The 111,682-nt window shown below is 46.3% G+C and overlaps 6 protein-coding genes across 21 annotated transcripts in view; 2 read left to right on the forward strand and 4 right to left on the reverse strand.

The window, feature by feature from the left end:
* LOC117592262 (RING finger protein nhl-1) overlaps positions 1-10,029 on the reverse strand; it is an 18,490-nt gene extending 8,461 nt beyond the window's left edge. For 3 of the 12 annotated variants that reach the window (XM_034285917.1, XM_034285911.1, XM_034285912.1), the window contains exons 1-6: positions 9,732-10,024; positions 8,085-8,199; positions 4,683-4,829; positions 3,742-3,877; positions 2,105-2,247; positions 727-2,043 (exon numbers count right to left, since the gene is read on the reverse strand). In XM_034285917.1, coding sequence (XP_034141808.1) covers positions 727-2,043; positions 2,105-2,247; positions 3,742-3,877; positions 4,683-4,817 — 1,731 coding nt within the window. In that variant the 5' untranslated portion in view covers positions 4,818-4,829; positions 8,085-8,199; positions 9,732-10,024. Of the gene's footprint in view, positions 1-726; positions 2,044-2,104; positions 2,248-3,741; positions 3,878-4,682; positions 4,830-8,081; positions 8,200-9,731 lie in introns of all 12 variants that reach the window. The other 9 variants (XM_034285915.1, XM_034285913.1, XM_034285910.1 and 6 more) reach the window with 8 other exon arrangements.
* A 6,207-nt stretch (positions 10,030-16,236) lies between these two features.
* On the reverse strand, positions 16,237-18,142 carry LOC117579248. Its single transcript, XM_034265038.1, has 2 exons — positions 17,814-18,142; positions 16,237-17,743 (listed from the first exon to the last, which is right to left on the reverse strand). The coding sequence occupies exons 1-2, from the start codon at positions 17,924-17,926 to the stop codon at positions 16,888-16,890; spliced, it is 969 nt and encodes a 322-aa protein (XP_034120929.1). The 5' UTR covers positions 17,927-18,142; the 3' UTR covers positions 16,237-16,887.
* Positions 18,143-18,835: 693 nt separating this feature from the next.
* LOC117579221 (E3 ubiquitin-protein ligase Topors) lies at positions 18,836-23,265 on the reverse strand. Its single transcript, XM_034264996.1, has 4 exons — positions 22,416-23,265; positions 21,874-22,343; positions 20,329-21,806; positions 18,836-20,264 (listed from the first exon to the last, which is right to left on the reverse strand). Exons 1-4 carry the CDS (start codon positions 22,812-22,814, stop codon positions 19,321-19,323), a joined length of 3,291 nt encoding a protein of 1,096 aa, XP_034120887.1. The 5' UTR covers positions 22,815-23,265; the 3' UTR covers positions 18,836-19,320.
* Positions 23,266-23,516: 251 nt separating this feature from the next.
* On the forward strand, positions 23,517-26,345 carry LOC117579227. Of its 3 annotated transcripts, none has more exons than XM_034265026.1 (3): positions 23,517-23,775; positions 23,838-24,204; positions 24,266-24,464. In XM_034265026.1, exons 1-3 carry the CDS (start codon positions 23,587-23,589, stop codon positions 24,421-24,423), a joined length of 714 nt encoding a protein of 237 aa, XP_034120917.1. In that variant the 5' UTR covers positions 23,517-23,586; the 3' UTR covers positions 24,424-24,464. The 3 variants fall into 3 exon arrangements, with proteins under 3 accessions (XP_034120917.1, XP_034120909.1, XP_034120901.1); XM_034265018.1 differs by lacking the exons at positions 23,838-24,204; positions 24,266-24,464 and adding exons at positions 25,048-25,660; positions 25,725-26,345 and having other exon boundaries at positions 23,523-23,775; XM_034265010.1 differs by lacking the exons at positions 23,517-23,775; positions 23,838-24,204; positions 24,266-24,464 and adding exons at positions 24,662-24,983; positions 25,048-25,660; positions 25,725-26,345.
* A 9,855-nt stretch (positions 26,346-36,200) lies between these two features.
* On the reverse strand, positions 36,201-94,003 carry LOC117592551. Of its 3 annotated transcripts, XM_034286444.1 has the most exons (7): positions 93,960-93,981; positions 83,840-83,890; positions 39,492-40,700; positions 38,096-39,415; positions 37,570-38,036; positions 37,303-37,538; positions 36,201-37,113 (listed from the first exon to the last, which is right to left on the reverse strand). In XM_034286444.1, exons 3-5 carry the CDS (start codon positions 40,106-40,108, stop codon positions 37,574-37,576), a joined length of 2,400 nt encoding a protein of 799 aa, XP_034142335.1. In that variant the 5' UTR covers positions 40,109-40,700; positions 83,840-83,890; positions 93,960-93,981; the 3' UTR covers positions 36,201-37,113; positions 37,303-37,538; positions 37,570-37,573. The 3 variants fall into 3 exon arrangements, with proteins under 3 accessions (XP_034142335.1, XP_034142326.1, XP_034142320.1); XM_034286435.1 differs by having other exon boundaries at positions 37,303-38,036; positions 93,960-94,003; XM_034286429.1 differs by lacking the exons at positions 83,840-83,890; positions 93,960-93,981 and adding an exon at positions 48,370-48,863 and having other exon boundaries at positions 37,303-38,036.
* On the forward strand, positions 85,618-94,070 carry LOC117592542 (V-type proton ATPase 116 kDa subunit a). The gene is made up of 3 exons (XM_034286417.1): positions 85,618-88,407; positions 89,508-89,526; positions 94,060-94,070. Exon 1 carries the CDS (start codon positions 85,657-85,659, stop codon positions 88,405-88,407), a length of 2,751 nt encoding a protein of 916 aa, XP_034142308.1. The 5' UTR covers positions 85,618-85,656; the 3' UTR covers positions 89,508-89,526; positions 94,060-94,070.
* Positions 94,071-111,682: the final 17,612 nt, after the last annotated feature.

The raw sequence follows: 111,682 nt of genomic DNA on the forward strand, positions 1-111,682 counted from the left end.
AATGTGTGTTTGGTTAAAAGGGAAATATTGGTAAGATTAACAGTAAGAGTAACGGTAACAGTTGACGGTTAAGTTTTGCTCTCTCTCTTTCTGTCTCGCTTCGAGCGATGCGACAAACACACTTACGGGAGCGCAGGGGGAAGTGTGAACGATTGGGGCACAAATAAAGAACGAAGCACACATGGCGTATACGCAATTAAGACTTTAATATTTTCTTTTGGGGTTTTGGGTGGTTGTTGTGCAAACAGGGAAAATACTGGGCCGGAGAACAGTGACAGCGAGCGAGACGATCTATCAAATGTTTTCTCATGTATCTCCCTCATCCTCCTCCTCCTCCTCCTCCTCGTCATCGGTCACTTCTATCTCCTCTTCGGTGTACTCATCCGAGTCCTCTTCCTCACTCTTCTGCTCTGCTGCTATCTCTGTCTGCTCTTGTTCGGGCTGACTGCTAATCACTGCTGCACTTTCGTGGTCTTTGTTGGAAAGCTCGCCCTGTGGCGGCAGGACATTGATCTCGGGCACCTGCCCCAGCTGGGGCACAGACTCCGCTTCGTCGCTGCTCTCGGTGACTGTTACTTCCTCGTACTCCGAAGAATCCTCCTCGGACTCGTCCTCCGCCCCTCCTACTACTACTGCCTCTGCCTCATTGCCTGGCTCTTCCTCTGCCTCGCTGTCACTGCCACTGGCCACGCCTTCTTCTTCTGTATTTGCCTCATTCACACTTACCTCGGCTCGCGTCGCTGCTGTCGCTGTACGCACTGGAGATGATGCCGCCGCCTGATTGGAGCCGCTGCCATCGCTATCCTCGCCGCCGCGTGTCGTCTTGAGGCTCGCCAGCCGCTCGCTGGTGGGTCGCTGCTCCGGAACAGCCTCACTGCTCGAGGTGGCCGCTCCCGCGGCTCCAGCAGTCACACTCTTACGCTTCTGACGTGCCAGCTCATCCTCGTCTGCGGCAGCTGCCGATTGCTTCTGCTGTTGGCGCTGCATGGCCGCCTTTTGGTTCTGGATGGCGGCCTGAACGGCTGCCTGAGCCGCACAGGCGGCATCCGACTTCTTGTCGGACTTCTTCTCCTTGCCAATGTCGGCGAGGCGCTGCACGACGCGGGAGCAGTCGCTCAGGCGAATGATGCCGCTCAGCTGACCGCGCGACACATCCTCGCTGTCGAGGACGCGCTCCTTGCGCTCCTTAAGCTCCTGCTGGCGCTGCTGCTGCTGCTGTTCCGTGTCCGAGTCGTCGTTCTGGTGTGAGCGCACAAAGCGTGATCGGAAGCGGGAGGACTTGCCCGTCCGTCCCCCAGTGGACTCATTCTCGTAATCGTTCTCGTAGTCATAGTCCGAGCGGCCGTAGCGGCTACCCTCGCCATAGCGATCGCTGTTGGCGGTGGTGGCACTGCGCTGTGGCCGCTCCCCGAACTTCCTGCCGCCGAGCACGGGCTCGTCGTTGTAGCCACCGCGCTCCTCCTGCTGCCGGAACTGCGTGGCCAGCCGATGGTCGCTCTTGGAGCGCATCAGGCCGGGCTGCAGGCCGCTGGGCGGTGCCAGATGGGAGCTGCTCACCGAGCCGCCCGGCGTCGAGTGTGGCGCAATGTTGAGGTCCCCGAAGGTGGCCAAGTTCATCACCAGCTGATTGGGATCAATGGAGACGAGGAATCGCACGCGACGACTGTAGTCGTTGTTCTCGTACTCAAAGTGCCGCAGGAACTCGACGGTCTTCAGGAAGATCTCCTTGGTGTCCATCAGCTCGCAGTCGTCCCACTCGACCGTCTCGTTCATGTACTTGTCGACAATGTCACAGTTGCTGCCGATGTTCGTGATCTCCAGATCGAGATTCTCCTTGAGCGTTGTGAGATTGCGCAGCTCCACGGCCAGATAACGATCGATTTCGCCCTTCAGCTGGTCCGAGCGATCCTTGATGGCCTTCGTGATGCGCTGATAGATCTCGTCAATCTCCTCCGTCACGCTGATGGCGTTCGTTTGCAGGCTCATCGTATTCTTCTCAATGATGGCCAGAGAGTCCTGCAGTCGATGCAAGCTGCGACGGATCTGGATCAGACATGCAATGGCTTGAGCAGGAGCCAAATTGGAGATGTAGTGGGCCACTCACCTGTGAGTTGAAGCGCGTTATCTCACGTCGCAGTATGTCCATGTGGGCGCTCTTGCAGTCCTCGCAAATCTTTTTCTCGCAGTGCGCACAATGCGACAGATAGGCCTTCTCCGAACAGACGCCACAACGTTCCATGATCTGACCTGTGAACAGAGAAAGAGGCAATTATTAATCAGGCTCTGCCCATGTGGCTGCCCGTTTCAGTCCCAAAAATACAAATGACAGACCCCCCCCCCCCCCCCAAATGACTTTCTGCCTGTGTGGAGCTCATCAATTTGCACTCTTGGCAACAAAGTAAAGACTTGACAGACGACTACTAATGTGATTTCGAGAGCAAGAAATCAACTGCAACTGCAACTGCAACTGCAAGTGCAACCTAAGCGACTGCCATACACTACCCAAAGAGGAGAGAGACAATTTGCTGTAGAAGTAACTGCCAGCAATGCAGCAGCAAGGAAAAGTTATGTGAGCATGTCCACATTGTCATTTGAGCAAGGGTATGGAGCAGCTTCCCTTTCTCCGGCACATCCTTTGGCAAGACAGTCCTCGGTTGCCAATGCAAATAACGAGCCGCACTCAGGGTGCGGCAACAATGCCAACATTGCTGAGGCATCGACAGCGTAAACTTTTTCTGCATCAATTGCTGGCATTGGCAAATGCCTGATGATGTACACTCCACTCAGCACACTCCGCAAAAGATTTGCCAGCTCTTGGCAATAACTTGGGACACCGGGTGGGTAGAGAGAGGGAGCTGCCTGGCTGCCAATAGTTGGCTTTCTGCATTTTCCTGTGCAATCATATGGAAAAGTGAATCTACACAAAGTTCCACATGCAAGTCGTGCTCGTTGTCGTATCCATAACACGAAAACGAGATGCTCCAAAAAAAGTCAAAGGGATTTCCACACATTTGCATAGTCAGGACACAAAAAAAAAAACGAACCAAAATGTTTGTCTTTGTCTTTGCCTTATTAACTCTGGCGCTCATCCTCGTACTTGCTTGCTGCTGATTGCAGTTGAGAAGTTGGCAATCCATTTGCATATTTGAAGCAATTCAACAACTATCAGACCTTTCTCCACTTGCCACTGATAGTCATGCTGACAGCACTTTGTGATTCGCAAAATGCAAATTGCTCAAACAAAATCAAAACAATTTTGGCTTTTGCTTAGTTTTAATTGCTGTCAGTTGTCCGTCCGTTTGGCTTTTTAATTGGAAAAAACCATAATGGCGAATGGCATTTGTTGCCCAATTTATTGCTTTTCGATTTCTTTTGTTGCCTTGCCATCATTGGAATTTAATTAAAGTTACAAAACCCGATTACAGGGCAGTATTTTTATTTAATTTTTATTAATAACATTCCATGTATTCCGCTTCTCCGTTTTGCTGATTTCTAATTACTGATTTTCCGATTTCTGATTTTCTGATTTTCTGATTTTCTGATTTCTGCACTCAAAGGATTCAGTTTTATTGCATACAAATATTTTCGCTCGAACAGAGCAAAATTGCACTTTGGAATTTAGCCTTTTAGTTATTAAATAACGGGCGGGGAAATGCCGAAAGCCCTTCAGCTGGTTTTTCCTCTCTATTTTTCCAACTCTTTTCCAAGAACTAGCAACATGAAATTACATTTTTGGCTTACCTGATGTCGGATCGGGAAGCTCTCCAGTGATTTCGATATGAAGCTCCAGGAAACGCTGCAGCGTGACGTTCGTCGGAAATGCCTGCACGCCATTGTAGGGTATGCGATGTTCGGCACGACATTCTGGGCACTTTACCTAGAAAATATTCGCGAATATTGTTGGGTTTTAGCACATCAAACTGGCAATCTCTGTCCTTTACTGACTGCTTAAAGCTGTTCGCAACTTTAAAAACCTTTCACACATTTTCTTTTGCAGCTTGTGAAGGCATCTTGAGTGCGTTTTCATCTTCATCTCCTGTCAGCCTTTGCGTAAACCACAAAAATCAATCTCTCTTTGCGGCTTTTCCAATTTACATGACAGTTAGTGCAGCTCTGTGGCCCCCTGTCTCTCTCTCTATGTATGTGTACGTGTAGATGTAGTTGTAGATGTAGATGTATATGTACATGTATATTTATACCGAGTAGGGCCAACACAATGAAACTGCTTACCAATTATTTGCGTGGCGCTGGCTGCGAGCCAAAAAAAAAAAGCAGCATTTATAAATACACGCAGACAGAGGCTATAAGACTATAAGTAGCGCAGTACACGGCAGCTAGCTAGCTGTATGTACGAGCTATACGTATACATATACATCTACATATTTGCATACATATCTGCATACAAATAATTTCGTTGCTTTCTGTATAATTTTTCAACGCGAGATCTACGCAAATGCGCCTCAAAAAAAAAAAAAAAAAAAAAAACATATTCGGGGGCGTCTTGTTGGGCGCTTTTCATTTCCCAGTTTCATCTGATTTTTGCTCATGAGATTCTTGTAGTTAAGCGGTGACGTCGGTGGCAGGCATTAACCAAATTGCCACAGATACATGCCACACACACACACACACGCATCTACCCATTTGAATGATGATTAATGCTAATGTTGATAATGTGCGCTTACCTGTCGTCTCACATAGTCCACCAGTCCCTCCATGCAGGGCTCCATGCAGAAGGAGTGCTGACATGGCAGCAGCTTCGGTATGCGATACCTGTCCAGGCAGACGCAGCACGTCAACAGCTGCTCAAATTGCTCCATGGCTGCTCACTGCTGGAAGGGCAAAGGAAAAACGACAGCGAAAGAATCATTAGTCCTTGATTCGATTAGAATACCACAAAGAGGCTGCTGTCAATTTGATATTCATATCATTATAAATTCACATTGAGGACAGCAGTGCAACCCCTGCTTAAGCTCATCACAAGACAGGCAGGGAGACAGGCAGTCCCACCAGCTGTCAGTCGGTAAGCTCCAGCTCCAAAGTACAGGCAACAAAAAAGAATCCGAAGAGTCATACAATAAATTGACCATTTCGTTGCCGTAAGTCGCCCACTGAAAATGGAAAGGAGAAGCTTCATTTGGCTCTGCCAAAATACACTAAGCCACAAATCTGCTTATGGGGTTGTGCTTCATTAAAAGCGGCTCCGACAAGTTTATTAACAAGATATTTTAGCTGTGACTTTGTGACCTGCCCGCAGCGAACTCATTGCCATGGCTACGGATTTTCCATGTTTCCCAGCTGCTTACAGTCTGCAGCCTTAAATCATTCCATGCAAGCTGCACACAGTTACAGTGATATTTGGCTATATTTTATATGCATTTTAGTGCCTTTTAGTGTAGGCCACAAATCTGACAGAAGCAACCAATTTGCCTTCTTCAAGCTCTTAAATGCACTTTCTTGTAACGCCTGCAGGCCGCGGCAATTGCTGCTCATATTAAAAATAGGGGCAATATTGCCTGCGTTGAGTTTTTAATAATAAAAATGACACACATTTCTTATGAACGACAGCGTATATGTCCGTATATTCGTATATTGTATAAATAAAAATGCGATTTCGCGATATGCATCGCGTATACGCGTCGCGGTACCAAACCAGTGCGCACTTCCTGCTCGTAAATATACGTGTGTGTGTGTGAATACATATGTGTGCGTGTGTGGTGTGTGGCCTGATACGGGTATTATTATGGAAGCATCTCCTTTTCCATTTACTCGCGTGTGTCGTGTGCTCATGTCCATGGCAGCCGCCGCTAATTGTCGAGCGACTGTTGGCCATTATTGTTGCATGTTTTCGGGGCCCATGCAGATATTTAAAGCATCAATTTAATGCGGCCAAAAGTTCACAATGTATGAACCCGAAACTTATAGAAAAACATCCACATCCATGCATATCTGACATATGCGAAAGCTGTGCAATTAACTGGAAAATACGCTTAAAATCAAATTGAATAGAAATTTTGTCGCTCGCTCAAATTGTGCGTACACTAGAGCTGGTCCTGAATAGTGGCTGGAGTCTGGCAGGATGGCGTGGGGCTGTGTGTGTGTGTGTGTGTGTGGCGAAACTAATTTAGCAATTGCATTTGTGAATGGCCGTTGAAAGGATTAAACTGAATAGAGAGCAGAGCAGAGCAGAGCAGAGCAGCGCAGCACTCTTTCCGCTGCACACTCCTGCTTTTAGTTACATTTTTGGGTGGTTGCCACAGCTATGAAGGGAATCCGTAGCAGGTCATTTGGCCATTGAAAAAGCGGCAAGGACTCGCTCCGTGTATGCCCGTGCCCGTACAAGTGTGCAAAATATCTGATTGAATTCCATACAAAACTGAAATGCTTTTAATTCGCAGCAAATGAAGCGTAAGGATGACGGCGGCTAACCGCACTGAATAAATGAAAAACGAATAGTTTTAAACTGTGGGCAGGGGCTTTGCTTTGTTTTCACTATTGGCGAGAGATTGATGGCGACACACAAGAGATATTCATTCATTAGCCTTGAGTGTGGGTTAAAATTAAGCGTCGAGCTATGTGAAGAGCATTAAACGGCGCACAGGAAACGGAAATGCGGCAAAACACTTGACCCTCAACCAATTGGCATGGCTAACAAAAACAAAAACAGAGACAGGGACAGAGACAGATACACCGAAATGGGTCAAACTCAAGTGACAGGCAGTGGACAGACAGAGAGCCATCATCAGCAGCATTGAACATTGAAATCAACACAAATAAATTGAAATGAAAGTCGTTGAAATTTGGGTCACACACTAACCAAACCGCAGCGAAAGTCCAGCCAAAAAGCGCCCACAAAAAAAACTCACCAATAGAGAATGGGAAAACTTGCTGGTAGCTGCTGCTGCTGCTGCGTCTGCGTCTGCGTCTGCTCGAAGGCAATCATAAAATGCAATTGGTTTATCTTTTTCTTTTTTTTTTTTTTGTTATGGCAAACTCAGTCGCGGGCAAACTCTCGTTGCCGGTTTCGGGGGCACTTTTGATTAAGTTTGTGTGAATTATATTTGCTTTACTTTCGATAATAAATATGTCTACGTACACGCGCACACATACAAATTTAATTTAAGTTTTTATTTAATATTTTTCTATTTTTTTTATTTGATTTTTTTTCTCGGGCCGCCACGCGCCTTTGTAGAATTCAATTGGAAATGTAAAAAGCGACTGAAGGCAAGTGAAAATGGCCAAGCAAGCACAACAAGAGCCAGAGTCTATAACATTTTAAATATATACAAATCTTCTCTCACTCGCTCGCTCTCTCTCTCTCTCTCTCCCTCGCTGTATGTATCCCTAAACGAGAGCGAGCGAGAAAAGCAAAACAAAATGCGCGATCGTCAGAGCAACGCAAAAATATACATCGAAAATATATATGCACACAGATATTCTTGGCAGCAGTCTTGGCCTGCCTTCGTGTGTGTATCTACGCATATGTAGCTCCCATTAGGAGCTGTTGGAAGTTGCAGCTAAAGTTCTCTTTTCAATTTGCTGCTAAATGTATCCTAATCTGTGTACAGACAGACACCAACGCCAGTTGACGTCATCAATTGAATTTGTTTGAGTGTGTATTAATGTGGCCACACGCCGGCATTTTTTGTTTCATTTATCCCATGGCTGCTATTTGCGTCTGTATCTCGCTGTAACAGCGCCCTAAAAATAAACTTCATTGAAAATTGGAGCGAGCATTGGGTCGGAGAGAAGCGGCATTCGCCTCTCGGCATTCCACGCACTAATCCCACGAGCTGGCCAATTGCAAAGTTTTCACTTTACGCCGAAAAAAGCAGCTACTTTGGGGCACAATTGTTGCTGCTGCAGCTCAAGGTCGAGACTTTTGTCACGACTCCCGCTGGCAGTCTCCCTTTTGGGAGTGGAAATGTTTGCCTAAAAATAGATGAGCGCCAACCCGGCATGCAGTGACTGCAGACTGCATTGGGGGGGTTTCCAAAGATATAAATAGCCGGAGCAGACAGTGCACACTAAGATAAAATTTCACGAAGTGAAAACTAAACTCCAATGAGCACACAAATATTACTTACATTTTGTGCTCTTTTGCTGCTTTTCTTTTGCTCCGAAAGGGGTTTCGGCTTCCGGCTAAAGGTATCCGAGGCGCCCTTGGGCGGGGCCCTGCTCTTTGGCTGTTAGCTCTGCTGCCTGCCAAAAGAAAGACAAAAACAGAGAGTGAGTAAGAGTGAGAGTGAGAAGAGTGCCAAAAAATAGAGAGAGTAAGTGGAAGCAAATTAAAGCGATTGACAGTGCCAAATTTGATGATTAATCGACGGAGAACTTGAACAGGAAACGACGCTGAATGATCAGCGGCATTTGGTCAATCCTTTATTCAATACAGAGACCGAGCATAGCTCACCTGTGCCACAGTTTGATGCCAACTTAATTACATTGCCACAAAGCGAAGCGGCCACAGCAGCAGCCACCACAGAGAGCTGTCAACGAATGAAGTTGTGAATGTGCTCAAAGCATTGTGCACTGTGAGAGATAAGCGCACTGCCCGGACTGCACCTTGCAACATGTCCCAGGTTAATGCACACAAACGACCAATCAGCATTGGGGCAGCTGTTGCGCTGCCACAGATAAAATTAATTAAGCCTCAAGCAGCGGCGTTCAACTAAGGGAAATATGAACAGGAGGACACTGTGGCACAACAATGTGTCAATGAGGGGTCAAACACATGAATTTCTCAGCAATTATTTAATGCAAGCGAGTTGCTCTGAGCAGTGTCCAAAGAACAATTGAATTCTCTTTGTTTCTATGTCAATTTAATCGGAAAGTTGCACCGGAAGCCGGGCAGCAGCGACCTTGAACTTCAGAGAGAAAGAGAGCGAAAGTGGAATGAAGGAAGCGCGTGGAATGGTCACACTGGCCAAGAAAACACACACAAAAAGCGTTGCCTGCTTTTTGGCTAACAGGGAAAATACGTACACACCGGGAGACAAACGATGCATAAATATTTTCCATTTTCCATTTTCCATTTGTTTTTTTTCTTACCACTCGGAACGAGAGAAATGAAATGCAATGGGCAGGCAGGCAGGCAGGCAGTTTGCTTGCTGCACGTAAAAATATACTGAAAACAAATCAAAAAAAAAAAGGGGCGAAAATGAAAAATGTGAAAAACAAAAGGGAGAATGTTGTGCGGGAAAATCGCAACAGAAGAAAAGCAAAACAAGACAAGCAAAGATAAGAGGGACAGAGAGAGAAACAAACACAAAACAGCAAACAGCCAGCGCAAAATAGACACAGAAAAAGCTCTGAAAATGTCTCTGATTGAATCGAACTATAAATAAGGCAACAACGCGGCGTATGAGCAATGTGCTGCCGCTTGCTGCCTATGTGTGGGCCGATCTTTATACATTATATGTGTTGTCGAACCTAATAAACTTCTAGATAGTGTTGAAAATTATGAAAATAATTGTGACAGCCTCTCACGCATGTGGGCGAATGCCAGGTGACATTTTCACGGCTGTCTTTCGTTCACACACACGCACACACACACACACTCTCTGACTCTCTCTCTCTCTCTGTCTCTGTCTCTGTCTCATTCCTCTTTGGTTTTCACTCTCTTTTTGGCACTCGTTTTTTACATAATCAGCAGCAAACGTTCATTGAAATGCTGCTCCATAAATGGTTTGGGGCCTCAGGAATCACACCTGAATGCTGCTTCCCACACTCACTTGATTTTTGCACTGCAATCTGTGGATGTTTCTAGTAACTTTCGCAAATTGATTCGCATGCCTCAGCGGCACTCACTCCTTTCACTTTGCAAACGATTTTTGACTAGCAAAAAAGACACTCGCACTTCGATTAGGAACTTTCTTTAAGACCAGACACCAGCTCTCCCTCCACATATATGTCTTCGATATTTATGTATATATATCTATGTAGTATATATAGAGCTGTATCGAATTGGGGTATATATAAATTTATATCTATATTATCGGCGTATCGGTTCGTTCACGTCCACGTCCACGTCCAATCGCGAGCGTGCCACAAATGAAAATGAAATGTTTTCATCGCCTCTGCGATGGCTCTGCTGGCAAAAGCGATCAGCCGTTCTTGAGGTGAAATTTTATAAATATAAACCTGCAGAACACAACGGCAAACACATAGCAAATATTTCTGTGTCTTCTGCCCACTTTCACAGCAGATCATCTCTGCTGTTCACCCGACCCCAACGGGAACCTGTGTGGAAATATCTCTATAGACTTGTATTCTCTTTTGTTGCAGTCACAAACAATAATTGTGAAAACATTGCAAAATGTCGCGTATAAGGTGCAAGAAAATATGTGGAATGCAGCGCTCATTACTTGCTATTGTTCGTGGCTTATTCCGCAGTTACCGACACCCATGGAAATCTTTTCTCGTTTCCTCACGGTCCAGTCCAGCGGCCCACGCACTCTCCTCCACGCATGAATCATTTGGAGCAGTTTTCATAAATATTTATAGAAATGGAAGGCATTTTATTGCGGGGCTAACTAAATTGATGTGCTAACAGATACATGTTGAGGCTTATAATGCTGCCCAAATTGAATGCCAATTGGCAGAGGTAAAGGATAAAAGGAACTAAAAAAAAAAAATGATATTTATGAAAACGAAAATAAAAGCCTGGGCAGAGGAAGAATATTGCTGTTGTAAACCATTTATGATTGCATTAAATTGCCATGCTAGCTCATAAATATATATCGAAGTATATTTGAATATTTCCTGCAACAATTTCTGCTACTTTTGGGGGACTGCCTGGTCTGGCTGGTCTTTTGTCTGGTCATTCGCATGTTGCCACTGACAGGCGACTGCCAATCATAACATGATGAATCGAGTATGTGGCTCAACGATTTTGTCCGCCAATAGACAACAGAGCAGGCAGGCAGGCAGGCACCCCGAAAGATGTCAGCAAGATGAAGCTGTTGATGGACTCTAGGTCAGCGAGAGAGAGGAACAGCCTCGCAGCTTTCGTAGCATTCCCATTTGCCACTTTGACAACGCTCAGCGGTCTCTTTGTGCCGAGTTGGAGGCTTTCATTGGAATTGAAATTGCGTTTTCAGAGCGCTCCTGCAACCGTTTGCCAAATGCGGCAATTGTCCCTCAACGCGATGACCAGCACCATTAGTAGATGCTTCGCATTGCAACTTTGAGAGGCAATCATTAGCCCCGAAGCACGATTAATTACAATTGATGGATGGCCAATTGACAGATGGCATAACGAGCGAGCATCAAGCCTCAAGCACCACCTACAGATGGATATGCAAGGAGACAGAGAGACAAGGAGCTGGACGAGCTGGAGAGCCACTCGGCATTGTCGGCCGCGCCTGGGCTAATTTTCTCAAGGAAGCTCAAAGGAGGAGAGGCAGCTGGCCAATACACAAGTTTTCGGTACAACGTGCTAAAGTGGCAATAATAAAGAATTAGCAAAACAATTTCAAGCATTAGACAGCAGCCACAACTTACTGAGAGAGAGAGCGAGAGAGAGAGAGAGAGGGTGGACACAAGAGTAAGGGAATGCGAACTTTAAGATGAAAAAACTAAGGATAAACTGTGACATTGATAAACCATTTTGTTAGCGATTAAAAATACAATTAAGTAAAAGTTCCTCAAAGTATATTTGAACAGTTTTTGCTGCACAGTTGAAGGATATTCCCTGCTACTTGCTTTAGCTATTGACAACTCCTTGAGCACATCTCTCTCTCTCTCTCTCTGGAGGCAGACACCACCAACTGGGGGCAGGACAAACTATTGCCCGTCTGACAAATGACGTTAAGCACATAATAACCAATTTCTCTAAATACGTTCATAATTATGAACGTCTCTACACACACACACAAGGCACACACACACACACAAGTAAGTGTTTTTCTTGTGTCTTGTTGTTGGCCACTTCATTTGGGCGCGTTTGTTCTCGCGAACTTGGTCGGAGTGCCTTCAGTGAAAGTGAGAGTGAAAGTGAAAGCAAGAGCGGGATTTCGTGGGGTTTCTGGGCGTTTCTGGGGGCTTCTGGGGGGGGGGGCAAGGATTTATCGTAATTAGGCATGCATGAGCATATGCTGTCGTCTAAGCTCAAGGATGACTCTGCCTGCCTCCTCTGCGCCGAGCTCCTATGCAAACACAGACGGGGGCCAAACACTGCCAAACGAGAGCGAAAGGGATGCCCACACTGTACATAATTAATTGTGCTGCTGCCGCTGTTCTGCTGTTGTTGTTGTCTGACACGCGGGCGCCTCTAAGCAGGCAACACGCTCTTTTTTTTGGGCCAACAAACGTTGCGCCATAATTGATTGCCGCCTCAGGCGCGTCACAGCCCAAAGCTAAAGCCAAAGTCAGTGTGTGTGTGTGTGTGTGGGAGCTACAAGTATTTTTAAATGAATATTTCTTTAATTAGTTCGCTGCTGGCGTTGCCGCTGCCGCTGCCGTTTGCTGCGGCTCAAAAAGGATCTCTCTTTGCCAGCCGAAAAACGCAAACCACAAAAGACTTGACCGCAAATAATACTGCACCAAATGCTGCCAAACCGCACACTCACACCCACACACACACACACACACACACACGCTGAAAATTGTCTTAAATTAACATTAGCAACATTTGGAGCTGCCATTAAGACGGTCGGTCGGTCGGTCGGTCGGTCGCCTGGCAGCCAGAATTCCCCTTTTGGGGCTGGAACTTCGTTCAATGTCGCCGGGCAGAGTCGCTCCCATAAAAGACGTTCAAGGACGGAACCTAAGCAAACTAACCATCAACCTTAGGACCAAGAATGGCAGTCACTTTCATTACCTGCCCGCCAGTCAAATTAGCAAGAGGCTAAAACATTACGTATACGCTGGCAGGGCACGTCGCACGTGTTCATAACCCCTTTTGTCGCTTATGAAACAAAACGTCAAATGTTTTGTGTAATGGCGGACATTAACATTCAACCTTGAAGCACAAATTACCGGATTCTTGTCACCTTTGCGCGCACATAACAGATCCAAAGGAACAGCAAAGAGCAGCAAGGAACAGCAGGGAACATGGCAGCTGCCATTGAGGGCCAGGGAAAACGTCAGAAAAGTTGTGTGTTTTGCCTCAACTTTCTACCTCAGCAGGCGGTCGTCGGTCGGGTGCCATAAAAAAAAATGCTGTGGAGCAGCAGCAGCAGCGGCTGTGAAACATATGCGACACTCCCGGAGGCGCTACACTCTTGTAATGATAAGAGTGTGGCAAACAGCAGCAGCAACGTGGCATCCTGGCAGCACCGCAGCATGACGTCGTCGACGCCTTGTGATAAATAGCTTGATTTAAGCAAAAGTCGCGGGTGTAGATTTATGACACACGCATTTTCCACCCAGCCAGCACAACACACACCGAATGAAAGTGAAAAGTCTAAGGCTAAGGCAGCTTCAAAAGAAAACGCAAAGCAGCAAATGTCATCATGCAACAGGCTGCGTATAGGTAGAATTATGATTTATGACAATGAAAATGGAATATCATACTGATTATTGATATTAATTCGATGTCTCTTTCGCTTTGCCTGTTATTTACGCCCTTTTTTCAATTAAAAACTTGCACACTTTGAATGTTAATTAAAGAAAAACATATTAATTTTCGTCTGATTACTTTTAAAGTTTCCAAATAAAAATAAACTGTTGGCCATGTCTGTGAATTAATTACACGAAGAATTCAATATGAAACATAAACTTTTCAACTATAAATTTAAGTATAAATATCTGCTGCACCTTCTGGCTCGATTTATTGCCCAATTTGTGTGCTTCGAAATCAGAGCACTTGCACCATTTGATGGCCTTAATTGACCGACTATGCATCCTGCATAGATGCAGCATTTATTTCCACTGCTAGATGGCATTACCATTTCCGGGAAACTCTCTAAAACTGCAAGTACACACACGACCATGTGTGTGTGTGTGAAATTTATTGGGAAAAAGTTGGCCACACAATTTATAACTCGACAATTGTGGCAGTGCGTAGATTGTGCCACTGCTCCGGGCTGGGCTGAGTAAAGTTTTGATTGAACATTTTAGAGCGAGGCGATACCGCCGCGTATCGGTTGGGTTGGGGTATCGGGTTAGCGTCAGGGCTTCAGTCTCTCTCTCTCTCTCTGTGCGTTGGCATTCCCCGAAGAAGCTGTGCTGCCGTGCTGCTGTGTGCTAAGCTGCTTACGCCTTTGCCGTCATGGAGAAGCAACCTCAACAATTTCAACATCCGGCTTCCGTTGCAGTGTAATGGAAACTCAAGGCAGGACTTGCCGCCATGCTGTGCCAACATATTAAAGTTGGCAAATGCCGAAAGCAGCAGCAGCAGCAGCGCTAGAAACAGAGCCGGAACCTCAAAGAGGAAGGATGCTGGCTGGCATCCAAAGGAGCTGGCGCAACTGGCAAAGTGTCGCTTGGGTTGGCGGAAATCTAAGGCAGAAATAAAGAGCGAAAGTGACACATTGTGCAGCTGGATATCGAAAGGGATCAGGTATACGCTGCTCACTGAAGGATAAATGGATTGTCCGGATTTATCCTGGGTAGAGAATGGGTCAGGTGGCTGGCACCCACATAAATCAGAGCCAAAAGCAAACCCAGAACCCAAACCATTTTGGGTTAAATGCGCTCTCATAACTGCCGGCTATCATTCAGCGGATGCGTCCCTTGATTAATTGCTCACTGCGGCGAATGTGGAAATTATTGTAATTCCTCCCAGCCGCCTTGCGCATAATTTGAGATAAGAACCCGAAACGAATCCCAAGCTGGATCTCGGAACTCTCAAACATTTATGCGAGATAATGCCAACGGTCGGGGGAGGGAGGGCTATGCCAATATATGAATATTTTATGCGAAGCGCGCGAATCATTTTCATGAAAATCACATAAAGGGACGAGGCTGTTGGGCGCCAGCGGAGGTAACGGTGCGTATACTTGATGGTCGAAACGTTTAATTCAAGCCTCCGCAGCCGCAGCCGCAGCCACAAACTTAAATTGTGGCAAAGGCCAACTATTGCCTGACCCCACCACACCCCTTTCCCGGTCCACGCTGACGCAACATCTTAAAATGCAATGCAAACCGACGGGAAGAAAAGTTTTTGAAACGTTTTCCTCCCTTTTCTTCGTTTTTCTTGGGCGAATACGTTAGCCGGGGTGTCTGTCAAGTGGCTCAGAAAAGTGCTGGAGCTGCAGGGAAAGGCACTGTTACTGGGATTGGTATTGGGACTGAGATAGAGATTGAGATTGAGAGACTGTGCAAGCCGAGCCAAGTCAGAAAGTCAAATAAAAAGTTTTACGTCAACATTACGCAAATTAGTTTGTCAGCCGAGCAAAAAGCAAATGCAGCCAACAAAACCCCTAATGACATTTAGACTAAAGGAAAAGCCAGCCAGCCAGCTTACGCAGTGAGCGACGATGTAGAGTCCTGTGCCCCTAGCCCTGCCATATATCTGCATTGCACGCTGGCTTCATCGGCTCCTCCATTAATGTCTCAAGTTTCCCTGGCCCCAGCTCCTAATCCTGATTGCGTCTTCATTCGATATGCATTAATGCTCCTTTGTGCCGACTTGTGAAATCATAAAATCAAATATGCATTGAATTACCGTGTACGGCAGGACAATTATATTATACCTTCGGCCAAAAAGGGAGCAGAAACCAAACGAACAAAACGAACAAAAAAAGGAATATTTAACTCAATTTGCTGGCCCTAAATTTGGTACCACAAGCAGCTGTACCCACCTGGCGTCCGCCCCCGCACTCAGTCCCATTCCCAGCCCTTAAAACCCTAAATCGGCCGCATTTTTCACTCAACATTTTGCTGCCATCATTTTATACACTACACAGAGGGTAGCATGGGTTTTCCGCGCTTAGTTGCAACTTGTTACTGCAACAATCGACAGAAATATGAATGCCCTTTAAACCATCGTTAGCCAGCGAATGCCTAAAAGCTTTTGCGAGTAATCGCACAACTTTTAACAGTATTCAAATAAATCATCCAAAACATTAATGAATGCATTTTAGTGAGCTGCAAGTAAAAATGAGTCTCAGAATTCCACACATTTATGGCATTCAGTTGTAGCAATTGCTAAACATAAATTTCTACTCTTTTTTCACTTTAAAAATGATACAATAATTCTTCATTAGTTGCAGTTTATTTGTCTGTTATTCAAAAGGTACATTTCAATTAATTTCTTCATATTTTTTAGCTCTCCAAATTTGTGTGTCAAATTACAAATAATTTTGTCATATTTTTTTTTAGCTGCCATTTGCTGCTAATTTTACAAATCAAAAAAAGTGCACAACTAAAATGTTTTCTGTGTGTGTGAATCCTTAGCAAAAATGGAAAGTGTATCTGCACATTGTATCAGCTGGCTGACAGTCGCTGGCTTATTTGTATGTTGTTCAAATTTTTGCTGTAATATTTTTTGCAGCTCTCGTTTATGCGCAAAAGTGCGTGTAATTCAATTTTTCATGCGCTGCCAACCAGCCATGTGACATGGGCGGGTTTGGGGCGTGGAGCTACCTTTTTTTTGTATTCTCCAACAAAAATTAAGACAAAGGACCGTGCAGGCAAATATGCGTTAAAGGCATATTTGGCACACCGTTTGGCGGTCCCTTTTTTTTATTTATTGATGGGGCAGGCAATCCGTTTTATCAGTTATCCAATGTCGTGTCATCGAGGCCAGTTCGGGCAGGGACGTTTATCAATTTTTGATGCCAGTCGAACCCTTTTAATGATGAGGAATTGGATTGGTTGGTTGGCCTCATTGATTGGTGGGCACTCATCTTATATGGCTGGGGCTATTGTGTCTGTCTTTAGTGTGTTTGTGTGCTAATGAAATGTAATTAAAACTAGGTTCAATTAGGCTCCCATTCGAACCTAAGGCGGTGCCATGCCATAATTATGGAGAGCGAAATCAAAGGAATTTCTGCGCCGACGTCTGCCCGCTGAAGCTGGTCCTAATTGAGCAAGGAAGGCCGAGTGTGCCCGGTTTCGACGCGCCCGATCGCGAAGACGATTCTGGGTCATTTCCAGAATGCTCCTGGAGATAGCCTCCTCCAGTGCAGCATCCCCAAATGCATTGTTTTGACGATTCGGGGAAAGTGGCGAAGGCTGCACTGGCGGCTGCTGTGATGTCGTCGGTTGCTGCTGTAATGTCGGCGGCTGCTGAGGCTGCTGCTGCGGCTGCTGCTGCTGCTGCGACTCTACCATCTGGGCACGGCCGACAATCATGGCTTGCGAAATGTCAATCAGCGCCGAAACATTGTACCGCTTGTTCACAATCAACTCATCGATGGCACAACTATCCTCCGCCTCGAGCTCCATGTCTGCCTCGAAGCTGAGACAATCATCGTTGTCCATGCGAGCGGCAAACTGCACAAAGTTATGCAGCCCCGCCATGGCCTGCTGTCGTTTCAGTGCCTCCGCCGAGGTGCAAGGCATTTCATCCAGCTCAGTGCTCATGGAGCGATACTGCACGCTCAGTTCGTAGGTAATTGGATCGTCGTACGGCGAGCGTGCAAAATTAATCAACTCGTGCACAAAGTGACATGTCTTGCCGCCAAAGAAGGTTACCAGCGCGTCCTGGAACTCGGTGCTGCGCATGGGCACATCCGCCAGCATGCCGTGCACCACCTCATAGGCTTGGACCATATCCTCCTCGCTGCTGCGCACGAGCACGGAGGCATCACGATTCACCCAGTCCATAATGCGATGAATCGCACGTGGATCATTTCTGTGGGAGAACGCACACACTGGATCAAGATGGGTTCGTGTGAGTCGCCTGTCAGCCGGCCCTGACTTACCTGAGCGCCTGGGGGCTCCAGTCGCGAAAGCCGCGCTTGTCGCTTGGCTGCTTCGAGTACAAACAATTGGCATAGACATAGATGCGCCACGAGATCATCTGACGCGTAGACATATTCACGGCAAAGATCTGCTCTTCACAAAACCGAACTTCGCGGCGGCTCGTCGCAAATTGAAAACTGAAGTGTGCAAAACAAAATAATTCAGACCAGCTGCAGATATCTCGCAGAGTTTCGGTGCCACAAGCCGCTGAATCACACGAGGGTTCGATTTGTTTATTTATCTAACGCAGCAACTTTACTTGAATTGAATCTTTGCACAGCAGCAACTTATGCAGGCGCCTGCTTTTTTTCTGACAGAGCGAAAGGCTGCCCTGTGGGTGTGTACACACTGAAAATACCACAGTGTTGGCAAATACCAACAGATCATATAATATTTTGTGCAAATCAATTGAAATTATTGCAATTTGAAAAGCTTAAGCGGAGTGTTTAGCTAGTAGTGATCGTTACTGGCTAATCGGTAATGCGGCAGCAGCTGTTTGCGCGCTGGTGTGTACACACTGAACATACCAAATACCAAGCTCAAAAATGTACCTGTGTGTGCACGTTTTTTCGAGGAATCCCTCCCAGTACACACACCAACAAAGCTAGGAATATATTTAAACTCAAACTGAAATTCCAGATCCGTTACGATTGTAGCGAAAAGAAGTTACACTTTATAACCTGCAAAAATCTGGAAAATCTTTAAAAATATTCCTTGAACTCAGGTGTCTTTTGTACAGCTTTTGTCAACTTTTTTTACAATAAATCTTTACATTTATTATTTGATTTTTTGTTGTTGTATATTTAATGTTTGTTCTTTCTCTGTGTTTTTGTTGTTTGTGTGCTCAATTTCAGGCCACACCAGTATCCAAAAACATTTAACACGCTCTCTCTCTCTCTCTCTCTCTCTCTCTGCTCGCTCCAATGCAATCCATGATCTTTGTGGTGTGTGCCAAAGTGTCGTTATTTCTATGGTTCAAAGCTATGAACTTGAATTATTGTGTATGCTAAATAGGTAATTTTTAGATGATCTTAAATAAATAAATGTACAACATGAGTGGGAAAGGATGGGAGGACAATAACGGGCATGCTGGATAGGTCTCTCTGCCAATGCTTCAATAGAATCCATCCGCTTTTGGGGTACACTGGATACATTAGTACTTATGTGGGTGTGGGTTGAACATTTTAATAATGTTTTGCTTATAGGTAGTTCTTGCCCAACTACAAACATATATGTAGAATATTGATAAGGGCGCTGTGAATATTTACAATTTAAATGGGCAATCTTAGGCCTAGGATTAAACAATTTAATTAAATTACAAGTTAAATAATAGATTATTATAGTGGGGGGGACAAGGGCAACATATTTAAGAATCCAGATTAAGGGAGAAGACAATCAATCAATAATCTTTGAACAGCGTTTTTTTTAGTGTAATAAACGGTTGGAGCTTATGCATTGTTCCTCTAGCTAATCTTCATCATTATCATTATCATTATCATTATCTTCGTCTTCGTCGTCGTCATTGTCATTGTCGTTGTCATTATCCTCATCATCTTCATCGTCGTCCTCATCCTCAGCTTCGTTCTCTTCCTCATCTTCATTTTCATTTTCATTCTCATCATCTTCTTCATCCTCATCCTCCTCTTGATCTTCGGTGGCTGTGGCTGTGTCATCTGCCGTCTCTGCATCTGCATCGGCTTCCACCAGCGGTTCCCCAACCACATCGATGGCCGACTCCATTTGATATTGATTGCTGCCTTCGGCATCCACATCCGAGTACAAACCCATATGCACATCCTCCTCCAGGCTATTGGCAGTGTTTGGCAGTGCATGGCGTAGAAAGATAATTGCCTCCTCGACGCCACTCGACTGATCATTGAACAGGCCTCCACTGACGCCACCATCCACGTCCACGTCGGCGTCTGCACCGTCAGCAGCGTCAGCAGCGTTTCTCTCATGCGTCAGTGTGGACAGCTCAATCAGGGAGTGGGCAATGTCGTGCTCATCGGTAGTGCCAGCGGTGCCACGCACCAGAGGATCACTAGCACAGCTCGTTGCGCGCCAGTTGAACGAGCTCAGGGCCGAGCTGGAGGAGGCTGTTGTGGTGCTGCTGCTGGCTACGCTGGCACTGTGGCTGGACAGATTGCTATTGCTGCAGCTGCGACGACGCTTCGGCGCACTGCACTCGGCCTGCGTTTCCTCTAATGACTGCTGATGCATACTACCGCCCGGTGGTGGGGCCTGTGAGTGCTGTGGCTGCTCCTCCTTGGGCAGTTGCAACTCCCGCTTGAGCGGCTTTCGATCCTCCAAGACTGCCTCTGAGCGCAAAGCAGCACGCAGAGCGCTAAGCTGCAGATTAAATTCCGGGCTGCCATCGTCAGAGTCCTCGCTGCTGCTCTTCTTTTTGGGTACTGCAAAAAGGATATGGAACATGATTATGGGGGGGGGGGGGATTGATTGTTTGGGTCCACGTACCACTCGCTTCACTGCTGCCGCCGCCCGACTCATCATCGCTTGAACTGCCATCGGAGGTGCTTGCTTGCTCGGGTTCGCGCTCAGCCACCGGCAGCTTCTTCTCTTCCTCGTCCTCCTGGTCCTCCTGCTTTGGAGGACTCTGTGCTGTGGCCTGCTCGACCTGTCGCCTGCTGCGCTTTCGTGTTGGTCTCTTGGGCTTCTGTGCAGCTGAACGCTTGCGTGACTGCGCCTTGCGAAGTCTTCTTTTGGTGGTGGCCAAGGGAACCTCGCTGTTGCCGCTGCTTTCGCTGCTGTCATCGCTGCTGGAGCTCCACTTGAAGAGTGTGGTACTGCTGCTACTGCTGCTGCTGCTGCTGCTGCTGCTCGAACTGCTGCTATGGCTGACTGAGGAAACGAAACTGGGATGGCTGTTGCGTTTCAAGCGTGTGGAGCCAGCGATGCGTAATAGATCCTGACGACGTGCGTAGTCGTAGCACTGCTTCCAGTTCTTGCCTATGCTGGCGGCAGCGCTTGTGCTGGGACCCATATACAGGCCTTGGTTGGCCGTCTGAGCCTCATTCTGTTCCGCAGTATTTGCGGCGTCTGTTGTGGCTGCCGTTGGGCGATGGCTGGCCGGCGGACTCTCATTCACTTCGTGCACAAACACAACGTCCGAATCGCTGTTGGAGTCGAGCGTCACCTGTTCGGGTGTGCGCAAATGCGGCGGCTTCAGCTCCAGCACAAAGACACACTCATCATCGCCGCTGGAGCTGCTGCTGCTCTCCAGCTCAATGTGGGCACTAATCGGTATGCTGGCGCCGGCCTGTCGCCTGTTTGAGCTGCTGCCATCGGTGATGGCGGCCACCTCGGCATTGGCCGCAGCATCGCCGTCATCGATCTCGATCACTTCCGAGTCGCTGGCCGGACGCCGCATGCTCAAGTTGATGGCCACTGTCTGGGAGCCGACGGTCGAGGTGGTGGCACGTCGCACTGAGATCCCTGGCAGCTCGCTGCCATCGCTGTCCATGGTCACGCTGAAGGAATGTGTGGCACCGGGATTGGTCACAATCACACTGGTGGACGGACGATCGCTGGCGTTGGCATTCCACTCGTTGGATGACTCAGCATTCGCCGTCTCCCCATCGCCGACCTCCAAGTGCAAGTCGCTCTCGTTTGACGACTGTGTCTCGACCATGTCCAGCAGATCCACTTCCACCTCCTCCGCCACACGGGCCGAGTACTGCACCACATGGTCGTAGCCAATCATATCGAATGGGGAGCGGGCAAAGTTGAACAGCTCGTGAATGAAGTGACTGGTGCGCGCGCCCAAGTGCGGCGACAAGCGGCGCCGGAATGTCGGTCCCAGTATGTTTGTCATGGGAAGAATGTCGTGCATCAGCTGCATCACGGTCCTGATACTGTGCGCAGCATTCCTCAGCAGGCACACAATGTCGCGGTGTATCCACGGCATCAGTCGATGCATCTGGGCAGGATTGTTTCTGCAAGGGCAAAATATGTTGAACGACTGAACCGCACGCACATCCACCGGACCCAGTCGGTTCTCACCTGTAGAAACGAGCACTCCACTCGCGAAAGTGGCCGGTGAGAGTGTCACTGACTGGCAGGGCATAGAGCTTGCGATCGTAGACATAACGTCGCCAGAGCTGGCTCAGTGAGCTGCCCGAGATGGCGGGATCCTGGTCGTGGCGATAGAAGTTCATCAACTCCATGCGGTACGGCTCGAAGCGGTTGTACGCGTGTCGGATCCCACCTGCCGTTTCAACGGTGGGCAGGCCATCCTGCGACGCATCACCCGCAGCCGCAGCGCCGTCCAGATCATTCGTCATCGACGACTGATTCTGCACCAGCGGCATGAACCTGGGTCGCCGCACAATTTGGAAACGCAACGCTGGATGATGATCGGGTATGGGCGGCGATGAGTTCTGTACCGGATAGCTGTCAAAGTCGTCCAGGGTGCGCACATTGTGGATGATTGTCTTGAAGGGCTGCTTGCACAGCGGGCACTCAGCTTTAACCTGTCAACGAGGAAACATGGTTAGGAATCAAATTTGGTACACCACTCCACACCTGCCCCTCCTGATACTCACCTTGCTCCACTCGCAGAGACACTTGAAGCAAAACTGATGCATGCACGAGTCGGTGAAGCATTTCCGCTTGCAGCGCGACAAGCAGATGGCACAGTTTGGTGGCGGCGATGTGCGTCCACTGCCCGATGCACTGGTGCCCGGCTCTCCGTTGCCGTTGGCATTGGCACTACCATCGCCGTCGCCGTCGCCGTCGCCACTTTCGCTGCCACTCTCCGTGAGATCGGCGAATTTCATGGCTGCCGGTGGCAGGGTTAGGGTTCTGCTGCCAGTACCGTTGGCCGTGAGGGCTAGTCCGCCCGGCAGGCCTGTGCCAACAGGCTCAACAATAACAGAAGCAGCGACATCGTCCCCATAGGAGGCGGCTGCTGCTGCGGGCAGCTCCTCTACCACCTCCGCCATGTTGAGCGTTCAATTAAAATTCTGTTATCTGCTGCTGAGTTGGTGACTTGTTCCGGATGACGGGCGGAAAGTGAGGGCGAGCCTCAAGTTACAATGTAGTTCGGAATGGGCGCTCGGGCCCCGCACTAAAATCCGAGTTTTTGTGTCTACTCTGGCACTTGCTATCTCGCTTGCACACAGACTATCATCTGGTTCATCGTTCACAATACATAGTAAAAATTCACATGCGTCTTTTTTTGCATCGCTTTAATAGGGCAACAGCCTCATTACAACATGCTCTGACTATCGCTTCCGGTAGCCAAAAGTCTCAAGAGGCTTTTTTCACTGCTCTTTGGTGTTTGAGTGCACTTCAACTTTAATATTTTAAATATTCAATATCAAGGAAAGTAAATTTGTTTGTCCAAATTTCCACAAAATGGTATTACTTATGCTACATGAGAACTACCCAGCGACGAGTTTGCTAACAGAGCCTCCTAGCGGCGAAACCGGTACATAGAAAAAAACAACTAGTTTACTAGTTCGATAAGCCAGGGCGTCGAAAAGTTTACACCAAAATCGTATGTCAAATATAAAAACAGCTACAAAAAAGGAAATAATTAGTATGAAATTATTAACATATTCAATTTTTCCTTAGTTGTTCTGCAGAACATCGATAATTTCCACATAAGAGGTGGGAACCAACTATCGATACTACTATCGATACCGTTGCTTCGTGTGCAGTGGCGTCCATTTGTTGATATTTTGGAATTCTAATATAATTGTAATAATAACAATGGCCAGACGCAACAAACGTACCTCCTACGAGCAGTACCAGATTTACCTGGACATGATGGAGTTCAATCCAGTGTTGGCAAGCGGCAGGGCATCGCGCCACGAGGACCTAATGAAATGGAAACAATTGAGCGATAAGCTAAACAAATGCCGGACGGGGCCCAGTCTGGAACCCGAAGAGTGGCGAAAGGTAATCAGAGTTTTACATTAGGGTAGCAGAGGCACAGCTCACACTCTATATGCCACTTGTAGCGCCTGAACGATTGGAAGAACACAACGCGGTGTAAATACAGGCGCATCACGATGTCACCAGGAGCCAAGTTATCCCTCTCGCCGCTCGAAAACAGAGCCTTGGGTATTTTTGGTGGGAGCGCGGACGTGAGCACAGTGGTCATCGACGATAGTACCGAATACCTGGACGAGGAACTAGTTGAGAGCTACGCAGAGTCGAGCGAAGATGCCAGCCCGCCCCCAAAAGCAATTCGAATTAGCGAGGGTCCCCCGCGCAAAGTTAAGCAGGTGCCAGTGCAGTACAAAGAGCGTCCACCCACCAAGATCATCAATGGACAACTTCCCGTGAAGCGGGTGCGCGTACAAGTACCCCAGCAGCTCTATGAAGGTGAGTTGTTACCATTCAAACATTTTAAACTATCTAATTCCCCTCTTCCTTCTGACTTTAGTGAAAAGTTCGCTGCGGAACGACACTCCCACGTACGCCCAGGAGATTGAGAAGCAGCTGCAACGAATCGCGGACATCCACAGCGCCGGCCTGCAGTTCAAGATTGCTTGTTTCAAGTACAGTAATCCAGGATTTGAGTACAGCTCACCAGAGTTATAGCGCCATGCCACAATCTAATGACAATCAACAACATATCGATAGTGTTTTGTGACATTTTGAAACATCATTTAGTGGCCTGTTAAGTTACGTTTTAAAAGATTTATCTTCATTAAAAATAAAGAATAAACTAAAATTAAAATAAAATTACAACTATCGCATAAATGCATTTCCGCCAGATGTCGCTGAGAGTGCAATGCAACCCTGTGCATCGCCTGCGGAATTGCACTGAAAAATCCCAAACGCGTTAAAATTGTTTGTGGACACTTCGCATCTTTTTGTGGCGTCGGATTTTATAATTTACGAATTGGGGCAATAAATACAATATTCTCTGCGTGCATTAACCGTTTTTTGAAAGCAAAATGGACCGAAGAAAGAAGCGCACATCCTCGGAACAGTACCAGATGTACATAGACATGATGGAGGCGGACCCAATTTTCGCCACCGGACGGGTGCCGCGCGATTATGATCTTAACTATTTGACAAAAAAGTGGAAGGAGCTCTCAGACCGGCTAAACAAATGCAGCTCGGGGCCCACACTCACACCCGAGGAGTGGCGCAAGGTAATCCGGGAATCTATTTCGTGTAGTTTGAGCATCCCATAAGCACTTTTCCCGCCTTTTGCAGCGACTGAACGATTGGAAGAACACGACAAGATGCAAGTACAGACGCAGCCTCATGGCCACCGAGAAGGACATATCGATGACGATGCTAGAAAACAGAGCACTCGATCTGTTTGGCAAGGTGCCCTCAGCCACGGGCGAGCCGCTGCTGAATCTGAAGTCCGAGAAGGACGACGGCGACGATGAGATGGAGGACATTGGACAGCGCACATCGGCCGCTTTCCAAAAGGAACTGCAAGCCGCCGTCGAGGAGGCCATTAACGATGAAGTAGACGACGAGGATATGCTCGAGGAACACGTCGAACAGGAGGATATTATCGACGAGAATCTGACCGACAACGGCGGTGCCATTGAGGGTTCGAATGCTGCCACAACCGCCGTAAATACGGGCGGTGGCACTTACCGCACCATCGTCGTGGACAACACATCGTTTGAGCACGTGGAAGAGCCGCATCCCGTTGAGTTTGTGGCCGCCCGTCGTACGCCTGCTTCCAGCAATTCCAGCGTCCATGCAGTCATCAATTCCGGCGCTGTCGTTGAAACCAAGCTCATCAATGGCGAACTGCCCGTGAAGCGATTGCGCACCCAGACCCGGCCCGATCAAATCATCTACCATGGTAGCCATAACTTTTTACTTGTCCAACTAATGCAGAGATTTAATGACATCGTTCCCCTTTGCAGTCCAAAATGCGCCGCGTTGCATTTCAAACAAACAGGACGTGCCGCCGCTGCTCAGTACGAAGGTGGAGCGGGATAGCACACCATTGAGCGCTGCACTGAGCAGCCAGGATGGCCAGCAGATAGCCCATCAGCTGAAGCGTCTGGCCGACATCAACTACGAGACACTGCAGTTCGAGATCGCGCGATTCAAGTTCAATAATCCGGGTTTCCAATACAATCCGCCGTCCTTATAGTCCGCCATGCATCAGTAGACGCAAGAGGCGGCTCAGAAATCCCGGCAACAGCAAAGAAACAAACAAACGTCAGTTGCAGCATTCTCAGCAGGGTGGAGTCGTGAGTGCTAGTAGCTCTGCTCTGCTAACAGCATAACTTATAGTAGCCAGATTAGATTAAAGTTTATTTAGAGACTTCTATTGCAAATATACAATATCATATTTCTCTTTTATACACCATTCAAGCCACACACTCACACACACTCACACATGTGTGTATGTGTATGTAGTACGTGGCACGCCTGATAGGAGCAGAGCGTGCTGCAAGTACATATAAATTGGACAAAGTAATTTTAATCGTGTTGTATGTAAATGTAAAGAATAAAGTTTACCAATGATAAATACGCAATGGAAGTCAGAGCAAGCCAGGACTCAGTACGGAACCCTCACTGTTGTTGATCTGCCGCTGCATTTGTTTTGCTTTATTTATGACTCTGCGCCCCAATCGATGGCAACACGAAAAGTCCATTAATCATTTTTAGCGTCTCGAAAATGAATGGCGTCGACAATGCAACGCAACGGAAAGCAACGCAGTGTTGGTGGCTTCTATGAGGCAGGGGCTTGGGTTTTGGGTCATTTAACCTGACCGCACACTTGTGGGCGCACTTTATAACTGTCAGGGCCTGCCCTGGGGGGGCAGGCAAGTGCACATCCAATGCGAAAGAAATCACTTTTAACTGTTATATGGCTGATGCAACAAGTGCCGATCCAAACTGATCCCAGGCACAGCCTCAGTCTCAGCCTTCTCTTGGTATAACTGCAATGGGCAATAGATCATTTGCACGCCGTGCGCTGCGAATCATAAATTACTGGGAGACCTCTAGCCAGGTTGCAGGCTGCAGTGTGGCTCTTCTAGCAACTTGCAACAGTCGACGACGCATGACGTTCCGTTAGGAATCATTGCCATCTCTTTTTTGCTGGCTCGCTGGCATTTCGGGTCGATGATAACTGCCAAACACGTCGTATGCTTAATCTGTTCTGCTTTCTGCACCATCTACTCCCCACCCAGTCTGCCCAGCCCGTGGCTGCAGCGTGCAGCGTGTGGGTGCCGCTCGCTTGCTCTTTGATGAAAAGTCTGCCCAGCCAAAAGCTGATTAACGTACCATCATACAGGCAGACACAGACAAATACACTCTGTACCCATCCCGCAGAGATGTCTGTCTGTCTGTCTGTCTGTCTGTCTGTCTGTCTGTCTGTCTCTCGGTCTGCGTCTGTCTGGGCCCACAGATGTCTTCTTCTCACATGGCGGCTGTAACTGAACCTAGACCTGAGACCTGGAATCTGGCTGTGGCCATGGCCATGCCACAGCGCAGGAGTGTGCATGCCAAGTCCATTAAATAGTTCGTGTTGCACTCGTTTCGCTGAGCCCAACTATGGGTCCATTGGATATGGGTATGGGCTGTATGGGTATGGGTCTGGCACACATGACAGCGTGCAGAATTGACCCCATAGGCGGGTGCTATAAAAGCTCCAGAAATAACAACAGAAAAAAATGAACGAAACGAAGGCATTGGGTAAAGGAGTCTCTGGACTACAAAATACCTCAACTTGAGGGCACTTTATTGTTGAACAATTTGCAGGAGATTTAATTTACAAAGGAGAATTATGTTGAGGTGCCCTTCACGGCTGAACTGTTCTCAGATATTTTACTGAATAAATCAATGCCTTAACCATAGTTTACCAGCCATTTCAGTCCCTTAAATCAAGAGCCATGAATCGAATTCATATCAAAATGCGTTGTCCGAGCCAACCTCTAACCGATTTCAATTATTTCAAGAAGAATCCGTGGATCCGCTTGAAGAAAGTCTATGCTGACATCAATGCCTCAGTTTTCACCTTGAAGGAGTGCCGGTCCAGGATCGCCATTGATGTCACCATGCAAAATGAAGAGATCCTGTCCGATGTCTGTGTGTAAAACTAAAAAATATTTCTATCTTATTATGTTGTCATTAAATTAAGGTTGAGCTAAAAAAATTCTAGAGACTCACCCAATGACTTGAACCATGGTCAAGGCGGCACATGTGTTGGTTGGGTTTGCCACGTTATCTGGGAACTGGGAACTGGTAACCTCCTATACCCCCTGACTGCCTTACCTCTTCGGTGCGGTGCAAAAGTGCAAAGCGTTTTTATGCTGGCGATTATTACGCTTGATCCTGAAGCACCAAAGGGTCAATTGATGTTTGTGATGACGCTGAATTGAGCCCGAGCCAGAGTCAGAGTCTCAGTCTAAGTCTGAGCTGATGTTGCACGCTGTCTGCAAGCAGCAACATTGTGTTGTTTTTTTTTTGTTGTGTTTTGTTGCCCGCAATTTGCTTTGGAATTTTAAGCAGCATCGCACAGCCATCGTCATCCTCGTCATAGGTTGAAAATTCTCCCAGTTCGCTTTTCTCCAGCTATTTTTGTTGTTGTTTGCTGCTGCTGCTGCTGCTGCCGAAAATTGCATTTCTTTAGCTGCAAGCGATAAAGCTTCAGCTACAAATGCTTCTTTGTGGTCAAGCCATTTTGATATATCACTGGCCCTGAGCACCCCATTTTTGTGTGCAACACGGAACGGCACAGCACTCTGTGGCCTGGCTAATCAAGGTTGCCGCTCTGGGGGCTCTCCAGCGGTTCTCAGGATTGCCTTTTGATATAGAAATTACTGCAACGTTTTTCGGGTGCGCTCTCTGGCTGGGAAAATGAACGATTGAATTGATTGGAGAGACGCTAAAAGATGTCATCAGCCGGAGAAACCCTCGCATGCGCAGGCTGCAATCATTTCTTTGTAAAATTCCAAGTGCTGTTTGCCATATCAGAATCTTATTATAAAGATAATATATCGTAGCCCCCAAGTATACCATTTATGTACACTTTTGTGCTGTCAGCAGTCGTAAATCTAAAGAGCTTTTGCTTAAAAGCTTAATTTCGATCAATTACCATTGGCCGCAGCTCTCCCTCTGCTCCTCTCTCTCTCTCTCTCTCTCTCTTCTCTCCCTGTCGCTGTCGCTGTCTTTGGGTAGCCCCAGCAATCTCTTCCTCATATCAACTTTGATGGGATGCTCGGACCATGTTGCTGCTGTCCAGCATGTAATTATATTAGCATGATCTATGCCATTATGCACATACACATCGATATAGTGCAATTAGTGCATCAGCAGGAGCAGCAGACAGGGGTGGCAGGGTGGCAGGGGGGTAGGAACAAGCTGAACTATCGGCTAAAACAATGTGGCCAGCGGGCGTTTATAGCCAACGACAGGCTATTATTGACGCCACTCGAATGGACAGGCACCGGCACTGGCGCTGGCACTGGCACTGGCCCTGGTCTAGGCCAAAAACGTTTTTGCATTGGCCAGCATCGGTTGCGACTCGATGTGGTTGCGGCTGATATTGCATGCAAATTTGTGCTGCTCCGGGGGGGCAGTACAGTAAAGTACAAAAAATATTGAGCGTTGAAATGGCGCCCTCTTCAGCTGGGCTGCAGTCATAAACACGCACTAATTGCAGCCGTGATTTGTTGCACACTGCATTAATGGCGCTCACAGGACACGCAGTGGCAGTGGCAGTGGCAGTGGCAGCAGCAACTCAAATCAAAACCCTTATTGCCTATAAATGGCAGTTTTCGTTGCAGCAGCAACAAAATGTGGCGACATCAAGCGTAAAGCTTTCAACATCAAACAGCACAAACAGCAGCAGCAGCAGCAGCGACACCGCAGCAACATCTATGCCACATCAGAGACGGACCAGCCCCACTAGGCCTTTTGATGTATAAACAAAATTTAGCAAAAATACACCAAGTTGATCGCATTAAAAGTGATGTTGCTGCTGTGCTCCTCCAATGTTGCTGCTGTGCTCCTCCAATGTTGCTGCTGCTGCTCCTTCTGGCCATGCAATTAGGCGCGAGATGAATGTCTGGCTTTGGCTCTGGACTCTGTCCAGGCGGGGTGGTCCTCTGTGTCGCCAGCGTGGCGATCGATCCATACATTGATATACAAATCGATTGCTTGATCTCTCACTTGCAGCAGCAAATGGGGCAAACGGGGCAAAAAAAGCAGCTCGCGTGGTCAGCGCCAATTACTTAGAGCATACTCGTATCAATTATATTACTGCAATGGATTGTACAATAAATGGCCAGAATGATAGCCCCAGTCTGGCTGCAGGAGTCCAGCAGTTCTTCCATGGGGTTTTTCGTTGCCACACAACAAGAAAATGTTGAAGTAAATCAAAGCAAAACTTAACAATTGCAATCAGTACCAGAATTGATGATATTTGATAGAAGTGATAGATTGATGAAGCCTGAACTTTATTTTACTTAACACGGCCCTGAATTTCGCTCAGTGTAAACGTACTGCTGGTGCTGCTGCTGCTGCTGTTGGTTGTAATTGAACTGCGCGTATTGCAAAATTATTATTTTGTGCATTTGCGATTGCCAGTGCCTACTGGCACTATCGGGCCCATCTTCTGGCTCCTGCCCTACGAGCATACCGCAGCAGGTACCGCCCTGCGCCTCTGTTCATATGTTTTCATTACGTTTTTCCCTTCTTTTTGTTGTTGTTGTTGTTGTTGCTGTCCCCCCTATTATGCGTGTACGTGACGCACAATTTGAAATTGCCAGAGCTTATAAGCCGGATACCGAGCAACCAAATGCACACACAATTCCAACATTGACTTGCACCTCAGTGCTGAAGCCTGCAGCTCTGGCTGCTCCTCCGTCTCCGTCTCCAACTGCAGCTCCTCCCTCAATGAAAGAGGTACCCAGGTTCAGTCCACCCGTGAATCGACGCATCCTCTGTTTGTGGCTTTTGTTTGCCGTTCAAGTTTACAATTTTAATGCACTGCCACTTGACTGTTGACAGTGGTGCAACACGCCGCCAAAACCAAACCAAAGCCAAGAGTTTGCTGTGCTGGTTTATTGATTTTATGCTCGGTACGTGTACGTGGAGCAAACCCTTGCCGGTAGTCGCCCCAGTTGATGTTTGCTGTGGTTGCTGCTGCATTTAGACCACATTTCGCACATGCCCCAAATGCATGTTTCACTTTTGCTGTGAAGCGGATCGAGTACGAGTGTGATTCATGCTGTAAAAGTAGAAATTGCATGCCAAAAAGTGTAGGGGAGATACAATTTTTAGGGGAATTGAAAAAGAGTTTCTAAGATCCAAAGTTCCTGTTTCAGTTTGGTCACCTCTGCCTGAGTGACCCACACTCCATGAAATGCATTAGGTCGATTCTGTAGTTGGCCCCAAAAAAGGGCTAGCAAAAGGAGAGATTCCTTGTGGCCACATCGTTAGGGTGCAGCAGCAATTGCGAGCACCTGGATATGATTGAAATTGAAGTACTCCGAAGGTAACGAGGCAGCAACGAACATGGCCTCCATATCAAACGGGCATCAAACAATTTCAAATGGATCGAATGAGAAATCAACAGAGTTGGCCAATTGCTGCAGTGCAGCTGGGATTCTGCTGCTCTTGTTGTTGTCGTTGTTTGTGTTTTTGTTATTGTTATTATTGTTGCTGATGTTGCTGCTTTGTATGCATGCAATGAACGTGATCGGTTGCAATTTCAGCGACTTGAGAACAAAGTGGGCAAATGCTGTTCCCGAGTCCGATCGCAGCAGAGCGGAGTGGAGTGGAGTGGAGTGGAGCGACAATGTTGCAGAGACGCACAGAAGCAACAAACAGCCAGCCGCTGAAGCTGACGCTGATGCCCGAGATGCTGCCACATTTCACTTGAGTTTGGTCCCCGTCTCGATGATTGAAATTCTAAGACCAGGGGACTGGTACTCCTCATTCTGTGAGACGGTGACGGTGACGGTGACGCGGATACCGACTCGACTCAAAGACCAAGTCAAAGTCAAAGTCGAAGAGCAAGTCCAAGACCAAAGTGGTTTGAGGCTGAGTTCAGTTGACCTTTTCGCATGAGAATCATCGATGATGGATGCACTGCCAGGCCAACTTGATCTGGACCTCAGCGCCAGACGGGCACAGAGATAGAGACAGACTTGGGTGAATAAAACGGGAGAAAGAGAGACAGCTTCAGCTGTCAGTACGTGCAAGCACCGTCATGGGGCAATTTAAGTGGAAGGAAAGTTTGTTTGTAGTACATACCCGTATTCTGCTTCTTCGTTTTCAAGTGCTGCTATTTTTTGGGCCTTGCCTTGCATTCACACACATCTACACACATTCCCATCGATGGGCTGTCATGCTAAGCTACAGTGTTACCCCAGAATAGAGAAAATGTAGTTCCAAAAGCTAATCATAAGCAACAGAAATGTATTCTTTTACAGTGACAGCATATCGGTGATCGGTAACAGTACTGCTCCCGCAGCTGATATTTAATGCAAGACTAAGTAATCTGAGTGCCCACTGTATGCACCACGCGACAGATAATTGCGATCACCTATGGTAGATATGCACTGTAAAGGGGAGAGGGAAGGTAGGGGCAAGCCTGGAATCGAACTTCGTCAATGCTGCTCGTCGTCGTCGTCACAGTCGTTCCATCGTGGAATTTCACAGCCAGAGCATGGAAATTTGTTCGATGCCTTGTTGCCCTCTCTCCTACTCCCCACTCTCTTCTGTTTTTCTACTGTTTGCACTTCCCTTCCCGCTCACCTGATCAATCTTGGTTACCCGCTCTAGTGTTCGCTCTTCCCTTTTGCACTCTCCTCTCCAGTCATTCCTTCCCTCCCTCCCATCAGCACCTACCCCAACCGTTTTTGTGTTTGTTTGATTTGGATTTGATTTGATTTCGCCAGCAAAGGTTCTTGCTGCTTCTTCTGTTCCTTCTGCTTCTCTCTATTCAGCTCTCTCGGAATCACCACTCTCCCCCTCCACACCATAACTAGCCTTATTCAAATACTCTCTGCACAGTTTCTTGACCTTTTCGCGTGCCGTGTGACGCGGACGCAGTCGCCTTCTCCGTCTCCGTCGTCTACAATTGTAACTGCACATGCGCGCGCCTTGTTCCTCTGCTTCCTCAGGTACCACGACTGCTTCCTCTATTCCTTCTGCTACCTGCCTACCTCTGTTCCCGTTGCTGCTCTTCCTCCGCCCCCAAATTGCCAATTTTGCAGCTTTTGCAGCGCGTCCTCTCCATCTCGGTCTTGCTGCCGAAGCTGTTGCAGTTGTTGCTGCTGCGGAAAATGCGATTGACGGTAATTGGTTGACGTTTGTCTTATTTAAATTTGTTTTCTTTGGGATTTGTTTCCCTACGTCGCTGTCGCTGACGCTGCTGATTCTACTCCCGCTTGGCTCTTGCACGCTCTCATGACTGGATACCCTTCCCTAAAGAGAGAATACGGATTTATGTAGGCTGCTTAACAGAAGGAATTTATCAACATATCACAGGTATATGAAATACTTGTCCAACATACATACAATTAAACTTATGAAACTGATCTTATATACATTTAATTATATCCATTTCACTGGAAATTAATTTCCATATCCCTCCATAAAACTCCGCTGTGAAGTGCATCTACTGTTCGTGGTGGCTGCCAGTGTTCTTTCCGCATTTCTCGTTTCCTTTATGGACTCTTCTCTCAAGCGGCTGCTGCTCTCCGCTCTCTGCTCTTGTCTGTGGTCCGTGGAGCGAGCGGCGTGCAACTTTAATTGAAATGAAATGAGTTTCGTCGATTTGTGTTCTAGGAATTTGTTTTTTGATTGTTTTCTTGTAAATTTGAATGATTATCGAGGCAGTTGTTGCAGCAGCAGTTGTTTCTTCTGCAGTGCAGTTGTTCCTGTTGCTGTTTTGCAGCAGTTGCGCAATTGCAGCACAAGAGAAGTAAACCAAACAAGTCGTTAAGCCTACACCACCCCTCCCACCACGCGCAAGTGTAATTGCAGATCAGATGGATCAAAGACCCTACAACAACACAGAGAGACACATCATTTCAGGTATGTACTACAACTATGTGTGTGTGTGTGTGTGTGTGTGTGAAGAAGGTGTTGTTACAATAGGAATATCACATTGTACTTGTGCAAATAACATGAAAAATGTAGAGAGATGTCTCTCTCTCTCTCTCTCAATGTCCTCTTCTATGGATTGCGTAATTGAGCTGCTGCGGTAACTCTTAATTGTATGGCGGAAGCGTTTTTAGAACTGGGCCAGGACTTGCACACAGAATCAAAAGAAGACAAAGATTAAGAGAAGCCGAACGGCTGCAGCAGAATGGAAGGCAATTTGTTACCGCTATACTCGATATCGCCACGCATCCCGTATATCGCGATAAAGCTGCACGCTAAACGAAGCCACTTCCTCAAATAAACATTCACTGCACCACAGAAAAGAGATGGCAACAGAAGAATAGCAAAGAGCAGCGAGGGAGAGACAGAGAGAGCGAAAGACACAGAGTCCAGAGAGCTGAGAGCTGAGCTGTGGCAAGATTGAAACCGAAACTGATGCGTAGTTTAGGGCGATTTACACACAGTTTAAACAGACATCCCGATACAAATCGCCTAGAAGAGATCTTTCACAGGAGAGGCACAGGTTGGGTGGAGGCAAGGGCAGCTGGGAGGGTTGGCAGCTGCTTGGATGCAGGTTCGGGGCCAGGCCAGGCCAGATATCCAGTCTTCCTGGTGCCATAACTGTAGCAAATGGCTGGCCAACATGCAGGTCTCTTTCATTGCCTTCAGAATCTCTCAGACAGAGAACCTGAGACTCTGGGACCCAAGGGTCTATGGCGTAGGCGTCTGTTGTTGTTATAAATTGCACATTTGATGAGCAGAGAATCGTTTATGGTTTGATTTCGTTCTCCCTCTCCGAACCACCAGCATCAGGCCCACAGCTGTGCGAGATGATCCACACAAAGCAGAGAGCAGTGAGCAGAGAGTCCCCCCCTTCCTTGGTGTCTCACTGCCCGGTGGTTGCATGCGGCTGATTAATTGTGGCAACGTCATAAACGTGATGATATCGCAATATAAGCGCATTTTTCATGTTATTCAATTCGTTGCCCCCAGCTCCAGCTCCAGATACAGTTCCTGCCGCAGCAACAGACAGAGCACCCAGCCCCAAGTAACCGCTTCAAATGGGGACTACAATGTATTTGCATATAGCATTACGGAAGATTTAAACAGCGAACTGGCTTGGAGGAGCCGCAGTCTCTCGATATTGCAACTAATTACGAGTATTAACGCAATTTGGTCTTCATAAAACATTCGGTTCCGCATTGCCATACTATCACATCCCCCATCCCCGGAGCAATTGAGATTTAATTTGATTCTTTGCCCAAACCCGGACAGGTGTCTATGAGGCAGGTGTTTCGCCTCATTGTCTCGGCCAGGAAGCATTTGGCATGCGTGTTCGTTTATTTAAACTGATTTTTTTCGTTTTGTTTCCTCTCACTCACTCCTTCGCTCGGGTTTTCCTTTTCTTTTTAGAAAAACTGCGCAATTTTCACTGATTTTGGTCAGACCGGTGTTTGCTTTTTGTTGTCTCACAACGTTTACATACAGCAATAGTACTTACTATACACTAGACATGTGAGATCACATCGTATATTATAGAGAGAAAATCGTGTCGGGAATTGTTAATTCTTTGTGGCGACTGGGCACGTACCAAGGGAGAACCGAAAATCCATTTTATATCAAAAATATTTATAGAAATTCCTATCGAATTTTTTTTCGATTTGTTGTTCAGGTTTAATAGCTTCGATGGAGTAAAGGGTAATATTCTGCTCGGAAAATAACCTTGTAAAAATGTAACTAAATTCGTTTTTTATAGGTTCATAATAGGCATCAAGCAAAAATAAATTGCCTGGAATCCAACATCTTAAAGTTGCCCAAGTTAAAGGCGATTCCTTTGTATCCCCTTTATAGCTCTGCAAATTTGTAGAACAACTTGTTTTCAGCTCTTTACACACTCCTTGAGCACCATTTACATTGCTTTTTCAACGCTAAATTGTAGAAAATTCCCATTCACATTCCCCATTCGCATTTTCACCTGTTGCCTTGCGTTGCACACTTATGGTCCGATCAGGTAATTGTCGACACAAATGGTTTGCCAGACCATTTACCTTTCATTGGGAATAGTTTCAGACCGCCCGCACGTCCACAACCAGAGACAAGTCAACTTTCAACGTGCTTTTTTTTGCTTTGCATATACATTTATTTTTCTGAGACATTTATTTAGACACAAATACAAGTTAAATATATTTCTATAGTATGTAGTATGTAAGGGGTATGTGTATGGATACGCTCTATTTGTAGGCCATATAAGCTGGGGTTCTTGTTTCAATACAACTAAAATGTACAGACTAAACGACTAAGAGACACTTCGCATTGCCTTTGCCTCTGCATTTGTGTGGTAAAAAGTTGAAAACTAATTGCTAAACGAGAGTTATTCGATTATAGTTGTGTGGATTGCATTCGATCAACAGTTTTGCACAACATCTAAATTATGAGGAGGAAATCGATTTGCATTTTGTTCATTTATAAATTCATTTTAGCTACACTTTAGTTGATTTTGTTGTGGTGTTGTTTGCTGCATAACATTCACTAAATCATTACACGGATAAATAATCGTATTGGTTTTGTGTAATATTTCTTACGCTTTAAGTTACACATTGACATTGCCATTCGGTTTTATATGTGTGTTTATATATAGTTTATGGTTTACAATACATATACATATATTATATTATGTTTGATCTTTATTTTGTGGCTTCTTTTTTTTGTGTTTGAAATTTTCTTGTGTGTTTTTTTACTCGTATTTGACTGAACCGCATGAATGGCTTTTTTCCATTTAATTAATAAAATTGGTTTTCAAGTAATTATTAAATTAAACATAAAATTAAAATCACAATTTTATAGACTTGATGTGTGTGTGTGTGGGGTGTGGGTGTATGTTGGGTCTTTGTGTGTGTGTGTGTGTGTATTGTTGCTGTGTGTTCTCTCAGCATTTCCATACGATTTTTCCATGGACTTCCTTCAATCTCTTCATCAAGGGACTTCCTTCCAGTCTCTTCTTTCTGGGACTTCCTTCTTTTAATCGTTTTCGATTCCATTTAGATATATTCTTGTTGAATATTTCCTTGGAATTGCGTTTTTGTAAGCATTCTCGTCGTCATTCTTGGGGGCATAGCAGGGAAAGGCACAATTCAATGTTAATTAAAAATTGCTGCTGCAAGCTATTTAAATTGGTGAAAGCTGCCAATAGAGAGAGAGAGAGAGGAGATACAAATTAATTTTCCCAGTTTTAATATTCGTTTAGTCTCAAGTCTCAGTTTTTTTTTGTTGCACGAATTTAATAAGGAAAAAACAATCAAAACGCAGCACGATTTGCATTGCCACGCCTCCCCCAAGCAGCCTCCCCGTGTTGTTTTTTGTTGCACCCACCTGCAGGAACACACACAGCGTTCCAAATATAGTTTGTAGTTTTTCCATCTTATTGTTGGTTGGTTGGTTGTTTGTTTGGATTGTAGTTTTTGTAGATCTGTTTTTCTTTTTTTGCTGGGGGTCGATGGCAGCTAGAAACGAGTTGGCAACGAATCATCATCATTAGCATCATCTTTTGCTACTCTTCCTCATCATCATCATTATCATCTTTAGCTACTTCTACATCAAGCATCATCAGCATCAGCATCATCATCATCATCAGAACCCTCCTCTAAAGATACAACGTCGCCTGCTGCCGCTGATCGAAATGATGTATATAGAGCTTCTTCTTGGACTTCTCTTTGGATGGCCGCAAGTCCCACACCAGATTCGATAGGCTTCTGGGCCGTGACAAGCGTCGCGTCTTCTTCTCCGGCAGCTTGTTCGAGTCGCCCGATGTCCGGCCGCCGCTGCGCGACGAATCCAGCGTGCCCTCGCGCGGATTGTGATGGTTATTGCTGCTGGAGCTGCGGCTGTGCGGATGTGGCATCGGCATGACCGGCGCCCCCACCGACGTCAGATAGCCGTGCGCATTCAGAATGCTGCCACACTTGAGCACCACTTCGGGTGGTGTGCCTGGCGATGCGTTGGACGTCGGTACAGCCGCCCCCTTGCCATGTGCTGAGATCGTCGGCGGCGTCATGGGTGTATTATTGTTGTCCGGCGTCAACTGCAGGCTACTGAGGCTCTTGTACCTATGGGAATGGAATAGGATAGGGATGTCGTGTCTGGCAGGATAAAAGCGCATCCTTACCTGATGTGAAACAGCGGCGATTGCGGCTCCAGCGCTTCCTTGGCTGGCAAATGATTGTTGGGCGTCAGCACCTTGCCGTGATGTGGATGCGCGTGTGGATGAGCGTGCGGATGGGAGCTATGCGAATGGTTGTGCATGGAGCCATGATGATGGGCAGCAGCGACCGCAGCAGCCGCTGCATTGGCCACAGCATTCGCTGTATTTCCATTTGGGGTCGTTGCCTGTTGTTGCATCTGCAACTGTTGCTGCTGCTGCTGCTGCTGCAAATGGCTGTGACTGTGACTGTGACTATGGCTGTGACTGTGGCTGTGACTGTGAGTGGTGGCGGTGCCGGTGCCGGTGCCCGTGGAGTTGCCATTGCTGCTGCTGCCGGCACTATGCGCATTGGCATTCTTGATGTAAAGCTTTGGTAGTGTAGGACGCTGACGCTTCTCCGCCGGCTTCTTGCCGGGTATCGTCTCAATGGGCGGCGGCACCGGCTTAATGTCCTCCTGTATATGGCTGTGGTGATAGTGATTCACCATGTGATGGCCATGGCCATGCTGATGCGGATGCTGGTGCTGGTGCTGGTGCGGATGGGTGTGCTGATGCTGATGGCCGGCGCCGTTGCTGCTGCTGTGCTTGTTCGACTCCAGGCTGCTGTAGTTGTTGTTGGCGGCGGCGGCTTGCTGACTCGACTGCTGATGGGTTATGGGTGCGCGGATGAGGCTGCAGTAGTTGCCGCTGCCACTGTCCGTGTGATGTGACTTCAGTGTGGGCGACTCGCAGATGGGCTCGAAGCGCGCCAAACCCTTGGAAAGGGGCGTCAGACCCCGCACATAATCGTAAATATGATCGATCTCATTGTACTCCTCGGCAATTTCGCTATTCAACGCCTGCTGGTGCTGCTTGGACCAGGAGTCACAGCTGGCGCTCTTGCGCAGCACATAGCCGCTCTCCGCCAGACCGCTGGCCATGCCCGCGACCGAGGGCAGCATCACCACGGGCAGCCGATTGCCGCTGCCATTTCGACTGTGGAACTTGGAGTCCTTCTTCTCCTTCTCGCTCAGCTTGAGATCGACGATCTGCAGGCGATCGCGAGCATCCGCCAGCAGGCGTTGCGCCTTCTCCAGGAAGCGCGTATACTCGATAAAGTGCTCCAGCTGCTCCATGTTCTTGACCCGCTGCAGCTTGATCTTCGCATTCAGCGGCACTGGCACCAGATCGGTGTCCTTCTGCAGTGGCAGGGCAAAGATCCGATCGATTTCCACGCATCCCAGCAGCCGCAGTTCAGGCACAAACGGTTGCTTCAGTCCCTTGGGGGCACTGCCATGGACGAGTCTGTGGGGGCCAAGGATTATTATTTATCTACATCCTACAAGGAGGGAAACAAACAATAGACAGCTGCGACACTTACCTCACAATGACTGGCATCCGCTTGAGGAGCAGATTCTTGACGGTGTGCACACCGCTGATGCTGTCCTCGCGCGCTATGGCCGAGAACTTGGCTTTGGTATCGAGTGGCAGATTGATGATCTCGTCCTTGATGTTGCGGCACTGCAGGTACTTGCCGTTGTCGTTCATCGTGGTCAGCAGCTCGCCCGCATGGATGGTGCGGTTCATCTGCTGGCAGCGGAACGTCTCGCGCACCAGGACGCGGGCATTGCGGCGTCGCGACAACTCCAGGACCGAGTCAATGCAGCGCGTGGAGCGCCCATCCTCGCTGAGCAGCTCAAAGTAGCCGCCATAGGTCTCTGGGATGAGCACCTTGGCGCCCACATTGGTGGGCTTGCGACCCTCCTTGATCTTGATGGGTTGCGCGAGGATCTGGTACTTTTTGCCGGCGCTCAGGAAGAGCGCCGTGCTCTGCAGCGAGGGGGCCGATAGCGTGGGCACGCCGAGCGCCTGGTGCTGGCCCTTGAGGATCTTGGCCACCGCCGGCAGCGGTTGCTTGGAGAAGTCGCGCAAGTAGACGGGCGTGGCATCGCCGAAACGGGAGGCGGCCAATATGATTTGGCCATCGGTGGCAGCCATGTCGCGGTTGAAGAACGAGAGCAGTTTGCTGCGCGCCAGTTGAACATTAAATGAGAGTAAATTTCATTGGACTGGCTGACGTAGCTGCTCTCCACCCACGGCTCCCTCCTCGCTTTCGCTTCCGTTACCGCTCGCTTTGCTCTCGTCCTCCTCTGGCTCTGCCTCTTCGTCTTCCTGCAACTCCAACTCCAACTCGCGGGCGTTGGCGTTGGCGTTGATCTGATCCTCGAGTGCGCGCCGCTTGGCCAGCTCCTGTTGGCGCTGTCTCAACAATTGGGCCCCTCGGCTGCAGCAGGCGTGTGCGATGTCTTCGTCGGTGGGCGTGGACGTGGTCGCTGGCGCCCCCGTTGGATGCGGATACTGATTCTGGTTGTGGTGGTTCTGGTTCGTCAGCAGTCGCGTGGATGTCTGCAGAGCGTAGCTGAGATACTGCATTCGGTTCGATTTACTCTCCACCCGCTGGCCACAGTGTGCGAATTTTCTTCAAGTTTGCTGCTGCCGCTATTCCACGCTCTTTAGCTCTCTAGCTGCTTCGGTATCGTCTTCCTTTTGTGTCTGCCTTAGCCGTGCCTCAATTAGTGTCTTTTGAGTTCTGCAATGAAACAATTAAAAGATACAATTAATTAAAATTGCGTAAAAAACTGTGCAAAGCGAATCAACGGTAAAAATGGCAATCGATCTACGATTTCTGTTATTGGTATTTTAATACCATTGAAAATACCACAGAAATGTGCAGTGCTGTCAAATGCTCAAGTTCCTTCTTTTTTTGCAATAAAAAAAGAACAAGCAGAACTCGCGCTGTTTTTTCAACTGCTGCTGCACCAATGGACATTACTTGAATGAAATGTTGGTTACAAATCTCCACTTTTGGCTCGAACTTAAAATATTACTTCGACTCCCGCAGATCAGCCAGAATCCGCATCACATACACGGACAACACAGTGGACACAGGGTGTTATTTATGAGGCCCATAAAGTAAGGAGACGACGACGAAGAAGAAGATGGCAAAGTGCACAAAATGAAAACGCAAGCAGCAAAATGCATGCACACATACATACATATAGAATAGACAAGACGACGACTGCGACAATGCCCCAAACATCCCATTAACAACATTACAGAGGGGCAGGCAGAGTGCGGCAGGAGCCAGAAACGGAGCCGGACAAGGAAGCAGTCGATATGGCCATGGGCCAACAGAGACCGCAGACCGTAGACCGTAGACCGAAGACCAACAAATGGCAAGGCATTAAAAGTACTTAAAGGATATTTGCATATTTTATGGCCAAACATAAATGTGGCTGATTACAAGAGTCCCCAAGACGAGGACAGACATCTGCTATGCCAAGAAGATAGAAGCAGCAGCAACAGCAGCATCGTGTGTGTGTTTGTGTGTGTGCGAGGGCGGCAGGCTGTTTGGCATTCACATTTCCCCCCGCATTCCAGCATTTGCATATGGCATACAGGTGGTGGTGGGAACACTTTGGAGGATTGTGCAACGCATTATAGGGATACGATACGGGCAGATTCACTTCAGCAAATTAGTTGGCAATTAGCAAAGTGGCCGCATCTGCTGGCCAATTGACTATGGCTTTAGCTTTCGGCCTGGGAAGAGTATCCATCCATCCATCTTCTAATTGCTTTTCCATTTGAACTGAAGCGTGCGTCGGATCCCAACTATGGCCAGTGGCAGCATCACCGGAGTAGCAATACCGATGGTTACATTGGGAGCAGTTACAGCATCAACGGCAACAGCAGCAGCAGCAGCGCCAGCCGTAGAGCCCATAAAGCGACGTCTCTGCTCATAAAGCATTTAACGAGCCCTCGGGGCTGGTCGGTTACCCTCGCCCTGTACATCTTCCCGAAACTACACCGAAAACCAGATGCAGCTGGAATTAATATTGGCTCATATAAACTGGCAAAATTTTAGTTTGTCCGACCAAAAGTTATTAAATCTTTTTTAGCCCCCTGGCGTACAGCACAACCCCTGGACTTGGACCATTAACAAGCAACGCGCAAATTTTCCTTGAGCAGAAAATTTAATTGATTTTGTTTTAACTGCTCTGGAATGGAATGGCTTTTCCAGGGCCCTGCGATTATCGAATGCAGCTCTGGGTTTTGCTGTGCTTTGCCCCCGAGCCGAATCCAACCTCAAAATGTGTAGCAAACATTTCGGTTGCTCGTTTCCGTTTTTTTTTGTTTTTGTTTTGTTTTGTTTTTTTCTTATTTCTGTTTAGTGGATCTGCTTTCCAATTAATTGCCAGACAAAGACTGAGACGCCAACACGGTCGGCAATTAATTTTCACCATGGAAAGTACCTTTTCCTGGACAGGAAAGCACATACAAAGGAGAGGGGAACGGACCGGGCGAGTGGAGCGTCTAAGACTTGACAATTCTCACGCTCAACGTGGCCAAAAGCCTTTTTGTAACTTATGTGGAAACGTGACATTTTCTCGGCTACTGGACAAAAATTGATGCCGCAGCCGCATCGCAGAGCAGGAGAGGATTCGATACGGGTCCACAACAGGCATCGCCGACTGGCCGACCGACCGACTTGTTTCCTGGCTTGTACGTGCCTGGATTTTTTCCTGCACTTTTCTGTTTTATTGTCGCTTTTGCCCGCTACCGTTGTATCTCTGCTGTTGTTCTTTTTTCCTTTACTCTCTTTTTGTGTTTCTTTACTTTGCTTTTGTTTTTGTTTTGTGCAAGTTTTAATGTCACACAATGACACAGTTTCACGTGCGGAGTGCTCGTAATTTGTATTTGGCCTCGTCTCGCATTTACGTTGATCTCATCGAAAATGTCTTAATTAATTTGTGCGCCGAGGCGCCCCAACGGGAAAGTGGCACAACAAAGCCGCAGCAGCAGCTGCCACCGCCGTACGGACCACGGACCTGAGGATCCAAACTAAGAAACAAAAAAGAAGAAGCAGGAAATACAGGCGGCAGGCAGAGGTGGAAAGGAAACCCACTTAATTTATGACTGGCACGACACATGCTCGAAAGATGACTTCGCATGAAGCCCCACAAAAGGCTTACAATTTTTTCCTGTAGCTTTTTTTGTATTTCTTTTGTTTTGTTTTGCGGAATCCTTTTCAACATCCTGCCTGTCTGCCTGCCTGTCACAGTAGATGGCCCCGAGTGTCGGCTGCTGCCTGTTGCACTGACTGCCAGGCACCAAGCCCCTGGAGGAACTAGGGTCGCCCCAAGGCGAAACACTTGAGCAAATGAAGCCCCCAAAGAGTCAATATGTGTAAGCGAGTGCTGCATATCGGGGCAGCACAGGGAGAGTTATTTATGCTTATGACAGATATGTATGAACATATGTAACCCAAGACGCAGCTCGTGCACATAATGAGATACGCAACAGCTTCAAAAAATAAACCCAAAAGCAGCAACTGCAACACGAAGAGAACGAAACGGAAAGCAGAAGGATAGAAATGGAAAAGCAAAAGGAAGCGGAAAAGAATAATCGACTAGTCGATGCGCTGTACCTAAAAGCATATCGATGTATGTAGTTTAATTAATCAAATCGATGTTGGGGCATGGAGTGTGATGTTTTTTCTTTGTTCTTCCGCAATATAATTAATTAAATAAAGCAAAGGCTGTATTTCCTTCTCCCCCTCCAAATAATTCGGTTCGTTGCGGTGTATCGATAGAGTATCGGTAATTATTTGTTGGCTAATTGCTGGGATCACAAAAGGTCACACCATAGTTTTGTGCGCGCTTTTCACAACCGTTGCTCCGTTTCCGCGTGTGAAAGTGAACAGTTTTTTTATTTTTTGTTCTATTTTTTAGTAGTGTCGAAATGCAGTAACCAAATGGAATAGCATATCTTGGTGCTACCCTAGGGGCACACAGGCTGCTGGCTAAATAAAAGGAGTCGAAGGCAAGTGCGATAAAAGCAACGTCAAAAGGATTAGGGCTGTGCAGCTGTAAATCCATGTATTTCCGCGTGTGTGTGTGTGCGAGTGCAAACAGAACATGTCTGCGCATAGGTGGGTGGCGTGACTTGGCATGGCGTTGCCTTTGGCTTTTGTTTGTCCCGAACAAAAGCCAGAACTAGCAAAAGGGGAAAGAAAGGCACAGAGGGATCGCCAGGAGTGGCAAAGGAAGTAGAAAAGGAAAAGTGTAAGGAGCACGACCTGCTTGTAAACCAAAGAGCTCATAAAAGGAAACACCCATACATGCATTTTGGCACAGAGTGTGGGCCGTGGGGGCATGTGTGTGTGGCACATTAATCACACTAAAGAGTTTTACAAAATGCAACCCAACTTCGAAGCGGACTGCACTGCCATAGAGGGAGAACCCGCAAGATTTTTTCAGCTGTAGTTGTAGTTGTAGCTGTAGCCTTTGCTGTTGTCACCACTTTAAGCTGCGGCTTAAAAATCGTACACCGTCGCTGGAAAGCCGCTTAGTCGGTAGCGGCTAGGAATCCGCGTCGCCCTACGTCAACGCCAGCACTTGACGTCGCTGCCAGCGTTCCCCCCTCTCCTGACACCACACAAGGTGTTTTGATGGAAGGGTGATCCAGCCCCAGAGAGCACTCTCAAGGTATGCTTGTAGGTGCCTAATTTGAGGACAAAGAGAGAGCGAGGAAGGCAAAATAAGAAACCCCAACCACACCGCATACAAATGCACCTTGCTAACTCCTTCCTACGCTCTCCAATTATACTCCTCCTACAACTCGCCACTCTCTCTCTTACTACACACCACTCCCTCTCCACTCTCCCCGCTTTTTGATATTCCTCATACATAAATGCACTACTCCTGCCGTGGCGACGTTTTTTATGGTTCTTCTCTTTGTTCGTTTTTCTTTATTTGATTTCATTTCCTTTCTGTCAAGCATTTTTCTGTGGTGCATAAGGAGCACCTTCTTCAGCCACAGCTTCCAGCGCTCGCTCCAACTCTCCACTCCTTCCTTCCACTCTCTCAACTCTTGACTCTTTTCTTCCAACTCCCTACTTCAGCTCTCAGTTGCCTTATTATGTCGTTCTTAGCACTTTTGATTACTTTTTATCCGCTTTGGCCGCGGGTTTCATAGCTTACAGCTTTGTGGCTTATATTATCCCCTATCCCCCTATCAATGTCCCCCTCCGCCAAACCCACCTCTCGACGTGACTAATGACGTGGTTGGACCCTGGACAACGCTAGAGTTTGTTTAGTCTCCATCTCTAGACTCCACTCCACTCCACCCCTCCCTTCCTCGTGATGTAAATAAATGAAATAATATTCTGCTGGTCTGGTTGTCGCGCCATGAAAAATTAACGCCGACTGTTCCATTCTTGGGTGCTTTTTGTTTCGCTTTTATCTCCCTTATTTTCTTCCCTCAATTTTTCTTCGTTTTATTTTTTTGCACGCTTTTGGTTCTGTTGCGATATTTGCTTTCATTTGTCAAGTGTTGCAAAACGTTCTTGTTGCTTGGGTTTTTGCAATTCTCTACAATTTGTATGTGGCGGTGCAACTCTCCACAATTTGTTGGTGTAGGTGCAACTCTCTACAATTTGTAGGTACGCGTAAAAGAAATGAAATATATCAATGATCTTTTACCATACCAGACAGATCTACGATCCTTTGAAATTGCTAATAGAAAAAACGCAGTAAATTATCCCATTGAGAGCATTACCATCTACGCTCTCGCCGTAGGAATAGTTTTCCCTGCGAGAATGTTTGGTTGCCTTTTCACTATTCTCGGGGAACATAAAAGTGTAAATGTGTGTGCGCAAGTGTGTGCTGTGGCCAATGGACAGTGGGGGAAAACGTCTCTTTGTGACTCTGGTGCTCGACAGTTGGTATTTGAAATGCATTAATCACCAGCAAGCCATAAAAATCCTAGTGCTTTAACTGGACGAAAAACAAGATAAATAGCCCGTAAATAGATTTTTCCCAGACATACGTAGATGTGGATCGAATGACAGAATGACGGGGCAAATAAAAATGAAGCGAATGATATACGATCGGGTATATTCACTTGAGCAATTGCCTGACATTTAACCAAAAATACTCAAATGATTAACCCACTGAAAATTCCCATTCCCTCATTGCAGGTGATGATCACAGTGCCCTCGCGATAAGTTAAAAACCAAAATGCTAAACAATGCGTATTCCATGGCCGATAATTTCCATTCATAGTCGTAAAGTCGAAACTCTGGGAGAATACTCATAAGATTGTGCACAGCCCTGCCCCACGCCAGCTACCTATGCGAAACGGGTATGTAAATGTGCTTTTTGTTGTCTTACTATAGGCATTGCCACCTGATTAATTTGCGTACTGCGAGTCGTATGATGTAGCGGCAATCTTATATAAAATCTGTTATCAAACTGAATCAAAACAAAGATATCCACCGTTGAAATTCAAACATATTCGAGTCTTATACCTTCGAAACGTACTGCTTGTTTTTGTCTTATTTGTATCTCTGTGCATATTTGATTCGATGCCAAAATTGAATGAACAGTCGCTGGAGAGACGCGCCCAATAATTTCCCAATCCATAATCATCGACAGAAGTAGCGGCAGCTGGCTAAATGGGTAAATGGCAGCGGGGGCTGGCAATTAAAATGCAAAGCCACAAAACCTCTCAAAGGGTACAAAAACAAAAAAAAAGATTATTAGTAGTAGTGCCTCGCATGACGTTGATGAGGAGGAGCTGCCTTTGCGGATGATATGTTGTTTTTTATTGAAATGTCGACATGCTTACTAATCAACAAAATGAAACGAAACGAAACGAAACGGTCAAAAAGAGTGGGGAAATATGCAATCAAGAAGTATGAGTAGAACTTGTCATACATTTCATTCTTTTTGGGGTTCTTTTTTCCCCCTTTGATTAATCATGCGCTGAATGCACAAACGACAGAGGAGCACGAGGTAACGACATACACGACACACAGGAAATCGAAACCGAAATGCAGCGACAGTTGACTTGAAACTTATTTGGTTCGAAAGAACCTCTTACCCCATATAAGAGATCCCCTCCCCTCCTGTTGTGTGTGTGTCAAAGAACCGTTGGCTTTGGCCTTTTGAAGTCTCCTCCCAGCACTCTCCACACACTCCACACTCCACACTCTACACAAGTTCTCGGGTTCTCTATGAAGTTCATTGAGCATTCAATCGGTTGACTTCTTTAATTTATGCCCTGCGAGTGTTTATTGTTTGCATATTCTTTTTCTGGCGATTCTTTACGTGACGCCGACACTTTTCTTCTTCCATGGGGTCGTCCGTTATTCTTCTTCGTTTATGGCTCTCTGCTAAGAGAAGCAATGAAAGTTTTCGTTTCGTTGGTTATTGTAAAAGGGAAATCCCTTTTTTGGTTGGGGGAGAGCCAGAGACCATAGACCAGAGCCCCGTTTTGGCATTTGTTGCAGCTTTTCTAGGGCTGGGCCGCCTGTTGACTCTAACACTGACACTGGATCGGGGACTGGGACTGGGACTTGGGCTTGGCCCTACATCCATCTATTCAACCTTCCATACGGTACGAGGATGGGCTCTCTATTGACCCAGAAAATGAGATACAATAAGAAAATGTTGCGCCCGTCTTTCTTTTTTGTTTTGTTAGTGAAATTTTGAAATGTCTCTTGAGATATGATGATGATGTTGATGATTTCCATGCGTTGGCGTTGGCTTTGGCTTTGGCTTTGGCTTTGAGTGATGCGGGAATTGCAGCTGCATTAAGTTGTCAGTCCTGAGTGGACAGGGGGGAGAGCCCTCATTGAAGATAACCGATAATTAATGGCCTTAAAAAGATATTCTTTAGGGGGGAAAAGTTGATGGCAAAGGAAAGGTTCTGTTGAGAGTTTAGTGTGGGTTTTATAACTGTTCAAAGGTAATGTGATGCGGGATTTTACAGCTTTTCGCGGGGTTCTATTGATTGATACTTTCTGCTTCTGTTTAAACTTTAAAGGGATCTTGGGAATTAAATGAAGTTAACAACTGTTTGGGTTCAATATTTTCTACAGAACATAAATAAAAATAAAAATGTCCCTTAAATTATATTAATTAACATTTACAACTGTCTCTAAATGTCTTAAACAGATTTACAACAGTTCCCTCCCCCAGCCAAATCGATTACATCGGGGCCCTCCCCCGCCATCATTAAAAACGATTCACCGGATCGGTAAACCATGCGACACCCAAACACAATAAATCTCTCTCTGCCCACCCACCAAATAAAAAACACTTTATTAATATCCCAACCCATATTTAACCCAATTTCCAGAGCATGACGCTAATTGTATTTTAACTATTATTGGGCCCCTCTTCATGGCTTACCTATGGACAGTGTTTACACAGTGCCACAAAATCGAAATCCACGAAATTTGCCGTTAAATGCACACTTTTTGCTGTAGATTTATCAATTAACACACACAAACAAACACAACCATGGATAAAAGCTGCGAACTCTCTTTTGGACACACTCTTTTTTGTTGCTCTATGTTGCGCTTTCGTTGTACAAGTATTTCGTAATATTTGCTGGATATTTCTTTTGTTTTGCTTCACTGGATTCTTTTACTTTCACACTGTGACGAAACGTTGGAAATTTGCATAAAAAACGAAACGAATTTGCTGTGCAGAAGAGAAAGAGTATCGCTCTCGTATCTCGTTGTGTGGGCAGACGACGACGACGACGACGACGACGCGCACGCGCACAAAATTCTCTCTTTGATTTTTTCTGTTGTTGCCTTGGCCTTTGAGCAGCACTCCACACTGGTAACCCTGTCCCGAACAAGCGAAAGAAACCGAACCGGTCGGAGCGACGTGCTCCAAGCTAATGAAAACCCCAAGTTCTGACTTTGAGCCGAGAACCAGAGCTCTGGCTTTAAGCTGCTGCCGCTGCCGCTGCCGCTGCCTCAGTCGCAGTCGCTGCCTCAGCTGGCTTCGCTGTTACGTGCGGACTCGTTTAACAGAGCTGAACTCTGTTGCACAGAGCAGAGTAGAAATGTTGTTCTGTGAGAAGAAGAGATTCTCCCGATCCCAGAGAGATCCCACAGACAGATATTTGCCCTCCCGGATAAACAGTTGTTTAATAGTTTTCTTTGAATTTTGACCATTTTTTGTTGTTGTTGTTAATGTTTCTTCGGGCTGCTGCTGGCGCTGTTACTTCTCGTTTGATTTGTTTGCTGAGAAATGCGACTCTTTCGCTGGTTCCCTGGCCTCCCCCTATCCCTCTCACTTCATCTCTATTTTTGGTGTAGACTTTGTTTGTTAGCAGGTATTTAAATTTCATTAACATTTGCGCCTGACTGCCCCTGCCCCTGCCCCTGCCCCTTCCGCTCCTCCTTCGGAAGAAGAAAGGTCTCTTCTTTCTGTGTGTCAACCTTTATTTGACTCGGGGGAATCGTAATATCATATTCTCTTTCGTTTTCCGAGCTCCTCCTTTGTGGTGCGTGTGAATTTTTTATGGTTCATTAAAATTAAAAGCAGAGTTTTGCTTTTGCCTTTGCTTTTGCTTTTTTTCTTTCTCTCAGTTTTATTTATAGCAGCCGATTGGCATTTCGTTGAGGCGTCCGACTGTGGGAGACTTCTGTCGAATCTTAGTTGAGCCAATGAACCCCCCAGGAGGTAAGCAGATCCAATGAGTTATAGGCCATGAAAGAACTTGGCAGTTGTCAGCTGTCCCGTCAAAATGATATCTAGAATTGGGGGAACTGGGGTAACATATTTTGTGGAATATTTTAGAATTATAATTAAACAAAAATCTCTTTGGGGATAGTCTGTTGCTGTAATACATTTTTGTACAGTGTAGAATGCCCATAGAGGGATATGCAGAGAGAGAGAGAGACTGTCACAGGCATGATTTACGATAACATAACTCTAGAATATTCAATCACGGTGCGCACACACACACACACACACCAAAGCACACTCCTCCCCATTCCACCGCTGCAGATCCCGAACAGAAACCTTTTTCAAAATGCCGCAAGGCCAGAGCCATCAAAAGACTCGTAAAAAAAAGGCAAACCATGAAATATGAGCACAAATTATGAACAGACATCACGTCAAAGGATTAACAAGACCACAAAGATCTTTCTTTCTTCGGTTTTGGTTTTTTTCTTCGTTGTTTTGTTGGTATTTATATTGCTGGGATTTCAAGGAAGTCAAGTTGGTGTCAGTGCGCGGGGTCCGGCGGGGTTGGCTTCATCTTCGAACCATAAAAACATCCACATGATAAAAATCTAACAAAGTTGGCCTTTACGCTTTATATTTAGCTGGGCGCGTTAAATGGTCAACACCCAGAAACGTTGGCCCTTTGAAGTTGGCCCTCTTTTAAATGCAGATGTTGTGCGTTGATTAAATATTGCTTTTTAATTTCTTTTATGCGCCGTTTTTTAAATGCATAGCCAATGCACGGCAGTGTGAGAGAAATGCATAGGAAAAGATTTGATTTGATTTAATGTTTTGCGGATGCCGAGCACGTAACGTTGGATAATAAAACGAAGAAAAAAAGAACATTAATAAAATTGAAAAAGAAGAAAGGGGAGGGTGGCTTTGGGAGAAATACCCTGCAGAAGCATTGGGCATCTTAGCCAGAAGGTTTAGCCAGTAATAATCATGGCAACAGCAGTGTTTTTGGACAGACGGCTAGGCGTGGCCCTCACACAGAGAAAAAGATAATGAAAGGTTGCCTGCACTAAAAAAACACTCATTCTTGGTTGGCACTCTCTTATCAAATTCAAGTTTGTGGCCTCAGTCTTTCGTAATTCCTCTCTCTCTCCGCCTGTGTTCTTATCAAATTTGTGGAAATCATTGAAGCTTATAACGGTTGAGGGAGCAGGGAAAGGGGAATTTATCAGGAAACGGTTGTTGTCGGCCGATTTGCATAACACACAAAGAGAGAGAGAGAGAGAGAGAGAGAGACGGCAACCAAATAAATCTCCAAGCATTTTGCGTCTTTGTGCGTGCGCCCACACAGTGCAGATCTTCATCATCATCCGTATCTCTCCACTCTCCCGGCACTTCTCTCCACCCCACTCTCTTGCACACATGCAAATGAGACAGCAAAGCAGAGCAGGCGCAGGAGTGGCAGGCAGAGTGGAAGAGACAGTCACAAACTGCGATCTAAAATTAGCTGCAACTTTTGTTAGGCTTCAACGACTTTGCTTGCACTTTTTTCTCTTCTCCCCTCTTCTTTTTTGCTGTGCCTTTCTTTGGAAAGCTTGTCCGTCCGCTCGTCCGCCGGTACGTGCGTCCCGCCTGTTGATTGATTGCCTGGGCCGTGGGCCCGGTCTTGGGCCTACTGCAGATGCGGGCTGGGTCTTCCCTGAATGGAACGCAACTCTCGTGCGGGCTTAACCTTTGTGCACTCTGCTGTTGCCCCTCTCGCTTTGTTCCCTCTTTTCCGTTATCTCTGTCTCTCTCCGACACTGTCTCCACTCTTTATCTTTGCTTTAGATTTGACTGCGCGCGGTCTCTTTCGGCTCTTTGAGTTTTACGCTTAATTTGGCTTTGATTGATGTTTTAGTGTTTGATTCGGACGAAAAGTTAGTTAGAGCGGGGGGCGGTTCACTGAACTTTCGTGCGCGGCACTGCAGTCCAGCGAGGGTTGCCTGAAAAGTGTCTTAACAATCTCCCCTTCACTTTTTCAAACATTTACATGTGACTCCCTCAATGCCCCCCTCATAAATCTGAACATTCTGCGGCTGACTCAACTCAACTTGCATTCTTTGCCGGTTCTGTCTGCCTCTCTGTCTTCCTATCTCCGTTTCCACATCTACCTGTCGCTGTGCTGCCTGCCAGCATACCGCACACATTTATTTATCAACCAAACAGCTGACCCACTTTGACGCTGAAACTGTTGACTGCCCTTTTGTGATTTGGACACAGGTTGGAGAGCAATTAATTACATTACAAGCCAAGCCAACTCTCCAAGCTCCCCTGTACAACTACAACTACATTTACAAACAACAACAACAATGAGAATTGTTAACAGCACCAAAAGCAGGCGTCAATCAATCAGCCAACAACATTTCTGCCACAGTCAATGGCCTCTGTGCGGAGTTGGAGCTGGAACCAGTGGGGTGGGGGATAGGAGTCCACTCCGATTGCGACTTCACGCTCCAGGTGCCATTATCATTATTTATTTGGTGCGACAAACGTTTCGCCTCCAATTAGGGCAAGAAACGCGAACATTTTTCATTCTCTACGGAACAGGAATGGGGCGAAGGGAGGAGGGAGGAAGAATGGTGGAGGAACATCTGAAAGTTGCCAATTTGGCTTTCGTTTTCGGTTCACTTATGGCCATGATGCCATTCCCATGTATTGGGTGAAAAGTTCTCATGCTACTTTCGGTTCAACGACAGTCGTTAGACATATTTCAGCCTCTCTCTCTATCTCTCTCTGGGCCTTAATAGGGCTGCCAACTGGCTGGAACAATGCCCTGTTATGGTTTCCCGGTAACAAGGATGATGGCTACCCGCTAGAGGCAGGCAGAAAGGTGGATTTTCGTATTCAAATGCGAGCAAACATGAGCAGCATCCGCATCCTCCGCAAGAACCAAGCAAAAAATAAAAAGGAACAAGGAAAAACCAAGGGCAGGCTCCACAAAACAAATAAAAATTCGCCATAAAACTGAGCAGGCTAAGGTAGAGGAATTGCGACTAGATGGATATCCTCTAAAAACAGATATATTGGTGGCAAAATAAACTAACTATAATTAAGCTCGGGGTTTCGTTAATAAACGGTTTATAAATGATTTAGAAGCCTTTTCTTGCATCCTCTACTCTGCTGAATTGACTTAGATCCCGAGTATACCCTTTGTTTATGCCGAGGGTATCACAAGAAGTAAACTCTCCAAAAAATAAACGAAACGAAATGAAACGAAACGAAACGAAGAAACGACTTTTGGCATCACGTTTCACGAATTCGCAGCAGAACACGCCGCCGCTTCTGACTTGACTCCGATTCCCGGACTTCATCTCCATCTCCAACGTCCAACGTCTCCTATTCCGACTCCAATTCCGACTTCTCGCTTGGCACATTAAAAGAAAACAAAAGCCGAGAAACACCCAAAAGAAGAAGCACAGCGAGGGAGAGAGCGAGGAATAGAGAGCCAAAGCAATAAGTAAAAGTTGCTGGCTGAAAAACAAGAGGAAGGAAGGAGGAAGAAGCTGCCGCGAAGCATCTCTCTGTAATGTATGCTCCGCTCCGTCTCCTCGATTGTTTGACTGCCTTTCCCGCTCCCGCTCCTGTTCCACTCTTCTTCAAGCTCTAATGCAAGTCTCTCCTTCCGTGCGCCTGCTCTCATCCTCTCTGTAACCAGCCTCCCCCACCTTTCCACCGCTGGCATGATCAGCAGTTTTGCACGCGCGCACGTTTGGGAGCAGCTATAAAACAGAAATATTGAGAGAATATTGCAACAACAACATAAAAAATTGGATGAATAGAAGCAAAGACTTTAAAGCGATTCTGTGGCGACTTTTAAATACTCTTTTAATGCACCAAATAGAGAGCACATAAAACGTTGGTGTGCGAAGAGAGCAGATGTAAATGTCAACATAGCCAAGCAGCTCAGTCAGCGGCTCTTTTGTAAAGAGAGCAAATATGTGCATTTACAGTAAATGAGACAGAGAGACAGACAGAGAGAGTGAGAATAAGCAGAAGCAGAAGCCACAGTGAGAAATTTGTCATGTTCCATTTTTGTAAGAACATCCACTCGGCGACTGCTTGGCAAACCATTTCTCTTTTGGCTTTTAATTTCTCCGCTGGATAAAGTGAAAATTCGTTAGGTTTACCGTTCATTCTAGACTGCTTCTCGAGTGCTGCCTTTTGTGTGCTGTATTCACTTTTTGTTTTGTCGCCTTTCATTTGACATTTTTGGCTGTCATGCACTTCCTTTTCCTTTTTTGCTAATTTATTGCTTGCGCAGGAGGTAGCAGGCAACCCACATACATATACACATGGCTCTGTCCGTTCCACTCTCTGTCCTTTGACTTTCTGCTTCTACCTTGACTCTGAAGCTGCTGCCTGCTGCTTCTTCTGCATTGCTCCTCTTCTCTTGTGGCAGCTACTGACTGCAACTGCAACTGCAGTTGTGTTCTTATCGAAACCGCACAATCAGCAGTCACCAGAGAGAGGCCAAAGCCAATCACTGGCAATGATGATGATGCTGATGCTGATGCTGCCCTGGCTGCCTGCCTGTTTCTCTCGTTGTTGCTGCAGTTGCAGTTGCAGTTACGGATGTGGATGCGGATTCGGATGAGTGCAAAAGTTACAATTTCAAAACAAATAAATTCATGCTGCAGGCTAAAAAGGGCAGCCCCAAATCGACACAGGCCCTGACTGAGTCTCTCCCTCTCTCTTCCTGTATGCAATCTCTCCCGCTCTAAAGTCTAAGCAAACAAATCAAGGAGCGACAGAGGCACCAGCTGTGGACTCTGTTTAGCCTGCAGCTTAAATGAAATGGGGCTTGACTTCAATTGTTCTCCGGGTGCTGCTCTTCTTCTGCTGCTGCACCTCGCCTCTCCTCAGCCGTCCCTCTTCTGCTCCTGCTGTGGGCTCGCTAGGCGGGGGGTTGAGGGCAAAAAAACAGAAGCAATTATAGCCAGACTCTTATAGAAATACACACACACACACCCTCGCTTCGCTTGCTCGCTCCAGGCCTACAAACTCAACCCCTTTTGTGCTCATTTCAGGAGCAGCTACAATAATAACTCCCACAGCTCCGCTGCCTACGCCTTTGTACATGTGTACCTCTTCCTCCTCCCTCTCTCTCCCTGTCCTTCTTCTATGCCATCTGTATGTGTGTGTTGCTACCCTCCCAACGAGAGCTTAGACGTTGAGTTACGTTTACCGTGATCTATTTAGGGTACTCAATGCTTCGATCTTCCTGCAATTCCTTTCTGCTATTTGTTTACTCATTTGCTGATTTGCATGATGCTGCGGCTGTGTCGTGTCGTGTCTCTCTGTCTCTTCCCCACTCTGTCGCCTGTTCTTTGCATTCTCCCTCCTTGTCACGCTCTGCTCTGCCTCTTCATGTCTCTTTCTCTGTTTACCCTTGTTTATGTGTGGCTTCCAGTTTCGCCTCGCATGCCAGTTCGTATGATGGATATCCATATGCATGTTTTGATTTCGTTTTCAATTTCAATTTCATTTGTAGGACTTCGACAATCTGACTGTCACTCTTCCGTCTCAGAATTGTTATTCTGCGTCTCCCTTTTATTTTTTGTTTAAATAACATTTGTTTGGTTTGCTTTGATCTTAAGAATCAACATCAGCCAACAGGCTAAGTGCCAACATGTGTAGAAACTTCTTCATTCGCAGCTGCTGCCCTTTTCTTGGTTTAGGTTTTTGTCACGTCTCATCTTCGATTGGACCCTTCTCTTACCCTCTTCAGCTAAACCAACTTTGATGCAACTTTGTTGATGGCCTCTGCCAACATCTTCAATAATTTATAGCCAATTTTATAGTGTAATTGCGAACAGAAAGAGCGCTTAACCTTGAACTTGTGCCAGATGAGTTGGTGGGGGGGCGGGCGCAAGGTCAGCAGGCAAATTTCAGCTGAAATAAAAGTAAACCAAACCAGGCCCCAATATACGGGGGAGGGGGGAGGCAGCAAAGCAGCTGGAGAGCTCGAACGAACAAAAGCTTAGACTAACGTAATTTAATAAAACGTTTAGACGATTAGATACGTTCGGTGTCTGCACTAAAATGTATCCATTAGATACGCTATCTGGCGAGGCACAGTCTTGGGGTCTTGCACACAGATGCAGATGCAGATACAGCAGCTGCCGCCGCAGTGCGGCAAGTGCAACGAACGAACGAACGAACGAACGAAGGAACGAACGTCTGAGGCAGCCAGAGCGTCTCCGGCAGCAGCCAGCAGCCAGCAGCCAGCTGCACTTGCCGGGGCCAAAAACGCTAACGAGACTTTGGCCACGCTCTGCTCTAAGCCAGCCAGCCCCCAACTCCCATTTAATGTCTGTCCCTGGTCTTGCCCCTTGTCTCTGAGGTCTGAGCTCAGAGGTTTGGGGTCTTCGATGTTCGCTGCTAAGTCTCTGGTCTGTGGGTAGGACGCTCCGCTCCCTTTTACTGCGAGACGGTTTTACTTTTTGCCTGGGCCTGGGCCAGGCCGGGCCGGGCCGGATCGGACTGGACTTGCACGCTCTTGGGCTGTTGGCCATGGCATGCCGTGGCATGGTAAATCTGCGCTGCCAATCGCTAAAATTATTGCGCTCAATCTTTGTTATTAGATTAACTTCTATTTTGTTTTCCTATTTGACTTTGCCATAAAAGCGAATCGAGCTGTGGCCCCATCCTTGGCCCATACGTACAGCCACTACCAGCCAAAAGGGGTATTTATGACTTGCTCATGCAGTTTGACCAAAGAAGGGAAGAGCTGCCAGCCAAGGGTAGGAGTCAGTAGCTCCGAAATTGGTTTGCATTTGGTTCCAGATTCTAGATGGATAACAAATGTTGGTTTGCCTTTCGATGGACTAAAGATTGTTAGAGCGAAATACTCTATAAATTGGAAGCGCATTCAAAGTGCGCCTATGCCGTCGCTTCATCTAAACTTTCTTGTTATCTTCTGCTGCTGCTGTTGTTGTCTTGGCCATTTGAAAACTGAAAGTGCGCGCCCGGCCAGCTAGCAAGCAGCGAGAGGGTTACGAGTCTTTGTTAGCCATTGCCATTGCATTAGCCATGGCACGGACATGGGGCTTGTGTCCATGCCTCTGCCTCTGCCTCTGTATTGGCCAGACACATTCGGTTTGGCTTCATTTGTTTTTACTGCCTGGCATTTTGTAGTGAGGTCCATTACAAAAGGTTGCCTTCTGCCTGTTGCACTGGCCTCTAATTTTGTCTGCTGCTGCCTCGTGCCTTTTTCTGTGCTGCGCTGCCTCTGCCTGGTGCCTGTTCCTTTGCTGCTTGCTGCACTGCTTCTTCCTGCTGCCTGTCTAGCTGCGGTTTTGGCTAGCTGCTCGATACACTCTTTGTTGCCTTTGTTTTGCCCCCATCTTTATCAGTCTGATTTTGCCTGTTTTGGGGCTTTTAAATTGGTTTTGTGTTCGGTTGGGCTGCCAAGCTTGTGGCGCATCAATTCCAATTGCAATTGCAGAGGCAGAAGCAACAACAACAACAACAGCAGCAGCCACAGCTGAGGCCATCGTCGTCTGGCAATGCCGTCTATTCTACATAACTTTTGCAACATTTAGAAAGGCAAAACTTTCGTTTGGCTGTGATGCAACTTTCGTTCGTTGGCTGATTGAAGGTGATGATGATGCCGCTGCTGCTGCTGCTGCATAGCAAATTACATAATTAGCTTGCAGTGGCAGCAGCACTTCGCGTAAATATATATATGTATGATTCTCGTGGTGCTCCTCTCACTCTCATTTCATATCGTTGCTCCTTTTAATCAGAAATCTGTGTGTGTTCGAATGAATGGAACTTTTGCACGCTTCTGGGTAATGAGATTTGAAGTTGAATGATAATGAGAGGAGTAGGGCAGAGGTTGAACGCACTTATTTACTGCCTTAGATTTCTGCTTATATACTGCTTACTTTCGTTATACATCCACTGCTTGACTTTACAGTTCTACCACTCAGCTGCACTGCTTACTTGCGCTCTCTGGATTCTATGCTCTTTCTCTTCTCTTAAGATCTGTGCTCTGCTTTATAATAATATGCGTGATGGCTGTTCTCTCTGTTATGCCCATGTACTCCTTCTCTCTTTCCCCGCTGCGTGTGACAAGTGCGGCTTAATTGAAGGAAATTAAAAAGGTAACTCCGGCAACAAAGACAAAAGATAGAGAGAGAGAGGGGGGGAGGGGGAGGGGAAAAGAGATATACCGAAGCGGAGCACACCAAAGCTGCAGCGCCGACGACAATGAAGTTGATAATGTTGATGATGATGGTAATGCGGTGCGCGGAAGTGGGTTAAGCTGCTTAAATGTGATGCCCTGCCCCTGGTTCCTTCTACCTCTCAACATGATGCCTGAGCGAGCAGCGGGGTAGAGGCTTCTTTTTTCCTACATTTAAATGGCGCACGTATTAAAATTAAGCTACTCCGCAATTAAAAGCACGAAAGAAAGTGAATATACCACCCCGCCCCCCTGTTGCTCCCTTTGAGATTTATCTCTCTCCGACAACTTTGATGGGTAATTTCTGGAGCTTTTACTCACGCGTGCCATGATTCTATTTGGGTTTATGGGGTCAGGGCAGACCGCCCAGCGGCACAGCTCTGCCTCACACACTTACCTGAAATAATAGATAGAAATTCGAGATATAAAAAAAGGCAACATTTATGTGTAATTTCATTTAACAACTACCCAAACAAAACAAAAAAACACAACAAATAACTACAAGAAACTGATTTATAATGGCTGAACTAAATGTTTTATGTTTTTATTAAGTGAACATTTTAATAACTTGTTTTTTAATTCTGTTGGCTCGCTTTGCTGGCTTATAAATGGAGGAATATTTTCGAGTACGTAAACTGGAACTGGCCCACTGACTGCGCTGTGCTTGGCAGTGGCAGTGGCCAAAAAACTGTAACTGGAATAGTTGATCGTAAAGTGGACCCCCATAAAAAGGTTCCAATCACTGGAAACACTGGAGAGAACAAGGAATAAAATAGCAAGTCGTAAAAATGAACATGGAAAGGAATTCGAATTGGATTTCCATTGGGAAGGATGAGCAACGAATGCAATTCCAGAATGCAGCATTGAACATTGCAAAATGTGTACCATTTTTGTTGGAAGTGCATAAATCAAAACTGGAAGGTGGCAAACTAATTAAATTCGATGTTGCGAAGTGAACGAAGGAATGGATCAGGCACTAAAGTGTTAACGCATATCCGATATCCTTGCCCGTAATAAACAACTCAAATTTCTATAAAATTTGCTACAAAATTTCCCACAATTCCCACCAACAGGTGGCGCATGTGTGGCACCGCAGCAGAGGAAACCGAAAAGAAAATCAAGTAAAAGCACAAAAGCAAACCGAAACACGTTTACCGCATTAATTTCCACTTTGAGTCTGGTCAGGTTTCTTGTCCGATCATCTCCATGTGGTCTAGACGTCGCCAGCGAATCCTTAATGAAAAGATGGCGCCTGCTGCTGCCCCCTCCACAAGCACAAGCACAAGCAGAGCACAACACACCCCAACAAACCCCGCTCCCAGAGGCGGCGACGTCGTCAAGTGTTTTAAATTGAAAATTTAATTAAAGAACTTTGCCCGCACTCCCTGGAGCAGTGTAACCCCCCTCCTCGCTTCGGTTGTGGGTTTGGCATTTGCAGAGGAGACGGGAACACGGTCCATTGCATAAATTAGCCAAAACAAAAGCTTATTGAACCAAAAAATAAACACTCAACAACAACTACGCTCAGCACTCTTCATGGTCAACAGAAATCAACGCAAATCGCTGTCAATAAAAATATATAGAGCCAGAGAGCCGCAAAGCAGACCGTCACAAAAGCTTAATTTTTGTTGTAGTCCATTCCAGTCCGTTCATTCCAAAAACAAAACTATGGCAAACAACAAATGATATAATTTTGTACATTTTTCAGTTTTGGTTTTGCTTTGTTTTGTTTTGATTCACACGCTTTTTTGATTCCAAACAATCGCCCTGTCGCAGCGTCAATGTCCCCCACAATCGTCCAGCTACAGATCCAGTTCGGACCGACATTTGCTGTTCACGCTTATGGCCAGCAAATTTGTCAAAAGCCACACTACCACAACAACAACAACAACAACAACAGCAAAATGGCAAGAAAATTCCGAAAGCAACAACAATGTAATAATGCCGTAGGGCCACATCATGGGCGAGAGATAGTGGAGTGGAATATAGATCTAAATATGAGAGTTTGCAGGGAGATAGAAGTGTGTGTGTGTGAGAGAGAGAGAGAGAGAGAGATTAACTAAAGCTCATACTAGATGAGGAGTTGAATGCCCTGCGTAAGCAGTGCGGGAGAAAGATAGAATCGACATTCCCATAGGAAGGAAATAGCTTCCAAAGATTCACAGAGAGAGAGAGAGAGAGAGAGAGAGGAGATGGAAGATAGGAATCTCAGGATAGTTAACTCTGAATACTATTTAAATATATTTAAAATCTTCAATTTGGTACTAGAATTTTTAATGTTTAAATTTCCATTTAGAAAATGTCTTTGCAGCAGCTTAATCTCTGGTTTTCTTTGCATTATTTATTAATTTTTCTCCATAATTTCACTTTCCGCATTGATTTCCAACTTTGCCTTCCGCTTTTCCAATAGCTGATTGATTTGCTAAATTATTTGAATGGCCTCCAATCTGTGTTTTCCCATTCATATCAATAATTTTGCATTAAACACTCGACAGTTGTCAGTTGTCAGCGCCCAAAAACTGTCTGCAGGCCCATTAAACATTTATATATGATGGACAGGCAACGGATTCCGAATCAAGAGTCGAATAATTTGATATTCCCATTAAACTAAATGACATAAGCATAAAGATTTGGGCATGCGAAGAGATATAGGCAAGAAATCAAATGTGTTGTCAGGCAAAGTGTCAAATTTGTAATAAGACAAAAGTGTGGCCCACACACAAACACGTTGGAGATGACCACGCCCAGGTACCACCAGGTCTTTGCAATCAGTTTCGATTAAAGAAGTTGTCACAGTCGAACGAGCGAACGTGAAAATCTCTTGATAATTGCGCGTGGGTGCTCCCTGTCAACTCTGGCCCTCGCGCCAACCCATTTTATTGGGTTCGGCAGCTCTATTTGCATAGAGGTCTCTGGGTCTCTGGGCTGTAGAGCCTTGAATCGTTTCTGCGTGCTTGTGTATTGTTGTAAAGACTTATATATAATACCATCAGACAACGAACAGTAATAAACAATAAGAAATATATCTATCTATCTATATGTGTATAAATAGTAATAATACATTGGGGGACCGGACCGGACCGTTAAATTCAAAGCTCAGTCAGCAAATGTGACCTTGCCTTGGTTCATAGAGAAATCTCTTTGATAGCCGCGAACAATGCAAACGAAACGACGAGACACAAAAGACGGTCGGTCGCCGCTCACATTGCAGCAATAAATAATTAATAATTTTCTCTTTTCAACCAAAAAAAAAAAACACACCGAGGCAAGAGACACACGAGACCCACGTGCAGCAGCAGCAGCAGCAGCAGCAGCGATTGTTTCAACCGGGAAGCAATTACCGTTATATGTCGTCGAAAAAACCATCAAGATATTTACACATTCATGCGATAGGGACAAAAGTGCCGTACAGTGTGGCACCATAAAGCTAAGGATAAGGGAAACAGTGTGAACTTTCCTTCTCTAGTCTTATACTTCTGTTCCGCACTGTTCTATGCATATGCACTTCCAATTAATGAGAGCTGAACGTCAAAAGTTCGTCTGCTAGGAAGTAGAGAGAGAGAGAGAGAGAGAGAGGCATGGGAAGAAGTGTGGGTAAGACACAAGCGAATGAGCGGAGAAGAGAGAGAGAGAGCATGGGGAGAGCATGAATGAGCGTGGGTGAGAGCTTTCGTTCGTTACCTTTTCATCAGAATAGCAGCCTTAAATTAATTGTTTGTTTTAGCTGTGCGTGGAATACCCTACCAGTGCTCTCAGTATCCCTTGTGTTACACTCAACTGCATAAGACACCAAATGTTAGCATAACTCACAGTCCCCGTTGCAGGGTGTTTTCCTTGTGCCTAATTTGCATAACAGTTGCGTTGATTTTGCTGCGATTGTTGTCGCCTATGGTACATGCACTTCCCTTAGGGGTATAACGATCCAAGACATGTCTGAGTTTGTGCTTCGATTGCTGTAGTCAAAGAGCATCAGCGAGTCGGCAAGCTTCGACTTTGTCTTGGCTGCCGCCATAATTTTTGGGCAGCGTGGGCTTGCCGGCGGCGGCAACTCTTTGTGACGGGTCTGGTAGGGCTAAGCCGCGTAGGAGTGTGTCTGGGTCTGGTGTGTAGGGACATAGTCTCAGATTTCCGCTCAGAAGCGCCTGCTGCTGCTGCTAACACTCTTTCCGATCAAATGAAGAAGACAAATGTTAAGTGCGAGACATTTTTGTCGGGCAATTAGCAGCGATGTTGTTCTTGCTGTTGCTGTTGCTGCTGCTGCTGCTGCTGCTGCTTTTAGCCATGATGCTCTGTGCTGACAGTTAAATAATAGAAACGTGCCAAGTTGCAGCCGCTTGTTGCAATTGTGTGCTGCTGTTGTTGTTGTTGTTGTTGTTTCTGTTGTGCCGCCAAGCACGTAACTCAATAATGCGCACATTCTAACAGCAGCAGCAACAAGAACAACAACAATTAAGCTAACAATGTACCACCACACGCTACTGTTGGAAAGAGATGGCCAGCCAAAGAGAGAGAGAGAGAGAGAGGGCTGAGAAGTAAAAGTTGTTAGTGTCGAGTCGACATAATGAAAATCTGTTGGCTCTTGTCTCTTGATACCCTCGAACCGATGCCAGACAACGCATGCACTTAACCCCCTCCGGGCACCCTCCCCACTCCACACTTCCCACTGCCCGCCTCTCTCGTTCTTTTTCTTTCTGTCTATCTCTTTTTTTTCCCCCTTTTGGGAAATTATCTAATGAAAAGCTGCTGTCGACACAAACGAAGCGTGCAAAAGGAGTCGAAAAAGAAGAGCATTTGAGAATTGCAATGGCAGCAATTTGGCTGCAACTAAGTGATACGAGGGGCGGAGCGGTTGGTCTGCTCGCACCGATTAAGCCTTAAACTTGATGCATTGCCCACAGCGTGTGTGAGTGTTTTGTGATGACATCGCTTAAGTGTCTTAAGCAAAGAGAGGAGCCCTGATGGAAAGCCTTTCATTTAATTCCCTCCCTCAAGCATCAATCTGAATATATGTAAGCAGTGCAATTGAAAGTTAAAGCAGTTCTCCGCCCAACTACAACTAGCGGCTGAAGCAGTTCTACCGCATGCTTAAGCTAAGCAGTGGTTAAGCAGAGCCCAAGCAGTGCTCACATTGAAATCTTAACCAAAAGCGAAACCCCACAATTTTCGTCAAATTGCCCCTGAGAAGGCCAAAAACATTAAACGGCCGGTGTGGTGTCATTCTGCCAAGTGTTAATTACATGTCTGCCACTTCAATGGACACACAATTGTCCGTGCCGCTCCCCAAAAAAACTAAAAGAACAAAACAAAAACAGTTTGGCTTGAGGTTTCGATGTAACAGTCAGGGCCATGATAGTAGCATTCCAGAACTGATTTGTTTTTTTGCGAAATGAAAATTGAGTTTTCTTTATGCCAGACGATTCCAATTCCACCTTTTGTTGTGTGTGTGTGTGTGTGTGTGTGTGTCTCTCCCTGACTTATGTTGATGTTTTTTCAATTTAAGCGAAACTGTTCTTTCTGTTGGCAATGAATTATAGAACATTACGAGGCAAGTTCCAGTTAACTGCAGCGACAGCAAATTACAGTTTGGCTAGAGGTTCAGGGGCAGGGATTTGCTTGGCTTATTTGTGGGCAAAGTTGCAGTTTTCCCAAAAGGAACTCTCTGCGGCAATGTCTTCGTCTGCGTCTGCGTCCACGTCTTTCGTCTTCGTATGCAAACAAGCCACGATGATTGGGGTTGGGGTTTGCTGCTGGGTCTGCGGGGGAGACACAACTGCCACACAGCGACAGCCACAAGCAAAAGTTCTGCCACAGAGGTGAGCTGAGCGCTTAGAGTTTAGGTCGTTGCACCCACAGCAAGAGAGGGAGATGCGAGAGAGAGAGAGAGAGATTCGAAGAAGCATTTGAAGAGGGTACAGAGCATTGGGATGTGGGAAGAAGTGCCTTGGCAGCTACTCCTTGGAACGATAAATTGATTGATTTATGCCACAGAGCCAGCGATCGCTATACTTCTCTCCATCTCTCTCTCTCTTATGCTATTCTCGCGCGCTCTCTTTCCCTCTGTCTCTTTTGTATTTCTTTCCTTGTTCCTTTCTTGAGTTGGTCATGGTTTTATTGTGTATTTTTGTGCACTTTCAGAGGGTATTCCTGATGTTTGGCTCAAGCAGAAAACTTCTTTCGGTACTCTAAGCGAAAGCAGTGCACGCACCACTTGCAGCCAACGTGCAAGCAGTGTTAAAGCAGTGCTCCTAAGCAATTTAGAACGAAATCTGATCATAATTTGATCCAATTTTGTCTTATATAATTATTTCAGGGTATCTATAGCTTCGACTTTCGCGAGTATTGCAAGCTTTTCTTGTTTTGTGTGGTTTGTTGGTGGTGTTGTGGTTCTTGTTGCTTTTAATTATGGGCGTTTCACGGGGCGAGAGTTGCAGCAGAATGAGCGGGGGGCAGTGAAGGGCAGTATCTGCCCGCAAGCCATTAGCAATTTTAATTTATTTATGTATGCGACCAACTAACTCCCGACTGCAAGTCCCGACGCCGACTCCCAACTCCCAACTCCAGTCGTCAGTCAGTGCCAGACTTTCGACTCCAACTGGAGTCCAAGTGGAAGTCGAAGAGGAGTCGCTTTTGGTGCTCGTCATGTCTTGAAACGAATGTTGGCATAAATTAATCTCAAATGCACACAAAACATGGACTAGAACACAGGCTGCCAGACAGAGGAGAGCAGACACAGGCACGACCGCCTCTATCCAGGCTCTTTTTCTGTTGATTTTAATTACAATTTACATTGCATTATCATGATGATGATGGAGTTGCCTCGATCGCATAACAAATTTCATGCACTTGACCCTCGAGCGAACCGTTTTTCGCGCAAATCATCGGCACCACAACAACAACAACAACAACAACAGAAAAACCCCCCCTCTTGCGATTATTATTACGCATTCGCTTAATTATAGCGTTAAAAAGTGAACACCGACGAAAGTGAAATATCCACAAACAAAAAGAGTTATTTAACATCCACTAATATTTGATAGTTTGTTATTTGCTCTTTGCTTTTTTGCTTTTGTTTGCCTTTGCAGCTTCTTCGTCTGGGCAAACAAAGACCGCGGACTGTTGGACACACACACACACACACACACACACACAGAAACACACTCTTTCGGCCTTGACTTGGTCCAGAGTGCTGCTGCTGTTTGTGTTCTTGCTCAGACGTGGGATAAGCTCATCATTGCGATTATCTTTTGGCAATCGATTCTCAATGTATTATCATTATATCGAGTTGGGGCGTTGTGGCCATGGATTTTTGATCGTTTTGTATTTATATTCTTTTTTATTATTAGCTAATTTACATGTTGATTGCATTGGCTTAAAGCAGTCACGATCCCAAGCAAATACTCAATCAATCTTTGATTTATGTTCAGCTGTTGTTCAACATTAACTCTGATGATTTGTACGAGCAGCACACGTGCCGATGCTGCATTATTTCCCGGACAATTACTCAATTTTTGAGTACAACTTTCCCCATTTCGATGGTTCTGTTGTTTCGTTACTGTGAGATTTGTAATCAATTATCAAATTGCATGCTCAATCTTGACTGCATTTCATCCTTGACAGAGGTCAGACCACGCCTCCACAGTGCAATTGAAACGTCCATTAGCTTGACTGACTCTCTGTCTGTCTGTCTGCCTGGCTGTAAGACACGGCAATCGCACGGGAAAAGAGAAAACTATTTGGTGATCTTTAAGCTCTAAAGACCATTAAGATCGATTGGTGCTTTGCGTTGCCAAGAGTACTCTGAGAACTGACCTTGACGAGGGTTTCCCATAGAGAATAGATAGGAGAAAATAACTTGGGTTTCTTGTAGTGTAAGCCAAAACATTTCTAAATTTGATGCACCTCCAAACTGCTGCTTTCTTCTGCCAAAGGGTAAGCAGAATGCACTGCTTTAAACATTGTAACTCTATTTGCTGCCTTCGAGGAATGTTTGGAATGAAACAAACTGATAATTGGAATGTGCAAAAAAGTAAACAGAGTGTGTAGGGAGAGGGAGAGGGAAAACCAATGTTCGACTTTAGACCATTAAGATCGCTTGAAGATGACTTCACTGACCTTGTCTGACTGCCCATAACAATAATAATAATGATGACGCTGACGCTGACGCTGATCGTCGTGATGATCATTTGCCCATCAACCTGCCTTGACATTGGCCCCCACTCCACTCCGCCACATACTAGCCAAGCCATTAGAAAATTCTCCAACTTTAGAGTTATTTTATTGTTTAATAGTTACATCAATCCAGCAATCCAGCAATCCAGCAATCCAGTGGCAAGCGTAAGTTCTGCCTTCCAGCCGGCAATTAAGTGCCTGCCAAGTGCCCCGATAGACAATTACCGATGGGCGAATTGCCTTCCAAAAACATGTTTAGCGTTTGTTCTTTTTCATTCTTATTCCATCTGTTGCTGCTTGTACTATTTTTAGCAATGTCTCAGCTCTTTTTGTGGCATGATTAACAGTCGCACAGCCACAGGTAAATAATGAAAAAACAGTCTCTGAGTTTTATTCAGTTTTTCTGCTGTTGTTGTCTGATTAAAAGCTAATTAATCGTAGTGAAAAGTACGCTGCAACGATCTGATGTTTATAGTGCCTCAAAGGATGCCCACAAACCTGATGCTTCAATAGAAATTAAAGGCCTTTGTCCATCCATCTACAGAGCCATCAAACGGAGATTCTAACTTGTTGCTGCTGATGGAATTTGATGTTGAATTTGATGGAAATAATTAAATAAGAGCTGCAATTTGCATTTCTTCTATCTACATTTTCACATGTATTTTTTTTTCTTTTTTCAGATCAATTTTGGCTCAACTGTTCGGGTAAGTGTCCTTTGCTTTGTATTTAAGGATATTTTAGTGACTGCAACCCTCGGCCATTTCCCTTTATATCATGCAATCTGCTTTTATTTATTCATTTCTGAGCGCATATGGGTTTTCCCTCCGACTTATGGCTAAGCCACGGCCAATCGCTTATTATTTATTAATTCCTGTGCGCATTACACACCCAATTCTATGCCTCGGCCATTAGGGACTCTTGCTGAATTATGGATAACCCACTTTATCGCTTTTGCTGTGGCAATTAGCTGGCATTTATTTTGTTTTTATGGCTCATGCACCCACTGGAATTACGCTTTATTTGGCTTTTCTATTGTCGCCTCTCTCTCTCTCTCTCTCTCTCTCTCTCTCTCTCTTTCCGCTGCTGTCATGTGTCGCTTTGACCCGTTAACCATAATTGAGGATAATAACCAAAAGTTTGTGTGCTCCCCACATCTTTGACATTAACCCACAAGAGCTGTGCAGGAGCACCTTTCACGTGCACCCGCATAACTCTCTCACGTAGAGAATTGCAAATAAAACGTACGAAAAATTTAATTCAATTTAATAAGCGAATCTGTTGCGTGCCACGGGGCAGCTGTAGATACATACATGCCCCTCTATGTTGCACACACTCGTGCATGCTTCACCTCAAGCTGCCTGCCACAATCCCTCCACACACACTCTCTCTGGGACTCGCTTTTTCTCGCTGTGTAGTCATGCGTGCCGCTAAGTGTCTGCCTGCAGGAGGAGCTGAGTCTCCGCCAAGAGGCAAAGCATTTGATGAGGGAGGGGAGGGGAGGGGCTCTACGCTCTACGCTCTACGGCCAAATGTGAAAATAATCGTAAAAGGCAATTAGCGCCAAATAGCTTTGACACTCATTCAAGTCAGTTGGCCATGTGGGTTACATTACACCAGGCTCTGTCTGGCCTCTGTCTCTGGCTGTTGGCCAAAGTTTTGCTCTTGTTTTTGGCCAATTTACCTTGATATGCACACAATTTGGTTTTTGTTTTTCACTCTTTTCTTGTTGTTGTTGCTGTTTGCATTAATAAGATGTGGGTCAGGTCTGTGTAGCTTATGGCCAGAACATTGGATGGCACTTGAAAAATTAGATGCAAAAGCTTTATGCATGGAAAAACAAGATAAATAATTTATACATTCTATACAGCATTTTCACTCGAAAGACAGCAAAACTTTCAAGCATTTTGGGGGCAAATATCTTTCCTTATAGCTGTACCCACTCCGAAAACCCCTTTTGTTGCTGGTTAAATCTTTTGAATATTTCATCTTGTCTTGGCCATATTGAACATACCCTCGATGAGGGCCTCGGCTGTCTATCGGCTTTGATTGCGACCCAACTTGAACCTGAGTCATGCGCCACGGCTGTGCCGGCTGCCTCCGGCTGCTGCTGTTGCTGCTGCTGCTGCTGCTGCTGGGGCACCTTCAACAGTGTCATAGTCATGCAACGAAATTGGGTCTGTTCCGTTTTCTGTGTCGTGTCCATGTGTGCAGGCGGCAGGCAGGCAGCACACCTGGGCCGCACACAAAAAACTCGCTGGCAATGACATGGCCGATGCCAGAGCCTGGATAACCGATTACTCAATCCACGTAGCGCCTCCACCCCCCAACCCCTAGGCTATTCATAGAGCTGGTGAGGGAAAAGCCAAAAACAAAGGCTTATAAAAATTGATAGCGTCCGGTGAATAATTTTTTGTTGTTTATTTTTTGGGAGATTTTGTTGTTGTTGTTGTTTTTTTTGGCTGCTATTGATTTTGATTTTTGATTTTTTATTGAAATGTTTTCGTTGTTTTCTGGGCTTTTGCTTGGGCCTCCGGTTGTCTCGGACTGTATATATTGACATATTTATGGCTGCTGCCATATGGAGCGGCCAGTCGTACTTCACCTACTACTCCACCCCCCCCCCCCCGAAAGTTGCATTTGAATGCAAAGCATAAATCACGAGGTGCGCCCCACAAGGCGGAACCCCCAACCACAGCGGAACACACACCTTTTAACACATTTTTTGGACCATTTTTGGATAACGAATGGATGTCAAGAACCTTAGTCCTGAACCCCTTGACCACTTGCACGAAATGTGCAACTTGAATAAATAAAATTGCTGTCTGTGTCTGTGCCCTGCCTGGCAGCAACCCCAATTAATTATGAAACAAAGGAGGCAAGCAGCAGGGAAGAATAACAACAATTAATAACGAGGATTTAGGGTGTATTTCGAACTTATATGCATGATGCTCCTCTTCGAATTACAAATAAAAAAGAATTTCAAGAGAATTTCGTATGAATATTAAACTGAATTAAAGTAGCAAATAGGAGCTACCAAATTGTGATAGAAATGTCATACCCTTTGGCTAAAGCACCCATCAAGGTACAGGGTATTTTAAAATATGAACTTTTTGTACTTGTTTATTGCACATTGACACAACTTCTAGATGTCGTCGTGTGGCCAATTTCGTATAAATCAATGGCAATGTCGCGAGCACTCGGCAGGAGGAGGAAGGAAGGAATATATTATTGCCTCCTCACGCGAAAACTAGCAAAAATATTCACACACACACACACACACACACACACACATGGGAGTTTGTTTCAACCAGCGAACCGTACGAATTTATGTTTTTTTCAGTCATAAATCTGCACACACACACACACACACACACACACACACGCCGGCACACACGGATAGATATTTTCATTATGAAACGGACACCCACCTGGGTGCAAAATGTTTATGGCCAGGACAGGCCACCACCAACCAGACAGGCAGGCAGCAAATAATGAAAATGTTTTCCATTTCGATTGGCAATTTCCGCAATTTTCAAAATGTGGCTGCTGGCTTCTGGCTGCTGCTGAAATTATTGAAATTGACTGCTCAAATATGTCGCACACAGGAGGTCGACCAACTACGGTCAAACCATTTTCATTCCATTTCATTTGCTACCTCGCATTGGTCGTCCACTGGAACTGCTATGAACGGGCTTTGAGGGTGAAGAATTTTCTGCTGAAATATCAGCAGAGGTATGCGTTGGGCGGACTGACAAAGAAAGTTGATATTAGAAATAACTGCAGAGGGGAACAGAGCAAGAGCAGACTCTGGGAATTTGAGAATTTAAACAGTTTAGAAATCGTTTTCCTCTCGCCACTGCTTGGTTGTGTCCCTACCGCTTGGCAGACTGCTTGCTGCCTCCCTCCAGCCAACTGCTTGCTGCCTCCCTCCAGGCAACTGCTTGCTGCCTCCCTTGCATACATCGATGGAATGCAATTATGTTTGCGGTTGTGTTGGCTGCTTGCTTATGGTGCGAAAATAATGAGTGAGACACCCCCAACTGCTGCTTGGCTGTTGAGTGCTGAGTGTTTGGTGTTTGGTTTTCTTTTACTGTTTATTCTCGTGGTTGCCTTGCCCTCTTCGTGCCAATTGCAGTATTTCTTACGCTTTAATTAATTTGCACTGCTGCGGCATGTGTGCCTGAGTGGATCGTAGCGTATTGATGAGTTTTGCGGCTTTGGCAGCGTCTGCATCCTTGGGTGTATACCACGCACTGCCACGTGTGTCACTCCTCGGCCTTCTATGCGGTTTCCTGCTGTTCCTGCATCTCTGCCTAGTCCTCTGTTAATGAGCGTTGCAGCAAATGTAGCAGCAAACACACAGAAATCAAAACTTCAGCCCAAAAAGCCATTCCATTTGGCAGCATTCAACTTGCTGGAAAGCCTAAAAACCACAGAAAACACAGCAAGAGGCGAGGAAAGATGAGACGGAAAGAGTGGACTTGGGACAGAGACAGGGAGACAGAGAGAGAGAGAGAGAGAATTGATGCTGACTGGAGGAGTTTCAACTGACAAAAGGCTGAGCTCATATTGTGCAAGAAAATGGCCGCCAGGCTTGTGAAATTTCTTAGTTGTTCCTCTCCGGCCCCATGCCCGTCTCAATGTCTTGTATTCTCTCTTTTTGCTGTTGTTGCGGCCTGGCCATCGTCGTCGTCTTCTGTCTGCGGCCAAATTGAACAATGCCACTCAAAAAGTTAAAGTTCTGTGGGTCAGTAGAATTTTCTCAGGCCGCGCAATCAGCGCAAAAGTGGAGGAGCCGACCGAACGACCGGCCCCAAGTGGCATACGCATGCGCGCAGCGGAGATGTAGCATCCATGTGTGTGTGTGTGTGTGTGTGTGTGTGTGTTTGTGTGCTACTAATGAAACCATAAAAATCAACCGCAGACTTGAGAGAAGCAAAGAGATGAGAAGACACTGCCTGCCCCTGTGCTTACAGGCCGCCGTACATGTCTTGCATACCCTAGCAGAGGGTATTATGATTTTGGATCAGCACTGGAATGTAGATTCGATCAGGAAAGCGATTTCACACGCTCTCCATTTGCTGCCAAAGGGTATGCATAGAGTCGGTCATCGCTTGTCGGGCATCTCTTGCAGCTCGTTGCTGTTATTAACGTGTCTTACAGTCGCAGGGGGGACGACGACTCTACTCCGCTGGGGTCAGAATGTATGTGTAATTTGAGGCCAGACAGAGGCCAGGTCTTAATGTTGACCACAAAATGACTTACACGAGAAGAAGTTGCATGCAAATAATTACCCCAAAAGGAAACAGAAACAGAAACAGTAACAGATACACAGATACGGATACAGACGGCGGGGCGGGGGTTGGGGCCTTCTCTCTGACACTGAGATTGAATATTTCCTGGCCCCAAAAAGTGAAATCTGTCAAAAAATATATCATCTCTCGCTCCACGCTCTGTTGAAAGGAGTAATTAAGCCTAATTACAGTACATACGACTATGGCTATGAGAACTATGCTTCGTTGACAACGAAATACGTACACAAGCGCACAGGCAGCGACCTCCTACATGGCAGTTTACATTCGTACATACATTCGTACATATTTACATACATTTGTACATGTTACCCCAAACCCCCCCGCCACCCCCGCCACTCCCCGGACATACCACTCGTAAAATGAGGCTAATATGCGTATTTATGATCCACACTTTCACACCGCCACCGCTCCCTCAGCCCCCTCTGCTCCTCATCAGCCTCATTTTCACTTTTTTTCTCTCTCTCTCTCTGTCGTTTCACACTTTTGTTTCTTTATTTTGTTGTTGTTGTTGTCTGTGTGCTGTCACCGCGTGTTCTTTGGTTTGACTTTTGCTTTCCTTTGGGCTTCGGTTTGTTGTTGTGCCTTTTGTTCATGACATAATTTTGTGGCCAGCTGCAGCTGCACCCCGAGAATTCTTCTGCCAGAGAGAGAGAGAGAGAGAGAGAGAGAGAGCCTTGGAATATTCACATTTTGCTGTGCCCTGCACAAAGGGCTCCTCCTAATTGCCATGTCACGCACTGAAAGGAGCGTTTATTAGCACATAAAATGGCTGCATGTTCTCAGTTTTGTTTTTTATTCTTACCTCAATAGATAAAAGCACATTCTAAGAGCAAATTGTGAATTCCTTTTGTCTTTGGTCTATAATAAATCCCATGCCCAATCGGTTTACTGCATAATTTCCCAGCAAAGGCATTCCAACACTTGATTTCTCGCTCTCTCTCTCTCTCTGTCCTTTTTTTTTGTCGCCAAAAGGAATTATCATTTGTGCCAAGAGATCTGGCAAATCTAGAGTCGAGTCCGTGGCCGTGGCCGTGTCGTGGATCTGCCTCCCTGCCAATGCGAAAATTCCACAAGTTGTTTTTTTTGTTGCTTTTGCTTTTGCTTTTGCTGCTCCTTCTGGCACATCAATGGATAATTTACAAGTCACGTGTGTGTATGAAATTGAAACAAAATGCGCATAAATTTTGCCATGAAGCGAACGTCAAGACAAGTCCCAGGGTAAGGCAAAGGCAAGGCATCCTGCTGGTGTGGTGCCTCTCCCCAAACCCAAAACCATTGCCAATGCCGAGTGCATCTGTTGAGGAGTAGGAGGAGGGGCTTGTCTCTGGCACAGGCATTTAATATTAATGAGTTATAGCACATGGCCTGGTCTATATGTTTGACGATGCGTTCATTGCTGTCGTGTCGTCTAGTCCTCGCCCTGCCCTGCCCTGCCCTGCCCCGTTTGTTGAGAGTTGCATTTAGTCAGGGTGTTCCACGGAGCCAGAGTCTCAGTGTGGGAGCCAGCACTAACTGACTGACGGCTCGACTAGCTCTTGGCCATTAAAGGATGTCGATGTCTTGACTGTGTTGCATGCAGCTCCCTTCTCGTTTCGATTTCGATTTGGTTTCTTTTGATTCTGTTTTAATGCATGATCCATAACACATCCACAGCCTGAAGCTGCCTCGCTGGGGCACGCATTTTAAGCGAGTCATTTCCGTGACACACTTTGATCCCAACTTGAACTTTTACTCTTTGGTGGCGGCAGCCTCCAGCTGCGGATGGCATTAACCCGGGCAGGAATCGCGCATTAATCGAGAATGAAAATCAAGCTGTATCAAGCCAAGTATCTATCAAGAAACTCAATTAGATCAAATATGTAAGCCCCAGGGGCACACACTCACATAAACATCCGTTCGGAGCACCGACGAGGTGCGCCGCAAGAGTTCTGGCAGCGACAGCAGTTTGTGGGGTTTGTGTGGCGAATTTGCACTCATTTCAATGCCAATAGAGTTGTGGCAACCCTCGCGTGTGCAACCAAAACAGGATATTTCCATTGCACCACCCCCCCTCCCCTTTGGCACTGCCACACAACGACAACTTGCAGACATGTCTCAGCGAGTCTCTTGTCGGTGTCGGTGTCGGAGTCGGAGACTGAGTCTGAGTCGAGCGCATGGCTAAAAATCGTTGCAGGTTTGTCAGTGACTCTCTGCAGTCACAAGTCGAGGTCCAGCTACGACTGCTGCAGCAGTTCAGCAGTTTGTCAGACGGACAGATAATGTCTGACGACTGACAGAGAGACGGAGAGACTCTGCGGCTGCTGCTGCGGCAACGATAAGCGCAGCGACAGCGACAGCAACGACGTAATTGACACAATTTGAATTTATATATTTTCAATGCGACAAAATGCCAGAGCCCCGGCAAGGTGACTAAGCCTCGATCCTGGTCTCTGCCAGCCTGTCCTTGGCGGCACATTAATCATCCAAAAAAAGGGCGTGTGTGTGTGATTGTCTTTTGCAATTAGCTGAAAAATCAACAATTGATTTGGAAGACCTTTCTCTTTGCGAGCAAACCAAACAATGGAGCAAGTAATTGAACCGCAACTAAAAACAGCACCAACAAAAAAAAAAGATGAGCCCAAAGGGCAGTGTGTCAGATGGAAAGACACAGATATCCAAAACAAGAACATGCAAATGCGGCGTGAAGCACATTAATGCTGTAAGTTTCTTCTTCTCTTTTATGTTTTATTATTTTGCTAAACAATTGAATTGTAACGCCAGGCCGCGAAACGCTTCAATTTCGAAGAACAACAACAAGCAAACGCAAGAGCCAAAGGCAGAGGCAGAGGCTGAGGCAGAATAGAAAGGTGTTAAATTCGCTTAAATCCCATCAAACGGTCGTTCAGAGTGGGCGTGTGCGTTGCTCCACAGATGGAGATTGGATATAGAAAGAGTGAGTAAGGTAGGGTATAGATGGGGCGTGACATTCACTGCCCGAAAAACACACACACACACAAAAATAAGAAAAAGAAAACAAAAACCTTTCCCGTAAGGTCATTCACTTTGTGGTCGAATATTCTGGCGCTCTCTTTTCTGGCAAGGCACTCCATGAGTGACCTCTCGCTGTCTGTCTGTTTGTCCATCGTGATATAGATCTGTCTATACCCCTCTCCCTCTCTCTCTCTCCCTCTCTCTCTCTGTATCTGTGTGCTTGTGTTCCAACTGTTTGTCCAGCCATCAATCCATTTGCAGTACATTCATCTGTCCCGTTTCTATCGCTCTCCCACCCTTGTGCTCTCTGCTGTTTATCCATTTCCAGCTGTCTCTCTTCCTCTCTCTCTCTCTCTCTCTCTCCCCTGCATCTGTCATTTGATTGTGCAGTGAAAGTGTCATATGGATCAGCGGCTACTAATCGCCGTGGAGTGCCTGCCGGACACTTGGATTCAAAAGCATATTTATTGTATTACTTTCCCACTCCGATATGTCTTGATTGATTGATTGATGAATGGGACTATTCGTTGAATCGAGAGTGGTTTTTATTCATGCAACATTATGCCATACAAATTTGCTTTAATCTTATTAAAAATGCATTAAATTTCATTCATTTTGTTGAAAATAATTCCTGTTTATTTATTTATTTTATTCCCCTTGGTTGCAGGCACCAATTTACGTTTTATTGAATTTCCTGTTGTAGTTTGAGACTTTTTTTGGTTGTATAAACTTTGTTTTGTTAGTTTTTTTCTTAACAGTTATTTATTTTATTTTTTACTGGTAATTTTTTGCCGTATTTTTCTTTGCTTTTCCACAAACTTGCAGGTTTTATTTCAATTAAACGTCGTTCACTTTGTTCGACTTTGTTTCTATGCCAATTCGATTTTCATTGCTGTTTGCCACATGCCACACATATGTATGGTGTGGCACCCCGCCTCTCACATGGGGCCTGCTTGTGTGTTTGTGTTTCAATTGTTTTCTGGTTTCGTTTTTGTTTCTTTTCGGGTTTTCTTCGAACCTTATTTATTCGCATTTGAAGCCTGTTATTTTTTAATCACGGTGCCCTTCCCTCTTTTTTTTGCTGCTGCTGCCCGTGGGGGGGGGGGGGCATCCCTTGCTGGGTGCGGAGTGTGTGGCACATACATGGCTATGGATATACATGTACAATTCCTGCCACTGCTGGCGTGTGTGTCTATTTTTAATGAATTTATTTTGAACACTTTGCATTATTTATGACCTCTCTCCCTCTCTGTGATGTTTTATTTGTTGTGCTTTTTTGTTAACAATTGTAAATCACATATTAATCAATGCTGCTTCAATCTGTAGCTTCAGCGCGCGACCCAGTTAACAATTAAAATTATGACGGGCCCCAGTGGCTGCCTGTTTGATGTTTCCGGCTCTTGTTGTGTGCAGTGGGTGTATATGTGCCTTCATTTGCTGCCAAAAAGTGTATCTAAATCTTCGACTGTGTGCTGTGTGTGCTTTGGTTTTTGTGGCTCTCCCTTTCGACTAATGAAATGCTATTAAAAATTAATATTTAATATGCGAACAAGCTGCGGGGCGTTGGCCAGCGACTATTTCGCTTTAGTTAAGCTCCGGCCTAATTATAGCCGCCAGCTCACACGGGGGCCCCTGATTAATGGACCACAATTGATTTAGACACCATTATTTTTGCACGAGAGTAGGTCATGTGTGGGTCAATACGTCGTGAAGCTTCCTGCCGGCGAGTGACAACTTCGATGGCTGCTGCTTCTACTGCCAAGCCTCCTCCAGCTGCTGGCTGCTGCTCTTTAGCATATAAATCGAGGAGTTCCTTAGTCAATCAGTCTCTTAACTTCACTGCTCCTACGCTCCTCTCTCTCTCTCTCTCTCTGATTGTAATAAAGACATGGCAATCGAGCGGTGAACAGGCCAGGCAGGCAGTCAGAGCCGTTCAGCGTGCAACGCCCGCGCCATGTCAGGCCGATGTCAACGTTTTTGACGACTCCAAAAACCAATCAACTCTCAAACTAAATCAAAAATCATAAAATATTCCAGCAGTGGCGTGGAGAGAGGCACTTGTAGAGCCCCCGAGGGATGGCGGCATGGGAGGGAGGTGGGTTGAGTTCCATTCAATGCACACATGAGGAGGCATGTGGCAGGCGTAGGAGCCACTGCAGCTGACAGCCGCCTGAGGAGCAGTTTAAAGGAGCGACTGTATCGATGACGGGGATGCACAGCCTCTGCCTCTGCCTCTGCCTCTTCGTCTTTTATAAATAAAATTTGCATAAATTTAATAAACCCTCGCCCGGGCTACGTTTTGGCCACAAAAGGAACAGAAATGGAGCGAGAGAGAGAGAGAGAGAGAGGGATAGACTCCGCTCTGCTGCGCACTTGTTAGAGGAAAGCAGGATTTTGTGATTTACCGATATAAGCCAGCCAGCCAGCAACCGTTGAAGCGGTTTTGTCACAAAACAAAACCAAAACCGGATAGAAAATCGCACGACTTAAAGCAGAACTCTGCAAATACACTGCCAGGCGGCGGCTACTCCGTGCAAATTCTAAGCTCAAGTCAACTCCTTTAAAGTCTTTTCATATCTGGCAGTAATCATACCCGAAAGTCTCAAGGGTATTGTTGTGTGGCTGCCATCTGGTAAAAATGCAAACTGCAAGAGGAGAAAAGGAGAAAAGGAAACCTCCGTTGTCTCACCCAAAGACCCATAAATAACCAAAACCAAAAGCAATACCAAAGCGTCAGTGGCACAAATAATGATGTGACATGTGGACCCGGTAGTGCATCAGTGCTAGATGCTAGAGCAGTGCAGCAAGCAGTGCTGAAGCAGTGCCGAAGCAGTGCTGAAGCAGTGCACTCCAGGGCAATCCGCTACGCAATGCCCACAGTCTCATCATCATTTTTGCACGCATAAATCGATAGCAGCTTGTTAGCTCGCCACTGGCCCAAAATGACAATGGGGAGCTCCCCAGAGGACAGGCTGAGAGGGGGGGGGAGGAAGCGACTGAAGTGGCTGCTCTTTTGCATATGGAAAGATGAATGATGAATGCTCTATGCCAGCTATCGCTGGCTGTGGCTCTGCCTGTGACTATTGACCACTTCCTGGTCAAGTCAACTGGCAGCCACACAAATTAATGTCAAAGTCAAAATGAAAATGGCATGTGGCAAGCAATGTGGCGGCTGCAGGCCCCAAGTAACTTTTTTGCGGTTCACAAATCGCGCCATAAATTTTCAACAAACGGCCAAAAGGGGAAAAATGACAGAAATGCGTTTATTGACCAAATGTGCAACATACTCATCGATTACGCCGCGGCACAGGCCAGGGGGGCAGTGGCTGCCTTGACCATAGCGCAGGCGCAGCCCGTTTTGGGTAATGCGTGCGTATACGTAATATGTTGTGTCTGTTGCTGCGTGTGCCACTCGCACATAAATATATGTATAAGTGTGTGTTTCCCCGTGTATTAGCTAAATCTTTCTTTTGTTTGTCTCTCCTTTGGCCGCTCCCTCCAATTAGTGTCCCATTGTGGACCCAAAAAGTGGCACTTGGCGGAGATTCCTTAGAGTTTTCTTGGAGTCTCTGTGCTCTTTGCATTTCCCTCAATTATTAAAACATTTATTTGAGTATTTTCACTGCACAGAGAGTCGCCTCTGATCACATTCTTGCTGGCAGCAGTGCCAAAAACGGGTATATGTAGCTCGTAGCTCTCAGCCCTGGTCCTGTTCAGGCCATTTTGTGCGACTGCCAAGCGCTAAATGTGTGTTACTTCCGAGCGTCGTGTCGTGAGGCAGCAGGGTGACAGGGTACAAGACATTCAGCAACGGGCAGCAGCAGCAGCAGCAGCTCCGACTCTCTGGCAGATCTCTGAGGCTGGAGCCAGCAGGCAGGCGACTCTAATGCATGATTTATAGTAAAATATTTATTTTTACTGTTAAGTATATGCCACAGACGGGAGTCGGGAGGGGGAGAGGGAGAGGGGCTGGTAGACACATGACTTGTCGCATCTCCTCTGGGGTGGGTGCCCCAACGCTAAGCCACATACGGCCTGGGACAGGTTGGCAGTGCCACTGTTTGTGGCACTGATGTGTGTACGTTCTTGTGTACTCTTGTGGCAGCCAGCCACTAGCATCCACTACTGTCATTGTTTGTGGCCTTATCAGTGTTCATGCAAAAGGAATGGGGCAAGGAATGGGTGCCGGGGGGTAGGCGACATTGCTGTCTAACTGTTTTCCACCGGGTTGGCTGTAGATGGCAGGCAAGCTTGTTAGCCAAGGGGATACCCGCTAATGTCACTCATACGACACGTTGCCAGCACCAGCCAGCACCAGCAAAATATGAATGTGAATGAAGAGGCAGCTAGCTCTGTGGTTCATATAAATCAGAATGCTATCAGCTGATGACCCCATTTCATGGGCTGCAGAGAGAGATTTTCATGGCTTTTCAATAAAGCGTGTCAGGCATAAATCATTGCAACTTATCGCTCAATCTCAGCTAAAAGGGAGGAAGGAGCAGTAGGCAGGCTGTGGTTATATTTCTTTCTAGCAGATTTGAGCCAAGAGCCCAGGGGATGGGATGGCTTGACAAGCCGCCAGGCACACAATAACCCGCGATAAGCATCCCCCCAGCAAGTCTCTATCGAATCGTTATTGATTTTAGCATAGCACAAAAGTGTCGTAAATCTTGACACACACTCGCAAAGGGGCAGAAGAATGCGGCCACACAGCTGAAGGACACAGAGTAGATGCCGCCATGGAGCCCCACTAATGCGCCGCCACTTGAATTTGCCAACAATTGGTACTCGTGCCCGCACGAAGCCATAACCAGGCCAAGCCCAAGTGGACGAACGTGTGCCAGCCACAAAGAAATGCAACGACACAAAAGATGCTCGAAACCGAAACCCTTGATAACGAACATTGATTGAGTTGCTGCCAACAGCAGAGCATCAAGCCAGGGCACTTCCTGCAGCCATTCATCATTGCACTGGGCAGGGTGCAACACTTGTGGCACAAACCCCAAAATGAAATGTAAAGAAGATTAATGACAAACAGCAATTTGCGCTCAATGTCGCATTAATTGAGGCAATGAGCGCTTGAATAAATTCATGAGCAAAAACCAACAACAACAACAAAAAAACCACAAAAACAAGGCAAACAAAATAAAAACTCACAACGGCAATGACAGAGTGGCAGCAACAAATATGCGTTAGTCAGCCAAGGTTGCAGCTTACAGCATTAGTTGGCCAAAACAGGGGCGACAAAGAGCTTAACAAAAGATGCCAAGGAGCGACGCCAAAGATTCTGCCTTAGGAATGTGCAAAGTGTGCTTATAATTTGCCTCATTTGGGAGTTCCTCCGCCACAATTGGGCGCGTGTGGCGCCAGGCGTTGGCTGGGATTAAGTGTGGCCCACAATCGGTTAGCGGTTTGGTCAGCAGCAGCAGCAGCAGCCCGTTAGGCGCAACACACCCCAATTTGGCTTTGGGCGCCTTTGACGTTGTCTATTAGCCGGGTTATGAGCAAATTACGGGAGCGCCATAGCCATAGCCAATGCCATGTCCCACAGAGCAAAACCTATGACGGAATGGTCTGAACCGCACACAGCACACACAGCGGAAAAAAAAAGAGAAACAAACTAATTGCACCACAAAGCTGGTTATTGGTGCTGCCAGCCTCATGCTCTGTGGCTGATGGCTGATGGCTGATGCCTGATGATGGTGGTTTATGGCTGCAGAGTTGCGGCCTACGCGGCCTGCGGTCGTTGTTTAATATGCAACAAATCAACGCGCAAATTGTGGCATAAAATATTTACATTTGGCCACTGCCTGCGGCGCAGCTGTAACCTCCCCCACACGAGGTGCCCCCGCCAGGTGTTGCTCCCTCGCATGAGTTTCGTTCATCACTCGGTCCCACTCCCTAAAGCGGATAAGTTTACTCTTTTGGATTGCTGTTTCTGGTTCACTTTAAGCTTTAATTTTTGGCTGGAAATAGCAATTATTTTGTTTATTTTTTTTTTATGTTTTTCAGTTTTTAAGTACAATTTTCGATGGGTTTTCCCCTCTAGATTTGCACCTGCCACATTCCCGATCAGCTGCTGCTTTTGTCTGTATCTCCCCTCTGCGCTTCATTTGCGCATTGTTTGTGCGGCTTTCAGGCATAATTGCAGGCATCAATTGCAGCCAGCACCCACCCACCCACACACAGAAACCAGCGGTGGCAAGTTGATTGCCGCCAACAGTGGACAGTGGCAATCAGATTGCCACAGAGTACTCCTGAGATGCCGCTAATCCACATCTAATCCAAGCGGTTCCAACAAAATGTTCACTTGCCTTCCATTCGTTCAACTGAACTTTTGTTTGCTCTTTTCTTTGGCAGCTGTATAATCTGAGCTAATTCTCAAGCTCCTTTTCGTTGATTTGTTTGTTTGTTGAAGCACTTTAGGAGTGGGTATTATATAGGAAATGGATTACATAAAGACTGCACATAATCCTACACATTTCCCTCATTGCCTTGCAATGACTTCTCCAGGGTACATCCGCTTCGATTCCTCACAAAATTTGTATTTTCTTTGGCCATTTTCTACGTTATTTTTTCCCATTTTTGTGTGTGTTTTGCATGCCCTGCCTTGGTCCGTGGTCCGGTTGTGTGGCGTGGTTGCCGAACTCCAGCTCGAGTGTGTCATTAATCTCCCACCATGGCACAGCTCGTGGAACGTGGAACGTGGAACATGGAACGTGGAACGCAAACAAACAAAGTTTGTGCTGTGCGGCAAAAGAAAGAAATGATTTCCCACTGTTATTGATGATGTGTTGATTAGGTTCTGACAAACCCCTCCATCGCGGTCATGTGAACCCGGCAATCAAAGTACAGAATTTCACTTTGAACTCACGCCGCTGGCTGCGTAGTGCGGGCAGCGTGGGGGGTGGCTGAGGTTGGCGCCCTGCTGTGGGTGGAACACCGGGACGTAATGCAACCAGCGGCATATATGCATGTGTCTGTGTGTGTGTGTGTGTGTGTGTGCGGTCATAATCAAAATTTGGGTCATGTTCGACCATGTTGCCAAAAGCCGCGGCAAGTAACCCTAAACCGAAATCATGCAAAGCAGCGTGTGTTTAATGAATTGCCATCCATCCATCCATACATCCATCCACATGTGGCTCTAGCGGTTATGTGTCGCTCTGCCCCCCTGCACCTCTACCACTCCCTGTTGCGTCCGTGTTGCAAGCTCCAGCAATGCAGCCCGAGCCTAAGCCTGTGTCTGTGTCTGTGTCTGGGCCTGGTCTTTTGTAATGACCAATTGCCGCCGTGGCTGGGCAGTTACGCAAAAGCGCCCATCGAGTGTCTGTCAATTTCTGGATATTTATGGGGCATAAATCCAAGCTGAAGGGTCAGACACACACCGCTAATTGGGGGGAATTTTTGGTGTTGTTTTGTGGCGGCATATGTACATACAGATGCAGCGGTTCCTTTGAATGCTGGGTGAGTCAGAACTGGTGGCAGAACAGAGAGGGATTTGCCATGGAAATTATCTCAGCTGTTTCTTGACTTTTCCGCATGCCAATTCCCCCACCCACATTCTTTACTCAACTCCAGTCCCACCAATGACCTCTGCTGCATCGCTAAAAATCCAAATCAAATTGATGTAATTATAGACATACATAATTATAATTAAATTTGAATACAAACTACATAAACTTCCGTAAGAGCCCTCGCAGCAAGGCTGCTTGTTAGCAGCAGCGCTTGATCTTTGTGCTCTTGTAATTTCATGGCAGAATTCCCCGATAAATTGTTGTTATGGCTGGGCTGCGGAACCATGGGCATGAAAGGCCACAGCCCCCTTGGACCATCCGTCAATTTGGAGTCGACTAACGGCCTGGCCAATTGTCGCAAATTAGTGGAGGCCAGACCCAGAACCCACACGCACATGGCGCATGCAAAGAAACCCCCAACCCCGAGCACCGACCCACAAACGAACAGCAGATTTCGGTGCCGGCGAGCGAGCAGGTGAAGCCGAGAGACAAGAACGGACATGTCGAGACATGAACGGACAAGCAAACACCTAAAGCCAATCGACATGAGCAAGAGCAGCCAAGCTAACGGTACTCCAAGCACACACTCGCATCAAAGAAGGGAGAGCAGATTCGAGAGAGAGCGAACATACAAATCAAAGAAGGGAATCAAGAAGCAGATAAGCAAGAGAGAACAGCCCAAGAACAAACAGGAGGGAGTGAGAGGCAGCAATGAAACACACAGAGAGAGAGCGAAGCAGCACTCCAAGCAGACGCAGAAGAGAGAAAGAACAGCTATAAAAAAAGTTTACTGCTACAATTGGCAAATTGAAAATTGCTCGCTGGTGGCGATGGCGATGGCGATGGCGGTGGCGTCGGGCGTTTGGAATTGAAGCTTAAGCTTAAGCCTCAGACTTTGTGTTTCTTGAACCTGGCCAAGGCGGAAGCTTCAGACCCTGAGCAGGCCCAAAGTCATGGCCTACCAAAACCACCAAGATGCGTTTGTCTGTGAAGATAAGCTGACATCCACAACGTGCCGCAGACGATGATGCATTTGCCCGTCTCAGCCGCAGTCGTCTCCACACACCAGACATAGACGTTTCAATTTCAAACAAAGTAACAGGCGGTGTAGAAGGGTATTACGACAAGAGGATACCCTGTAGCAGACTCACAACCCACCAGCAGAACCAATGTGAGAGCAAAATCTTCAGATTAATGGATGCCAAAGTTCCTCCATCTCTAAAACCGATATACCCTCCACGCCCTACAGCAATCCCAGGGTACGACACAAAAACAAAACGTTTTTGGCTCGGCCAATCTTCAAGACAGACATTTTAATGAAGCCGCCGTCAGGCAGCATTTGTGGCAGCAATGTGGCAGCCTCCTTTAGCGTCTTCTTCCTCTTTGTGGCCTGTGTAACGGTGCCAAGTCCACGCACTGTCTGCGGCCGCAACGAATGACTTAAGCGCCGAACCTGATGAGCCTCTCTAATGCGTAAGAGAAGAGACGCTTAGACGCTTAGATTACCTAAGACCAAAGACCATTAGATGGAGAATCAACTAGAGTTGTGGCATAATCCCGCCTGCGCCATAACTTTTTGTCACTTTCAACTTTCGCTAGCAGTTTTCCCTCCGTCATCTTGGGCCATTCTTGACCCGTTTCTGGGGGCTACACCCACGCCCAGCCCGAGAGAGTTTTCTAGAGTTCTCTATAATTAAAAAAGAAACGTAACGAAATGAAATGAAATCTTGTCCACATGCTGCGGAATACGCGCACTTGATTGCCATAATGAAAGAGCAAAAGAGATGCGAGACAGACCCTGTACCCGTGTCTGTTTAGGCGTTAATTATGGGTTCTGGCAAATTACAGGCCAGGCCTGGCCAGCGTCCCATAAGATGCACTTTCTCTTTGAGTTGAACATGACTAGAAAAACTCAGATGACTGCCAGCGAGGGCGTTATGCCAAAAAAAATCAATGTCTGGCTGCTGCTGTGCGTCACTTACCTTTTGTTGTATCTTCTAATTGCTTCCAGATCGCTGATCACATTACCAACTCTGTGAACAGAAAGAGGAGAGTTAGAAACGTTGCTACACAATGTGTGGGCAAAAGAGAAATGCAAATTAGTTTATGAAAATACTCCAAAATACAATAACCCCCGCCGGAAAGGCACTTAACAAAGAAAAAATCCCACTTGAAAAGAGTCTTCAAAATCTCTGTGTGCTTTGCCTTTTGCCTTTTGCCTTCAGCAACAAATTGACATTGTTTCCTCCCAGAGTGTATTTTATTTATGGACTGGACCTCGAACACGTGTTCGACATTTGTTCAACCATTTTTGCAGTTCTTGAACTGACTTTGATGTTGCTTTGATTTATTGCCTGCAATTGTCGCACATTACTGGACTTGTAAAAGTGAAAACTTTTACACTCCGTACACTTTTGCTTTCGAAACTTTCAATTTGGTGACTTAATTTCTTCGGGGCGGGCGGGGGTGTGTCTCTAATGAAATCGAACTGCACAATGGCAATTGGCCGGGCCAAAACGCCCATTGTCAGAGCAAATTAACCAAAAGCGGAGTCGCGCCGCTTTGCCAAAGAAATTATCAAGTGCACTTTTACTTTCATTGTTGCTGGAGGGGCGGAGAAGTGCTAACGAACTTTTTATGGCCGCCTTCGAACACAATTTTCCCTTTGAGTTTCGGCTATTTTCCTTTTAGCAACGGCTAATGAGCCGAAAATTCCATTTACAAAGAGTTTCAGTCAGTCAGTCAGTCAGCCAGTGAGCCGTTTGTTGGAAATTACCAAACAATTTGTGCTTTGAAATGGCTGCCCCCTCTTTCCATCTGCCCCTCCACCACTTTGATTTCTATGGGAAAATGTTTCTTTTCGACTCTTCGACTCTTCTGCTTATATAAAAGAGAAGCTGCAACAAAAACAATGCCCACAATGCATGTCAAACTAAATCAAATGTTATTTGTCTTTATTAAAACTTAATTAAAAGCACAGCACAAACGTGGAAATTCATGCATACAAAACGAATTGGTTATTGTGCGACTTTGGTGATGATTTTTAGAGCGAATTCCGCTGGTAAAAACTTTGAAAAATTATTTGGAAACGTCACTAAAACTTGCCAAGAATTTACAATTTATTTTACATTCTTTACATGCAGATGGCAGATAAAAGATATTCACAAGTTTGTATAGAAAATTCCAAACATAAAACTAAATTGATCATCAAATGGGTTTATTAACTTTTATGCCATTCCCTTTTGTTGTGTCAACAAATCGCTGGAATATTCAAAGACAGTTTCAGGCTGCATTGTGGGGAAGTTTAAGCAAAATTAGTGAGAATTTTCCTCCTCTTCTGCGATGTTTTGCCAATGAAATTATTGGAGGTTCTTTGGGAAAGACTTCCCACAAATGATGTGTGTGTGTGTGTGTGTGTGGGGATGCCCGTTGGTTCCCACCAGTCCCTATGTGGATTGTTCACTGTAGCGTGGCGGCAGTGTGGGCTGGGCGTGGCAGTGGCTGCATTGGCAACGACAACGAGCTTGCATGCAAAGCATTGCATTATCTTCAGTTGAGATCTCTCAAGCCTCCCGGACATGTTTTTCGCTACTCGAATTAAATAAGCCACAAAACGACAACAATGAGAGGGTAGAGAGAAAAACAAACGTATCAATTAGCAGGAGACAAAACAAAATCGGAGCAGAGCAGGCCCAGAGCCCACATGAACAAATATCCACCGAGCCCGAGACAGAGAGAAAACTTTTATACTTGGATTTATTTTTCATTTGTTTTAGTTTTGTTTCTGTTTGCTTCGACCATGGCCAAAGCCTTTTTCCGCAGCGAGGAAATAGAGCTGTGCCAGCTGCTGCTGCACACGGAGAACGCCTTCGACTGCCTCATGGAGCTGGGCCACCATGGGGGACTGCAGTTCAACAATGTCTACGACGAGGATCGCCAGTTGAACGGACTGTACGCCAAGAAGGTGTCGCTGTGCCAAGAGCTGCTACGCATTGCAGACAGTCTGCAGCAGCAGATGCTGCAGCTGGACATCAGGGTGTACTTTTATCCGGATGTGGACTGGGAGAATCGACTGCTGGAGCGTGACCTCAAGGAGTACGGCGAGCGGCTGCGGCGACTGCATGTGGAGACCTCTGCCGTGGTGGAGCATTACAATGCCTTGGAGCGTCGCCAGTGTCGCATGGATGAGCATCGGTTTGCCCTGCAGAAGGCGGACAAGTACTTTGCCTCGGATATGGGCAGCGAGCTGCTCTACTCGGAGAGCACGCTCATCACTCTGATCAAGGATGCGGCCGAGGAGAGTCCTGTGCATCGGCAGCTCAACTACATCATTGGCACCATACGGGCGGATAAGTTTGAGAGCTTCGAGCTGCTGTGCTATCGCCTGTTTGGCTTCAATTTGGTGGTGCGCTTCGCGGAGCTGCCCCTGCCCATGATGGACTTTCATGCCCACAAGACGGAGAAGGTGCGCAAGTTCTCGCTGCTGTTGCTCACCAATTCGACAATGATCTGGCCCAAGGTGAACAAGCTCTGCCACGCCTATCATGTGTCCATCTACGAGTGCCCCGAAACCGCGAGGCAGCGCATGGCACTCGTCGAAGAGCTGAGCGCGGAGATCGAGCACGTGGAGCGCATCCTGCAGGAGTCGGAGCACATACACATACAGATCCTGGAGGTCACAGCGCAGGATTTGTACTTGCTGCGCGTGAATCTCAGCAAGGCTCTGCGGGTCTACGATCTGCTGAATCGCCTGCGACCAGTCGGTGGTCTGGAGCATCAAAAGTATCTGCAGGCCGAGTGCTTTGTGCCCGTCTCCGAACTGGAGGGTGTGCGCGGGGCACTGAAGAAGGGCACGCGGATAAAGGGCGGCGCGGATAGGCGGGAGCAAGGGCAGCAAACGGAAAAGCAGCAGAAGAAACCGAGCGAACAGGCGGATGCTGATGCTGATGCTGATGATGATGATGATGAACCCCATCTGGAGCCACCGCGACAGCGCACCGATGAGCAGTCGCTGCCGCCGCTGCTGCTGCGTAAGAATCGCCAGTCCAGCCACATTCCACCCACGTACTTTCGGCTGAACAAGTTCACGCAGGGCTTTCAGAATCTCATCGACTCGTACGGCATCTCGGACTACAGGGAGCTCAATCCGGCACCCTACACAATCATCACGTTCCCCTTTCTGTTTGCCGTGATGTTCGGGGACTTTGGCCATGGCATTTTGGTGTCCCTGTTCGCCCTGCTGCTCATCTGGAAAGAGAACAAAATTGCCGCAAGTCAGCGTGCCGCCAAGGAGGAGAATGAGATCCTGAACATTCTCTTTGCCGGTCGCTACATTGTCCTGCTGATGGGCTTGTTCTCCATCTACATGGGTCTGATCTACAACGATGTGCTGTCCAAGTCGTTTAACATTTTCGGCTCCAGTTGGAGCTGCCGCTACAACGCCTCAACGCTGGATCACATGTCCGGGCAGCTGAATTTGGATCCATCGAGTACATACTTCTACTCGGGCAATCCCTATCCCCTGGGCGTCGATCCGGTGTGGAAGGTGAGCGGCGAGGACTCGATCACCACCTTCAACTCGCTGAAAATGAAGATGGCCATTATTTTGGGCATTGCCCAGATGATGTTCGGCCTCTCGCTCTCGGCTGCCAACTGCATTCTCCTGAAGCGTAATGCCGATCTGCTGCTGGTGGTTGTGCCGCAGTTTGTCTTCATGATTTGCCTCTTTTGCTACCTGGTTTTCCTCATTTTCCTCAAGTGGCTGCTGTACGGTGGCTTGAAGTCATCGCCCTACAACACGGCCTGTGCGCCCTCCGTGCTGATCACCTTCATCGACATGATGCTGATGAAGAACACCGAACTGGACGATGATCAGTGCGAGAAGGAGATGTTCAATGGTGAACGTAAGCTGGAGTACATCCTCGTGTTTGTTGCCTTTCTGGCGGTGCCCGTTATGCTGGTCGGCAAGCCCATCTATCTGCAGCGCAAGCAGAAGAAACTGAAGCGGGAGCGCCAGCAGCGGGACCTCAGGGAGCTAAAGCAGCGTGGCCGAGAGACCCTCAAGGAGATGCGCTCCGCTCAGCGTTACTCCATCGAATCGCAGGAGGATGCCGTGAACGAGCGGCGCAGTTTCAAACCAAAGACGCACAGTGCCGATCATGCGGAGGAGTTTGATCTCTCCGAGATCTGGATACACTCGGGCATACACACCATTGAGACGGTCCTCGGCTCTGTCTCCCACACTGCCTCCTACCTGCGCCTGTGGGCGCTCTCCCTGGCCCACGATCAGCTGTCGCATGTGCTGTGGCACATGGTCCTGTCCAAGGGTCTCAAAACCAATGCCCCACTCGTTGTATCCGTGCCCGTGCTGGCCTGCTCCTTCCTGGCCTGGGCCGTGCTCACGGTGGCCATTCTGGTGGGCATGGAGGGACTCTCCGCCTTTCTGCACACGCTCCGCCTGCACTGGGTGGAGTTTCAGTCCAAGTTCTACAGCGGCGCCGGCGAACCCTTTCGTCCGTTCAAGTTTGAGCCCTCCAGTCAAAGGAGTTAGCTTTTCGTTTTGCTCTTGAATAAATATTTGTGGCAAGTGTATATCTTTTTGCAATTAACTGTAATCCCACGCAAGCGGGGCAGCTGGACATTCCATTGCAATTAGCATTGGCTCGGCTCTGTGCCCTGTGCTCTGTGCTCTGTGCTCTGTGCTCTGGGGGCACTCCACGCAATGGCCAAAAAGGCCATAAACCAAAGCAAACTTTAAACAATTTCCATTTGTTTGCTTTATGCCACGACGACGGCCATTGCCAGCTGCCGTTGCAGTTGCCTCTGTTGCCTCTGTTGGCTTCTCCTGCCACCGATGCGGGCGCTTTTTGGAGTCGTCGACCCTTTTGTGCTGCTGCTGCTGCTGCTGCTGCTGCTGCTGCTGCTGTTCGTACGTTCTGCTGTCGTTTCGTTCTTGTTCGTAGTTGTTCAGCTTGTTTTCTATCCACACACAAGCCCAGCTGCTGGCTCGCTCGCTCTGTTTTGCCATTAACACCCACGCCAGCAACCAGCTTTTGGTTTGCCCACCCCAACCAGTGCTCCAGCAACCAGCTCCACATCTTTGCCTGTGGCTTTGGGCTCTGACGACTACCCGAGTCTTGGCATAAATTATGAACAGCAACCGATGACGCATGCAGAGGCCTAAGTAGACTTGCTCGTGCATAAATAACTTTCGTTAGCCCGACTTGACTTGACTTTATTAGCACTCAGAGAGACAAGAGCTGAACCTGAAATACCCTTTAGACTCGTTTCAATAAGTGTTTATGGAACATTCCTTTTGCACATTTATCTTGCCATATGGCCAGTACCCGGCTCATGTGTGTAGTGTATACCGTAAGAGAGCCCCATGTAATGGCTGTAATGCAGCATTTTCATGACCAGAGCAGGTTTAGGCCAAGTCTACGCAATAGCTTTGGCCAAAACAGGCTTTGGCTCTGGCTATAACTTTAAACCGCAGCACGCGCCATTGTTTAGGTGCTGCTGCTGCTGCTGCCGTAGGAGGAATGTGGGGTTGGGGTGGGGTTTTTTCTTTGCTGTCTGTTCGGTGGGTGGGGGCGAGCAGATTCGCGTTTGCTGCCTAAGTCTTTTGTTAATACTTTCGTTGTTGCTGCTGTGGCTGCTCTGCCTGTGCGTTGCTCTAATGTTGGGCCCACAAATGGCCAACTGCTTAGCACTTTTATGGCCAACAATTGTCAAGTCTCCCAGGGGTAACCAGATTGCATCCATTACAGTCGCAGCCCCCAGCCACAGCCTCTTCTTGCACTGCAAGAAACGCAAGGTCAAGTTGTTGGCTGATTGTCCATTGCTGCTGCTGTCGTTGTCGCCAAGGGAGATTCAATTTGAAACTTAAATGTTGATGATTCCCTTTTGGTTCTCTCATTCTTTTGGGTTGTCGCCTGTCAGTCGCATCCACGTCACGTTCCACAGTCCACAGTCCACAGTCGGCTGCCGTTGCCGTTGCCGTTGCTGCTGGGTCATCAATTTTTTGAGTGCATTGCCGCTGTCCTTTAAAGGGCTGCTACTCGATGTTGCTGTTGCTGTTGCTGTTGCTTCTATGTTGCAACAACAATGACAGCAGCAGCTGCCGCAAACAGCAACAGCAACCATTGTTGGCACAGGGACAAGGGACTGGGACTGGGACTGGGACTGCAACTGCGACTCTGTCTAGTTCTGCTTTTGGGCCTTTACATGCCGGAGGCATAACAAAAAAGGTGTTAAATTCAACTCATGGCAGACTCCTCAGACTGCAGTAGCAGCAGCAGCAGCCGCATCATCGAGCCACTCCAAAAGCCAAAGCAAATGTCAATGCACGCTCAAGAATTTCGCTTGTACTGCAGAAGGACATCTCTACCGGCTGGCCAACGATGACTCTTGGACAGCAGCACTCTGAAGTGTTTGCAGCCACAAATGACAGTGGGAGGCAGGCAGCAAGGGAGAATGGAAACGCAGATGGAAGCTTCATTTAAATGAACGTCAACGTCATGCTAAACCGATGAAAACATCAGGCAGTAACGAAACATACTCATACTGAACTTTGAAGTAAATTAATTCACTTTTGCACACAATTGTTGCCTTTTGGCTGCCTAGTGGAGAAATGGCATTTAATTTGACACAAATTTAATTAAAATGAAATGTCTTTTGTTGCTGTCGGTCTCTTCTTTTCCTTCTCTGTTTTGCACTCGTTTTTTTGTTTGCTGGTTTGTTTTTCTTTTGTTTTGCTTTTTCCTTGAGGCAGAACGGAAGCTGACAATTGACCATTAAAATAAACAAGCCGTAGATCTTACAAGTTCGAAAAACTTTCACTCAACAAAATGTTTTAATTAAAAATTTGCAGAAAAAACCAACAGACGAACAAAAATCCCAATTAGAAGATGGAGAAAAAGAAATTAATTTAAACTAGATATTGTGTGTAGAACCGGTTGGGCATTTTTTTGCATCCTCGTACATACATCAGAGCATTGTCTTCGTGGGGGGAAAAGCGAAATTTCACTTGCGGACAGGGAGAACCCATTTTTGGCATTTAGCAGCAGTTCATTAGCAAAGAAGCCAAATAAAATATGCATACAATTAATCAGATAATTCCATATATGGACCACAGAGGCGGAAAGTGAAAGACTGTAAATATGTGTGTAGAAATTTATGAAATTTAAATTTATTTGTGTTTTCTTATGGGGCTAAAGTTGAACGGGAGTCGAGCGGCAGAAACCTTGTTTTTGGTTTTGTAGAATCAAGAGAGCAAGAGAGAGACTGCGCTTCGCTCTCTTGTGTCACCCTCACTGAATGCAGTTCATTCCTAGCTGCAGAAGAGAGCCAAAGCGCGAGCCAACAAAGAGAGAGAGAGAGAGCAAGAGAGTGCCGTAAGCATGAGTTCACACGCTTAGCAGTTACCGTTTCTATAAATTAATTGAGCTAAACGGTTTCTTTTCGTTGACATTTCAAAGATTTTAATCTCAAAAGTAGATCAAGCAGCACAAAATGATGAAGCTCACTGCCAGCTGTGAAGCTCATTAAGAATGTGTTCCATGTACAAATACACCTTTGATCTGCCAGCGACGACCACACACACGCACACATTGAGTGGTGGACTCCACTCAATTACTCAGAGAATATTTCGCTCTTTCTTTAAGTCTTTTGTTCTACCTGGAGTCGTTCTCGTTCTGCATAATGTGAACCTGATATATGTAGTAAGTATACACCGTATATGTGTCAATTACAGCACGATTTTTTGGCACATTTTGTGCTCAGTGTTCCTGGCTGACACATTTCCCGTGTGGCTGAAGTCCGATACCGCTGCCGATGCCGATATTTATGTCAGCGGCGACAATAAATTTGTCAGCTTTTTGTTAACCGTTAAGTAAACGCAATGCATGATTTGTGTTTTGTAATGAGGGCGAAAGCCACAAAGACAGAGACAGCAACCGAGAATGGAACGGAATGAAGTGGTGTGTGGTGTGGGGAAGGAGAGGTGGGGAGCAAATGGAACCGGTTTCGCAGTTCGTAAAATATTCATGATATGCCAAATCTTTTTTGTTTTATTTCACTCTACTTTGCATTTTCGTTTTGTTTTGGGTTTTTTTTTCGTTTTGTCAAGCGAAATTGCTGAAGATTGAGTCATGGACATCAATATTCAACATTTCAATGGATAGGATTACAATATAAAGGCTGTGCAAAATATTGTAATGTTTTGGTGGAGACTTCTGTGTTTCATATAGAGTTATACTATTATTCCTCTAAACTTATCCACATTTGAAATTCTGTTGGATTCTGTTGAATTCTGTAGGATGAGCCTGCTACCACAGCCTGCTCCCTATTTGTGTGGGTGTAGAAGGTCGCACTAGTAACAGGCGACACCTGCTTGAACACAATACACCCCACGCACTGTGCAATTACAGGGTATGTGCACAAAGACCTAACCACAGAGGCGACATTGACCACTCAAGTGCTCAAATTCGATGGCTCTCAACACATTGTTTCGATCACTTTGCAAATGCAGCAGCAGCAACAGTAACGGCAGCAAGAGCCAAAACACCACCGCCGATTGTTTGACCTTCAGTTTTGGGCACTTCAACAACAAGAGGCAAATGCCGCTGCTGCTGCTGCTGCTGCCACACAGCTTCTGCCCCGAACCCGAACACGAACTTTGTTCGTTTGGCTGTCAGCCATTTGAGTGACTGACATGCAACAGCCAAACGAGCAACAGCAGCAGCAGCAGCAGTAGCGTATAGCAACAACAACAATGCCCCTGCCACTGCCACAATAGCGTGCAACGGACAGACAACCGAAAACACCAATTGGTGTCAAAGCAACAAAATGCTACCGAATTGCAAAGCGGCAAGAAGGGAATTTCTGGCAATAAATCAAAGATTGCCAGACTAATTTCTCCAAGGGAAAGAGCCAGAGAGCGTGCAAGAGAGCAGCCAGCCACTTTGCCAACATTTTAGCTGCCGAAATATAAATGTCTGCATGTCTGTCTGTATGTGTGTGCATCTGTTGTATATGTAAATGGAACGCGAATGGGAACGGGAACAACAGTCAAAAGCGCAAAAGCTCGTCGTCGGTCGCTGCCCACGCCACTTGAGAGCAGCAGCAGCAGCAGCAACAGCAGCAGCCAGCAGTCAGCCGCCACTAACATAAATAAGTCACCATCAGAGTCAGATTCAGATTTAGATTGAGAATGAGCATAGCTTACACACACACACACACACACAGTCGCAAACACACACGCGGCAATAAATCTGCAAAAGGCGTGGGCCGCCCGTTCGCAGTCGTCGTGCGACAGACGTCAGCGGCAAATAAGGCCACGCCTTAATGAAGCGCCTCACAAGCACCCTACAATTTTCACCGAAGCTATTTTGATGTACGACCAAAGTAAAGCTTCGAGCAAGACAACAGATTATCCCTTTGGGTGCTTTTAATAACATTAAAAATGCATTAGAAATGCTTTTATTATCGCACCTTCAATATAAACATGTATTCGCATCGGTGAAAAACGTACCGTGTAGCAGGCTGCAGCCAGGCATCAAGTGCGTAGTAAAAAAAGATTCGCTGATGAGTAATAATCAAGCTAATGCCATCTTATGACTCAACTTGAGTTCGAATTCAACTTCTTTCTGCCGCTTGCTTCCTGCTTCTCTCCTTCTCCCTCTGGTCTCTGGGTAATGGCCTGCCAAGAAGAAGCCAATAAAAGTGAGCGCTCGCTCTCGCATATTGCTGATAATCTGTTTATGGCCAAAGCAGAACTAGGCCTCATTACCATATGGGCCCAATGCGATTGCTCTTGCTTTTTGTGTGCACACATAAATAAGAGATGTCAGAAAGTTGCCGTTAGGCCAACGCACTTAGCACCACTGAAACGAGAATAAAGAAGGGAGAGGGAGAGGGAGAGGGAGCAGCGGGCATACTCGAGCAGCGGAGAGAACTCACTGCACCGTAAATCAATTGACTGACTCTCGAGAGCAACGATTTGCAACGAAAAATATATCTACAGCATTTCACATGATTAAACTATGAGCTGTGCTCCTCTGCGCATAATTAGGATTAAAACTTATTCAGCGAAAAACTCACCTGAGCAAACACGTCGCGGAGTACTATGGCAAAGCAGCTTTTAACTAAAATGGTAAAACAAAATGGGTAAAATAAATTGTTAGCAATATTCAGAAGTAAGTATTAAATATAGCTAGAAATGTTTATGGGGGCAACAACCATCCAAATGCTCAACACCTGCCGCCCGTCACGTCACATGTTTTGACTTTAATTATCGCTTGAATCTGATGTATGGGTATGTGTTAGTGCAAACACTTTCTATGACAAATTTGTGGCAACAAGAATGCGACTAGCAGGACTAGCAACAACTGCAAACAGCTGCAAAAACAACTACAAGCCACAAGCAACAGCAACAGCAGCAGCAGCAGCCACATGTAGTGTGCGGCCCAGAGCTTGTTAACTCATCCAAAAAGTGAACCACATTCTTGAGAGCATTAGAAAAAAGAGCAGAAAGAAGATATGTATAAACTACACAGACATGAAAAAATAAAACCAAAAACATGTTTGGCGCGTGTAGTAGAAGCGCAACAAGAACAGAAACAGAAACAACAACAAGCAAATGCCTCGAAAACTACGAAATCTTCAGCAACAAAAACAACAACAATAGGCGGAGTGGGCGGCATTAGGCGTGGCTCGCTCGAGTGCAAAATGCAAAACAACGTTGAAGACGAGAAAATCTGGCTACTGTAATTTGTCTGCCCACCAAAAGACACGACGACGATGCTCGTCTCTCTCGCTCGCTCGCTCTCTCTCTCTCTCTCTTCAATGTCCCACTCTACCCCCCTACCCACCCCTTTGGCTGTGCTGGTCGTTGATCGCGTTTGCTGCTGCTGTGGTCTTGGGGGCCAGTTTGCAATTGCTGCTCCACTTTTGAGTGTGTGTTATGGCCTCCCTAGCCCCCTCAGACCCCCTCATGCATGTTGCATGGATTTGCTTCCTAAAGTTGCCATTGCCGTTGCCGTTGCCATCGTCGTCGTTTGGCCGCCTTTTGTCGCTGAGGTCAATTTTTATGTTGCACACACACAGCCAACAAAAATAGAAAAATTGGGTTTCTTTTCTTTGGTTACATTTATCTCAGCTATCTTTATACCCTTACATTGGGTTGTCTTCCCATGGGAAGGCGCTGTAGCCGAAGCCGCAAAATGTATTGCATCGCGAAGACAAAGTCATTTGTTGGAATGAGTTCTGGAGCAGAATAAATAAAACAGGAAAAAACTCTCTCAATGTTGTGTTTAGTAAAGATAGAACAAATCCGCACACGATTTGTGTTGAAAGTTTCAAACAAAATTACACAAAATTACAGCTATGTAAGATATGTTTTAAAACAGTTTTAGGGTTTAAGTGCGCAAAGTTCCACCCTATCTTTGCAGGGTACCAACAATTACCTCTTCCACTCGTACGTTTGTTTTTGTATGTTTCATTTTTTCGTAAATTGCTCATGTTGTCTGCCGCTCTTCAAGTTACGTATGAGTGTTTTGTGTGGGTCTCCAATGTGGCTGCTGCTGCTGGCTGGCTTTGTGGCAGGCAAACTTTTTCCACCTGCCACTTGAACCGAGAGGGCACTGAGTGCTGGCAGCGAGAGAACGAGTGAACACTCGAGAACAGCCTCTCCATGGCAATGGCTTGACACTTTCAGTTGGTAATTAGTTTTGTGGCCATGCATGTAAAAAGCAATTTTGTCTGTGCGGTGCACGAAGGGAAGGGCCGTAGTGGGCTTTGAATCTGCGATTTATTGTAGCTGCAATGATGCATTTTTATAGTCAATCAATAGGGGGGGGGGGGGGGGAGAGTGGGGGAGTTGCTGCAGCAAAGTTGGCCAAGTTTTGAATTGTGTTTACGGGCAACCTTGAACTGTGTGGCAGCAGCAACAGCAGGGGCAACTCACTTTCGAGTCGAGTCTCTGTCAATCAAGTCCAATCGGAATTAAATCATTGACAAATAACAATAATCAAAGTAACAACAAGGCTGGGCTCCCTTTGCTGCGATTGTTGCATGCCACATGCAACATTTGCCGCTGCTGTGCCGCTGCTTCAATGAAAAGTGAAAATTCTTGCTGAAAAGTTTTCTACCCCACACACAATTCATTTCCATAAAACAAATATGAAGTGAGTTTCACCCTGCCCCTGTGCCACACTCGTTGTTGCTGCAACTGAAACTGAAACTGTAACTGAGCATGCGGCATGTGGCATCAGAGCATAAATATGTGAAAAATGCATAAACAACTAGAACACATTGCAACAGAAACTGCTGCTGTCGTGTTGCATGCTCGTTCCTACAGTGCAAAAGTGCAAAAAAATTTGAAATTTCCAGCGAAAATATGCACATTTACTGCGAAAAGTTTGCGCACAGGTAATTACACCCAGAGATGAAGTTTTGTTGTGTGCATTTGAGTTCCATTTGAGGGGGTAGTAACATGCCACGGCCTTTGGGTTTACTTTAATTAAATTCTTCTCACGCACACACAATCAGAAATATGTGAGGGGGGAGCACAAACGGCCCGAGCTGGGGCAGGGCCAGTGGCAGTAGCAAACAATTTTCAAATGTTCTTTGAGCCGCACAAGTTTCAATGGAGAATATGAAAAGGCCAGCAAACACAAACAGCACTGGGGGGGGGAGGCTAGAGCTCGACAAATGGCAAAATTCTCTGGAAAAGAAACTGCAGCTGAAAGAGAGAAAAAGTGCAAAGGAAAGTCTATCCGAGGTACTTGTATAAACTTCTAGCAAAAATGCAATAATCAACAGAAATGAAACAATATTTCTATGACACTTGGACGTACAGTGCGTGGCGCAACTATAAAGCAAAGAAGAAACTGGATAAACTTTTCTGAAGGAAGAAACTCGCAACCTGAGAATCAAACTCGAAAATTATTCCCTCCCAGAGATGATAGTTTTGTGCCTTTAATGCACCTTTTATATCCGGTTCCCCCGTTATGTCGGCCAGTGTTTAACCCAAATAGACCAACAAGTAGCTGCAGAAGCCGCTGCTGCTGCCTAGTAAACCAGGCCAAAGGGCATCGCTGGCTGGGGAAAAAAAAATGAGGGGCAAAAATATTGGAAAAATAGAAAATAGAAAATAGAAAACCAACAGAAAGCATTTTCACAGTTGCCACAAAAGTTCATCAAAGTGGCAGAACTGCTGTTGCTGTTGCCATACAGCGCGGCACAGCCACCCACTCGCTGTGGCGGTGGCGAATAAATAGGCCAGCCTCGAGGGGGTCTAAAAGGGGTTGGGGGGCGGGAAGTCTTTCTGGAATGGGGTCCCGTGGCACCCAAGGGGCTCTTTCAGGCTAACAATGCATATGACAAACTTTTGTCAATTTATTAAGAAGCGAATGGGAGGGAGGGAGGGTAAAGGAAAGAGTTTTCACGGAGCGCAAAGTTAACCTGATTCCCAGGAGGAACACATAGCTGTGGCTGTGGCAGGCCACATGGTCAACGGTAGGCAGAGAGTTTCCTACTGGACTCCCCACCGTAACTGGTAGCACCACTTCCTCGTTCCCTGGTTACTGATAGCCATCAACAGCCATCGTCATCTAGCGAAGACGAAGACGACTCCTCGTCGCAGTTCAAACAACTTTCGTTCGCATAAATTGATGATAACAAAGGCCTCCTTTTTCGAATCAAAGTTTGCTACCAAAAACAGGTTGCCCACTGCCACTGCCACTGCAGCAGTTATGAATTATGTCAAATGGCATAATTGCCAAGTCCAAGCTGCCACAGAAGAGACCCTGCCACTGCCACTGCCACTGTCGCAGCCTCAATCCCAGTCCCAGTGCACAGTTTCAACTTCAGCAGCTGGCAGTCGTTGGCGGTTTTTGGCATTCGAGCGAACAGGAAGCAATAAATTCTATGCATTGCACTCGATACAATTTGTAGCCTGATAGATACGCTGGCCCAGCCAGATAGTTAGCCATACGGACAGATGGCTGAGATGGCATAGATGGCCGCGGAAATGCCAAGACGAGAGCGAGACGACGAGGCTAATGAACGTTGTGCGACGGACGCGCTTTGTGTACGTGTACCCTTGAACGGACGAGGGGTATTTATGTTTTGCAGCAGGAGCTGCCCCCTGACTGACCAAGGGTATCCGCAGAGCCAGAGCCGGAGAGCGAACCACACTCCTGTGCTCGTTTCGTTGCTTTGTTGCTGCTCTTTAACGGTGCTCTGGAGCTGAAATTGTTAGTAATTTGTTTTCTTCCAACAGCAGCAGCAGCAGCAGCAGCAGCAGCGGCCGATCATCAATTTGTTTGCATTTATCTCTTTACAGTTATGCCACGCATCTCCATACACAGCTCTTCCACTCCTCCTCCCACTCTCCCCGCTCTCTTTCCTTCTGCTCCCTCCACGCTCTTCTCCCTCTCTTTGTTTTGGGCACAACTTTCGCCCGCTCGCTGAAGCTTTACAAGCAGATTTGTACTCCAATTATCAGGGCTTATATGCATTACGATGCTGCCCCAGCAGCCGGTTAATATTTCACACTATTTCACCCGCTGATGAGGGCCACACACACACACACACACACACACACGCACACGAACACAATCAGTGTCTTTCACACTCTCTCGTCATGCAGTTGGCTCTGAGAACGGAACTGGTGAAAAGTGAAACCGAAAAGGGAAAACTCTTGAAGAAACATGAGAACCCCACGTGAAGACTTTTACCCTTGTGGAGAGGCTACCACCAACAAATGGAAGATGGCCAAGAAGAGTGGGTGAGTGAGAGGGGGGTGGCACAGCTACTGCATGCCGTGTTGTATGTGTTTTGTGTTGCAGATCTCTCATATTGAGGTTATTAGTAACAAGGCCACGCCACAAGCTACACACAAAGAGCGGAGTGGGGAGCAAGTGGAGCTCTTAGGTGCAGCAATAAAAAGGGGAAGTGCACGCAGGGGTGCCATAGACTCCCTCTGTCTGCTGCCTCTATGCACAATTTTATGCTCACAAAAATTATAATTTATGTCTGAAACATTTGAATACAATTGAAACTGCAGCTGCAACAACAAAAACAACAAAAACCATTTCAAATTTTCAATTTCCCTTTTCAGCATACAGCAACGACGGACAATGGGAAATCGGAAAAAAAACGTCAAAGTTATAGAAACATTGCTGCAGCTCCGTTGCAACTCAAAAGCTGTTGATGCCACGGGAAATATGTGTACGGAAATGTAAGCAAGGTAGGTGGAGACAGTGCGGTACTAAAGTTTAAGTGCTGCGAGAAAAAGAAAATTTGTAAAACAAAAATTATACAAAAATTGGAAAAGGGCAAAGGTGTTGATATTTCTGCTAATTTTACAATTTCTATTAAAACAAAAACCGTTTCAAAGAATCTTATTCTGAGACTTATTGCATGGCAATAATCCCCATATTTATATCCCCACTGAAACGCACTGTAGCACCAGCCACCTTCCCGGTATTCGCTCCACCAATCTCCCCCTCTCTCTCTCTCTCTCTCTCTCTCTCTATCTGTTGCCTTGTCCCAGTCATGACTTCACTTTATGACATCAGAGACAGAGGCAAATTCTTGGCGATTCTTTTGGTATCCGCCCCATTCCCCCGATACGGAGAATGACAATTAAAAAGGTCCATAATTAAACAAAATTAGCGGCTTATAACATAATACAACAAAAACAAATAAATAAACAAACAGAAAGCAACAAACAAAAGATGCGAAGAGCAGTAGGAAGGCAGGGCATGTGCAACGTGTGTTGCGACTACGAGAGATCCTATAATTAGATCTTACAATTCGGGGAATTTCTACCATTTGTATTATTCGTAGATGTTCATAAAGTGAAATACCAAATACATATGATTTATGCACCCAAAAGAACTTCCCTATAACACACGAATATACCCCACCATTGCAGGGTATGCAAACGCATACAAAAATTTCGCATTCGAAATTTACAATAAAACAAAAAAAAAGATATAGTGACCAAAGGGTAGCAGCATCATCATAAAACAATACCTCAGAAAATGATATCAAATTTGTAGTTAATTTGCATGTTTCCAGGGCGGGTTTCAAAAGAAGCTCGAAAGCACAGCCACAAGAACAACAACAACAAAACAAATAAATTATGCTCAAAAGTGTTTTCAAAAGAACAACTTTGGAGGCGAAACGTAAGAACCACAAAACCCCGAACCGAACCGAACCGCGACACGCCCACCATCAAGGCCAAATACCTTTTTATTTATTTATATTGCATATTTTTTTTGCTGTTGGTTTTGTATTGTTTTTATCTCCCACTTTTTTGGTCCGTTGAGAATTTATTACGAAATTGATGCGGCATGTTGCAATTTGGATTTCAGGGATTTTTTTGCGCTGCTGTTGCCTCCGCTGCAAAATTAAAGTTTTGCTTTTGACCAAACATTTAATTACAATGCAACAGAAAAACAAAGATAAAGGAAATACGTCGCGACCTGCAATAAATTTGGTTTCGCTCCTGGCCGCAGGGCCGGCCCTTCCACTTCCACTTGGCCCTGGGAGTCGCAATGTGGATGTGCCCCGCCCGCCAGTGTGCACCCTTTGTTCTTGCTTCCAAGTTGCTGCAGCACTTGTACCCCTCCTGCCCGGCAACATCCCCTTCATTGCCATCGAAAAGGATCATCCTTATCCTTGGTCTTAGCCTTGCATAAATATGTTTTTATTTACCAGATGAGGAGGGTGTGGCAGCAAGGGCAAGGAGTAGGGTAACTTATTCAAAGCCAACAGAATTTGTGGCTCTGGTCAGGGCCCGGTCTCTTTCACGCTCTTTCCCTCGCCTCCCCCCTCATTCTTGCATAAAGAGAAAAAGCTTACAACTGAACTGTAACTGAAACTTTTGTTGCCGCTTGGCTTCCCCTTTTATGTGGGGCAGCGGCGTGGCGCTGCTGTTAACAGAATTTATTTTACTCTTTCAACCTCCGTCGGACCACGCTCGCCCGCCCGCCCTCTCGCTTTAAGCGTAATTCAAGTTGCTCGCTGCAGCTGCACTAAGCAACGGCACTGAGCAGAGAGTGGAGTGGAGAGGTGGGGTGACCGATAAGAGCTTTAATCGGATCATCATCAGCTTGCGCTCTCTTTGCGTGTTGCTTTGGCTCTCTTAATCAGACACTCTTGAGGGGATTAGGGCAAGAGAGAGTGCATAATAGAAGGAACAGTTAGATTAGTGCATAGCTTCAGAGAGACAGGAAGCAGAGATGACTAAGAGCAAACGTCAACTATGCACGTTCCTGGCAGAAAACTGAGCAAAGAAAGATCAAAGCTGGAGAAAAAGAGAGCGGAATTTGAAGCAGGAAAGTGAGTGAAGGAAAGCGTCAAAAAACGAGAAAAAAAGCCTTAAATTATATCAAAATGAAAAAATAAATATAGGAATATTAATTTCCATACTACGTAATATCCAACACTTTTCTTCAGCCACTCAAAGGAAAACAGCATCCAATCAACATTTTCCCACAACTCCCACTTCCCGGCCATCACAATTTGTTCTCTGTTTGTCATCCGAGCAACTGTAATTACATTTCGGCCACAGGACCCATATTCCACTTACGAGCATAACAATTGCGTATTAAAAATGTGTGTGGCGTGGCCTGGCATACATTTCCCGTGTACAGTCGTGTCCATTCGACCACAAACTTCATTCGAATGCCGCTCCCAATGGCTCGTTCTCGCTCCTTTCTGCGTTAGTGCTCCCAGTGGATACTTAATTTCATTTTAATTAAAACACCAAATGTACAGGCAGTGTCGAAGCACTCTTCATGTCCCTGCATATCCTTCGTCTTTTACTCCGGCAACTTTTTGTGCTGAGGCGACACTCGAGTGTCGAGTTTCGAGTGTCGAGTTGTGGCAATGAGGCCCCTGTGTCGCATACTTAATTTTGTCTGGGCTGGCCATTACACCCGGAGCACCGCTTTGTTCTTGCCACACACAGACACACACACACACACAGCATTTGCGTTGTAATTTTAGTGACCAAAAACTTATGCTACTTCGTTTCGTTTACCTTTTTCTATGGAACTTCTAATGACACTGCAAGAAAAAGGGTTGGGCTTAAGCGAGTTTTCCTTATTATAAATAATAATCTTTCCTTTAGACCCGAATTCTCTAATATTCTAAGGGAACTTCTACAAATAATAGTCTCCATTTCGTTCCTTTTGGCTCCATAAATTTCACGCTCTTTTTCAACTACTTTTAAACTGCTTAAATTCCAAAATTCTTCTACCCCTTCTACATCTCTAGGCGCTTTCACACTCTCTAAACTCCAGTCCTCTGCTCGGGTTTTATCCACTCTAATCAAGTGCCCGTTGAAGAGGCGGTGGGTAGAGGGGAGCAGCAGGAGGGGCAGTGCCGTGGCACTCCGGAGTAGTCGCTTTATCGGGCTCTCTGCGTCATCCATGTTGTGTGCATGTTTATGGCCACAACAGGAGTGTGGAAAGGAGACTCAAGAGCGAAAGAAAAGGCTAAAAAAAGTGACTTTGCATGCTTTGGTTTGTTGTGCTGCCAGGGCTTAAGCCTGGATGTCAGCCAAAGTTTCATATGTCATAATTTTATCAGCCAACTGATGTGGCCTGGCCTCTATCCCCGTGTGTGTGTGTGTATGTGTGTGCCTGTGTTTGTGGCAAGGAAGCCCTAAAGTGGAAACATTGCGATGCCATTCATGACACGCAGGCATTAAAGTCTCTGCCACAGACAACAGACAACAGAAGGAGCCACAGACAGTGAGGCAAAAGGCAAACCTCAACCTCAACCTAAAGTCAAAGGCAGGTGCGCTGCTCATATGTGTTTATGTGTGTGTGTGTGTTGTATCCATGTGAGCGTAAAGCATGCTAACAGGTACATTTGCTGTTGACTTTGATTACCGCTCACCCCCCCCGCCTAGCCCATAGATCGTTGCAAAGAGAGAGAGAGAGAGGGAGAGAGAGAGAGAGAGAAAGGAGCGCCGTTCGCTGGCTGCCACTTAAAGTTCTGGCATTTTATTAACTATTAGCTACAGGCCCCAACCCCGTCCCTGGGTGCACGCAAACTTGCAACACATTTCTTCAATTTGAGCGCAAAGTGCAACCAGAGCTGGGTAGATGCAGCGAGGGGAGCGGGGGGTAAATATGATGTTATTTTTAACACACTGAAAGCGTGTGGAAAAGCTATTTTTAGATGAATCGCCAGAGCCACAGGAAAGCGAAAGAAAACGAAATAAGTAGAAGAAAAATAAAGAGGGAAGAAGGAAAAATAAGATGTCGAAGAAACAGAAGCACAAGAGCAGCAGCAGCAGCAGCAGCAGGCAGACTGGACAGAGGCAGAGGTGCGGTGCGGTGCGGCAAGCAACAAATTGATGCAACTTTTGCTGTGAGCAAAAACTTTGAACCAAAAAACCGCATCAACGAGACGAGACGAGACGTTGGCTTTTAATATTTCTCATTTTCTCTGTAGACCCCGGCACTGCTCCCCTCCTGCTCCCCGCTGTTCATCGCTTTGACTGCTTCCAAGGAAAATTCATTTCTTGAGCAGTGGTGGTGTCCTTCCATGTTTTATTATAAATATGGCCAATAAATTGTGCCGGTCAAAAGTGTCCTCGTGGAGCCACATTTAGCGGGAAATTGCAATTTCATTCAAGTTTGTCCACTAAGTAGATTTTACTTGAAATTCAATCAAGAGGCAACGACGCTACCAGACACTGCCATCCTGTGCATCAGTTTATGGCCAGAAGGGAGCTTCTGGTACATTTAGGAAACATTTGCAGTGCGGTGAATCCGTATTAATAATTCCCAATAAGGGGCCAGTTATTGGATTTTACTCTCTATTTGTTCAACATATGAATTGATTTTTGTGTGCATTAAATCCAGAAATAAACCTTCGAGCACGGGCATAAAGCTCGGCAAACACTGCCGCAAACACGTTGCACCAACAGCAGCGGCAAACACAGCAACTTGTGACAAATGCAACACAACCACAAAAACAAAAAAAAAACAACACAATAAAAAAATAGAAGGAAAAACTTCAACCGCAAATGCATTTTGCAAAAGTTTTAGTGCTGCGGGGCGTGTTGCATATGGGTGGAGAATGCGATGGCAGCAGGCGGAGGGAGGGCTGCGGGTGTCTGGCAGGGAGTTGAGATCGAAGTGTGGCATGTTTGGAAAGCAACGGGGAACAGGCATCGACAAACAGCAGCGGCAGCGGCAGCGGCAGCGGCAACGCTTAACGCATATTAAAGCACGGATACTCACACACAGGCACACAGCCAACATCCAAAGCAAATGCAATTTCAACGATGGATTAGAAAGAGTCAGAGTGGGAGAGGGAGAGTGAATTGGAGAGGGGGCGTAACAGAGGGGCAGAGACATTGATTTGTTTCTCCAACGCCTGGCGGGGAGTCACTGCCGAGCATGAAGCAACTATAAGGAGGGCCCGTCGTCTTCAGAGTTCCTCGGGTCATTTCCCCCCGACCGTGGTGGGACGCAAGTATGAGCTCTCTCTCTCTCTGCACGCCCTTTCACTCGCACTTATTGACAGCATTGTTACGTTTCCCTCAAAAAAGCCGACGGGCCCTCCTTTATAGTTGCTTCATGCTCCCAAGTCGCCTGGCCGAGACTCACGCCCGTGTCTTGCAGCTCACGTAATGCAGCAAGATAAAGGTGCACACACACACACACACAGATTTGAGCGCCGAAAACTTTTGAATGGAATTTACGACTCTACATATGAAATCATTTCAAATAAAGAGGGAAAAATGTAGCTTAAGAATGTGGAATTTCTGGGGAGATAGCAAAAAACATTCACGGCGAATTGTGGCGCAAAATGAACTGCAGAAAAGAGAGAAACGTGGAGAGTTATTTGTGTGTCTAAGACAAATTAGAGTGTAGATTTCAGCGGCCAACAGAAACTTTTCGCATAAATAACTGTGAAGATTTGATACAAATTATGAGAGCATTTTGTGTCGCCCTTGCGGGTTCTGTTTAAAGTTGTATTTCCTGGGAGGGAGAGCGCAATGTTTATTAACTTTTCGCCATTCACTTTTCATTATCTCAACCTTTCACCTGCCTCAAGGATCAGCTATCCTGCGAGTACCCACCTACCCGCCCATTCATCATTATCTCTTGCCGCGCATTTCCGCTGACGCCTTTCGAGCCATTATTCATTGTAATCCAAAACCAAAGAGTCGACGACTCCTACTGGTTAACCGTTACTGCGGCAAGGCCGCAGCGCCACAGAAGACAAGAAATTAAAAATTAAAAAAATAAAGAAACAAGAAAAAAGGTTTTTCACACTTAATTGGTTACACAAACTGACATAAATGCACATAAAATACATACAAATATCTTCTGTGTGTGTGTTTGTGTGCATCCGTGTATAGAGTTACCCCGAATTCAGAGCGAGTGATAAATTAATGAATATGAACTGCAGGCCGAGTGGGAGAACCAACCAGAAAAAAAAAAAACAAAACTCAACCGATTGCCCAACTTCGGGCCAGTGAAACACGTTTGCTTCAGCGCCCCTCCACAGATTTAAACAAAAAGAAACAACAACAAAAACTATACGAAATATTTGAGTAATTTAAAGCGGAATATTTGAAGCCAAGTGTCGTTTTTGCAGCACAAAAAAAAGCACATGAAATGAAACCGAAAAACAAAATCAAGTTGCGGCAGGTCAGTGGATTGGTTTCGATTGCAGATTTTAGCTTGAAGTGCTGACAAGTAAACATTTAGCTAGAAATAAAAGTGTATTTGCATGTGGATGGATGTTGGTGTGCCATGAATGGCAGTCTAAATGATGAGCTTCGTGCAGGCAGAGAGTGAATTTGGTTGATTAATGCAGCTGGAATTGAGTTGATTTGGTAATCAAATAATATGCACCCGAGAGCTACCAATAAACCTGATTTCTTGGCAATCAATCAGCTAAAAGCCAAGCATGTAGCATGCAACACTCATCGTTCCTTCGTTCGTGCGTTTGTGTTGTATCTGACAATTAAACCAGAAGTTGCACTCAATAAAAGTCCACACTTGGCTCCCACTTGAGTTTATCCTGTCTCCCATACAAAAAAAATAGCTGGACAACAAGTTGCATAATGGCATTTAAATGGCCCAGACGCATAAATGTCACAAAACGCTACAAATTGCCTTACCAAATGAACATCAATAAAAGCACTTTGTGTCGCAAGTCACTTACACACGGGTGCTGAGTTGCTTACCAACAGAAAGGGAGATAAGTAGCTAAGAGGGAGACAGCTGGGCCGGTCAACAAACATGGCCAGCATGTCTGTCTATTCAGCATTAAGCACAGGACGCAACGACACAAACACAACAAAAAAAAACGAAAAGGTCCAGGGAAATGGAAATGTAGGCAAAAACCTGGTCCAGGGCCAGGGCCAGGAACCAAACGGAACGGAACGAAACTCAATCAATGATCAGTGAAAAGGGCCTGCTGCCACTGGGGGACAGGAGGGGGGACAGTGAGGCAGGAGGATTCGGATTTTTGCCTCTTGGCGGCATTTAACATTTCCGTTGTTCGGAGGTCTATGGGGAGACCAGAAACAGCACAGAAACAGAACAGCTGCCGTCGACTATTGGCTGACTGCCTGCGGAAGCTGACGAGCAAGCGGATGTCACTTGCCACTTGCCACAAGAGGCGGCGGCCTCCCTCCCCCCCACTCGTTCTCACCCCGCACTGCCAATCACTTGATTAATTCAGTTTTGTTTTCAGGCAATGGTGCAACTGCCATGGCAAATATTTTTATTGCTCTCGAATGCGAATGCGAATGCGAATGCTTTTGCTGCTGCCTGAATGGAGTCTGTCATCCCTCCCTGCCTCTCTGTCTGTCTGTCTGGGTGTCTATCTGTCTGTGTGTCTGCTTCTAATCGCTTTGGCTAAATGCAAATTTGCATTTTATCAGCTGCACAATGAGACTCAGGTTGGATGTACAGACACGAGGGGAGCTGGCAGAATCTTTGATTCTCTGTTGGCTTTTATAAATGGCTATATCCATGGCTGATTAGAGTTAGCTGCCTGTTCCTGGACTTGATTATGACCAGTTTCCATGCATTGATACATGTAGCAAATGCCACTTTATCCTGCTATCCTGCCACATACATAGGTAATTAATTGGAGCTCCCGCTCCCTCCCCCGCTCTCTCTGTATCTCTATCTGCCCGCTGGCCAATTGCCAACTTCCTGCACTGAACTGAACACTGGACTCATATGGCTTACAAATTATGAGCCAGCTGACAAACAGGCCAAGTACTGCTGCTGCTGCTGCTGCAACCAGCTTCCATTTCTGCCATTTCCATCTCTCAGATACGAATCCCAGGAGATGGGTTTCGATTTTATGAGCTGGGAAGGGGTTCGCATGGGGAGCAGGAGAGGTTCCATTAGGGAGGAGTGCTGCCAATGGAATAGTTGGTTCCCATGGAACAGAGTTGTCCATTGGCCACGCTTCAAAAGGGATTCCAACCGAGTGGCGTTGCCAATAAAGTGCATGGCGATGCCATGCCCCCAATGGAGGCCAGTGGTACCGATAAACCAGAAACGAATTACCATGGGCACAGCAACGCACACACACATGCAATTTGTTGCAGTGATAATAAATATAGATACTTGCAAATTAGGCCACTGGGGAGCAGATTAAACAGTCAATAGTGTGGCAACCACAGCACACATTTTACGCCCCCGATTGGTAATTAGTGATTAGATTTCATTTGCGTAGGTTGGCCGCTCGATGAAAATTCACACATAGCCTTGGAAAACGCATAACAAGTTGGAATTTCTGGCAATCTCATTTAAATGTACGATTATTTATTCAAGTCTCAAGGGATGCCTGCAGTCCCAATTGTTTGTGCTGTGATTTAGTACAGCTAACTGACATGAACCGAAAGAATTTGCAACATTTTGTAGCTGTTTCTGTTGCTGAAAGATGATAATAGACCATGCCTGAACAGCAGCAGAAAGGTATCCAAAGGGGGACAGTAACGCAACTGCAAAATATTTTTCAATCTATTCTGTGGTGTCTAGTCAAGCTGTTGTGTTGGCAGTTTCATATGTAAATATATTTTCATTTATGCGAAACAGAACTGTCAAACTGTAGAAACGTTTCAATGTTTCAATGGAACTGTCAGTAATCCCCTCTCTCTCTCTCTGCCGCATGGTTCAATTCTTTCTCTGTTGCAATTCCACACCGTTTTCGATAGGGGAATCCATTTCGCTTGAGGTGTTCTTCTCTGCATTGAAATGATTTTTCAATTGGACTCACTTCAACACACAAACGCTCTTATGCACGCTCACAGCCACACACACGCTCTCACGCAGTTGACAGTAGCGGGAGCAAAAAGAATATGCGAATGCCAGCAGGGTCGACCCTGTAGATCCGCTGTAAGTTTGATCAGCAAGCACATAGGATAACAACAGTTCGACTCTCTCGCTCTATTTCTACATATCTACAAATGTAAATAGAAGATGGGTTTTGGTCCCACAGGTAATCAAAAAATAAAGGCAATACTCTGTGCATCTTTCTGTGCATTGCCAACACCTGCTAAAAATCATAATACCCGCATGGAAAAAAGTTGAACAAACGGAAAGTGTCTGGGGAGTAGAGAAACAAAAATTTCATCAGACAGTGACAGCTGGAGCTTTCGAGCTAAGCTGCGATGCACACACACACACACTCACACACACACACTGATGGACGAACAAGAAGTTGTTGGTGTTATTTTTGTTGTTTCTCATCTGCACTGCGAAATATGAAAAACCGCAAGAAATGTTTGCCCTCTTGCTCTCGCCTGTGGTGCTGCGGTCCGACGCTACTGCGCTGCTCTTGAACTTGAGGCGATAAGGCGGCGGCAGGCAGCCGCCGCCGTCGTCGTAGAAGAAAATGAAGATGAAGAAGGAAACAACAAATGTTGCCTGGCATGTTGACAGTGCGAATAACTCTCTCGCTCTCTGCACCTCTCTTTGACCTTAAACTTCACCTTCCAAGCGCGAGCGAGAGGGAGCGAGCAATGAGACAAGTCGAGACACGCAAAGGCAGGTAAAGGCAGGCAAAGTCAGGCGGCAAAGGCAAATAGCCGGCAGCTTCAGCCAAGCTTGATGCGATCGTTGGCTGTGCTGGTGTTTCCCCTCCACACCCACCTCCTCTGCACAACCCCTTCTGGTCGTGCCAAACGACATGAGCAATTAAAAATTTGCTAAATTAATTTTTTTCTGCTCTCCTCTTTGGCTTTGTGATACCCTGCACAGTCGCAGAGTGAAATAGTGTGTTGTTTTTGTGGAAATGGCAGATTTTGGACGTTACTGATCTTATATTCCCCTCATATTCGTGATCCCTGAATCGTTCGATAGTTGGAGATGTTTTCACTTTTTCAAGTATATTTAGCAATATCTTCTTCAAGCAACTCCGCTTAAGAGGTATCTAATGGCTGTAATCCGCGACTGTCGCATTTATTACGTGTTTTTCGCTGGCTTTGTTATTGTTTTTGCAAGTTGAAATAATTTTTCATTCGTTTCGCTCTCCCGCATTTTGGTGTAATTCATTAGGCACGCTCCTCCAACTCTATTCTCTCCCTCGCTCTTGTTTCAACTTTACAGCCCTCTGCCCATTCTCTTCATCTCAATCTCTATTATTGTGCCCCCCTCATTCTTTCTGGGTTTGTGCCATCTTTTTGGTGCTCGCTCGTTTCGTTTATTGCTGGCTACACTTGACATTTTGTCAGCAGTTGTAGAATATTTAATTTCATTTCGTTTTTATTAAATGCGGGCTCAACGGCAGCGCCATATCGGCAAGAGAGGGAACACAGAGAGAGGCAGGGGGACGCTTCTAAGTTGACATTTATTTGTGCACATTGCGTAGAGGACATGCATGCCGGCATGAGCACGAACACGAACACGAACCCCAACCCCAACCCCAACCCCAAGACCCTACCAAAACCGTATGTAGCAACTCTGTCATGGCGGTTAGCCAAGTTTGTCACAAGTTCTGGCAACAGAACACGCCCCCAGCTTCGTTCTCCGTCCCAGCATATGTTTGAATATTGTTCATTTTGGCCAAGATATGCACACAGACAGATGTATGGAAATGCAGAGAGGTGCCCGGGCTGAGCAGCGTAAAGTTTTGGGTCGGCTTTGGCCCAGATTGTATTCAATTAAGGGCCCTGTCGAATTTGTAATTAATTTAAGAAAATCAGTAGCAGCAGAGCATACTGTGTGGAGCCGCCATCCTTGGGTAAATGAGAATGTTAATGACTTGACCAGGAAGTCACCTGAAGATTAAACGGGAACACAAATTAAATAGATTTGGACACGACCTTAGAACTAATGGGGAAATTAGAAAACTGAGTCCTGAGAACTCTGCCTTCGAGAGAACTGGGCAATCGGAAAACCTGACAGCACGACTTAGTGACAGGCCCAAAAAAAAAGGGCCAAGAAGAAGGAATTATGAATAACATCTTGAGGCTGCAGCTGGGCTCGTTGACAGTTGGCCTGGACTCCGAACTCTGTACCGGCTGTGGCTTCGGTTTTGGCCAAATTGAAGTCGATTTCTAGCCCCCGGCAGCGGTCGCATTCCATGAAGAACAATAACAAAAACTCCAATGAAAATTGTGGGCATCGATCACGATCTGACAGACGGGGCTGACTGACAGACTGACTGACAGACAGACTTACTGACTGACATCACCCTCGCGGCAATTTTGATATTTTGGTTCGCCTCTTGATTGTGCCCCCACCAACCTTTTGGCTGAGATCCCTAAGGTCGCTTGCATAAGGCTAAGGCCCTCCTCCTGCTGGCCGCAACAGACAAAATAATGAGTACCCAAATGGAAATTCCACCACGTAAGCTCTCTTTTTGTTTGGCTTTTCCCTCTTCATGGTGCAATTAAAACTGGAAAATTAATTCCGCTTATGCTCCACACACAATTGACAATAATTTCTAACGGTCGGGCAGGGGCAGCTAGCGACCAGAGCAAACAATTGCCACATGCAGCCGAAAAAGTTGAGTCACTTTTAAACCGATTATCAGCAACCAAAACCAAAAATGCTTTCAAACAAAAAGAGTTTCAAACTGAGCCACACAGCCGGTATGGGCCAGGCCAGGCCCAGGCCCAGGCCCAGACCGAACCGAACCGAACCGAGCCCGAACTCGACCCGGTCTAGGCCGGACCCCCAGACAAACAATTAAACAATTGCAGTCTCTAGCGGCTGGCAACAAGAAATTTATGAGCAACTTATTTCTTTTATTTCCGAGATAAGCATTAAGTTTCCTACCATATGGAGAGGCACACACCGAGCACACCCCGCACCACGCACCGAGCAACAATTAGGTTTTATTTGTTGTCCCATTGAAAATCCGCACAACATGTCAAATGTCATTTGTCTGGCAATCACGATACAAGCGCCCATTAGATAACTCCCAAGAGTGGATTTGGCTTTTGGGTTGAGTTGTCTCAACAGCTGGCATCGAAATCAATCACTCCAATGGCGGGAATCAATTAAAGCTATGCAAAACTTGGATCAATTAGAGAGAGAGAGAGAGAGAGACAGAGAGGGAGAGCTATGACACAAAGAAGGGGAAATAAAGAAGGATTTTCCACATCATTTAGGTCTCCCCCGCAACGAAATTAGCTGAAAAGTAAATAACCTTACGTACACTCAACCCTGCCATAGGCTCAATTCAAGGCACTTTGATGGGTTCCATCATCAACGGCTTCCGCACACTGCCACTCGCGAAAAGCCCTTCCCTCAGGGCACTGCACTTGCTTTTCTTTCATGTTCCCTTACCTCCTATTTTCTTTT

The sequence above is a fragment of the Drosophila guanche genome, unplaced genomic scaffold, assembly GCF_900245975.1.
Source record: "Drosophila guanche unplaced genomic scaffold, DGUA_6, whole genome shotgun sequence".
Classification (NCBI taxonomy): domain Eukaryota; kingdom Metazoa; phylum Arthropoda; class Insecta; order Diptera; family Drosophilidae; genus Drosophila; species Drosophila guanche.

Bases quoted from the DNA above. Each gene is read 5' to 3' on its own strand.
- LOC117579248 (XM_034265038.1), bottom strand. From the start codon at position 17,926: ATGTCTACGCGTCAGATGATCTCGTGGCGCATCTATGTCTATGCCAAT. The intron at 17,744-17,813 runs GTAAGTCAGGGC...GTTCTCCCACAG, and splicing joins TGGAGCCCCCAGGCGCTCAG to AAATGATCCACGTGCGATTC.
- LOC117579221 (XM_034264996.1), bottom strand. From the start codon at position 22,814: ATGGCGGAGGTGGTAGAGGAGCTGCCCGCAGCAGCAGCCGCCTCCTAT. The intron at 22,344-22,415 runs GTGAGTATCAGG...CCTCGTTGACAG, and splicing joins GTCTCTGCGAGTGGAGCAAG to GTTAAAGCTGAGTGCCCGCT. The intron at 21,807-21,873 runs GTGAGAACCGAC...TTGCCCTTGCAG, and splicing joins TGGAGTGCTCGTTTCTACAG to AAACAATCCTGCCCAGATGC.
- LOC117579227 (XM_034265010.1), top strand. From the start codon at position 24,783: ATGGACCGAAGAAAGAAGCGCACATCCTCGGAACAGTACCAGATGTAC. The intron at 24,984-25,047 runs GTAATCCGGGAA...CGCCTTTTGCAG, and splicing joins CACCCGAGGAGTGGCGCAAG to CGACTGAACGATTGGAAGAA. The intron at 25,661-25,724 runs GTAGCCATAACT...TCCCCTTTGCAG, and splicing joins CGATCAAATCATCTACCATG to TCCAAAATGCGCCGCGTTGC.
- LOC117592551 (XM_034286435.1), bottom strand. From the start codon at position 40,108: ATGGCTGCCACCGATGGCCAAATCATATTGGCCGCCTCCCGTTTCGGC. The intron at 39,416-39,491 runs GTAAGTGTCGCA...TGGCCCCCACAG, and splicing joins CGGATGCCAGTCATTGTGAG to ACTCGTCCATGGCAGTGCCC. The intron at 38,037-38,095 runs GTAAGGATGCGC...CCATTCCCATAG, and splicing joins TCGCCGCTGTTTCACATCAG to GTACAAGAGCCTCAGTAGCC.
- LOC117592542 (XM_034286417.1), top strand. From the start codon at position 85,657: ATGGCCAAAGCCTTTTTCCGCAGCGAGGAAATAGAGCTGTGCCAGCTG.